General features: G+C 63.8%; 3 protein-coding genes across 3 annotated transcripts in view; 1 reads left to right on the forward strand and 2 right to left on the reverse strand.

Moving 5' to 3' along the window:
• Positions 1-1,584: 1,584 nt before the first annotated feature.
• CTSH (cathepsin H) lies at positions 1,585-21,383 on the reverse strand. Its single transcript, XM_054713425.1, has 12 exons — positions 21,238-21,383; positions 15,882-15,913; positions 14,361-14,466; positions 13,044-13,114; positions 11,439-11,543; positions 9,170-9,256; positions 8,686-8,741; positions 8,420-8,501; positions 7,258-7,326; positions 4,893-4,999; positions 3,507-3,632; positions 1,585-1,975 (listed from the first exon to the last, which is right to left on the reverse strand). Exons 1-12 carry the CDS (start codon positions 21,326-21,328, stop codon positions 1,900-1,902), a joined length of 1,008 nt encoding a protein of 335 aa, XP_054569400.1. The 5' UTR covers positions 21,329-21,383; the 3' UTR covers positions 1,585-1,899.
• Positions 21,384-27,877: 6,494 nt separating this feature from the next.
• Positions 27,878-88,710, reverse strand: RASGRF1 (Ras protein specific guanine nucleotide releasing factor 1). Its single transcript, XM_054713415.1, has 27 exons — positions 88,420-88,710; positions 74,198-74,304; positions 73,121-73,268; positions 68,570-68,665; positions 66,108-66,361; positions 64,499-64,578; positions 62,784-62,977; positions 61,030-61,139; positions 56,570-56,688; positions 53,432-53,592; positions 49,673-49,736; positions 49,014-49,150; positions 47,803-47,885; positions 46,026-46,274; positions 44,666-45,039; positions 43,491-43,616; positions 42,468-42,638; positions 42,087-42,193; positions 41,185-41,297; positions 40,940-41,000; positions 39,916-40,019; positions 39,699-39,783; positions 37,279-37,476; positions 35,286-35,365; positions 32,225-32,342; positions 31,106-31,174; positions 27,878-27,970 (listed from the first exon to the last, which is right to left on the reverse strand). Exons 1-27 carry the CDS (start codon positions 88,693-88,695, stop codon positions 27,878-27,880), a joined length of 3,777 nt encoding a protein of 1,258 aa, XP_054569390.1. The 5' UTR covers positions 88,696-88,710.
• A 34,531-nt stretch (positions 88,711-123,241) lies between these two features.
• The window catches only part of TMED3 (transmembrane p24 trafficking protein 3), a 5,945-nt gene continuing 2,128 nt past the window's right edge, over positions 123,242-127,058 (forward strand). The window contains exons 1-2 of the mRNA XM_054713432.1: positions 123,242-123,492; positions 124,655-124,903. Coding sequence (XP_054569407.1) covers positions 123,313-123,492; positions 124,655-124,903 — 429 coding nt within the window. The 5' untranslated portion in view covers positions 123,242-123,312. The remainder of the gene's footprint in view (positions 123,493-124,654; positions 124,904-127,058) is intronic.

The raw sequence follows: 127,058 nt of genomic DNA on the forward strand, positions 1-127,058 counted from the left end.
TACTCAGCACGAGCTCCGACCTCCCTGCGGGCCCTGCACTGCTGACCCCCAAAGCGGGGGCCCCCCCAGAGCGGATGGAGGGCTGGCCTGGGACTCAGGGCCCTGACGTGATCCGGGTGTGGACGAAAAGGGCCACGTGCTGACCTGACAGCTCAGGGGGTCCTGCGTGGTGGCCTTGCAAACTCAGAGACCTAACGTCACCCCACAGGATGGTCTGAACTTAAACTTGAGCTCTAACCGATGTGGCTCAGTGGATAAGAGCGTCAGCTTGCAGACTGAAGGGTCCCAGGTTCGATTCCGGTCAAGGGCATGTACCTTGGTTGTGGGCACATCCCCCGTGGGGGGTGTGCAGGAGGCAGCTGGTCGATGTTTCTCTCTCATCGATGTTTCTAACTCTCTATCCCTCTCCCTTCCTCTCTGTAAAAAATCAATAAAATATATTTAAAAAATAAAACACATTCCCTGAATTTACTGCCTGCGGGTGGGAATCGGGCAAACCCCCCATTTGCTCAGCGTGTGGACCAGCTGGGCGTTGCCGTGTTAGAGAACCTGGGGGGTTGGTTGTGAGGGGAGCCCGAGTGAGGGTCTCATGGGTTTAATGAATGTCTGTAACAGAGAAACACGCGGTGCAGGCGCTGGCTCGCCGTCTGTGGAGGAAGGAGCATGTGGAACGATCTCCGGGTTTGGCCCGGTGGTGGTTTTGTGGAATAAACTAAACGCGCTGGAGGGTGTGCTGCAGGGGTCGGGTGCCCGCTGGCGGGCTGTAGCGGCTCCTGGGCTGGGCTTTATCCCACGTCACCCCAGGGCTGAGAACATAGTGTCTGGCCCTAGCCGGTTTGGCTCAGTGGATAGAGCGTCAGCCTGCGGACTGAAGGGTCCCAGGTTCAATTCCAGCCAAGGGCACATGCCCCGGTTGTGGGCTCGATCCCCAGCGGGGGGTGTGCAGGAGACAGCAGATCCATGATTCCCTCTCATCATGGATGTTTCTATCTCCCTCTCCCTTCCTCTCTGAAATCAATACAATATATAATAAAAGCCTAATATGCTAAGTGTCCAGGCGTCTGTTCAATCAAAGCATAATGTGCTAATGAGATGCTAAGGCCACTCAATTGATCGCTATGACGTGCACTGACCACCAGGGGGCAGATGCTCCAACTGGTAGGTTAGCTTGCTGCTGGGGTCCGGCTGATTGGGACTGAGCGAGATGGGCCTGGAGCCCTCCCATGGCCCCTCCCCCTGCTGGCCCCGCCCCCAGTGGGTCCCCATCGGGGGTGGGGCCAGCCAGACCCTACCTGTGCACAAATTCATGCACTGGGCCTCTAGGAAAATATATATATATATTTTTTTTTTTAGGAAAATATATTTAAAAAAACAACTCGGTGTCTGCACAGGGAGGTGGTGGGAGGGAGCACGAGAGGCCCCAGGCACATGTGTCATGAAATGCTCTCCCACCGTCCCCCAGCCAGACACCTGGGCAGCCCCTCGCGCCCCCTCCCTCCCCCCCCCTCGGAGGCCGGTGCCCCCAGGGCAGGCCCATCGGGGTCCCCGTTGGCCCCAGACGGAAGCACACAGCACAGGCCCGGCCGGGAGGTGCTCGCTGAGCGTTTATTGGGGAAAGGCCACGGGAAGGCCCAGCGCGCCCTACTGGGTGCGCGAGGCCTCGGGGATAAAGAATATCCTTGGAGCCGGTTAAATCCAGGCCTAAGGCACGGCTGGTGGTCAGCTTTGGCGGGAGGCAGGTGGGCTGGTGGCTGGACTCCTCTTCCTCAATCGGGGGTGAGGACGCAGAGCGAGGGCTGGGGCTCCCCTACGTGCTCCCTGGCTGGAGCAGGGCATCCCCCAGCGGCCCAGTGCCCGGCGTCCCGTCTCCGCCAGCGGTCCCTGCTGCGGCCCGCGGGCTCACACCTGCGGGATGGGGTAGGAGGCGCAGGCCGCCAGCCCGCACATGTTCTTCCCGCGCTCGATGAGGAAGTACCTGCGAGAGGGGAGGGCGGGCTGAGGCCTCACCCAGACCTTTCCGGGGTGTCTGCGGCTCCCCGAGGCCTGACTCCACGGATTAGCCCCTGAATTGATGCTAAAACGGCGGCCCTGGCCTTGTTTATCCCCAGGGAATCACTGACCTGACCGGGTGACCTCCACCTTTTTCTCACTTCTCCCAGAATTCCCAGAGGGCCCCCGGAGAGTCCTCCCTAGCTGCCCCCTCCCCCCGTAGTTATTTCATTACCACCGGGTCCCCCCCAAAGTAAGGACATGGACCAAGTCTCCTCAGGGGTCCGGCCGGCGTGGCTCAGTGGCTGAGCGTCGACCCATGAACCAGGAGGTCAGGGTTCGATTACCCGTCAGGGCACATGCCCGGGTTGTGGGCTCGATCCCCAGTGGGGGACGTGCAGGAGGCAGCCGGTCCAGGATTCTCTCTCATCATGGATGTTTCTTTTTTAAAAAATATATATTTTATTGATTTTTTACAGAGAGGGAGAGGGATAGAGAGAAACATCGATGAGAAACATCGATCAGCTGCCTCCTGCACACCCCCCACTGGGGATGTGCCCGCAACCAAGGTACATGCCCTTGACCGGAATCGAACCCGGGACCCTTGAGTCCGCAGTCAGATGCTCTATCCACTGAGCTAAACCGGTTTCGGCTCATCATGGATGTTTCTATCTCCCTCTCCCTTCCTCTCTCTCTTAATGCAGCGGTTCTCAACCTTTCTAATGCCGCGACCCTTTAATACAGTTTTTCATGTTGTCTCGACCCTCAGGTTGAGAACCGCTGCTATAGAGCCCGAGACCATCGGAGAACACAGATATTTACATTACGATTCATCAACAGTAGCAAAATTACAGTTATGAAGTAGCAACGAAAATAACTTCATGGTTGGGGGTCACCACAACATGAGGAACTGTATTAAAGGGTCGCGGCATTAGGAAGGTTGAGAACCACTGCTCTAATATCAATAAAAACCTTAACATACACTGAGTGGCCAGATGATGATGATCTCTGAACGCATAATAATCTGGCCACTCAGTGTATGTATATATATATTAGAGGCCCGGTGCATGAATTCGTGCATGGGTGGGGTCCGGCCAGCCTGGCCAGGGGAAGGGGACACGGGTGGGGTCCGGCCAGCCTGCTGGTCGAACTCCTGGTCGAGGGGACCATTTGCACATTAGCCTTTTATTCTATAGGATTTACACGGAGTGGCCAGATGATCATGCGTCCAGAGATCATCGTCATCGGGCCACTCGGTGTTCATGCCTAGGCCACTGGTTCCAGCCCTCCTCTCCCACAGGGAGGGGCTGTCCACCACCATCAGGGACGGACTTGCTGCCTGGACCGAACTGTTCAGATCTCGGCCCAGGACAGGGCCAGGCGAGGGGCTGCTAGAGGGGCCCCGGCGGGGAGGTTTCCTTCTCCGCCCCAGCCCCCCCCTCCCCCGCAGGGCTCCCCGACCTGAGCAGGCCCCTCCCTGGCCCCCCTGCCCCCAGCACAGGGACCTGCCCGCCTACCCGTTCATCCCCCACTGGGGGCCCCAGGAGTTCTTGACGATCCAGTAGGGTTTCCCGTTCTCTTCTCCGTACCCCACAGCCAGCACCGCGTGGTTGACCTTGTCAGGGGTTTTATGGCAGGAAGTGCTGGGAAACAGACGGAAACGGGGTGACAATGCGGGGGGGGGGGGGGGGGAGAAGAGGGGATACGCTCCGAGTCAGTTCCAGGAGGGGGGCCTGGCGGTGAGTGGGCTCCTCCACTCGGGGTGCACACAAAGGGGCGCAGCGTGAGGGATCCGCGAGGTACTGGCCCCGCCCTCTCCCTGCCTGATCCTGTCTGGCCCTGCCCCCACCTGCCTGGCCCCGCCCTCGCCCTGCCATGGGAATAGGGCGGAAGTGCTCCCTGGCACTTTCTGCGAAGCCGAGAGCCCCGCTTGCAAGGGCTTTGTTGCTGGTGCTTCTTTTCAAGCAAACAGCAGCCTTCCCAGAACCTCAGTGAACTCGTTTCCATCAAGAAAGGGCCGGGGTGGCTCAGTGGGGAGAGCGTCCGCCTGTGGCCTGCAGGGTCCCGGGTTCGAGTCCCCGTCAGGGCACATGCCCGGGTTGTGGGCTCGATCCCCAGTGGGGGGCGTGCAGGAGGCAGCCGATCCCTGATTCTCTCTCATGGATGTTTCTCCCCCTCCCTCTGTGAAATGAATGAAAACATGGCAGGACGTTCTGAGGACAGACTGTGGGCTCTGTGTTAGTTCAGCTGACGTGTAACTGCGTTCCTGGCAGCGCCAGGCCTGGGGGAGGTCCCGCACCCCAGCAGCAGGCAGACCGCCGCTCTCACTCCTTGCGCCCCCCCCCCCCGCCCCCCAACCTGCGTCCCGCTGCCTCCACACACAGGGCCCTGACTGTGGAGGCTGAGGGAGCCCCAGGAGGGCATCTGACTCGGAGGGGACGGGTGTGGGGGGTCAGGCCCTGGGGCTGAGGACCAAGCCCTGGGGCGCCAGCATCTTGGGGAGTGGCTGGGGAGTGGCTGGGGAGTGGCGGGGGCTGGGGGAGCTTCCCGGCTGGCTCAGGAGCGGGGCATCTGCGGGGAGCTTGTGGGGAGCCCCCAGCTCAGTGCCGTCGGGGCAGCAACTCTCTCTCCCCAGTTTCTCACCTTTAGAGTTTTGAACCCGGGTTTTGGGAACTGAGGCGGCTCCTCTGGCCCGTGGCCTGGGCCCGACACCCCCACCCCGACCCTCTCTGCGTCTGGACCCCGCTCTCAGCTGTGAGCACCCAAAGGGGCGCAGCAGGGAGCCCTGAGGTGCTGGCCCCGCCCCCGCCCTGCCTGGCCCCGCCCCCGCCCTGCCTGGCCCCGCCCCCGCCCTGCCGGGCCCCTGGGGTGCGGGGGGCGGGGGCTGAGCAGGGCGGTCTCACCTGGAGTAGATGCCCTTCCGGTACTGCATGAAGTCGCTGGTCACCTCGAAGGCGAAGCTCACGGGGTTGTACAGGGCCACCGCCTCCACCATGGCCTCCTCGTCGTTCTGTGGGCGGACGGGGGCGCACGGGTGGGTGGACAGGGGTCCCCTCCCCGCCCCACCTCCAAGCTGCAGCTCTTCCACCTACAGCCGTGCAGGTGTGCCCTTGGGGGGAGGGCCCGGGGTGGGCAGCCTTTTCTCTCCCGGGGCCTGGATGTCTGTCACATCCCATCACCGGGGGCCATTCAGTCATCCCTTCAAGTTACAAAGGAGCCTGCTCCTCTGGGTCAGCATTTAACCAGCTCACCCGGCCCGGGCCTCCAGTCCCCCACCCTTGTTTTATTTTTATTTTATTTATTGATTTATTTTTAAATATATTTTATTGATTTTTTCACAGAGAGGAAGGGAGAGGGATAGAGAGTTAGAAACATCGATGAGAGAGAGAAACATCCATCAGCTGCCTCCTGCACACCCCCCACTGGGGATGTGCCCGCAACCAAGGTCCATGCCCTTGACCAGAATCGAACCCGGGACCCTTCCGTCCGCAGGCCGATGCCCTATCCACTGAGCCACACCGGCCAGGGCTCCCCACCCTTGTTTTAGACCAAGAGGCAGCCACAACGGGCAGCCACCCCTCACAGCAGATGTTTATTGCCGGAAGGACCAGGTCACGCTGGTCTTTCTGTCTGGCCCCCAGGTCCCTCCTCCCAGGCCCCGGCCCCCTGGCCTCACCACCTTGTCAGGGCTGGTTGGCCTGGGCCCCCGCCCCCCACCCCCCCCGCTGTTCCTGGAGAACTTGCACCCAGTCACTCCTGACCACTTGCTGGGCCCTCATGAGCCACAGACTGCGACCCCCCCACTGCACCCCCACCCCACAAAGCCAGGCTGGGGAGGTCTCATGGGGGACCCAGGGTTAGGAGCCAGGAGCTGGTAGGACCTGGCTGAGGTGGGGTGGGGGCGCGAGGAGACCCGGCCAGGCCCAGTGCCCGGTGGCCGCGGGAGGAAGTCGGAGGCTTTGGGTCCGGGGGCGGGGGATGGAGTGTGGGGGGCCGGAGGGGGCAGTTTATAGGAAGTCTCCGAGCCCAGGCCGCAGCCCGGCAGTGTCATCGGCCTCGGGAGGCCCCCTGGGAACCCACGGGTGTCGCTGAGCGAAGGAGCCGTGCCCTGGCTGGGGGCTCGGGGAGGGGACGTGGGGGTGGCGGTCAGCTGAGCTGGGGCCAGTCCTGCCTCCCTGGCCCGGACCGGTCGGGGCAGATGGAGGCCGGGAAGGCAGGCGGCCGGCCCAGTGCCCACATTCCTGCCCGCATTCCGGCGGCCCTGCCAGAGGGCTGGATGCCAGCGCTGGCCGGGCCCGCAGGCCAGGGACACGGCTCCCCCGGGAACCAGGCAGAGGGGTTCCTGGGAGCCCCGATGCCCCCAGAGCAGGATATAAACGCCCCGAGCCGCCCGGCCTCGGAGGGCGCGTCGGAGGGAGCTGGCTGGGGGGTGTGGGGGGGTGTGGGGTGTGGGGTGTGGGGTGGCGTGAGCTGGCCCACCCCAGCTTCCCCTCGGAGCTCGCTCCTGCTCTGTGGGGCGCGGTGACCGTGGCTCTGCCTCCCAGGCCGTGTCCTGGGAGGGGATGCGTGGAGGGGGCGGGGCGCAGCGCCTAGACGTGCCCAGCCATGTGGTCGCTGCTGCTGCTGCACAGACAGGAGCCCCACGCGTCTGTGGGCACGCGTGTGCTCGGCCGGGCGCTCCCGTGTGCACACGTCACGCCTACCAGGGACACACCCATGGAGACGGCCTTCACACGCATCCTCCCCCGCCCGGCGGGGTCAGGGGGGGCCACTCACCCTGCCCGCAGCTCCCCCAGGGGAACGGGGCGCCTGCACCTCCCCAGCCCCGTGGGTCAGGCCTGGCTGGGAGACTGGGGTTCATGATGGGCGCACCCCTCTGCCCGCGTCCTGGCCCGGCCCTGCCTGAGCCGGGGCGTGCCCGCGAGAGAGGCTGACACCCCGCGTTCGGCCACTCAGGCCGGGCCCGTCGCCGCAGCGGGACCTGCTCGTCCTCCGGGACGCGTTCCCGCTCAGCGAGGTCACGGTGGTGGCGCTCTCCGGCCCGCCACACGCTCACACCCCGTCTGCAGGGTGGTGATGACTGATCCCATTTTACAGACGAGAAAACTGAGGGAACTTGCCCTGGCCGGTGTGGCTCAGTGGATAGAGCGTCTGCCCGCCGGCGTCCTGCCCTGCTTCTCTCCTGGGCCCGGTCACCACGACTTAAGGGACGTGAGCCCGCGGCCCGACGGCGGTGGCCCCGCGTGGGACGGAGGGCGCGGTGCTCACCAGGGTGATGTTGGCCACGTCCTTGACGAACGCGATGGCCTTCTCGGGCTGGAACTTGCACTTGCCGTCCTGTTGAGGGCAAAGGGCAGGGGCCACAGGTGAGGACCTCCCCCACGCAGCCCGGCAACACGGAGGAGCAGACGCTGCGTGGGCCGGGCCTGGGGTCGGCACGGAGCCTGCGAGGCGTGGGTTTCCCAGGAGCTCACAGTCCGGCGGCGGGAGACTTGGTGGGAGCTGGGGGGCGGGCGCGTAACCCTGCCCCGGGACACGGGGAGATGGAGCCCAGGGCACGGGGTGGGGGATGCACCAGCCTCAGACCGGGAGCCACGTCACAAGCAGCAGCAGCCACAGAGGAGGGAGAGGAGGCCAGGTGATGAGAGGCAGGACCCGGCCCGGCTGGTGTGGCTCAGTGGCTGAGCATCGACCTATGAACCAGGAGGTCAGGGTTCGATTCCCGCTCAGGGCACAGGCCCGGGTTGTGGGCTCGATCTCCAGTGGGGGGCGTGCAGGAGGCAGCTGATCCATGACTCTCTCTCATCATTGAGGTTTCTCTCTCTCCCTCTCCCTTCCTCTCTGAAATCAAAATATAATCCTATATAATAAAAGCCTAATATGCTAAGTGTCCGGTCGTCTGTTCAACCAATCAAAGTGTAATATGCTAATGAGATGCTAAGGCCGCTCAACTGCTCAGTATGACGTGCACTGACCACCAGGGGGCAGACAGTTGACTGGTCGACAAGTTGCTATGACGTGCACTGACCACCAGGGGGCAGATGCTCCAACTGGCAGGTTAGCTTGCTGCTGGGGTCCGGCTGATTGGGACTGAGCGAGATGGGCTGGACATACCCTGGAGCCCTCCTGCATCCCTCCCCGGTCCCGATCGTGCACCAGTGGGGTCCCTCGACCTGGCCTGTGCCCTCTCGCAATCTGGGACCCCTCAGAGGATGTCGGAGAGCCGGTATTGGCCCGATCCTGCAGGCCAGCCCGAGGGACCCCACTGGTGCATGAATTCATGCACCGGGCCTCTAGTACAAAAATAAAAGAGGAGGAGGAGTGGCCCCGGGGAGGCAGAGGGTGCTGCGTTCCGGCGGGCGGGGCGGCCCTGGGCCTGAGGAAGGGGTGGGAGGGACGTGTCGGGTGGGGGAGGCGCACACGGAGTTACCTGGCCCTTGTAGGGGTAGGTGTCCTCGCCCATGATGCCCTTGTTGTAGCGGATGTACTCGAAGGCCTGGCTGGGGAGGCCCCTGCGAGAGGCACACAGAGTGGCAGGCGGGCCTGCAGGCCGGAGCTCCAGGACGCTCACCCCGCGGGGCCCGGCTGGGCCCGGCACAGGGCGTGTCAGGCAACCCTCCCTCCCCACCCGGGCCCTGGCTGGGCCCCTCCCAGGTCCCCTCGGAGCGCTGGGCGGGGCCTCCCGTCGGGACGTACCCCTGGCAGCCGTGGTTGTTGAAGTTCTGGGCGCAGTCCACCAGCTGCTGCTCCGCCTGTGGGAGCCAACACCGGCCGTGAGCGCGGTGGGGGCTCCGGCGCCCGGCGCCGAGCCGCCCGCGGAGCCACACCCACCGCCTCTGGGCCCGGAGACAGAACACGGCCCCGAAGGCAGGGGCCGTCCCTGTGTCTGAAGTGCCCACCCCCCAGCCGACTGGTGTGGGGAGGGGCTGGGCGTCTGTGGGCGTGCACATGCGTGTGGTCACGGGTCCGTGGTGGCACACGGCACAGGAAGGGGCCTGCTCCCCTTCTCTCCTGGCCCAGGTACCCACACGGGAGGGGGGCTGGCACGGCCTTCAGGGTGGGGCCCTCATGCCCAGCTCTGTGCTCTGCGGACAGCCGGGCGGCCTGGCATCCGTCGCTGAGGCCCGGGATCCGCACGAAGGCCCCGCCTGTGCCCCCCCCCCCGTGGCCAGCCGCTTACCAGTGAGAGCATCTTGCCCGTCTTGATGGCGATGGCGGACTCCAGGGCCCCCGTGGTGGAGAAGGTCCAGCAGCTGCCACAGCCGCCCTGGAGGGGGGAGGGGCCGTGACTGGGCACCCGCGTGAGGCCGCCCCTCGGGACCCGGGCTCCCGCCCACCTCCGTCCCTCTGACCCTCACCGCCACCTCCCATCGCATTCCACCCACAGTCCTAGCTTTAACCGCTCCCCAGGCCCGGCCCGTGTGGCTCCGTGGCTGAGCGTCGACCTAGGAACCAGGAGGTCACGGTTCGATTCCCGGTCAGGGCACATGCCCGGGTTGTGGGTTCGATCCCCAGTGTGGGGTGTGCAGGAGGCAGCCGGTCCATGATTCTCTCTCATCATGGAGGTTTCTCTCTCTCCCTCTCCCTTCCTCTCTGAGATCAATCCTATATAATAAAAGCCTAATATGCAAATCGACCGAACTGCAGAACGACCGGTTGCTATGACATGCACTGACCACCAGGGGGAAGGCGCTCAACACAGGGGGAGCTCCACTCAGCCAGAAGCCGGGCTCACAGCTGGCGAGCGCAGCGGCGGTGGTGGGAGCCTCTCCCGCCTCTGCAGCAGGTGGACATCCCCCGAGGGGTCCCGGACTGTGAGAGGACTCAGGGGACACCCCCCCCCAGTGCACGAATGTCATGCACCGGGCCTCTCATCTAATCTAATAATAGACAAATATGCAAATTGACCGCACCTTCGCTACACCTAAGCCACGCCCACCAACCAATCAGGACGAGTATGCAAATTGCCCCAACAAAGATGGCGGCTAATTTGCATATCAAGACAGTGTCGAAAGAAGCCAAGAGCTGCAAAGGGGAGTAAAGCTTCGAAGAAGCAAGCAAGCCAGGGGAGCGGGGGGGAGGAGAAGGGAGGAGCGAAGTCAGGGCTGTAGGCGAAGGGAAACGAAGGCGGACTGGAGGAGAAGGCGGGGCGGGCGGCAAGGGCGGAGCGGAGGCGGGGCCGGGGGCGAAGGGAAACGCGGGCAGGCTGGAGGAGAAGGCGGGGCCGGTGACAAGGGCGGGGCGGAGGTGGGGCCGGGGCCGAAGGGAAACGAAGGCGGGCTGGAGGAGAAGGCGGGGCCGGTGACAAGGGCGGGGCGGGGGCGGAGGGAAACGCGGGCGGGCTGGAGGAGAAGGTGAGGCGGGCGGCAAGGGCGGGGCGGAGGCGGGGCTGGAGGAGAAGGTGAGGCGGGTGACAAGGGCGGGGCGGAGGCGGGGCCGGGGGTGAAGGGAAACGCGGGCGGGCTGGAGGAGAAGGCGAGGCGGGCGGCAAGGGAGGAACGGAGGCGGGGTAGAGTGCAGCAGGAAATCCCATTGCAGGAATTTTCCTGCAACGGGAAAGCTAGTAAAGATATATTTGCCGAAACCGGTTTGGCTCAGTGGATAGAGCGTCGGTCTGCGGACTGAAAGATCCCGGGTTCGATTCCGGTCAAGGGCATGTACGTTGGTTGCGGGCACATCCCCAGTGGGGGGGGTGTGCAGGAGGCAGCTGGTCGATGTTTCTCTCACATCGATGTTTCTAACTCTCTGTCCCTCTCCCTTCCTCTCTGTAGAAAATCAATAAAATATATTTAAAAAAAAAAAAAGATATATTTGAGTCCTAACCGGTGTGGCTCAGTGGATAGAGCGTCGGCCTGCCGACTGAAAGGTCCCGGGTTCGATTCCGGTCAAGGGCATGCACCTTGGTTGCGGGCACATCCCTAGAAGGGGGTGTGCAGGAGGCAGCTGATGGATGTTTCTCTCTCATCAATGTTTCTAACTCTCTCTCCCTCTCCCTTCCTCTCTCTAAAAAATCAATAAAATATATTAAAAAAAAAAAGATATATTTGAAAAACAAACAACCCCCATCAACTCCCCACACCCTACCTGAGGCTGCCCAGGCCCAGCCGGCCTGTCTGTCTCCTAGACAACCCCCCCAACACACACCCAGACACCTGACCCCACCTGTCCCGCCCCGTCCTTCCACCCCAGCAGCCTCTGCTGTGCCCCTGCCGCTGCCCGGCCTCCTCGCCCACGGTCCCCGCTCCCCGTGGCGGCCCTGCCCCCCAGCCCTGTGCCCGGGCGGTGCCGTCCTCTCTGTACCCCGGTTTCATCACCTGTTTAACGGAAGGACGGTGCTTGCCTCACGGGGCTGCGGAGGGGCGGGGCGATAAGGCCCTGCCCGCCCCCGGTTCGCCACGGGGCTCGGCGTTGGCGCTCGGGATGGGGTGGGGGCGGGGGGCCGGGCGTACCTGGTTTTTCACTTTGGAGACAAAGTGGCCTTTCTTCCTCCAGTCCACAGAGGGCGGGTAGGGGCCTCGGCCCCGGAGGTAGTTACTCTTGGTGGCCGAGCAGTTCTGCAACAACAAATGCAACCTTTTAAAAAAATTTATTTATTTATTTTTAAATATATTTAATTGATTTTTTTTACAGAGAGGAAGGGAGAGGGAGAGAGCCAGAAACATCGATGAGAGAGAAACATTGATCCGCTGCCTCCTGCACACCCCCTACTGGGGATGTGCCCGCAACCAAGGTACATGTCCTTGACCGGAATCGAACCCGGGACCCTCCAGTCCGCAGGCTGACGCTCTATCCACTGAGCCACACCGGTGAGGGCAAACCCAACCTTTTTCACAGAAATACGGGTCCTTAAAATGGAATCCCCGCCCGCCCGGCCGGCGTGGCTCAGTGGTTGAGCGTGGACCTGTGAACCAGGAGGTCAGGGTTCGATTCCCGGTCGGGGCACATGCCCAGGTTGCGGGCTCGATGTGTGGGAAGCCGCCTACTGTCTTCGCTAGCAGAGAGGCGTGGACAAGGAGCCCGGAAGGCTGGTGACCCTTGAGCCCTGGCAAAGGTCAGAGCTATGCACCCACTGTGTAGAGGAGACCACGGTGGCTGAAGCAACTTCCCCACCCGACGGTCATGTAAATCCTTCCTGGTGAAATAGTCTGCCTGTTGCCGAGACCGGTGTGGCTCAGTGGATAGAGCGTCGGCCTGCGGACTGAAGGGTCCCGGGTTCGATTCCGGTCAAGGGCATGGACCTTGGTTGCGGGCACATCCCCAGTCGGGGGCGTGCAGGAGGCAGCTGATGGATGTTTCTCTCTCATCAATGTTTCTAACTCTCTATCCCTCTCCCTTCCTCTCTGTAAAAATCAATAAAATATATTTAAAAAAAAAAAAAAAAGATAGTCTGCGTGTTACTGGAATTGCCTGCCTGAGGGCAATCGGTGGAGCCCAAATTGAATAAAAGGATGGTGAGGCCGGAGCTCAAGGGGCGTCCTCCTGGGCTCCCGCCTGGCCCCCCGATTTCCAAATTATTATTTCTTGTCTCGTCTCTTTTATTTGCGTGTGGCCTCTTCCCCAGATCCCGAACCCAGAACCACGCGGGACCTGGGTCTACTCATCGATCCCCTGTGGGGGGTGTGCAGGAGGCCGCCGATCCGTGATTCTCTCTCATCATGGATGTTTCTCTCTCTCTCTCTCTCTCCCTTCCTCTCTGACATCAACCTGGATTTCAGGTAGAGGAAGACTAGCTCTGGGGTGTACGTCCCATCAAGGCTCAGGATACACTTGTGCTAAAATATCATCCTTTTTTCCCTTTTCATCTGAAATTTCACTTTTAGCCGGGCATCTGCATGTTACCTGGCAACCCTACGTTCAGGGTCTGCATCGCTGAGGCCGGAGCGTGGGCTGAGGGGCTGCTGGGAGCTGGCCTCTCGGGCCCCGCCATGGACCCGGCCCCCCCCCGCCCCCCCGCCAGCGGCGGCCGGGTCAGCCGGGGGGAGAGGGGGACCGTACGGTTATTCCCAAGGTCGGAGCGAAAGGACTCGGGGTCGGTCACGGCGCAGGGCACCCACCTGAGGCTCTGACCACAGGTACTTGTGCTTAAATTCCGCGAAGGTCATGTCTGAAAATGGGTTTATTCCCACTGAACAAAAGGAGAGAAAAACAAAGGCCAAAATGAAAAATGGAAACAAAAGACCAAGATGTGAGCACGAAGAGAGAAACAGAGAACGGGAGGAGCCCCGTGCTCCCTGGGTCCGCTTTATGCTACATTTATCAATGTCATAACGGAGGGCCCCAAGGTCAGCTCAGTGCCCCAAGGTCAGGTCAGTGCCCAAGGTCAGGTCAGTGCCCAAGGTCAAGGTCAACTCAGTGCCCCAAGGTCAGGTCAGTGCCCCAAGGTCAACTCAGTGCCCCAAGGTCAGGTCAGTGTCCCGAGGTCAACTCAGTGCCCCAAGGTCAGCTCAGTGCCCCAAGGTCAGGTCAGTGCCCCAAGGTCAGCTCAGTGCCCCAAGGTCAGGTCAGTGCCCCAAGGTCAACCCAGTGCCCCAAGGTCAGCTCAGTGTCTCGAGGTCAATTCAGTGCCCCAAGGTCAGGTCAGTGCCCCGAGGTCATTTCAATGCTCCAAGGTCAACTCAGTGCCCCGAGGTCAGGTCAGTATCCCAAGGTCAGCTCAGTGCCCCAAGGTCAGGTCAGTGTCCCGAGGTCAACTCAGTGCCCCAAGGTCAGGTCAGTGCCCCAAGGTCAGGTCAGTGCCCAAGGTCAGGTCAGTGCTCCAAGGTCAGCTCAGTTCCCCAAGGTCAGGTCAGTGCCCCGAGGTCAACTCAGTGCCCCAAGGTCAGGTCAGTGTCCCGAGGTCAACTTAGTACCCCAAGGTCAGGTCAGTGTCCCAAGGTCAACTCAGTGCCCCGAGGTCAGGTCAGTATCCCGAGGTCAGGACAGTGTCCCAAGGTCAACTCAGTGCCCCAAGGTCAACTCAGTGCCCCAAGGTCAAGCCTGGCTGTGCCTCAGAATCCCCCTGGGGGCCCTGGCCAGTGAGGCTCAGTGGATGGAGCATCGGCCAGGGGACCAAAGGGTCCCGGGTTCGATTCCGGTCCAGGGCATGTACCCTGGTTGCAGGCTCCTCCCCGGCCCGGGGCCCTGGTTGGGGCACGTGCAGGAGGCAACCCATTGATGTGTCTCTCTCACATCGATGTTTCTCTCTCTCTCTCTCCCCCTCCCGTCCACTCTCCCTAAAACCAATGGGAAAATATCCTCGGGGAGGATGTTTTTAAAAAGAAAAAAATCTTCTAAAAGATAATAATCGGAAGGAGCGGTGTCACTGACGAGGGTGTTCCCTCTCCCCCGAGGGAGCCAGACCTGCAGTCCCCCCCCCGCCCCCCATCACGTACTTTTATACGTGTGGTTCCTGGCGTTGTGGGCCGCGATCCTCCTCCGGTTGTTGGCGAAGGTCTGCAGCCTGTGCTGGTACTCGGCCGTGCTGTACGCCTTCTGGTGCTAAAACAGAAGCCGCAGCGCTCAGCCCCAAGTCCGGGGCCGGGCGGCTCAGTCCCGGGGGCCGGGCGGCTCAGTCCCGGGAACCAGACGGCTCAGTCCCGGGGGCCGGACGGCTAAGTCCCAGGGGCTGGACGGCTCAGTCCCGGGGGCCGGACGGCTAAGTCCCTGAACCGGACGGCTAAGTCCCGGGAACCGGACGGCTAAGTCCCTGAACCGGACGGCTAAGTCCCGGGGGCCAGACGGCTCAGTCCCGGGGGCCGGACGGCTAAGTCCCTGAACCGGGCGGCTAAGTCCCGGGGGCCTGGCGGCTAAGTCCCTGAACCGGATGGCTCAGTCCCGGGAACCGGACGCGGCTCCCGAAGGGGTCGGCACTCTTTCCTAAGAGTTTGGTGGGTGGAGGGTATTTTTGCTGACAGCCATTCTCAGGCCTGACCCCAGGCAGCTGTGTCTGCCGTCCGGGGTCTCAGACGCCAACATCAGGACATTACAGGGCAACTCCCAGCCCCCAGGGACCTGCGGCCAGGATGGAGCCCAGGAGGCCACCTGAACGCCCCCCACACACACCCCAGGGGCCCCGGAACAGGGACCTGCCCGTGCCGTCAGCCGTGGGCACCCCTGCTGGTGCTGGTCAAGTTTACGGCAAAGTGCCCAGCCGGCGTGGCTCAGCGGTTGAGCCTCGACCTAGGAACCAGGAGGTCAGGGTTCGATTCCCGGTCAGGGGCACATGCCCGGGTGGCAGGCTCCATCCCCAGTGTGGGGTGTGCAGGAGGCAGCCGATCCAGGATTCTCTCTCCTCATGGATGTCTCTCTCTCTCTCTCCCCGTCTTCCTTCCTCTCTGAAATCAATCTACACTAATAAAAGAGAAACATGCAAATTACCGTCACTCCGCTACGCTCAACAGCCAATCAGAGTGGGCATGCAAATTAACCTGAAAAGATGGCGGCAGCCCAGCCCCCCAGCCGCTCCGGGGCCTGTGGGAGTTGGAGAAGTCGGGCACCAGTGCCTGAGGCCCGGGAGACAGAGTTCTGGATTGTGAAGGGATGTCCGACCGCCGGTTATCCCCTGAGGGGTCCCAGATTGGAGAGGGTGCAGGCTGGGCTGAGAGACCCCCCCCCCACTCCACGCCCCGTGCATGAATTTCGTGCACTGGGCCACTAGTAAAAATATATTAAAAAAACTACCCCAAATGTAGAATGAACCCCGAGGCTTGCAAGGCTGGCTGCCGCCCACGTCCCTCCTGGGGACTCAGCCGCCCCTTCCCCTCAGATGGGAAGACCCGGAGGCCACGGCTGGAAACCCCCATCCCCTCTTCCCCCTCCCCCCCACCCACTGCCTCCCATCTGGCAGGGCCTGGCCAGAGAACAGGAAGCGCCGAGGCATGAGAAACCTCAGAAAGAAGAAGTTGGGTACTGACCTGCAGCATCCACGACTTAAAGCGAACCGTCTCTGCGGAAAGAGAAAGATGAGTTAGGCGCCGGGCGGGAGGCGTGTGCAATGATCTGTGTCCTTCTCTGCAGGAGACTCTCAATAAGGAGTTAATTTAAAAAATCTACATACATCCTCCCAGCCAGCGTGGCTCCGTGGCTGAGCATTGACCTAGGAACCAGGAGGTCAAGGTTAGATTCCCGGTCAGGGCACAGGCCCGGGTTGCGGGCTCCATCCGCAGTGTGGGGTGTGCAGGAGGCAGCCAATCCGTAATTCTCTCTCATCATGGATGTTTCTCTCTCTCTCCCTCTCCTTCCTCCCTGAAATCAATAAAAATACACACTGAGTGGCCAGATGATGATGAACTCTGAATGCATAATCATCTGGCCACTCAGTGTACATCCTATATAATAAAAGGCTAATATGCAAACTGTCCCCTCGACCAGGAGTTGGACCAGCAGGCAGGCTGGCCAACCGCCCATGTCCCCTCCCCCTGGCCAGGCTGGCCGGACCCCACCCATGCACGAATTCATGCACCGGGCCTCTAATATATACACACACTGAGTGGCCAGATTATTAGGTGTTTAGAGATCATAATAATCTGGCCACTCAGGGTATATTTTAAAAGAAATCTATATACTCCCAACGATGTGCAATTTTTACGAGGAAAGTATCGAGAGTACGTGTCCTAGACTTTGCACAATCCCCGTGGTCTGTGTCACCGCCACTCAGCTCGGCCCTGGCCACGCCGCTGGGTGTGTTCCCGCTAAACCCTATTTACAGCCCTGGCCGGTGCGGCTCAGTGGATAGAGCGCCGGACTGCGGACTGAAAGGTCCCGGGTTCGATTCCAGTCAAGGGCATGTGCCTGGGTTTTGGGCTCAATCCCCAGTTGGGGGCATGCAGGAGGCAGCCAATCAATGATTCTCTCTCATCATTGATGTTTCTATCTCTCTCTCTCTCCCTCGCTCTCTGAAATCAATAAAAACATATATTTTTTAAAAAATTTAAAAATAAACCCTATTTACAAACATGGGCCTGCCCATTGTGTGTGGGCCCCTCCCTGTCTACCCCCACCCCCTGATGTTTAAGTTCTCTAAAAATTCATTTCTTTTTAACCCTCACCCCAGGGTATTTTTCCCCCATTTATTTTTAGAGAGAGAGGAAGTGAGAGGGAGAGACAGAAAGAAACATCGATGTGAGTGAAACACATTGACTGGTTCCCTCCTGCACGCGCTCCAGACGGCCAGGGCCTGGGCCGGGGAGGGGCCCGCAAGCCAACCGAGGTACATGCCCTTGACCGGCATCGAACCCGGGACCCTTTGGTCCACAGGCAGGTTTTGCAGATGCTCTGTCCACTGAGCCACACCGGCCAAGGCTCTAAGCATTCATTTCATTTTTATTTTATTATTTTAAAAAATATTTTATTGATTTTTTACAGAGAGGAAGGGAGAGGGAGAAACATCGATGAGAGAGAAACATCGATCAGCTGCCTCCTGCACGCCCCCTACTGGGGATGTGCCCGCAACCAAGGTACATGCCCTTGACCGGAATCAAACCTGGGACCCTTCAGTCCGCAGGCCGACGCTCTATCCACTGAGCCAAACTGGTTAGGGCTATTTTTATCTTTTAAAAAATATATTCCTTTATTGATTTCAGAGAGGAAGGGAGAGGGAGAGAGAGAGAAACATCCAGAATGAGAGAGAATCATGGATTGGCTGCCTCCTGCATGCCCCCCAACTGGGGATCGAACCCACAACCCGGGCATGTGCCCTGACCGGGAATCGAACCCGGGACCCTTCAGTCCGCAGACTGATGCTCTATCCACTGAGCCACACCGGCCAGGGCAAGTCCTGGTGATTTAACACCCAGCCCCAGTCACACGGACAGCCCCTTCCTGGCAGCGTCGGACGTCTTACACAGTTCCTCTTCCCCCTAAACCCCATCTGCACCCACACGTGCCTCAGAACTTCGCCCCAAGGGACCATCTGTCTGTACCCGATCTCTGGCCGTCACCTCGCTTCGTGCAACAGGACAAAACAGGACAAAACATGTATATTTCCGTCGTGTTTAACCCCCTCCCGCCCCCCCCCCCCCCCGTGACCCATGGGGCTCGGAATGGTATAAAGATTTGCTCTGGGCCCTAGCCGGTGTGACTCAGTGGATAGAGCGTAAGCCTGCGGACTGAGGGGTCCCAGGTTTGATTCCCAGTCAAGGGCACATGCCCGAGTTGCGGGCTCGATCCCCAGTGGGGGGCGTGCAGGAGGCAGCCAATCTATGATTCTCTCTCATCATTGGTGTTTCTCTCTCTCTCCCTCTCCCTTCTGACATCAATAAAAATAAAATAACAATAAGCCATGAAAACATTATTGCTTATGTTGGGACCAGGAAGGCCATTTAAAAAAAAAAAATCTTTCTTGTTGAAAGTATTACACACTCATGTCTTCTTTTTCCCCCCATGGACCCCCTCCAGCCCATTCCCACCCCCATCCCCCACCCCAAGCCCTCATCTCCCCACTGTCTGTGTCGGGGGCCATGCATACACCGAGTGGCCAGATGATGATGATCTCTGAACGCATAATAATCTGGACACTCAGTGTATGTATATATATTATATTAGAGGCCCGGTGCATGAATTCGTGCATGGGTGGGGTCCGGCCAGCCTGGCCAGGGGGAGGGGACATGGGCGGTTGGCCGGCCTGCCTGCTGGTCGAACTCCTGGTCGAGGGGACAATTTGCATATTAGCCTTTTATTCTATAGGATATACACTGAGTGGCCAGATGATTGTGCGTCCAGAGATCATCATCATCTGCCCACTCAGGGTAAGTGCATACAAGGTCCTGGGCGGATTGCGTCCCACCCACCGCCCTCCCGCTCGGCAAGGCCATTTTTAGCACAGTGTTGCTCAATGCCAGGCATTCCTCGCCCCGCCCGAATCACATGGCGCCCTAACACTCAGCCCTGCTCCTGGGACCCCATCAGCTGACACCCCTGAGGCCCTGGCCCCTGAAAATCAGCTTCCTTCCCTGAAGCACGGACCCAGCCTGGACCTGTCGAGGGCCCGGAAGTCGGGGGCCTGGGAAGGGACCCCCCCCAGTCTGTGCGGGATCCCCTGGAATTTCCTTATGTCCCCCTGCGGATCCGCGCCCCCCCCGCCCCCCCAGTTTGAAGACCTCTGCTGTACAGAATCTAGATCTCGCTCTGGGGGTCACAGACCCGTCCCGGAAACCTGGGGGGACATGCACGGCCCCCCAACTCCTGCCCCGAGGCGGGCTTCAGAGGGAGGTCTGCAGGCCGGGTCACGGGCAGCTGCGGGTCTCAGAGGAGGCTCGGGACTGGCGTTGGGAAAAGGTGGAATTGGGGGAACACCGGCTGGCGTTTGCTGGCCGCTGGGGGGTTTTAAAAGCAACACGTGGAGCCCTGGCTGGTGTGGCTCAGTGGATAGAGCATTGGACTGTGGACTGGAAGGTCCCGGGTTCGATTCCGGCCAAGGGCACATGCCTGGGTTGCGGGCTCGATCCCCAGTAGGGGGCGTGCAGGAGGCAGCCGATCCATGATTCTCTCTCATCATGGATGTTTCTCTCTCTCCCTCTCCCTTCCTCTCTGAAATCAGTAAAAATATTTTTTTAAGAATGAACACGTGGGTGTGAAAACCCGGGATATGGGAGGTCAGTGGGAGAAGCCAGGGAAACCCCGGGGCGGGGCCCCAACCCCAGCTACACCCATCGCCACAGACCGTGATTTAGGGAAGAAGGGTCCTGGGGGGGGCAGGGGGGGAGGGCCGCCTGGGGACGGTCTAGAACAGGGGTCACCAAACTGGCCTGCTTCCTGATTTTATCCCATTTTTCCAGGTCTTTTTTTTAAATCCTCACCCGAGGATATTTTTTCCATTGATTTACAGAGAGAGTGGAAGGGAGAGGGAGAGAGAGAGAAACATCGATCAGCTGCCTCCTGCACACCCCCCACTGGGGATGTGCCCGCAACCAAGGTACATGCCCTTGACCGGAATCGAACCTGGGACCCTTCAGTCCGCAGGCCGACGCTCTATCCACTGAGCCACACCGGTCAGGGCTGCATGAGCCTCTTTATTGAAAATATATTTTTATTGATTTCAGAGAGGAAGGGAGAGGGAGAGAGAGAGAGACACATCGATGTGAGAGACACACACCCATTGGCTGCCTCCTGCACGCCCCCTGCCCAGGGCTAGGGATGGAGCCTGCCACCGAGGTACGTGCCCTGGACCAGAATGGAACCCGGTATCGGTTGAGCGCTATCCACTGAGCCACACTGGCCGGGGCCCGTGTTTAGGGTTTTGGCCGGTTGGGGGGACATTAGAGTGTGTGGTCCCCGGAAATCATCGGAGAACTCAGATTCCGGCGCCCACAGTGCTGGCCGAGGGAGGCAGGACCCCACCCAGGTTACCTACGTCTGTGGCTGGGTTAGGGGGCTGCCACGGGACCCGCCCCATGGCCCCCCGAGCCCCCCATATTTACCCTCCATCCGGCCTTGCATAGGAGAGGTGTGCGCAGCCCAGCCCTGGAGTTAGAGGGGTGCCTGGGCCCCCCTCCCCGGGGCAGGCCTCCCCACCAGGGCCAGGCACAGTTCTGGGGGTGGGGGGGCGGCTGGGTCCCGGTTTGCAGGATTGGGGTTTTTCTAGTTTGAATGGGGTCGGGGGGAGGAAGGCAGGGTCCTAGGCGGGCCGGACCCAGCCTCAGAGATCTCCTCCTGCCCGAGGGGGGGAGGCAGGGGGCCTGGGGGGGTGGGGGTGGGGGTGGCTGAGGCCCAGCGCAGGGCGGGCAGTGGGGGAGGAGGGGCTGGGTTGGGGGGGGGAGCAGCTCAAAGGGGAGCCCTGGGGCTCGCCTGGACCCCGGGAGCCCCCCGTGTTCAGGGCTGAAGCTGCCGTCCCTCCACGCAGCCGGGAGTCCCGCCCCTTCTGCCCACGGGCCGGGGCGCGCCTGGGGATTCCCGGCGCCGGGTCTGCCGGGAGCGGCCGGGAAGGCCCCGCGGGCGCAGATCGGAGCCCCCCCCCCCCGCCACCCCCCTGTACCCCCAGGTCGGGGTGGAGGGCACAGGGGGCTGCGGGCTCCCCCGGCACCCTCGCCTCTGCACCCCGCTGGGAGGGGGCGCCCTGGGCACCCGTCCCCCGCTCCTCGCGTCGCGCACCCCCCTCCTCCCAGCGCGGCGCACCCTTCCCGTCCCGACCCAGCGCCCGAGGCCGACGGGGGCTCCCGACGCGGGGTCCCCCCTGCCTCGCCCAGGGCGCGGGTCTGGATTTCGGGCCCCGGCCCCCTCCCCGCACCCCTCTGTCCCCCGCTTTGCACGCCTCCCCCCCCGCCCCGCACGCACCTGGGAAGCCCACGAACAGCCCGGCGGCGCCGTGGGTCAGGGCGCCCAGCAGCCAGGCCCCCGCGCAGAGCAGCGGCAGCGCGGACCACATCGCGGCGGCGGCGGCTCCGGCTCTGCTCCGCGCGCCGAGGTCCGGCTGCGGGCCAAGCGCGGGGGCGTGGCCTGGCGGGGGCGGGGCCTGGCGGGGGCGTGGCCTGGTGGGGGCGGTGCTCCCGGCTCTGCTCCGGGCTCAGGGAAGTGGGGGCGGGGTCTGGGTGAGTGGATGGATGGATGGATGGATGGATGGATGGATGGATGGATGGATGGGTGGATGGATGGATGGATGGATGGATGGATGGATGGATGGATGGATGGATGGATGGATGGATGGATGGGTGGATGGGTGGATGGATGGATGGATGGATGGGTGGGTGGGTGGATGGATGGGTGGGTGGATGGAAGGAAGGATGGATGGGTGGATGGATGGGTGGGTGGATGGGTGGGTGGATGGATGGATGGATGGGTGGGTGAATGGATGGATGGATGGGTGGATGTGTGGGTGGATGGATGGATGGATGGATGGAAGGATGGATGGATGGATGGATGGATGGATGGATGGATGGATGGATTGGTGGATGGATGGATGGATGGGTGGGGGGATGGATGGATGGATGGATGGATGGATGGAAGGATGGGTGGATGGATGGATGGATGGGTGGATAAATGGATGGATGGGTGGGTGGGTGGATGGATGGTTAGATGGAAGGATGGATGGATGGGTGGATGGATGGATGGATGGGTTGATGGATGGATGGGCAGGTGGGTGAGTGATGGGTGGGTGGATGGATGGAAAGATGGATGGATGGATGGAAGGATGGGTGGATGGACAGATGGATGGATGGGTGGATGGATGTAGAGATGAGTAACCAGAGAGTTTGTAGAGTGAGGAAGGAGTGAATGCAGGAGGTGCATAAGGCTATCCCTGGAGACCTTCTATGATACATCCCTGTCCCACTTGGAAATGCCCCTCCCCACCCCGTTCCTCATCAGCTGGCCGGTGAGCCCGTCCCGCACTCAGCTCCGCCCCATCCCTTCCCTCCTGCCCGTCCTCTCCCCGCCATGGGCACATCCTCTTCCTGAACTTCCCGACGCCTGCTCCTCCGCGCACACGGTCCTGCATGCCCTTCACCTGCCGGGGGCGTGACGCTGAGCTGTACCCGTGTGGCCGCGAGCCTGAGCGGTCAGCGCCTGGGCCGTCCTGGCGGCTAAATATTTTGAAAATCGTGTTTCCTGCCCAGCCAGTGTGGCTCAGGGGTTGAGCATCCATCTATGAGCCAGGAGGTCAGGGTTTGATTCCCGGTCAGGGTCCATGCCCGGGTTGTGGGCTCCATCCCCAGTGTGGGGCGTGCAGGAGGCAGCCGATCCATGATTCTCTCTCATCATGGGTGTTTCTCTCTCTCCCTCTCCCTTCCTCTCTGAAGTAAGTTAAAAGCTATTTAAGAAAAAGAAAAGAAAATCGTGTTTCCTGTATCTTGCCCTCCTCCGTGGCCGGGTGCGAAGCGGGCAGGCCGCCACCCTCAGGCGATGTTACTGTTCACTCCTGTCCGGAGTCCGAGCGTCAGAGGCTGCGGCTCTGCAGGGGACAGCTGAGGGGCTCTGGGCGGAGCGGGGGAGGGGGGGGGAGGTGCTGCACTGGCCTCCTGACACGCCCGGGGGCCAGGAGGGCTCTGAGAGGGGGCGGGCAACAGAGGGACCCTGAGCAACAGCCCCTGCCCCCTGCCCCCAGCCCCCTGACCCCTGCCCCCTGCCCCTGCCCCCTGCCCCTGCCCCCTGCCCCTGCCCCCTGCCCCTGCCCCCTGCCCCCTGCCCCTGCCCCTGCCCCCTGCCCCTGCCCCCAGCCCCCTGACCCCTGCCCCTGACCCTGCCCCCTGCCCCTGCCCCCTGCCCCCTGCCCCTGCCCCTGCCCCCTGCCCCTGCCCCCAGCCCCCAGCCCCCTGACCCCTGGCCCCTGACCCTGCCCCCTGCCCCCTGCCCCCTGCCCCCTGCCCCTGCCCCCTGCCCCCTGCCCCTGCCCCCTGCTCCTGCCCCCTGCCCCCTGCTCCTGCCCCCAGCCCCCTGACCCCTGGCCCCTGACCCTCCCCCCTGCCCCCTGCTCCTGCCCCTGCCCCCTGCCCCTGCCCCTGCCCCCTGCTCCTGCCCCCTGCCCCCAGCCCCTGCCCTCTGCTCCTGCCCCTGCCCCTGCCCCCTGCCCCCTGCTCCCTGCCCCCTGCCCCTGCCCCCTGCCCCCTGCCCCCTGCCCCCAGCCCGCTGCTTCCTGTCCCCTGCCCCTGCCCCCAGGCCCCTGCCCCCTGCCCCTGCCCCCTGCCCCTGCCCCCTGCCCCTGCCCCCAGCTCCTTGACCCCTGGCCCTGCCCCCTGCCCCTGCCCCCAGGCCCCTGCCCCTCCCCCCTTCCTCCTGGCCCTGCCCCCTGCATGAGCTGGGCCTTCCCGCCGCCCTTCCCGGCAGGGAGAAGTGAGCCCTGAGTGTTTCTGGGCCATGAGTCACGCGTGTGGGTCCTAATTGCCCAGTGAACACACCTGCTGGCGTGAGCGATGATAAGAGCTGATAAAGGGCCGCGGGAGGAGCTGGAATCAGGCCGGGCCAGAAGGAGCCCCAGCGATTTCGCCATCCCCGCCCGGGTGCTGGCACCTGCGGGTGACTCCCGGCCGGACACCCAGGGCCCTGCCAGCCCCTCCCACCCGCTCCCCGGTCTCCACCCGACCCCTGCGCGGGGCTGTCACTCATCGAGTCACGCCGCCCTCCCCTCCCCTCAGCCAGGATCCCGGCTGTCCCCCCCGCACACACTCCCCCACAGGCCCAGTTAGAGACACTTTTCTGACCAGCAACCCCCCTCCCCCCTTTTAAAAAAAACATGGTTGAGCATCCACCTAGGAACCAGGAGGTCAGGGTTCGATTCCCGGTCAGGGCACAGGCCCGGGTTGCGGGCTCCATCCCCAGCGGGGGGCGTGCAGGAGGCAGCCGATCCATGATTCTCTCTCATCATGGATGTTTCTATCTCTCTCTCCCTTCCTCTCTGAAATCAATAAAAATATATATATTACAAAAAAAAACTCGGGCCCTAACCGGTGTGGCTCAGTGGATAGAGCGTCAGCCTGCGGACTGAAGGGTCCCGGGTTCGATTCTGGTCAGAGGCATGTACCTTGGTTGCGGGCACATCCCCAGTAGGGAGTGTGCAGGAGGCAGCTGATCGATGTTTCTCTCTCATCGATGTTTCTAGCTCTCTCTCCCTCTCCCTTCCTCTCTGAAATCAATTGCAGAGGGAGAGAGAGATAGAAACATCAATGAATCAACGATGAGAGAGAATCATCGATCGATCGGCTGCCTCCTGCACGCCCCACACTGGGGATGGAGCCCACAGCCCGGGCATGTGCCCTGACCGGGAATCGAACCCTGACCTCCCGGTTCATACGTGGGTCGAGGCTCAGCCCCTGAGCCCCACCCGGATGGGTTCCTGTTGTTTGTTGCTAACTGGGGTGATGAAATCGACGGAACATACAATTAAGCAATCTGAGATGTGCCATTCAGACTCCTCCCATCAGCTGGCCTGACTGGTGTCCGGTCACGAGGACTCTCCCTTCAGCTCCTCCCCTTATTTGTTTTTCTTGGGGTTCAGTTCACATAACGTGCAATCAAGCATTTTAAAGTGTTTCCTTCTGGGGCGTTGAGTGCCGTCACGGTGTTGTGCAACCACCCCCTCTCTTTATATTTTAAATATATTTTACTGATTTTTTACAGAGAGGAAGGGAGAGGGAGAGAGAGCTAGAAACATCGATGAGAGAGAAACATCCATCAGCTGCCTCCTGCACCCCCCCCCCCCCCCCCACTGGGGATGTGCCCGCAACCAAGGTGCATGCCCTTGACCGGAATCGAACCCGGGACCCTTCAGTCGCAGGCCGAAACTCTATCCACTGAGCCACACCAGTCAGGGCTGGGGTCAACTTTAAAAAATATATATATTTGTATTGATTGCAGAGAGGAAGGGAGAAGGAGCGAGAGAGAGAAACATCCATGATGAGAGAGAATCATGGATCGGCTGCCTCCGGCACGCCCCAACCCGGGCCTGTGCCCTGACCGGGAATCGAACCCTGACCTCCTGGTTCCTAGGTCGACGCTCAACCGCAGAGCCAGCCGGCCGGGCCATCATGATCTTTAAAGTTTCCCCAAGGCTCAGAGTCAGGAATGCAGCCGTATTGCCACCCGTGTGTGGGGGCCCTCGCGTCGGGATCTCGATCATTCAGAAGTGTGCCGAGGGGTGCCGTTGGCCAGGAAGTTTGAGAACTGCGGTGCAGGGTGGTGGCTGAGGTGGGAGGGGCTGTCGCCGGCTGCAGGGTGAGCAGGAGGATGCCCTCGCCGGGACCCGGTGACCCCGTGGAGGTGGCGGCACGGTGACCTCCGGGGTTCCGGCTGGCACACCCGGGCGGGGCGGGTGCGGGTGGAGGTGACGAGGTCAGCGGGTCCAGCTGAGTGTGAGGCGGCGGAAGGGCACCCACGTGGGGGTGGCTTCCGGGTCCTGGGCAGCGAGGGCCTGGAGCCTGCAGGGCGGTGAGGGCTGGAGCTGGAACGGGGGGGCTCCTTGCTTTGTGAGTGTCGCCCCCTTGCTGGGCACGCGCCCTCGGCGGTCAGGGAGTCAGGCCCGGGGTCGGGTGTGTGTGTGTGTGTGCGTGAGGGTGCGTGTGTGTGCATGTGGGTGCGTGTGTGTGCATGTGGGTGCGTGTGGGTGCGCGTGGCCGTGTGTGGTGAGGTGTGGACACCACACGCAGGGCCTGATGATGCCTGGGTGGCACCTCACGTTCCTGTGACAGCCACCACCTGGCCTCCGGCCCCCACGGCATCGAGGCCTCCGCAGGCACCGTTGGGAAAGGGACGAGGATCGGTAAGCACAGGGCGAGGCCCGGCCAGTGTGGCTCAGTGGATAGAGCGTCGGCCTGCGGACTCTCTATCCCTCTCCCTTCCTCTCTGTAAAAAAAAGAAAAAAAAAATTAAGAAAATATATTATTGATTCCAGAGAGGAAGGGAGAGGGAGAGAGAAACATCAATGATGAGAGAGAATCATCGATTGGCTGCCTCCTGCACACCCCCGACTGGGGATGGAGCCCACAACCGGGGCCTGTGCCCTGACCCGGAAGCGAACCCTGACCTCCTTCCTGGTCGACGCTCAACCACTGAGCCACACTGGCCGGGCTAGAAATTGTTTGCAGCCATTAAACTGTGGAGTGATTCTTTCCTGGCCCCACAGGTAACGGAAGCCACCTCCCTGGAGAGACTGGGAGTCCCCACAAGCAGGACCGTGTCCTCGTCCCTTGGGGTCTGGTCCCAACGCCCCTCCAACCCTCCCCCCCAATAGAGACCGAGTGCCCCCCACGTCCTGGGCGGGAATGAAGGACACCCACCCAAACTCACTGTTCACCCTGAGATAGAATAGATTTATTTAGCAAGAGGTAATCAGGAAACATTGATCTTTACAAAAATGGAAAGTTCTTTTTCTGTGTTTTTTTGTTTTTTTCTCCAAACGAGCCGGACGTGGGAAGAGTGTGTGGGACTGGACACAGAATCCTCAAACCAGTGGGTATTGCTCACGCAGGCGTGGCCCGGGGCCGCCACGGCGCCTGCCCCCCCGCCCCCCATCCCGTGTCCCGTGTAGAAAACTGGGTCGTGCTCGCAGGGCTGGCACTGGGGGTTCGGGCTCCTGCGAGGGGCCTTCGGGAGGACGGCCGTGGCGGGCACACACACGCGGGGACGGGTTCTAATCGCTGCGGCGGGAGCTACTGTCACGAGGCAGAGACGGACTGGGAGCATCTCACGAAGCTGGGGGGCGGGGGGGCCACGAGGCGTCTGACGGAGGAGAAGTGGCGTGTGCGTGTGCGCGTGTGTGCATGTGTGTGTGTGCGTGTTCCGGCTTGCAGCGACCTGGGGCAGCGATCGGTGGGCAGGCGTCGACTTGGCGATGTGACTCTTTTCCTTGTTGAGTTTCGGGGCCTCGTGCCCGCTGTCCGTCCGTCCGTCCGTCTGTCCGGTGTGATTCCCAGAGCGAAGGACGACGGGTGCCCGGGTGGGGTGTCGGTGCGGCGGAGCCTGGGTCTCCCCGGGTGGGGATGGGGCGGGGGGACCCCCTGCGTCCAGGGGCCTGGGAGACAGGGAGCGACGAGTCCCCAGGCCTGCGACTCTGGCCGTCCACGGGGAGATGGGCCGATGGCTGGGCTTCGGGGCATGGGCCCCCTGAACCACCCCCCCACCCCGCCCCACCCCGTTTTAGCAACTACATGGGACATGCTGGGAAGTGCTGGGGGGCCCGGCCCGGCCCGGCGGGGGAGGACAGAAGCCGGACGTTTCTGAAGGTTCGTGAGCGCAGGGCCCTGCTGCCTGTGGGGTCGGGCCAGGCGCGAGGGGCTGGGGCGCACGGGCCAGGCCCCGCAGGTGGACGAGGGCTGGCGGGCGGTGTGGGGGGGACAGGGGGCTGGTGCAGTCACAGTTCGGGAACTAAGACGGGGCCGGGTCTGTGTTCTTGGAGAAGCACACGGAGGAGGAGGATCCAGAGACGACGAGTATGTACAGCGCGGCCCGGCGGCCTCCGGGGAGCGCGGGCGGGGGGCGGCGGGCGGCCTCAGGTGGGGAGCTTGGGTTCGATGCGGAGAGAGGACTCGTAGAGGCTCTCCTCGTCCATCACGAAGGACTGGTCCAGCAGGTACTGGGTGACCTGAGGGAGGGAGGGAGAGGGAGAGGGGGTGGCGGGAAGGGCCTCCGGAACCCGTGACCTTGGGCACCAGGGTCTCACCGGAGCCGGGCACTCCTGGGGGCACCGGCGGCCGAAAGGGGTGAAGCGGGGTTTTGTCTTATTATTTATTATTAATACTAGAGGCCTGGTGCACGAAATTCGTGCACGGGGGGGCTGTCCCTCAGCCCAGCCTGCACCCTCTCCAATCTGGGACTCCTCGAGGGATGTCCGACTGCCCGTTTAGGCCCGATTCCAGTGGGATCAGACCTAAATGGGCAGTCGGACATCCCTCTCACAATCCAGGACTGCTGGCTCCCAACTGCTCGCATGACTGCCTTCCTGATTGCCCCTAACCGCTTCTGCCTGCCAGCCTGATCATCCCCTAACCACTCCCCTGCCAGCCTGTTTGCCCCTAACTGCCCTCCCCTGCAGGCCTGGTCACCCCTAACTGCCCTCCTCTTCAGGCTTGATCACCCCCAACTGCCCTCCCTTGCAGGCCTGGTCACCCCTAACTGCCCTCCCCTGCAGGGTTGATTGCCCACAACTGCCCTCCCTTGCAGGCCTGGTCCCTCCCAACTGCCATCTCCTGCTGGCCATCTTGTGGTGGCCATCTTGTGTCCACATGGGGGCAGGATCTTTGACCACATCGGGGCAGCCATCTTGTGTGTTGCAGTGATGGTCAATCTGCATATTACTCTTTTATTAGATAGGATAGAGGCCTGGTTCATGGGTGGGGGCCAGCAGGTTTGCCCTGAAGGGTGTCCCAGGTCAGGGTGGGGGTTCCCTTGGGGCATGAGGTGGCCTGGGCGAGGGGCCTGTGGCGGTTTGCAAGCTGGCCACACCCCCCAGCGACCCAAGCGGAGGCCCTGGTATCTGGGGTTTATTTATCTTCTACAATTGAAACTTTGTAGCCTGGAGCAGAGCCAAGCCTTCTGCTCACTCCGTGGTGGCAGCCATTTCTGTTGGGATTTATCTTCTATAATTGAAACTTTATAGCCTTAAGCGGAGGCCTAGGCTGGCCAGGGTGTGCAAAAAGCTTGGCTTCCTCCATTGCTGGGGAAACCCAAGCCTCCCTCCTGCTCTCTCCGTGGCCAAAGCCATCTTGGTTGGGTTAATTTGAATACTCACTCCTGATTGGCTGATGGGTGTGGCTTGTGAGTGTAGCAGAGTGATGGTTAATTTGCATATTATTCTTTTATTAGATGGGATTACTAGAAGCCCGATGTATGAATATTCGTGCAAGAATGGGCCTTCCTTCCCCTGGCTGCTGGCACCGCCTTTCCTCCTTCCCACACTGCCCAGGGGCCTGGAGAAGCTGGGGTGGTGCGGAACACCTGCATCCTGCCCCCAGCCGCTCAGTGCCTGCGTATGCAAATTAACCCGCCATCGTTGTTGGGTTAATTTGCATACTCACTCCTGATTGGCTGGTGGGTGTTGTGAAGGTATGGTCAGTTTGCATCTTTCTCTTTTATTAGTGTAGATTAGTAGAGGCCCAGTGCACGAATTCGTGCACAGGTGGGGTCCCTCAGCCTGGCTGGTGATTGGGGCCGATTGGGGCCTGTCTCACCCAGTCCCGATCAGGGGCCGGGAGGTTGGCCAGCCACGGGAGGTTGGCTGTGGGAGTACACTGACCACCAGGGGGCAGCTCCTGCATCGAGCATCTGCCCCTTGGTGGTCAGTACATGTCATTCTGTTGACTGGTCATATATATATTTGTTGTTGTTCGTCCTCACCCGAGTCTATGTTTTCCATCGATTTATTTTTAGAGAGAGTGCAAGGGAGGGGGTGAGACAGAGAGAGAGAGAAACATCGATGGGAGAGGGATGCCTTGACTGGCTGCCTCCTGCCCATGCCCCAAATGGCACCAGGGATGGAGTCTGCAACCAAGGCATGCACGCACCTTGGACCGGAATCGAACCTGTGACCCTTCTGTTGGTGGTCCTGGCGCTCTAACCACTGGACCGCGCCGGCCAGCTGGGAATCTCCTGATCGCTCCTTTAGAAAAATCACCTCTTGCCTGGGCTGGTCGCACAATGGTTAGAGCGTCAGCCTGCATACTGAAGGGGTTTGTTTTATTATTTTGTCTGATCAAGGCGTGTGCCTGGGTTGCACGTGTGATCCCGGGCCTGGGTTGGGGTGTGTGTGTGTGTGTGTGTGTGTGTGTGTGTGTGTGAGGCGACCAGTCGATGTGTCTCTCTCACCAATGTCTCTCTCTCTCTTCCCCTGCCCTCCCTCCTGCTCCCTCTAAGAATCAGTGGGAACAATGCCCTCCAGGGAGGATTAACAATAAAAATCAATTGAATGGGGGCCTCCTGCCTCCGGGCTGGCTGCCGTGGGAGGGGTTATAGGGCTGCCTGGTGGCTCTGCCGGCCCCTGCAGGCAGACAGCTCAGATGGGGTCTGAGGAACCCGTAACCCCTGAGAAAGACAAAGACGGGGGCGTCTCGCAGCCGAGGGAGGCAGACTCATCTTTCACGCCTCACCGGTCGCTTCCTGGAACGGCCCTGCTTGGAGCACGGAGGTCTACACCCTCCCAACCCCTCCTCTGTAGCGAGCTGGCTCAAGGTCAAATCTCCTTCAAGGTCATGCCCCTCAAGGTCATCTCCCATTAGGGTTCTACTTTAGGGGTGACAGTCGAAGCTGCTGGTTAAAGGGTCTGAAAGAGCAGTGAGGGTCCCTGGCATCACCATCGGGGCTCGCTCGCTCGTGTGTAAAGGCGAGGGGTCCAGGCCCAACGCAGAGCCTGGCGCATAGTAGGTGCTCAGTGAATGTGGGCCGAATGAGAACGAATGAATGCCGAGCCAGGAAGACGTGGCCCAATGGTTAGGCCGGCGATGTTCAGCCGGGGTGCCACAAGAATTTTTAAGCCCGGCCGGTGTGGCTCAGTGGTTGAGCGTTGACCTATGAACCAGGAGGTCAGGGTTCGATTCCCAGTCGGGGCACATGCCCGGGTTGTGGGCTTCATCCCCAGTGGGGGGCGTGCAGGAGGCAGCCGATCCGTGATTCTCTCTCTCATTGACATTTCTCTCTCTCTCCCTCCCTTCCTCTCTGACGTCAATAAAAAACATATTAAAAACCCACAAAAAAGAAGGAAAGCGGAAGTGACGTTGACCCCTACCTTCGCCTGGTGCTCTATTTTGTAGGCGGTTTGCTGGAACTGGCGGATCTCTCGGATAATGTGGGATATCTGCGGGGAGGAAGGGGTTCTAGAGGGACAGGCTTCCCTCTCAGTGCCACCCCCACTCCGCGGGGCACCCCCACTCCGCAGGGCACCCCCACCCCGCGGGGCAGACGGGCACCCCACTCCGCGGGGCAGGCGGGCACCCCCACTCCGCGGGGCAGGCGGGCACCCCACTCCGCGGGGCAGACGGGCACCCCACTCCGCGGGGCAGGCGGGCACCCCCACTCCGCGGGGCAGACGGGCACCCCCACCCCGCGGGGCAGACGGGCACCCCCACTCCGCGGGGCAGAGGGCACCCCCACTCCGCAGGGCAGAGGGCACCCCCACTCTGCGGGGCAGACGGGCACCCCACTCCGCGGGGCAGACGGGCACCCCCACTCCGCGGGGCAGACGGGCACCCCACTCCGCGGGGCAGACGGGCACCCCCACTCCGCGGGGCAGACGGGCACCCCACTCCGCGGGGCAGACGGGCACCCCACTCCGTGGGGCAGGCAGGCAGCCACAGCCCCGGCCGCAGGCAGGGTCCTGGCCAAGGTTAAAGGCCTCTGCCTCCCTCGCGTCCTGAGGGCCTACTGTGTGCAGGCTCCCAAGAGGCCCCTCTATTAAGGAGGGGAGCCCGATACAGGCGGGGGCCCAGCGTGCAGGGAGGAGGAAGGAGGGACGGCGAGCAGCCAGGCGCCCCCTGACCCCGCTCTGGGGTCCCGTCTCCCCGAGAGCCCAGGCCCAGGTTGCTCGCTGGGACATGCGAGACCTCCGGGCCCTGGGAGGCGCTGCCCGAGCGGCTGTCCGGCCCCTGACGCCCGCGGTCCATGCACGGGGTGGAAGGGCGTGAAGGTGGGGCCGGAATCAGACAGACAGGGCTCTGGTCCCGGCTCTGCCCTGGACGGAGGGGTGCCCGGGGCTGGTCACGTCTCCCTCCCTCCCCCCCAGCCTCGGTGTGCTGGTCTGAGGGGCGGGCAGCCCAGTGGGAAGGCGGGAAGGCTGCCCGGGGCCAGATGCCAGCCGCTGGCTGCCCGGATCCCCGGTTCTCACGGGAGGGCCCCGTGGGAGACGCACCATCCTCATCTTGGAGAAGTTGACCAGGCCGTCCTCCGTGTAGTTGGGGGTCCCCTCCTCGATGAAGGCCAGGTCCGTGAGGTACATGCCCAGGTAAGGGACGCAGGGCGGGTCGCAACTTGGAGGCAAACGGCAGGGACAGACGGTGTCACTTACAAACGGGCCCTCCCAGCACGAGAGGCCGCTTCAAGGAGCCGGTTCCGTGGGCCCGGGAACTCGGGTTCGTCTGGCTCGGACCCAGTCGTGCGGAAGGAGGAGCCGCGGGGTTTGGGGAACAGGGACAGCAGAGCGGTTCACGCCCAGCTCCTGACCCTTCGGGGGCGTTGAGATCAATGCAGTGGGCATGGACCAGATCAAAATAAAAATATTTTTTCTAGGAAAATGGTAGAATTTCCCGGCCGCCAGGGCTCTGGGATTGAGCATCGACCTATGAACCAGGAGGTCAGGGCACATGCCCGGGGTGCGGGCTCGATCCCCAGTGGGGGGCGTGGAGGCAGCCGATCGGTGATTCTCTCTCATCATTGATGTTTCTATCTCTCTCCCTTCTCTGAAATCAATAAAAATATAATTTAAAAAAATAGAAGAGCCCTAACCGGTGTGGCTCAGCGGATAGAGCGTCGGCCTGCGGACTGAAGGGTCCCAGGTTCGATTCTGGTCAAGGGCATGTACCTTGGTTGCGGGCACATCCCCAGTGGGGGGTGTGCAGGAGGCAGCTGATCGATGTTTCTCTCTCATCGATGTTTCTCTCTCTCCCTCTCCCTTCCTCTCTGTAAAAAATCAATAAAATATATTTAAAAAAATAGAAGAGAGGCTGGAGGGAGGGAGGGAGACTTGGGGTGCAGTCTTGGCTGGCAGAGGTGCTGGCGCAACACTGAGTATTTTAGGGGAAGGGGCGGGACGAGGAGTGGGGCCGAGGACTCACGCAGGGAGACCCCTCCGGGCCCCCTCCCGCCCTCCGCCCGCTGTGCCCACGCAGCTCGCTCTCTGGGAAACCGGAAACCTGGGGCCTCAGGTGGCCCCAACCTCGGCCCCCTCCGCAGGGCGGGGCGCGTGTCCCTGAAGTGAGCAGCCGTCCGCGCACAGGTCTGGGCGCGCATCCCACGTGCCCGTCGCCCCGCGTGGCAGGGACAGGCGCGGGGAGAGGCACTTACAGGGCCCGGGCCCGGGGGGCGGGGCGGGGAGGGTGGGGGCGCAGACAGAATGGGGCCCACGGGCCGCGGAGGCAGAGGCGGCGGCCGAGAAGCCATGTGAAGGAGGCGGATGGAGGCGCCGGGGGCGGGCGGGCGGACGGACGGACGCACGGGTGGTGAATGCACGGAGGGGAGCTCCCCACAAGCACAGTCCACGGGGCTCCGGGAGCCCGGGCGGGGGACACACGGCGGGCGGCACGGAGGGGCAACGCGGTCTGAGGACACAAACAGAGCGGGATGGTCAGGCCATGGACACGGAGCCGGCGGACAGACCAGACGGGAGGACACGGGGAGGGACGGGCGGACGGACAGGCGGGCCGGGGGTGGGGGGCTCAGGGCCACCGTGCGGGCCCAGTGCTGACGGCCCGAGGGGTGCTGATCCCGGAGCGGGGCTCCCCATCAGCAGGCACCTGCGGGCCCCTGGAGAGACGGGAGGCGTCCTGGTCTCCATGGTAACCAGGGTCTCCCCGTGTCTCTCCCTGGGGCAGCCAGTCGGGCGGGGAGAGTGGGGACGGGCACAGCCGCCCGAGGGCATGGCAGCCCCATCCTGTGAGCTGGGGCCACGTAACCAGGGCCCCCCCCCGCCCCGCTGCCTGGGCGGGGTCACTCAGGGTGGGGGTCACTCGGGCGGGCCGCTGGGGGCGGGTCGCTCAAGGCGGGGTCACTCAGGGCGGGGTCGCTGGGGAGGGGTCCCTGGGGGTGGGGTCACTCAGGGCGGGGTCGCTGGGGGTGGGGTCACTCTGGGCGGGGTCGCTGGGGGCGGGGTCCCTGGCATATGTGGGCGGGGCCAGGAGGCTCCCAGCCGCCCCGCAGGGCACAGGCCTGGCCCCCAACAGGGACCTTCTGGCTCTCCGGGAACCGCCAGGGCTGGCAGCGCCTCAGGGGTACGTGGGTGAACTGCAGGAGCTGGGGGTGGGGGGGCGGCCCTGCAGACCGAGGGGCAGCTGTGGGTCCGGGGGCGTTGGTTTGATTCTCAGATGCACCGTCTGGGAAGGTACTTTTTAAAATCCTCCCTGGGCGGGCTATTCCCCGGTGATCTCGGGAGAGTGGAGAGGAAGACAGAGAGAAACATCGATGTGAGAGACGCATCGACTGGCTGCCTCCCCCGCATCCCGGCCGGGACTGGGGAGCAAACCCGCCACCCAGCCCTGGCCAGTGTGGCTCAGTGGACAGGGCATCGGCCTGCGGACCCGAGGGTCTCGGGTTCGATGTGGTCAAGGGCACGCACCTCGGTTGCAGGCTCCATCCCCGGCCGGGTGCATGGGGGAGGCAGCCAACGGATGTGTCTCTCTCACGTCGATGTTTCTCTCTCTCTCTCCCTCCCTTCCACTCTCCCTCTAAAAAAATAAATAAATAAATAAATGGAAAAATATCCTCAGGTGAGGATTAACCAAATAAATAAATTAAAAAAATCCTGCCTTTGACCAGGAATCGAACCTGTGGGCTGATGCTCTAACCACTGAGCAACACCGGCCAGGGCGGCGCTTTTGTTTTGAGGCCCGATTCCCAAGTACAGGAAGTAAAAACACACTCCTATTCAATACAGACGTCGCCTTTAAGACGTATCCCAGTATCAGAAATACTAAAATGTAAAAAAAAAAAAAAATTCCCAAACCGTGCATTTTAGAATCAAGGACTCTGGGGGTCCTCCCTGGGCCTGTCCCCCGGGAAGGGCCCCCAGACTGGAGTCTCTCGGGCAGAGGATGGAGGACGGGGCTGACCCGCCCTGGGACGCCCCAGGGGTCTGGTGGGGAGACAGACAGACACAGACACACAGACACAGACTCCTGCTCAGCCAGATGGGGGGGGCGGTGGATGCCGCGCGGCGCAGTCCCACGGGAGGCGGTGACCAGGGCGGGACCCACACTCACTTCTTCAGCGCTTCCCGCAGGTTCTTAAACCTGCCGTCCGAGGACACGAGCTTCTGCAGCTTATCGATCAGCGCTTTCGTCTGCGAGGAATTGAAGCGCCACTAGCCCGCGGCCTGCGTCCCCACGGTCCCCCCGCCGTGCGCCCCACTCCGCGCGTCCACACTCCCCACTCCCCCACTCCGCGCGCCCCCACTCCCCAGGACCCGCCACCCCTCCCAGGCTGGCTCCAGGACCACGTGTGCTCTGACCTCCGTGGGTGGGCGGGCTCAGGGGCTCGGGCCTTTCCTGGCCCTGGGAGCCGTGACCCCAAACTCCTGAGGATCCTTGTGCCCACACACATGCCCTCCACACACACACACACACACACACACACACACACACACACACACACGGAAGTGGGGCGTGGAGGGACCCCGAGACCCGGAGGTTGGAGGAGGACCCAGCCCGCAGAGGAAGCTTCTCACACCTTCACGTGTCTCTTTCCGGACCCGCCCACGTTTAGGAATGAAGGAAAAGACGGCACAAAAAGCCCTCAGGCGCTCTGGCGGCGTTGCTCAGTGGTTAGAGCGTCAGCCCGCGGACTGAAGGGTCTCGGGTTCGATTCCCGTTCAAGAGCATGTACCTTGGTTGCGGGTTCGATCCCTGGCCCTGGTCGGGGGTGTGTGCAGGAGGCAGCCCATCGATGTGTCTCTCTCACATCGATGTTTCTCTCGGTCTCTCCCTCTCCCCTCCACTCTCTCTAAGAATCAATGGAGGAATATCCTCGGGTGAGGATTGAAAACAAAACAAAACAAAAAGTCACGGGGCCTTGGAGGCCGGCCCTGGCCTCTGTGGGGCCCACCCTGCCCCCTGCACACGCGCCCGCTGTGGCTGGGCACCCCCCTCGGTGCCAAGGACGTCCTGCTTTCAGAACTGCCGCTCGGACCCAGGGCCGGGCCCTCAGTCCCCGGGCAGGACCCTCCGACGGGTCTCCAGAACCCGGGTGTGAAGAAATCAGGATCGAGCCCCCACTGAAGATGGCCACCTGGCCGAAGGGCAGCCGGACCCACGAGTGCTCTGGTGGGCGGGGCCGGGGAGCTCGGGTCCTGAGGGGCTGGGGGCCGGTCCCCGCGGAGCCCCACGCCGGTCCCAGCTCTAGGAGAAGACTGTGGGGACCCAGAGTCCCGGCCTCATAGTCCCCACTTTGGGGTATTCATTCTTCACGTGGGGGCATTACACACGCCCGGCTCCTGGGCCGCACTGTGGGCTGCTCCCTGGTCCCAGGCGAGGCAGGAGGAGAGGTTCTCCGTCGTACCCGGGAGTGCTGGCCCCCACCCTGCCCTCCGTCCACCTACGGCTGACCAGTGTCCAGCGCCCTGAACGCCCTGCCCTGGCCCAGCCCAGCCCAGCCCCAGCCCAGCCCCAGCCCCAGCCCCAGCCCAGCCCCAACCCAGCCCCAGCCCCAGCCCCAGCCCCAGCCCAGCCCCAGCCCAGCCCCAACCCAGCCCCAACCCAGCCCCAACCCAGCCCCAGCCCCAGCCCAGCCCCAGCCCCAGCCCCAACCCAGCCCCAACCCCAGCCCCAGCCCCAGCCCCAGCCCAGCCCCAGCCTGGCCCAGCCCAGCCCACCCCCATCCCCAACCCAGCCCCAGCCCCAACCCAGCCCCAGCCCAGCCCACCCCCATCCCCAACCCATCCCCAACCCAGCCCCAGCCCCAACCCAGCCCCAGCCCCAGCCCAGCCCCAGCCCACAGCCCAGCCCCAGCCCAACCCCAGCCCAGCCCCAGCCTGGCCCAGCCCAGCCCACCCCCATCCCCAACCCATCCCCAACCCAGCTCCAGCCCAACCCCAGCCCAGCCCCAGCCCAACCTCAGCCCCAACCCCAGCCCAGCCCCAGCCCCAGCCCAACCCCAGCCCCAGCCCCAGCCCCAGTCCAACCCCAACCCCAGCCCCAGCCCCAGCCCAGCCCCAGCCCCAGCCCCAGCCCAGCCCCAGGCGCCAGCCGCCGCCCACACCTGCTTGGAGACTTTGAGCCAGGTCTTCTTCAGCCGGAAGATGGCGCTGCGGTTCATGGAGGACGTGATCTCCAGCACGGCGTTGTAGTTGTGCAGGCAGCGGCAGATGTCGGCCACGGCCACCCACTTCTCGATGGCGCTCACCCGGGCGCTGATGTCCTCGTTCCGGATGATTTCGGAAGCAATCAGGTTACTGATCTTGAAGCCCACGCGGTGAGACAAGAAAGAAGGGGGAGAGGATTGAGTGTCGTCAAGAGGACGGGTCACCGTGACCTGCAGACGCTCTGAAGATCCCGAGCGAAGGCTGAGGGACAGCTGACATCCTGTCCACAGACAGACAGGAGCAGCTTTCCTCAGGACGAGAAAGGCCAATGAGAAGGCACAATGAGCCTGGCTGGTGTGGCTCAGTGGATAGAGCGTCGGCCTGCGGACTGAAGCGTCCCGGGTTCGATTCCGGTCAAGGGCACACGCCCGGGTTGCGGGCTTGATCCCCAGTAGGGGGTGTGCAGGAGGCAGCCGATCCATGATTCTCTCTCATCATGGATGTTTCTAACTCTCTCTCCCTCTTCTTTCCTCTCTGAAATCAATAAAAATATATTTAAAAAAAAAAAGACAATACAATGAAAACAGATGATCTTCAAACTACCGGCTGGAATCTGAATTACCTGGGCTGTAGGTAGGATGGGATACGAAAAACAAACAAACAAACACAGTCACTGAAGGCTATCATAGGTTTGAATAATGAAGAAAAAGGTCAGATTCCCAAATGGAAATGGAAAGATACCATTTTTCTTCTTCTTTTTTAAAATCTATTTTTATTGATTTTTACAGAGAGGAAACATCGATGAGAGAGAAACATCCATCAGCTGCCTCCTGCACAGCCCCCACTGGGGATGTGCCCGCAACCAAGGTACATGCCCTTGACCGGAATCGAACCCAGGACCCTTCAGTCTGAGGGCCGGGGCTCTAACCACTGAGCCAAACCGGTTTTGGCTATTTTTATTGATTTTTACAGAGAGAAAACATCGATGAGAGAGAAACATCCATCAGCTGCCTCCTGCACAGCCCCCACTGGGGATGTGCCCGCAACCAAGGTACATGCCCTTGACCGGAATCGAACCTGGGACCCTTTAGTCCGCAGGCCGACGCTCTATCCACTGAGCTAAACCGGTCAGGGCTCTTTTTAAAAAATATATTTTTATTGATTTTAGAGAGGAAGGGAGAGGGAGAGAGAGCAACATCCATGATGAGAGAGAATCGTGGATCGGCTGCCTCCTGCACGCCCCCCACTGGGGATCGAGCCCTCATCCCGGGCATGAGCCCCCGACCGGAATCGAACCTGGGACCCCTCCATCCGAGGGCCGACGCTCTATCCACTGAGCCACACCAGCCAGGGTGAGATGCTGTTTTCCAAAAGCAATGCATGAGACGCACGTTATCCTAAATGGGCCATCCGAGAGGCGTGCTAGCTAATCCCCGAACGAGAGTCACGGTCTTAGGGGCCTGCATTGGAGCCATGGGGGGTGGCGGCCCCTTGGGTTCCGGCCCCTGGGCACCGGCTTGCCTCGCCCGGGTGCTGGCCCCGAAGGAGGTCAGGCAGACAGAGGACCTGACGCCAGAGGGACCGGCAACAGCAGAAATGGCTGTGCCAGGAGATGAAACGCGGTCTCAGGCCACGGTTAACCCGCCAGGAAAGAAACGGAAAAGCTGGCCTGGGTTGCGGGCTCGATCCCCAGTGTGGGGAGTGCCGGAGGCAGCCGATCCATGATTCTCTCTCATCATGGATGTTTCTCTCTCTCTCCCTCTCCCTCCCTCTCTGAAATCAATAAAAATATATTTTATTTTTCACGTCTTAGAATGCCTCCCCACTGAAATCCTGGGTTTCGCTGCTGTCCTTGCTGCCGCTGTAGCTAACTTGACCGTAAGGAACCCACCTTTTAATATACGTAACGTCCCTTTTTTTCTAAGCTCCCCTCACTGTACTGAAAAGTGTAATAGATGCCTGGCTGGCGTGGCTCAGTGGCTGAGCGTCGACCTAGGAACCAGGAGGTCACGGTTCGATTCCCGGTCAGGGCACAGGCCTGGGCTGCGGGCTCGATCCCCAGTGTGGGTCGTGCAGGAGGCGGCCAATCCACGATGGATGTTTCTCTCTCTCCCTCTCCCTTCCTCTCTGACATCAATAAAAATGTATTAAATAAAAAAGTGAGCACAGCAAGGGGCCCGCATCCCTGTCCCCCCAAATCTGCTTCCCTCACGCGGGCGGTCTCACCAGGAAGCTGCTCAGAGGAGCAAGATGTGGCGGGGGGAGGGGGTGCAGGGAAGGGGGTGCGGGGGGGGGGGGTGTCCGTTCTCCCCCCAGCCCCTCGCGGGTCCTGCCGGGGCCAAGCCAGAGAGAGAGGACGGCCATCGCCCACACTCACGTCGTTGAAATGCTTCGTGGTTTTCATGATGTAGGGGGTCCTCTCGTTCTTCTCCAGTTTCATCCAGCCTTGTCCGAAGAACTCCCTGCGGGAGACGGGAGGGCCCCCAGGACGGGGGGTGGGGGGGCGGTCAGGTGGCCCTCCTGATCCCTTGGCTGCTGAGGCTGTCATTCGGGGGCGTGGGGGAGGGGAGCCGGCACCCGCCCCACCCACTCACTCGTAAGGGATCTTCCTGAAGACCAGGTGGTCCAGCAGGGTCAGCTGCTCCGCAATCTCCAGGGCAGAGTGGCTCTCAAAGGGCTCGGCCTTCACGCCCGCGGCCTGAGGGGGCAGGTCCCCGTTAGCCCTGCGTAGCCCCGCTTAGCCCCTGGGGATCTCCACAGACTGGGGGGGCCCCGCCTGGCAGACCAGATGGGAGAGGAGGGCCCAGGAGGGCTGGCCTGTCGGGGCCAAGAGCCCGGGGTGGGGGTGGGGAGGCCTGGCTGGGAGAAGGGGGCTGGGCAGGAGGGGCAGGCTGCCCCCTCGGCTCCCCCCTTCTTTTATAACCTACATTCTTTTAAAAAAATGTATCTTTATTGACTTCAGAGAGGAAGGAAGAGGGAGAGGGAGAGAGAGAAGTATCATGATGAGAGAGAACCATGGATCAGCTGCCTCCTGCACGCCCCACACTGGGGATCGAGCCCGCAACCCTGGCATGTGCCCTTGACTGGACTCTAACCCGGGACCCTTCAGTCCGCAGGCCGACGCTCTATCCACTGAGCCACACCAGCCAGGGCTCCCTCTGCTCCCTTTGCTGGGGCCTAGGAAAGAGGGTGAGCCTGGGAGCAGAGGCGGGGGGCGGGGGTACAGCCTGCTCCCCCTTTCGCAGGGTAGGGGGAACCCTCACAGCAAGAAGGCGCTCTGAGCCACCGGGGCTCCTGCAAGCGGGTCGGGCCGCTCACGGGCTCCCAGGGCCCGGGCAGCTCAGGGCACTCGGTGGGGAAGTCTCAGGCCTTTGCCCTCCAGGGTGCAGAGTCCAGCCGGACCCCATCGGGAGGGGGGCCCAGGGTGGCCGCTCCCCTGCAGGGAGGTGCAGGGTGACCCCTTCTCCCACCGCCAGTGTGCGAGGAGCCGTCTGTGCAGCTCCTTCCCGCCCCAGCGGCGAGGGTGGGTTCCAGCATGAGACCCCCCCTCCCCCGTGCCACCCTGGGGCTGGGAGCAGGCTCTGGGTAGGGGTGCTGGGGGGCAGCGGCCCGGCTCACCAGCTGCGTGATCTCCTCCAGCGTGATCTGGTTGTCCCCGGGGTCCTCCTGCGTCAGCGTCCTGGGGGCCAGGCGGGGAGATGAGCTGCCTGCACCCACCTTGCCTCCAGGCCCCATCTCTCCCAGGCTGTCCTGCCTGGCTGCTCCAGGGGTGACCGCCCCGGCTGCTGGCCACCCCCGTGGGTCAGCGGCTGGCTAATCCCAGCCCTCCCCAGCCCCCCGGCTCTTCCAGCCCCGGGCCCCACCGCACGATGTTGGCGGCCGCCTTCCGCTCCTGGGTCAGCAGCTCGGGGTTGCGCGTCACCTCCTCCAGGAAGCCCACCACCTTGCTCTTGAGCTCCTTGTTGGTCTCGAAGTCCTGCGAGAGAGGCGCCGGGCTGTGGCCACTCCGTCCCAGCTGCCCGCGGGGTCCCGGCTCAGGCCCGGGGAAGCGGCGGTGGTTTCCAGTCCCACCCGCGGAGGCGCCCCCTCACTCCCTTCTCACGGGGCCTGGCGGGGCCCCAGCGGCGCCCGCAGACCTCCCCGTGAAAGGTACAAGGCGCGGCTGCCTGTGCCTGGGAGGCTGAGCCTGGGCCGGGGTCCTGGGAGGTGCAGACCTTCCTTGCATCCCAAGAGACAGGAGCCCAGCCAGCCCGGCTTCCCACGTCCTGGAGGCTGGGGTGCACCTGCCCTTGAATGTCCCTGGTCCCCTCCCCGGGGTCTGAGACGGCAGCTGGTGCCCTGGCTTCCCCTCCCACTGCCCCCGCCGCCCCCTCTCCCCAGATCTGTGCCCACCCCCCTGTCCCCAGCCTGCGCCAGGCCCGGCCCACCACCAGTCCCCATCTCCACCGTCCGGGGTACCCCCCACCCCCGGCCCCGCCCACCTGTCCCCGGCCTCGCCCACCTGCGCGTTCGTGGACACCCAGTGCCCAGCCCCGCCCACCTGTCCCCGGCCCCGCCCACCTGCGCGTTGGTGGACACCCAGTGCCCAGCCCCGCCCACCTGTCCCCGGCCCCGCCCACCTGCGCGTTCATGGACACCCAGTGCCCCGCCCACCTGCGCATGCGTGGACACCCAGTGCCCGGCCCCGCCCACCTGTGCCTGGTCCCGCCCACCTGCGCATGCGTGGACACCCAGTGCCCGGCCCCGCCCACCCATCCCCGCCCACCTGCGCATGCTTGGACACCCAGTGCCGCAGCACATTCAGCACGCGGTTGGTGGCCGCCCTGCGGATCACGAACTCCTTGTCCCCGTTCCTCTGGTCCGGGGGGAAGCCTGGCGGCAGAGGGCAGAGGGTCACGGGGACACTGAGCCGGCCTCCCACGCGCCTCACCTCCTGCCCCGGGGCTGGCGGGCTGGGCGGCTCCTCCCGTCTGATGGGACGGCTGACATCCCCGCCCACCGGGGGCCCCCACGTGCGCGGGTGGGAGGGGGTGACCGGGCCCGTAGGTTGCGGGCCTCCCTCTGGGCACAGGCTGCGCACGAGGAGAGCCGGTGGCGGCAGGAAGGGCCCCCCCACCCCGCCGTGAGCCGAGCCCCCGCCCCGCACCTGTGCTGGCCAGGGACAGCCTCCGGTACTTCTCCTTGTTGGGGGTGCCCTCGTTGGCGCCCGAGGTGGCGATGGCGAAGGCGGAGGCGGCCGACAGGCCGCTGCGGCTGTTGTCCAGCTCGCGACAGGACCGCATGACCACCCCGTTGTTGTAGGAAAAGAGGGGGAACTCTGGGGAGGAAGGAAGGCCAGGGTCCCAGGGCGTGTGCTCTGCACCCCCCGACCCCGGCCCACCCCAGCGCCACCCCCTCCGCCTTCTCCATCTCCCCGACCCAGTCGCCGCTGAGATCCAGCCGGGCACAGGCCGGGCATGGCGGGATACAGAGCCCTGCAGTCGCGTCCTCCCCTCCGTGCTGTGTGGCCTCGGGTAGCTACTTAACCTCTCTGTTCTCAGTAGGCAATCTCTGGATAGTGGGGGTAGGACCCCCCTCAAGGAGGGACGTGAAGGTGAAAGGAGGTACTGGGACCGTACAAAAAGCTCTGTGTCTGCAGATGCTATCAATAATGACTGTTAGGCCCGGCCTGTGTTGCTCAGTGGTTGAGCATCGACCTGTGAACCAGGAAGTCACAGTTCAAGTCCCCATCAGGGCACATGCCCGGGTTGCGGGCTCCATCCCCAGTGTGGGGCGTGCAGGAGGCAGCTGATCAGTGATTCTCTCTCATCATGGATGTTTCTATCTCTCTCTCCCTCCTCCTTTCTTCCCTCTGAAATAGAAGAAAAAAGGAAAAAAAGGAAAATGGGAGTAACCTGGCCCCTCGAGGGGGCTCCCAGGAGTGGCCCTGGGTGCGGGCCCTCCCGTCCCCTGTGGGGCGTGTTGCGCATCCTGCCTGGTCCAGGGATGACTGCCGGGTGTAAGAGCAGGACCCGCCCAGCCCCCCATGGTCACCCCGGGTTACGGGGCGTGGGGCCCACTGGCACGCACTTGCTCTCTCTCTCTCTCTCTCTCTCTCTCTCTCTCTCTCTCCCCTGGGCTCGGCCCCCTGGTCCCTGCCCGGCCCCGCACGCCCTCTGCTGAGCGGTACCTGAGGGATGTTTGCTCTTGACGGGCTTGGGTGTCGTCGGGGATTTGGTGGGCGGGGTCTCGGGTTCGGCCTCGTCACTCAGGTTCTGCTCCGTGTCCGACTCCTCCCGCACGGAGACCTCGGCGCCTGGGAGGGGCGGAGACGGCCTCACGTCTCCCAGCCGGTCCCCGGTCTTTGGATTCGGGCCTGCAGTTACGGATGAAACAGAATTCGCGTGGGATTCGCCGTGGGGGAAGGCCGAGCGGCTCCCTCGGGCCCCTCCGCCCTCGCATGTGGGACCGGGCGCCGTGACCTCCCGGCGGCTCTGCCCTCCTCCCGGGGCCCCTCACACCTGCCGGGCACCCCTGGAGCGCGCCGGCGGCAGAGTCTGAGCAGAGGGCCGGGCCGGGCCGGGGCCTGCGTGTCTGACAGGCCCCCAGGGGCGCCCCGGCTGGTCCACGCCGCACTGGGAGCGGCGAGGGTGTGTGAGAAGCGCCTTGGGCCCCGGGGCCTGGCTCCCCCATCGCAGGGAGACTCGTGGTCACGCACTTTGGGGGGAGCTGACGGGGGACACTGAGAGATCGGCTCCTGCGTGGGGGTCCTGCTCAGAAAGCGGCCTCCCCGGCCCTCAGTTTCCTCAACTACAGAGCGAGTGGAGTTGCACCTGGACGCGTTAGAGAGCTCACGGGACGCCAGGCCTTCTCCTTAGAAAGCGGTGTCCAACATGTGTGCACACACATGCACACACAAACACACACAACCATGAATACTCATGCACACACAGCACACACATGAACAAGCACACATGCAAACATGAACACACATGATCAAGCACACACAAACATGAACATACAAAGCACACTAACACACACAAACACATGCATGCACACACTGCCATACACAGACATGCGCACATGCACACACATACAAAACACACACATGAGCACACACATAAGTATGTGTGCACACGGGCACATACATGTACATACCCCTCTCCTCCCAGACCCGGCCCCCATGCACACACACTCGCATGCACACACCCCCAATCTGGGGGGCGGGACCAGGTCTGGTGGTGACTGTAGCCTGGCCCCGGATGTGTCCCCTGTGGAGACGGACACCCCAGGGACTCAGAGGGCCCCCGCCTCCGCCTGCCCCCCCCCCCCGGGGCCGAGGTGGGGTCCCACGTGTGCACTCACTCTGCTTGCCGGGGGCCGGGGGCTCCTCCGGCTTCTCGGCGGCCGCCTCGGCCTCGTCGGCGATCTTGCTGGCGAAGCCGCCGGACAGGCAGAGCTTGCCGGTGTCCAGCGCGGCCTTGCCGAGGGGCGCCACGGCCGAGAAGCCGGGGGAGTAGCCGTTGGAGCCGCAGCCGAGCGTGGCCAGGTCCAGGGCCTTGCCGCCCGTGATGATGGGGATGTTGAGGGACAGCTTGCGCCGGCGGCTGGGCGAGGACGTCTTGGTGAGCGACAGCGGGGGCGGCGAGGAGAACTTGCGGGTGGCGCGCGGGGACTTGGGGGGTTCCCCGTACAGCAGCTTGTTGTTCTGGCCGCTGGCGAACAGGAGCTCCAGCGACCTGCGGGGGGGGGGGGAGGGAGGTCGGTCGGCGTGGTGCCTGCTGGGCCCCCGGGGTCTCTCCTGCTCGCAGGGCCCCTGGGGGGCTGATGCCGAGGTCAGAGCTGCCCGTGGGGCCCGAGCCGGTGGACAGTGGGTGCAGGCGGGGAGCGCCAGCTCCAGCCCCATGTCGTGCCTGGGGGGACGGGGAGCACAGCGCCCACACTGTCCCCCAACCTCGGACGGCCGGGCACCAGTGGGCTCAGCGAGACCAGGGCCCCGGGTGCAGGCACCCGCTCAGCCACAGACTCCTCTCCGGGCCTCGGTGGGGGGCGCGTCACAGGCTCAGGCCTGCCGCTCCCCACCCCCCCACCCCCCCACCCCGCCTTGCTGAACGGCCCGGCTGTGCCCATAGGGAGGGACCCCTCTCCTCCTCAGAGCAGGATGCGGGCTCAGAGAGCGGGAATACATCCCCTGTCTCCTTCCTTCCATCCCTTCCTTTTTCTTTCTTTAAATATTTGTATTGATTTCAGAGAAGAAGGGAGAGGGAGAGAGAGAGAAACATCAACGATGAGAGAGAATCATGGATCGGCTGCCTCCTGCACGCCCCCTGCTGGGGATCGAGCCCACAACCCGGGCATGTGCCCTGACCGGGAATTGAACCGTGACCTCCTGGTTCATAGGTTGACGCTCAGCCACGGAGCCAGGCCCTCAAATGGGGACGGTGTGGAACGCTGGCCCTTGGAGAGGGTGGGCCCAGCTTCACGGAGCGGCTGAGCGGTGAGGCCGTGGAGGACAGAGCCCGGTGCCCGCCTGCAGCTGACCCCACCCGGGAGCCCGAGGGAAGAGAGGTCAGGGCCCCCCGTGCTCCCCCCCCCCCACTGCTCCGCTTGGTTCTGGGGGTGCCCGGCTCCCCTGCTCAGGCCACGGCTGGCCTCTCCGGGGCCCAGGAGAGAGCGCGTGGTTCCTGGGGGGGGGGGGGGGGGGAGGGCGGGAGGCAGCGCCCACCTGGCGGGGATGGCGCTGATGGGCCGGCGGTAGATGGCGATGAGCTTGTCCAGGACCACGACGGCGGAGGTGAAGACGCGGTAGGAGTGCAGGAAGGTGTTGAGGAAGTCGATGCTCAGGAAGCGCAGGTCGGTGAGCCGCTCCAGCAGCCGGCCCACGCTGGCGTAGCGGATCTGCAGCACCTTGCAGGAGTTCATGGTCTTGCTGAAGCGGATGTCCACGTCGTCACAGTACAGCGAGGCGTCCGACCTGCGGGGGGGTGGGGGGATGGGGGGCACCAGGTCACACCGGGGGCTCGCCACGGGCTCCCGGGGTGGGGGGCAGGGGGCTGGCTGTGGCCCACCCATCGCTGTCTCCCGAGGCACTGACAGCCAGGACGGACAGACAGCCGGGACGGACAGACAGCCGGGACGGACAGACAGACGGGACGGACAGACAGACGGGCTGCTGAAGGACTGGCTGCTCACGGAACAAGAAAAACTTTGGGGGAAGGACACTGAGGAAGAAGGGGCTGCGACTTATTTATTTATTTTTGGCAACGATATTCTTAGAAACTGGCCATTATTATTATTATTTTTTAAAAACGTTTTTATTGATTTCAGAGAGGAAGGGAGAGGGAGGGATAGAAACATCAATGATGAGAGAGACCTGGCCAATGTGGCTCAGTGGATAGAACGGCAGCCTGCAGACGGAAGGGTCCTGGGTTCGATTCCCGGTCAAGGGCACGTGCCCAGGTTGCAGGCTCGATCCCCAGTGTGGGGCGTGCAGGAGGCAGCTGATCCATGATTCTCTCTCATCACTGATGTTTCTCTCTCTCTCCCCTCTCCCTACTCTCTGAAAAACAAACAAACACACACACACACATACACACACACTAGTGGCCCGGTGCCAGCCTGCACCCTCTCCAATCTGGGACCCCTTGCCATCGCTGGCTCCTAACTGCTCACCTGCCTGCCTGCCTGATTGCCCCTAACCACTCTGCCTGCAGGCCTGCTTGCCCCCAAATGCCCACCCCCCCCATCCCGCTGGCCTTCTCACCCCCAATTGCCACCCCTTGCCGGCCTGTTCGCCCCCAACTGCCCTCCCCTCCTGGCCTGATTGCCCCTAACAGCCTCTGCCTCGGCCCCACCATCATGGCTTTGTCCAGAAGGACGTCCAGAAGGTCTCCCGGTCTAATTAGCATATTACCCTTTTATGAGTATAGATGTATACTTAAAAAAACGATGAGAGAGAATCATGGATTGGCTGCCTCTTGCACGCCCCACACTGGGAATGGAACCCGCAACCCGGGCCTGTGCCCTGAGCAGGAATCGAACCCTGACCTCCTGGTTCATAGGTCGACGCTCAACCACGGAGCCAGGCCAGCTGGGCTCTAATGTTACATTTTAAACAGCCTCATGCAAAAATCCACGGAGCCAAAGCCGTCTTCCAAACAGACATGAACTAGCCCTGACCGCGTGGCTCAGTTGGTTAGGGCGTCGTCCCCGTACTCCAAGGTCGCGGGTTCGGTCCCCGGTCAGAGCACGTACAAGAATCAAGCAACGAACGCATCCATCCATGAGTGGGACAACACATGGATGTCTCTCTCCCTCTCTCTCTCTCTCTCTCTCCCCCCGCTTTCTCTCCCAAAACCCAAACAGATATAAACTCCGAACAGACAACAAATACCCCAAAGACGAGAGCCGGTGTCGGAGCCAGCGCGCCGGCCCAGCCTCCCCGCTGCGCCTCCCCGCCGCGCCCCGTGGCCCCGCGCTGGCCGACGGGCCAGGGCACTCACTTGATCATCTGGGGCACCGTGACCTTGGAGTTCTCCTCGAAGGCGTTCATCATGAGGCCGTTGCAGCGGATGTTGTCCACGCACTGGAAGCACAGGGGCCCCGCGTCAGAGCCCCGCCCCCACCCCCCAGCGAGAGCCGGGCGCCTGGCCCTCTCTCCCTGGGACGCAGGGGCCCGGCCCCCAAGGGCGCCATCCGTCCGTCCATCCGGGCAGGGGCAGGGTCGATGCACAGACACCCGTGAATGTTGGTCAGAAGTGGGGGTTCCCCCGACCTGCCTGAGCCTCAGTTTGTCTACCTGCAAAATGGGGACAAACTGAGGCTGGGCAGTCTGCTTTGAATGGGAGGTACCCACATGAACCCAAAGAAAAGCTACATCTCGGTGTGTGTGTGTGTGTGTGTGTGTGTGTGTGACCTTTCCCCTCTCACTGTCCTCTGCCCAGGCCCCCCTGTTTCCGCCCGGAGAGGGTTCCTCCTTGGCGGGGGGCGGGGAGGGAGAGAGGGGGCACTGTACTGGGTCACATCCCAGAATCCTCTGGTTTGAGGATGCACGTGGTGGCAGTGGGGACGTCACTGGGGTGCGTCAGACAGGCAGTGCGGTGGGAGGTCAAGGCTGGGACCCCTGGACCCCAGTTTTGCAGCCCGCACTCCCGGTCCCTCCCCAGCCCGGCTCCTGCCGCAGCCCTGACATGCATCACCGGGCGGCTGACCCAGAGGCAGGGTTCCCAGACCCGGCTTGGCGGGCGGCCCAGGGGATGGACAAGCCTTGTCCATCGGAACCGCCCAGGCGCGGGGGGGCCCCAGGGGCGGGGGGGAGCCCAGGGGGCGGGGGGGGGGGTCCCAGGGGCGGAGGGAGGGTCCCAGGGGCGGGGGGGGGGGCCAGGGGCGGAGGGGTCAGGGGCGGAGGGGCCCAGGGGCGGGGGGGGGGGGTCAGGGGCGGAGGGGGGATCCCAGGGGCGGGGGGGTGGGGCCAGGGGCGGAGGGGTCAGGGGCGGAGGGGTCAGGGGCGGAGGGGCCCAGGGGCGGGGGGGGGGGGGGTCAGGGGCGGAGGGGTCAGGGGCGGAGGGGCCCAGGGGCGGGGGGGGGGGGTCAGGGGCGGAGGGGTCAGGGGCGGAGGGGCCCGGGGGCGGCGGGGCCCGGGGGCGGAGGGGCCCGGGGGCGGAGGGGCCCGGGGACGGAGGGGCCCAGGCTCTCGGGAACGGGCGCGGCTCACCTGGCTGATGTCGCTGGTCCAGGCGGCCTTCTCCTGCCGGGACGAGGCCACCAGGATGACGGTGAAGGGCGGGGCCTCCTTGGGCTCCACCCCGATCTTGAAGTCCAGGTGGTCCATGTCCTGGCCGGGCCCTTTGGCTTCGGGTGCAAAACACGCAGCCAGTCAGCCCAGTGGGCGGGGCGGGGCGGGGCGGGACCCCTAACGCTCTGCCCGCCGGGGAGGCGGGGCGTCCAGGGCACAGGCCTCTGGCTGCTTCCGGTCCAGGGAAGGCGCTGGCCCCTCCACCCCCCAGCCCTCACCTCCCTGGGCCCACAACCGGGCCCAGCCTTTGGGTGAGTGTGTATGTGTGCGTGCGTGTATATCTGTGTGTGCGTATGCATCTGTGTGCGTGTGCATCTCTGTGTGTGTATATTTGTGTGTGCGTGTGCATGTGTATACCTGTGTCTGTACATGTGTGCATGTATATCTGTGCGTGTGTATCTGTGTGTGTGCGTGTGTATATCTATTTGTGAATATTTGTGTGTGCATGTGCATCTGTGTGCGCGTGCATCTGTGAGTGTATATTTGTGTGCGTGCGTGTATATCTGTGTATATGTGTGTGCGTGTATATTTGCGTGCGCACATGCGCATGTAAATGCACGAGCAGCTCCCATGCCTACCTTCCTCCTCCGTGCTCTCGGGGTCCTCCAGCAGGGTGCACTCAATGAGGGATACCACCCCGTTCTGTAAGAGAGCGACCAGGGGCCGGGGGGCCGTGACCGGGGCAGCCACGGTGTGTTACGTTCCGAGTGGCATTGAAAATGCATTTCTATTAACTTCATCCATGGGTGTTCCGTCTCTTAGCAACATCAGTGAGGGGAGAGAATCTTGGATCAGCTGCCTCCCACACGCCCCCCACTGGGGATCGAGGAGGGTTTTCCCACGGAGGGGTTCTCACCCGCATTGTGTAGATCTGCACACGGAGGCTCAGGGGGGCCATGTGCCGTGTGGGAGGTCTGGGCAGTGACACTGAGAGCCCAGGCCCGGCCGCCCCCACCCGCCCACCTGGGTCACGTGCAGCTCCCCGCCTGGCCCCGCCCACCTGGGTCACGTGCAGCTCCCCTGGCCCCACCCACCTGGGTCACGTGCAGCTCCCCGCCCGGCCCCGCCCACCTTGGTCAGGGGCAGCTCCCCCCTCTCCCCCCTCACCTTGGTCAGGGGCAGCTCCCCCCTCTCCCCCCTCACCTTGGTCAGGGGCAGCTCCCCCCTCTCCCCCCTCACCTTGGTCAGGGGCAGCTCCCCCCTCTCCCCCCTCACCTTGGTCAGGTGCAGCTCCCCCTCTCCCCCCTCACCTTGGTCAGGTGCAGCTCCCCCCTCTCCCCCCTCACCTTGGTCAGGGGCAGCTCCCCCTCTCCCCCCTCACCTTGGTCAGGGGCAGCTCCCCCCTCTCCCCCCTCACCTTGGTCAGGGGCAGCTCCCCCCTCTCCCCCCTCACCTTGGTCAGGGGCAGCTCCCCCCTCTCCCCCCTCACCTTGGTCAGGGGCAGCTCCCCCCTCTCCCCCCTCACCTTGGTCAGGGGCAGCTCCCCCTCTCCCCCCTCACCTTGGTCAGGGGCAGCTCCCCCCTCTCCCCCCTCACCTTGGTCAGGGGCAGCTCCCCCTCTCCCCCCTCACCTTGGTCAGGTGCAGCTCCCCCCTCTCCCCCCTCACCTTGGTCAGGGGCAGCTCCCCCCTCTCCCCCCTCACCTTGGTCAGGGGCAGCTCCCCCTCTTCCCCCTCACCTTGGTCAGGGGCAGCTCCCCCCTCTCCCCCCTCACCTTGGTCAGGGGCAGCTCCCCCTCTCCCCCCTCACCTTGGTCAGGGGCAGCTCCCCCCTCTCCCCCCTCACCTTGGTCAGGGGCAGCTCCCCCCTCTCCCCCCTCACCTTGGTCAGGGGCAGCTCCCCCCTCTCCCCCCTCACCTTGGTCAGGGGCAGCTCCCCCCTCTCCCCCCTCACCTTGGTCAGGTGCAGCTCCCCCCTCTCCCCCCTCACCTTGGTCAGGTGCAGCTCCCCCTCTCCCCCCTCACCTTGGTCAGGGGCAGCTCCCCCCTCTCCCCCCTCACCTTGGTCAGGGGCAGCTCCCCCCTCTCCCCCCTCACCTTGGTCAGGGGCAGCTCCCCCCTCTCCCCCCTCACCTTGGTCAGGTGCAGCTCCCCCTCTCCCCCCTCACCTTGGTCAGGTGCAGCTCCCCCCTCTCCCCCCTCACCTTGGTCAGGTGCAGCTCCCCCCTCTCCCCCCTCACCTTGGTCAGGTGCAGCTCCCCCCTCTCCCCCCTCACCTTGGTCAGGGGCAGCTCCCCCCTCTCCCCCCTCACCTTGGTCAGGTGCAGCTCCCCCTCTCCCCCCTCACCTTGGTCAGGTGCAGCTCCCCCTCTCCCCCCTCACCTTGGTCAGGGGCAGCTCCCCCCTCTCCCCCCTCACCTTGGTCAGGGGCAGCTCCCCCCTCTCCCCCCTCACCTTGGTCAGGTGCAGCTCCCCCTCTCCCCCCTCACCTTGGTCAGGGGCAGCTCCCCCCTCTCCCCCCTCACCTTGGTCAGGGGCAGCTCCCCCCTCTCCCCCCTCACCTTGGTCAGGGGCAGCTCCCCCCTCTCCCCCCTCACCTTGGTCAGGGGCAGCTCCCCCCTCTCCCCCCTCACCTTGGTCAGGTGCAGCTCCCCCTCTCCCCCCTCACCTTGGTCAGGGGCAGCTCCCCCTCTCCCCCCTCACCTTGGTCAGGGGCAGCTCCCCCCTCTCCCCCCTCACCTTGGTCAGGGGCAGCTCCCCCCTCTCCCCCCTCACCTTGGTCAGGGGCAGCTCCCCCCTCTCCCCCCTCACCTTGGTCAGGTGCAGCTTCCCCTCTCCCCCCTCACCTTGGTCAGGGGCAGCTCCCCCCTCTCCCCCCTCACCTTGGTCAGGTGCAGCTCCCCCTCTCCCCCCTCACCTTGGTCAGGGGCAGCTCCCCCCTCTCCCCCCTCACCTTGGTCAGGGGCAGCTCCCCCCTCTCCCCCCTCACCTTGGTCAGGGGCAGCTCCCCCCTCTCCCCCCTCACCTTGGTCAGGTGCAGCTTCCCCTCTCCCCCCTCACCTTGGTCAGGGGCAGCTCCCCCCTCTCCCCCCTCACCTTGGTCAGGTGCAGCTCCCCCTCTCCCCCCTCACCTTGGTCAGGGGCAGCTCCCCCCTCTCCCCCCTCACCTTGGTCAGGGGCAGCTCCCCCCTCTCCCCCCTCACCTTGGTCAGGTGCAGCTCCCCCTCTCCCCCCTCACCTTGGTCAGGGGCAGCTCCCCCCTCTCCCCCCTCACCTTGGTCAGGTGCAGCTCCCCCTCTCCCCCCTCACCTTGGTCAGGGGCAGCTCCCCCCTCTCCCCCCTCACCTTGGTCAGGTGCAGCTCCCCCTCTCCCCCCTCACCTTGGTCAGGTGCAGCTCCCCCCTCTCCCCCCTCACCTTGGTCAGGTGCAGCTTCCCCTCTCCCCCCTCACCTTGGTCAGGGGCAGCTCCCCCCTCTCCCCCCCTCACCTTGGTCAGGTGCAGCTCCCCCTCTCCCCCCTCACCTTGGTCAGGGGCAGCTCCCCCCTCTCCCCCCTCACCTTGGTCAGGGGCAGCTCCCCCCTCTCCCCCCTCACCTTGGTCAGGTGCAGCTTCCCCTCTCCCCCCTCACCTTGGTCAGGGGCAGCTCCCCCCTCTCCCCCCTCACCTTGGTCAGGTGCAGCTCCCCCTCTCCCCCCTCACCTTGGTCAGGGGCAGCTCCCCCCTCTCCCCCCTCACCTTGGTCAGGGGCAGCTCCCCCCTCTCCCCCCTCACCTTGGTCAGGTGCAGCTCCCCCTCTCCCCCCTCACCTTGGTCAGGTGCAGCTCCCCCTCTCCCCCCTCACCTTGGTCAGGGGCAGCTCCCCCCTCTCCCCCCTCACCTTGGTCAGGGGCAGCTCCCCCCTCTCCCCCCTCACCTTGGTCAGGTGCAGCTCCCCCTCTCCCCCCTCACCTTGGTCAGGGGCAGCTCCCCCTCTCCCCCCTCACCTTGGTCAGGGGCAGCTCCCCCCTCTCCCCCCTCACCTTGGTCAGGGGCAGCTCCCCCCTCTCCCCCCTCACCTTGGTCAGGGGCAGCTCCCCCCTCTCCCCCCTCACCTTGGTCAGGTGCAGCTTCCCCTCTCCCCCCTCACCTTGGTCAGGGGCAGCTCCCCCCTCTCCCCCCCTCACCTTGGTCAGGTGCAGCTCCCCCTCTCCCCCCTCACCTTGGTCAGGGGCAGCTCCCCCTCTCCCCCCCTCACCTTGGTCAGGTGCAGCTCCCCCCTCTCCCCCCTCACCTTAGTCAGGTGCAGCTCCCCCCTCTCCCCCCTCACCTTGGTCAGGTGCAGCTCCCCCCTCACCTTGGTCAGGGGCAGCTCCCCCCTCACCTGGGTCAGGTGCAGCTCCCCCCTCTCCCCCCTCACCTTGGTCAGGTGCAGCTTCCCGCCGGAGCCCCGCGTGCAGATGATGAGGTGCTTGGAGAACAGGAAGCACTGCCGCTCGCCCTCCTTCCGCAGGGACAGCGACCCCAGGCGGCCCCGCGGGATCTTGCCCTTCTCACTCATGGGCACCTGGATGAGGGACCCTGCGGGCAGAGGAGAGAGGCCCGGCTGACCCTGACTGACCTCTGGCTGACCCCTGGCTGACTCCTGACTGAGCCCATCTCTGGAGTGACCCCTGGCTGACCCATCTCCAGGTTGACCCTTGACCCCTGGCTAACCCCTGACTGACCTCATCTCCAGGGTGACCCCTGGCTGACCTCTGGCTGAACCCATTTCCAGGGTGACCCCTGACTGACCTCTGGCTGACCTCATCTCCAGGTTGACCCCTGACCCCTGACTGACTTGTGGATGACCCCTGACTGATCCCATCTCCACATTGACTCCTAGCTGACCCCTGGCTGATTCCCGTCGCCAGGGTGACCCCTGACCTCTGGCTGACCCCATCTCCAGGGTGACCCCTGACTGACCCTGGCTGACCCCATCTCCAGGGTGGCCCTGGCCTCTGAGCACCGTGGGAGTCGAGCGTGGGACTGAGCTTAGGATCCGGGCGACCCCAGTCCTGGCAGCAACCCTGCACCCGGGCCACGCCCTCCCCCCTCCCCCGCGGTCACTCCCCCCAGCCCTGGGGACCCCGCGGTCACCCCCCCGCCCTGGGGACCCCGCGGTCACCCCCCCCGCCCCGGGGACCCCGCGGTCACCCCCCCCAGCCCCGGGGACCCCGCGGTCACTCCCCCAGCCCCAAGGACCCCGCAGTCACTCCCCGCTGGGACCCCCGCGGTCACCCCCCCCAGCCCCGGGGACCCCGCGGTCACCCCCTCCAGCCCCGGGAACCCCGCGGTCACTCCCCCCAGCCCAGGGGACCCCGCGGTCACTCCCCCCAGCACTGGGGACCCCGCGGTCACTCCCCCCAGCCCCGGGACCCCGCGGTCACTCCCCCAGCCCCGGGGACCCCGCGGTCACTCCCTGCTGGGACCCCGCGGTCACCCCCCCCAACCCCGGGGACCCCGCGGTCACTCCCCCCAGCCCCGGGGACCCCGCGGTCACTCCCCCCAGCCCCGGGGACCCCGCGGTCACTCCCCCCAGCCCCGGGGACCCCGCGGTCACCCCCTCCAGCCCCGGGGACCCCGCGGTCACTCCCCCCAGCCCCGGGGACCCCGCGGTCACCCCCTCCAGCCCCGGGGACCCCGCGGTCACTCCCCCCAGCCCCGGGGACCCCGCTGTCACTCCCCCCAGCCCTGGGGACCCCGCGGTCACTCTTCCCGCCCTGGGGACCCCGCGGTCACTCTTCCCGCCCTGGGGACCCCGCGGTCACTCTTCCCGCCCTGGGGATCCCGCGGTCACTCTTCCCGCCCTGGGGACCCCGCGGTCACTCCCCCCAGCCCCGGGGACCCCAGGGTCACTCTTCCCGCCCTGGGGACCCCGCGGTCACTCCCCCAGCCCCGGGGACCCCGCGGTCACTCCCCGCTGGGACCCCGCGGTCACCCCCCCAGCCCCGGGGATGCCGCGGTCACTCCCCCAGCCCCGGGGACCCCGCGGTCACCCCCCAGCCCCGGGGACCCCGCGGTCACTCTTCCCGCCCTGGGGACCCCGCGGTCACTCCCCCAGCCCCGGGGACCCCGCGGTCACTCCCCGCTGGGACCCCGCGGTCACCCCCCCAGCCCCGGGGATGCCGCGGTCACTCCCCCAGCCCCGGGGACCCCGCGGTCACTCCCCCCAGCCCCGGGGACCCCGCGATCACTCCCCCCAGCCCCGGGGACCCCGCGGTCACTCCCCCCAGCCCCGGGGACCCCGCGATCACTCCCCCCAGCCCCGGGGACCCCGCGGTCACTCCCCCCAGCCCCGGGGACCCCGCGGTCACCCCCCCGCCCTGGGGACCCCGCGGTCACCCCCCCCAGCCCTGGGGACCCAGCGGTCACTCCCCCAGCCCCGGGGACCCCGCAGTCACTCCCCGCTGGGACCCCGCGGTCACCCCCCCCAGCCTCGGGGACCCCGCAGTCACTCCCCGCTGGGACCCCGCGGTCACTCCCCCAGCCCCGGGGACCCCGCGGTCACTCCCCGCTGGGACCCCCGCGGTCACCCCCCCCAGCCCCGGGGATGCCGCGGTCACTCCCCCAGCCCCGGGGACCCCGCGGTCACCCCCCCGCCCTGGGGACCCCGCGGTCACTCCCCCCGCCCCGGGGACCCCGCGGTCACTCCCCCAGCCCCGGGGACCCCGCGGTCACTCCCCCCAGCCCCGGGGACCCCGCGGTCACTCCCCGCTGGGACCCCGCGGTCACTGCCCGCAGCCCCGGGTACCCTGCGGTCACTCCCCCCAGCCCTGGGGACCCCGCGGTCACTCTTCCCGCCCTGGGGATCCCGCGGTCACTCCCCCAGCCCCGGGGACCCCGCAGTCACCCCCCCCAGCCCCGGGGACCCCGCGGTCACCCCCCCAGCCCCGGGGACCCCGCGGTCACGCCCCCAGCCCCGGGGACCCCGCGGGCACTCCCCCAGCCCCGGGGACCCCGCGGTCACCCCCCCGCCCTGGGGACCCCGCGGTCACCCCCCCAGCCCCGGGGACCCCGCGGTCACTGCCCGCAGCCCCGGGGACCCCGCGGTCACTCCCCCAGCCCCGGGGACCCCGCGGTCACTCCCCCCAGCCCCGGGGACCCCGCGGTCACTCCCCCAGCCCCGGGGACTCCGCGGTCACTCCCCCAGCCCCGGGGACCCCGCGGTCACTCCCCCAGCCCCGGGGACCCCGCGGTCACTCCCCCAGCCCTGGGGACCCCGCGGTCACCCCCCCCAGCCCCGGGGACCCCGCGGTCACTCCCCCAGCCCCGGGGACCCCGCGGTCACCCCCCCAGCCCCGGGGACGCCGCGGTCACTCCCCCAGCCCCGGGGACCCCGCGGTCACCCCCCCGCCCTGGGGACCCCGCGGTCACTCCCCCCAGCCCCGGGGACCCCGCGGTCACTCCCCCAGCCCTGGGGACCCCGCGGTCACCCCCCCAGCCCCGGGGACCCCGCGGTCACTCCCCCAGCCCCGGGGACCCCGCGGTCACCCCCCGCCCCGCCCCCGGGGCCCACCTTGCCGCACGAAGGTCTGGCTGGTGTCCAGCAGGACCTCGCAGCCCTCGGTGATCATGCGCTCGATGGCCAGGTTCTTGCGGATGTTCTCGGTCTCGCTCACCTCGTCATGCATGATCCTGCGGGGACGGGCGGGGAGCCGCGCGGTCGGACGCGGCTCGGGCGGCCACGCCGGGAGGGACGGGGCCCGGCCCAGCCAGGTCTGGGGAGAAAGCCTGGCACCCCCAGTTCTCAGCGTGGCCCCCCAGAGGGGTCGGGAGCAGGAAGGAGCCCAGTGTGCTGGGCACGGAGAGGTCCGATCTCACTTCTCCTCCCACGGCAGGAGGCGGGATTGTGTCAGAGAAAAGGAGGCAGAGGTGACAGCTAAGGCCAGGCCTCTGGGATTTAAAAGTCTGAAACGTGCCTGGCCGTGGCTCCGTGGTGGAGCATCGACCTGTGAACCAGGAGGTCAGGGTTCGATTCCTGGTCAAGGGCACATGCCCGGGTTGCGGGCTCCATCCACAGGGTGGGGCGTGCAGGAGGCAGCCGATCCATGATTCTCTCTCATTGTTGATGTTTCTCTCTCCCTCTCCCTTTCTTTCTGAGTCAATAAAAACATATATATAAAAAGTCTGAAACGTGGGAGGCATAGACAGCAGCATGGGGAGAAAGACGGGCTACAGGAGACGTCATGAGCTCATTAACCAGACCCCCGTCCATCCGACCACCAGCTCTGTCCACCCACAGAAAAAACGGACTTTTCTAGTATTTCTGCCCCAGGACCTTTGCACGCCCTGTGCAGTGGCCCTCGATGCTCTCTATGTGGCCGTGTTCGTAATAATGGGTCTGGAATGGCTTATTCCTGGAGGACAAGGCACTGGAGCCGGCTCGAGGAACACCGACTTCAGTTATTTCTCTGAATTCTGGCTCGTCTGAGAGAGAAATAGGACACAGCCCCCCCCCTCCCCCCAGACAACTGTCCCTGTTCTGACGGCTGCAATGCCGCTTGTGTCCACGAGGTGGCGCCATCGACCTGCTTTTTTACAAATACTGCTGGGTAAGTTGTGGACTTTGCTCAGAGCCTCCAAGAGTTCCCAGGAGCCTTAGGAAAGCAGTGGGTCATTTGTTGGGGGAAGGGGGACCCGGAGAAGTACCCCAGGGCCTTTGCACTTGCTGCTTCCCCCTTCTGAGCCCTTCATGGGGCTGTTTCCTTTATCCTGGCTCTGGGATGGCTTATTGTTGGAGGACCCGGCAATGGAGCCAGCTCAGGCAAGAATGACTTTAGTTAGTTCTTTAGGTTCCGGTGTGTCTGGAGGGAAGCTGGCCGGCCTGGCTCCGTGGTTGAACCTCAGCCTATGGGCCAGGAGGTCACCGTTCGATTCCCCCGTCAGGGCACAGGCCCGGGTTGCCGGATCGATCCCCAGTAGGGGGCGTGCAGGAGGCAGCCGATCCATGATTCTCTCTCATCATGGATGTTTCTCTCTCTCTCCCTCTCCCTTCCCATCCCTCCTCAGGGCTTCTATACCAGTAGTCCCATCCCCACTGAATTCTCTTATACAGCTGTTTTTAAACTTATTATTTAAAAAAATATATTTTATTGATTTTTTTACAGAGAGGAAGGGAGAGGGATAGAGAGTCAGAAACATCAATGAGAAACATCGATCAGCTGCCTCCTGCACGCCCCCTACTGGGGATGTGCCCGCAACCAAGGTACACGCCCTTGACTGGAATCGAACCCGGGACCCTTCAGTCCGCAGGCAGACACTCTATCCACTAATCCACACTGGTTAGGGCTAAACTTATTATTTTAAAAAATAACACTTAAGTTGACTTTTAGAGAGTGAGGAAGGGAGAGGGAGAGATAGAAACATAGAGGAGGGAGGAACATCATGAATCGGCCGTCTCCTGCACGGCCCACCCCGGGGATCGAGCCCAGGACCTGGGCGTGTGCCCTGACCGGGAATCGAACCCGCGACCTCTGGGTTCCTGGGTCGATGCTCAGCCGCGGAGCCACGCCAGCCGCGCTTTGGCTGTTGTTTTAAACCCTGGCTCGGGCTTGGCTTATTGTCAGAGGCCAGGGCGGTGCCGCCGGCTCAGGGACAAACCCACTGGGGTGAGTTTTGTAGGTGCTGGAGAGGCTGGGAGGGAACCTGACTGGGTACCACCCCGTCTGAGAGAAGCTGATCAAGTCCCTCATGTTTCCTTTCTGCCCCTGCAATACCTCTCCTGTCCACAGGGTGGCAGCACTCACTCACTTTGGGAAAAAAAATCCCCCTTCATGAAGGTGAACGCACAAGTTCGTGGCCAACTTTGTTTGCAATCTTGATTGGTTTCAAGTCTCCTGCCAACTCCTTCTCGGGGCCTTTGTACTTGTCCCCCCACCCCCACCCCCCCAGGAACCCTCTTATATGTTGTTTTTTTTAAATCCTGGCTCTAAATCGGATTATTTTTTAAAAAGGTATATTTTATTGATTTTTACAGAGAGGAAGGGAGAGGGATAGAGAGCTAGAAACATCGATGAGAGAGAAACATCCATCAGCGGCCTCCTGCACACCTCCCACTGGGGATGTGCCCGCAACCAAGGTACATGCCCTTGACCGGAATCGAACCCAGGACCCTTCAGTCTGAGGGCCGGGGCTCTAACCACTGAGCCACCCGGCCAGGGCGGTCCCGGCACATTAGGGAGGGAGGGGTCACCTTAGCCCCTGATCCAAGACGACAGAGTGGACTGCACGCCGGGACCCGGGGGACGGGGTCAGCGTCTTAGGCCACATTCCTGGGCAGCTTGGTGCTCCCTGCACCTGTGCCCGCCCTGTGTCTGCCCTGTGTCCGCCCTGTGTCCGCCCTGTGCCCGCCCTGTGCCCGCCCTGTGTCCCTGTGTCCGCCCTGTGCCCGCCCTGTCTGTGCCCGCCCTGTGCCCGCCCTGTGTCTGCCCTGTGTCCGCCCTGTGCCCGCCCTGTGTCCGCCCTGTGTCTGCGCTGTGTCTGCCCTCTGTCCGCCCTGTGCACGCCCTGTGTCCGCCCTGTGCCCGCCCTGTGTCCGCCCTGTGTCTGCCCTCTGTCCGCCCTGTGCACGCCCTGTGTCCGCCCTGTGCCCGCCCTGTGTCCGCCCTGTGTCTGCCCTGTGCCCGCCCTGTGTCCGCCCTGTGCCCGCCCTGTGTCCGCCCTGTGCCTGCCCTGTGTCCGCCCTGTGTCTGCCCTGTGTCTGCGCTGTGTCTGCGCTGTGTCTGCCCTCTGTCCGCCCTGTGCACGCCCTGTGTCCGCCCTGTGCCCGCCCTGTGTCCGCCCTGTGTCTGCCCTGTGTCCGCCCTGTGTCCGCCCTGTGCCCGCCCTGTGCCCGCCCTGTGCCCGCCCTGTGCCCGCCCTGTGTCCGCCCTGTGTCTGCCCTGTGTCTGCGCTGTGTCTGCCCTCTGTCCGCCCTGTGCACGCCCTGTGTCCGCCCTGTGCCCGCCCTGTGTCCGCCCTGTGTCTGCCCTCTGTCCGCCCTGTGCACGCCCTGTGTCCGCCCTGTGCCCGCCCTGTGTCCGCCCTGTGTCTGCCCTCTGTCCGCCCTGTGCACGCCCTGTGTCCGCCCTGTGCCCGCCCTGTGTCCGCCCTGTGCCCGCCCTGTGCCCGCCCTGTGCCCGCCCTGTGTCCGCCCTGTGCCCGCCCTGTGTCCGCCCTGTGCCCGCCCTGTGTCCGCCCTGTGCCCGCCCTGTGCCCACCCTGTGCCCGCCCTGTGCCCGCCCTGTGCCCGCCCTGTGTCCGCCCTGTGCCCGCGCTGTGTCCGCCCTGTGCCCGCCCTGTGCCCGCCCTGTGCTCGCCCTGTGCCCGCCCTGTGTCCGCCCTGTGCCCGCCCTGTGCCCGCCCTGTGTCCGCCCTGTGCCCGCCCTGTGCCTGCCCTGTGCACGCCCTGTCTGTGCCCGCCCTGTGCCCGGTGCCCTGGGTCAGGTGTCCTTCAGGGCCAGGAGCCCCCGCTGGAACGGGTGTGGGATTTGGTACCCGGGTTCGTGGCCCCTCCTCCCTGCACACCCTCCCCCATTCTTCCCATGGGCTCACCCCACCTTGACTCGTCCCGGCTCCGTCCCCACACCTGACCCATCAGAAACCCCAGAATCAGACCCCCTGCCACCTCCCCTGCCATCGGTGCAGGCAGCGCCCCTCCCTGGCCCCTCCCTGGCTCCCCGGTCCCTCTGCCCTGCGGGAGGCCCCCGGCCTCAGGAGCTGAGGGGGCCTTGATGTGTCCCCTCGGACTCGGCCTGGGCTGCTGGGGGCTTTGGGCACGCGAGGGCCCGCCCCAGGCCCCCTCGGGACATGCTGACGGGAGGGTGTGAGCCGCCTGTCCGGGGAGGCGGCCCCGCCTCGGACCTGGCCCAGGTGTGCTGGCCTTCCCCCGTGCCCACATGGGCCTGCGCTGTGAGCCAAGCACTGCCCCCCCCAATCCTACCCTGCACGGGAGCTCCCCTGGGGGCTCAGCACCCGGGCGGGGGCGGCTGCGCTCACCGGGACAGCTCCTCCAGCTTGGACTTGGCGTAGTCCAGGCTGTTCCGCTCCACGTGCTCGTAGGGGGTGTGCGCCAGGAGCTCGTGCAGCGTCAGGATGTACCTGGGGATCTGGGGGGGGGGGGGCAGGGATGGGGAGGGACAGAGCGGCATTGGGAAGGGTTCGCTCAGCTCCGAGGACACCTGCAGGGGCAGGGCCTGGGGGTGCCTGAGGACCAGGAGGGACAGGGCCCCTGAGGGAGCTGCCCCTCACCTTCCCACTACGCCTGCTCCGTGGGGCAGCCCCGCCCCGGTTCTCCAGCCCCAGCAGGCAGGGCAGGGCCGGGCCTCTCCCTGCGTGGCTACGGGAGCCCCACAGGGCCCCTGGGATGGTGGACTGGCTCCCTCCTGGCGGAGGCCGGGCGGCCCACCTGGGACGGGGAGGCGGGGACCCACTGGGACGGGGAGGAGGGGACGCACTGGGACGGGGAGGCGGGGACGCACTGGGACGGGGAGGCGGGGACGCCCTGGGACGGGGAGGTGGGGACGCCCTGGGACGGGGAGGCGGGGACGCCCTGGGACGGGGAGGTGGGGACGCACTGGGACGGGGAGGAGGGGACGCCCTGGGACGGGGAGGTGGGGACCCACTGGGACGGGGAGGCGGGGACGCACTGGGACGGGGAGGAGGGGACGCACTGGGACGGGGAGGAGGGGACGCACTGGGACGGGGAGGTGGGGACGCACTGGGACGGGGAGGTGGGGACCCACTGGGACGGGGAGGCGGGGACGCACTGGGACGGGGAGGTGGGGACACACTGGGACGGGGAGGTGGGGACACACTGGGACGGGGAGGCGGGGACGCCCTGGGACGGGGAGGTGGGGACGCACTGGGACGGGGAGGAGGGGACGCCCTGGGACGGGGAGGTGGGGACCCACTGGGACGGGGAGGCGGGGACGCACTGGGACGGGGAGGCGGGGACACACTGGGACGGGGAGGTGGGGACACACTGGGACGGGGAGGTGGGGACACACTGGGACGGGGAGGCGGGGACGCACTGGGACGGGGAGGCGGGGACGCACTGGGACGGGGAGGAGGGGACACACTGGGACGGGGAGGTGGGGACACACTGGGACGGGGAGGTGGGGACACACTGGGACGGGGAGGTGGGGACACACTGGGACGGGGAGGTGGGGACACACTGGGACGGGGACGCCCTGGGACGGGGAGGTGGGGACGCACTGGGACGGGGAGGTGGGGACACACTGGGACGGGGACGCCCTGGGACGGGGAGGTGGGGACGCACTGGGACGGGGAGGGGGGGACGCCCTGGGACGGGGAGGTGGGGACACACTGGGACGGGGACGCCCTGGGACGGGGAGGTGGGGACGCACTGGGACGGGGAGGTGGGGACACACTGGGACGGGGAGGTGGGGACACACTGGGACGGGGACGCCCTGGGACGGGGAGGTGGGGACGCACTGGGACGGGGAGGTGGGGACGCACTGGGACGGGGAGGTGGGGACGCACTGGGACGGGGAGGAGGGGACGCACTGGGACGGGGAGGTGGGGACGCACTGGGACGGGGAGGCGGGGACGCCCTGGGACGGGGAGGTGGGGACGCACTGGGACGGGAGGTGGGGACGCCCTGGGACGGGGAGGTGGGGACGCACTGGGACGGGGAGGCGGGGACGCACTGGGACGGGGATGCACTGGGACAGGGAGGTGGGGACGCACTGGGACGGGGAGGCGGGGACGCCCTGGCGCGGCCTGCGCACCTGGAACATGGGGTAGGTGAGGAAGGTCTCCAGCGTCCGCTCCTCGCAGTCGGGCTTGGCCTCGTAGTGCTTGAGCAGCTTGTCGAAGTCGCGGTTCTGCTTGCAGTGCGCCAGGATCTGCAGGCTGTACTGGTGGTTGCGCACGAACTCCTGGTAGATGTTCAGCATCGGCAGCAGGATGTCGAACAGGTCGGCTGCGGGGCAGGGGCCGCGGGGTCGGCGGGGTCAGCGGGGTCGGCGGGGTCAGTGGGGTCGGCAGGGTCAGCAGGGTGAGCAGTTCAGCGGGGTCGGCGCCTCCCCCCCGGAGACAGACAGGCGCCCTAGGTCCCCCACCCCAGAGAGACCCTGCCTTTGGAGGGACGCTGGCCAGGGAGGTGGCCCCCGACGTAGGGGTCCCATCAGAATCTCAGATATGTTTTTGTTAATCCTCCCCCGAGGATGTGTCCTCATTGATATTTAAGAGAGAGTGGAAGGGAAGTGGGGGGAGAGAGAGAAAGATGGATGGGAGAGAGACACATCGATTGGTTGCCTCCCGCACCCACCCCGACCAGGGCCGGGAATTGAGCCCGCCACGGAAGCACATGCCCGTGACTGAAATCGAACCTGAGACCCTTCAGTCCACGGGCCAATGCTCTAACCACTGAGCCACACCAGATTTTGAGAGCCAGGCCCTGTCGAGTCTGACACGTGCCCCGGGGGACAGGTGTAGGGGTGCTGTGCTGTGCACCCTGCCTTTGGCAGCACCCAGACCCGTTACCAATGCCCGCGGCGAGACCCGAATTCTACATGCAGTGCGTTCGCAATCACAGAAAACGGGGGAAAATAACCATGCTGGGAGCAAACCCCGTGTTTACAGCGGGGTCCTGGGAAGGCAGAGCCACGGGGGGCATTTTTAAACGTCTCCTGTTTTGAGGATTCTCGAGTTTTTACCCATGGGTACGTGGACGTTATTAACAACTAGAGGCCCGGTGCACAAAATTCATGCACGGAGCAGGGGGTCCCTCAGCCCAGCCTGCACCCTCTCCAATCCAGGACCCCTCGGGGGATGTCCAACTGCCTCTCGCAATCCAGGACCGCTGGCTCCTAACCGCTCGCCTGCCTGCCTGCCTGAGCGCCCCTAACTGCTCCCCTGCTGGCCTGATTGCCCCTAACTGCCTCTGCCTCGCCCCGCACCTGGGACCCAGGATTCCCTCCTCTGGCCAGTCGCAGGCACCCGGGACCCAGACTTCCCTCTCTCTGGCTGGCCACGGGCACCTAGGAACGGGCTGGCTTTGCCAGGACCAGCCGCAGCCGCAGGGGCCCGTGGGTGGGCGGTTTGTCCCTCTCCGGGGCCACAGCTCATTTGTGCCTGGCTGGTCCCCATTCCTCTCTCCCAAGCTCATTTGTGCCTGGCTGGTCCCCATTCCTCTCTCCCGAGCTCATTTGTGCCTGGCTGGTCCCCATTCCTCTCTGCCCAGGGTTGAGTGTCTGAGCCTTATGGCATGAAGGCGTGAGGGCGTGAGTACCATTTGCATATGCGCTCTTTATTATGTAGGATGGGAGAAGCCGATAAAGAACGAAGGCTATGTCGCCTCCTCCAGTAACAGCTCCATCCGGCTTGTCGGTCCTCCTGGGCTCCCTCTCAGGGCTTCCGGGGCTCCTCAGGGGCCGCTGGGTGTCCCCCCGGAAGGGTGGCCCTGGAGGGGGGACCCCGCGGGTGGGGGGCCGGGACTCACCCAGGACCAGTGTGGGCCAGTTGGAGATCCGTGCCTTGAGGCCCTGGTAGAAGATCTGGTGCAGGAACATGATCGTCTCGCTGAAAGGGAAAACAGGGGTCAGCGGGGGCCCCCCAGAGTTCTTGTCCTGGGGTGCCTCCCCCCGAGGTGTACACAGCTCGGGGGTCCCGGGGAGACTCCAGCAGCAAACCCCTTTCACAGCGAGACCTGCTGTGAAAACCCCTTGGGTCCCACGGACTGTAATTTCGGGGGGCCCAGAGCGGAAGGAATACGGGAGCCCCCTTGATGAAAAAGGACCAGGAATTTCCAGGGGTGACAACAGAGTGTTGGGGTCACCCGCCTGGGAGGGAGGTCCCCCGAGGGGCTGAGGCAGAACAGCAGCTGGGACCATCACAGGTACAACGGGGGTTAACCTGGTTGTTACTAGCGGGCCAGGGCGAGGTTTTTGTTGTTCATCCTCCCCCGAGGGTATCTTCCCATTGGTTTTTAGGGAGAGGGAGGGAGAGGGAGGGACAGAGAGAAACATCGATGTGAGAGAGACACATCTATAGGTTGTCTCTTGCACGCGCCCTGACCAGGGTCCGGCCGGGGAGGAACCTGCAGTTGAGGTCCCTGCCCTTGACCAGAATCGAACCCGGGGCCCTTGGGTCTGCAGGCCGACGCTCTAGCCACTGCGCCACATGGGCCAGGGCAGTTTTTTCGTTTTAATGTACCGATTTGGGAGAGAGAGAAGCATTGATTTGTTACGGACGCATTCGTCGGTGGATTGTCTGTGCCCTGACCGGGGATCGAACCCGAACGCGTGGCGCATCGGAAGGACCCTCTGACTGACTGAGCAGCCCAGCTGGGGCTGAATGGTCAGTTCTGACGGAGACCCACTGGCCCACAAGGCCTCACATGCTTACTGCCGGGCCTCTCACGGAAGCTGGGGGGTCCCCGGCCTGTGGGAGGGGAGCCCCTGACTTGTGCACCTGCCCCCATGGCCCTGTCTCTGCCCATAGCCCCATCACAGGCCCGTGGGGACCAGACAGGAAGGACACCACCGCTCAGGTGTGGTGGCTGTGGCCAGAGGGGCCCGGCCGCGTTGCTCGGGGGCTGAGCGTGGACCTAGGAACCAGGAGGTCCCGGGTTCGATTCCCGGTCAGGGCACATGCCCGGGGTTGTGGGCTCCATCCCCAGTGTGGGGCGTACAAGAGGCAGCTGATCCATGTTGATGTTTCCCTCTCATCAATATTTTTCTCTCTCCCCCTTCCTCTGTGAAATCAATAAAAAAATATATATATTTTTAAAAAGTCCCCAAACACCGACACATGTCCCCTGATGGGGGGAGGGAGGCCGATTCTGGCCATGCTCAGAACCAGCCCTTAGACGTACACTGAGGGGGCTGGCCCCCTTTGCCCTCCTGCCCCCACCAAACCACACGGTTGGGGGGCGTGGCTTCGTCCACGGGACCTGGGCACCGCCTTCCTCCCGGGCCTCGGTTTCCTCCTCTGCACCCACCTCTGCACGGGTGGGACCTGGCTGCGGGCGGGCCGGGGTCCCAGAGAGGCCTGGCGCTGGTGCGGCCCCCGAGGTGGGGCGCCCCTGTTGGGGGCGGGGGCCCGCCCACCTGTTGAGGAAGATGCTGCTGACGTCATCGTGCGTGATGGGCGGCCGCTTGGAGCTGGCGGCCATGCGCAGTGGGCGCAGGAAGTTGTTGACCAGGATGTGCAGCTGCTGCACGTACTCGGCCTCGGCCTCCAGCATGCTGAACACCAGCTGGTTGCGCTTGCGCATGCTGTCGGCGTGCGGCGACCGGATGTAGTCCTGGATGACCGTCTTCCACTTGCGGCGGCACAGCCAGCCGCGCAGGAAGCTCTGCACCTGGGCGCGCACGGGGCGGGGCCTCAGTGCTGCGGGGCCGGTGGGGCGGGCAGGGAGCCCCCCACCCCCCAGGGCGGGACTACCGAGCTGCCTGCCGCATGCCTGATGGCGCGCGGGGACCAGGGCGTACGCTGGGTCCAGGGCTCCAGGGAGGCACAGGCGCTGGGGGGGGGGGGGGGGGGGGAGAGGGACCAAGGAGAGCAGGGACCAGGGCGCACACACACGGGGACCAGGGCGCACACACAAGGACCAGGGCGCACACACACGGGGACCAGGGCGCACACACAGGGACCAGGGCGCGCACACACGGGGACCAGGGCGCACACACGGGGACCAGGGCGTACACGCGGGGGCCAGGGCGCACACGCGGGGGCCAGGGCGCACACGCGGGGACCAGGGCGCACACGCAGGGGCCACGGTGCACACACGGGACCAGGGCGCACACACGGGGACCAGGGCGCACACGCGGGGACCAGGGCGCACACGCGGGACCAGGGCGCACACGCGGGGACCAGGGCGCACACGCGGGGACCACGGCGCACACGCGGGGACCAGGGCGCACACGCGGGGACCACGGTGCACACGCGGGGACCAGGGCGCACACGCGGGGACCACGGTGCACACGCGGGGACCAGGGCGCACACGCGGGGACCAGGGCGCACACACGGGGACCACGGTGCACACACGGGACCAGGGCGCACACACGGGGACCAGGGCGCACACGCGGGGACCAGGGCGCACACGCGGGGACCAGGGCGCACACGCGGGGACCACGGTGCACACGCGGGGACCAGGGCGCACACGCGGGGACCACGGTGCACACACGGGGACCAGGGCGCACACGCGGGGACCACGGTGCACACACGGGGACCAGGGCGCACACACGGGGACCAGGGCGCACACACAGGGACCACGGTGCACACACGGGACCAGGGCGCACACACGGGGACCAGGGCGCACACGCGGGGTCCAGGGTGAGCAGGGACCAGGGCGCACACACGGGGACCAGGGCGCACACACGGACCAGGGCGCACACACGGGGACCAGGGCGCACACGCGGGGTCCAGGGTGAGCAGGGACCAGGGCGCACACACGGGGACCAGGGCACACACACGGGGACCAGGGCACACACACGGGGACCACGGTGCACACACGGGGACCAGGGCGCACACACGGGGACCAGGGCGCACACACGGGGACCAGGGCGCACACGCGAGGTCCAGGGTGAGCAGGGACCAGGGCGCACACGTGGGGACCAGGGTGAGCAGGGACCAGGGCGCACACGCGGGGTCCAGGGTGAGCAGGGACCAGGGCGCACACACGGGGACCAGGGCACACACACGGGGACCAGGGCACACACACGGGGACCACGGTGCACACACGGGGACCAGGGCGCACACACGGGGACCAGGGCGCACACGCGGGGTCCAGGGTGAGCAGGGACCAGGGCGCACACGCGGGGACCAGGGCGCACACACGGGGACCAGGGCGCACACGCGGGGTCCAGGGCGCACACGCGGGGACCAGGGCGCACACGCGGGGACCAGGGCGCACACGCGGGGTCCAGGGTGAGCAGGGACCAGGGCGCACACGCGGGGGCCAGGGCGCACACACGGGGACCAGGGCGCACACACGGGGACCAGGGCGCACACGCGGGGACCAGGGCGCACACACGGGGACCAGGGCGCACACGCGGGGACCAGGGCGCACACGCGGGGACCAGGGCGCACACGCGGGGACCAGGGCTCACACGCGGGGACCAGGGCGCACACGAGGGGACCAGGGCGCACACACGGGGTCCAGGGTGAGCAGGGACCAGGGCGCACACGCGGGGACCAGGGCGCACACGCGGGGGCTAGGGCGCACACGCGGGGACCAGGGCGCACACGCGGGGACCAGGGCGCACACGCGGGGGCCAGGGCGCACACGCGGGGGCTAGGGCGCACACGCGGGGACCAGGGCGCACACGCGGGGACCAGGGCGCACACGAGGGGACCAAGGTGAGCAGGGACCAGGGCGCACACGCGGGGACCAGGGCGCACACGAGGGGACCAGGGTGAGCAGGGACCAGGGCTCGGAGTGCAAGGCCCCAGGCGAGGTGCTGGATGCCTGAGCCTGCTGGTTCCCTGGACTCGAGGCGTGGTCCCGGGGCGGGGCAGGGGAACAGGAGGACCCCCGCCGCCGCGGGCTTCGGGGGGGTGTGCAGACCTTCTTAATCTTCTTGATGTCGCTGTCCTCGTCGCTGGTGGTGGCGCTGGTCTGGGTGGACTGGATCCGCTCGGTGTCCTTGAGCAGGGACGCGATCTGCGACAGAGGCACGGGTCAGCCGCCCCCAGGGTCACGGGCACGTGGGAAGGTGAGACCCCTCGCTCTGTGGGAGGTCGCTGAGCCAGACGTCTGCGTGGGCCCCGGACTGGGGACCTGCCCAGCTGGGTCCCAGGCCGCTGGGCTCTGGCTCTGAGTGACCTTGGGCAATGCCCTTCGGCTCCCTGGGCTGCAGGCAGCACCTGTCCCCTGTCCCCTGTCCCCCGGGAGCCTGGCCTGAATCTGTCCCCGTTGCCTCAACCATGGCTACCTTTACGCTTGGGTTTTCCGGTTTTTCTTCTTGTTGTTTTTTAATGTAACATTTAAAAAATATATTTTATTGATTTCAGAGAGGGAAAGAGAAACATCCGTGATGAGAGAGAATCATGGACTGGCTGTCTCCTGCACGCCCCCCCAAGGGGGATCGAGCCCACAACCCGGGCATGTGCCCTTAACCAGAATCGAACCCGGGACCTTTCAGTCCACAGGCCGTTGCTCTATCCACTGAGCCAAACCGGCCAGGGCAATGCTTGGGTTTTTATTGGGGTCAGATGTCTGTAACATAAAGTTTGCCATCTTAGCCGGTTTTTTAAAAATGTTTTTATTGCCCTGGCCAGTTTGGCTCAGTGGATAGAGCGTTGGCCTGCAGACTCAAGGGTCCCGTGTTCGATTCCCAGTCAGGGCACAGGCCCAGGTTGCGGGCTCGGACCCCAGTGGGGGGCGTGCAGGAGGCAGCCGATCCATGATTCTCTCTCATCATGGATGTTTCTCTCTCTCCCTCTCCCTTCCTCTCTGATATCAATAAAAATATATTAAAAAATAAAAATAGGTTTTTATTGATTTCAGAGAGAGGAAGGGAGAGGGAAGGAGAGAGAGATGGAAACATCCATGATGAGAGAGAATCATGGATCGGCTGCCTCCTGCACGTCCCCCACTGGGGATGGAGCCCGCAACCTGGGCATGTGCCCTGACGGGGAATTGAACCCTGACCTCCTGGTTCATAGGTCAACGCTCAGCCACTGAGCCACGCTGGCCGGGCTGCTAGTCTGCTTTCTTAACAAGTTTTGGGATTTGCACCTGGCACCCTTTTCCCTTTAGTTGGGCGATGTGTGTGTATGTGCGTGTGCGCGTGTGTACATGTTCGTGTGCGTGCGTGTACGTGTCCATGTGTGTACACGTGTGTGTGCGTGTGTGTATGTATTTAAAATCAGTGCAGTCCTCTAAGGGAGAGGCATTCTAGGACATCCACTCAGCAGGACCAGGGAAAAACAGGTGCAATTAGGCCAGGCGCCCCACTCCGTGCTCAGCAACGCGGGCAGCCCCGGAGCCTTAGTTAAGCATCAGGCCGGCGAGCAGAGCTCTGCAGAATGGGGAGCGAGGGGGGGAGGGGGGAGGGGGCCCTCTAGGGGTCTGGGCCACCCAGGGCCCACGCCTGGGAGGAGCCCCGGTGAGCTCAGGGAGCCAGCCTTCCTCTCGCCCTGGCAGGCCCCCTCGGGGGTGGATGGGCCGGCTTTGGACCCTGGTTTGCTCGCTTGGCATCGAGAGCTGCCCTGCCGACCTCGTCAGTGGCGGCCGTGGCGCGCTGGGACTGGCTCACAGCCCAGCTCATCGGCGAGCGCCCAGCTCTGGCTGCCCCGTGGAAATGGGAAGGGCTTTCCAGAAGAGGTTTTGCAGGGCAAATAGGAGCCCGACGGGTGGCTGTGGCACAGGAGGAATTTGAGCAGAAGGGATGGTGTGAACCTGGCGTCTCAGCTGCCTACTTGTCCCGCCCCCCCCCCCCCCCCGCCCACAAAACTGGCTTTCTTTTTTTTAATATATATTTTTTTATCTATTTCAAGAGGAAGGGAGAGGGAGAGGGAGAGAGGAGCATCCATGATGAGAGAGAATCATGGATCGGCTGCCTCCTGCACACCCCCTTCTGGGGATGGAGCCCGCAACCCGGGCATGTGCCCTGACCAGGAATGGAACTGTGACCTCCTGGTTCATAGGTCAACGTTCAACTACGGAGTCACGCCGGCCGGGCCTAACACGCACCCTTTAGTCCGCCGACCTCCGCAGCGGGGAGAGGTAACTGGCAGGGGGTCTGGGCCCGGCCTCCAGTGCTGATGGGGACCTGTGGCCCCCAATGTCTTCAGAGCCCTCCCAGCTCTGACCTGGTAAGACCTCGTCTTGGTCACGGGGCCCGCCTGTCACTCCCGGCTTCTCAGTGCCTCCTGCCACCTGGCGGCCACTTCCTGGGCCCTGGGCTCTGTGCGTCCTGGAGCCGGAACAGAGCGGACAGTGCCCTGCGCCCTGCGGGGTGTGTGTGTGCGAGAGACGGAGAGTGAGGGTAGCCCTAGAGCTGGACCAGCCGGCCCTGCAGTCTCCTCGAAAAAAAATCTCTGCCCCAGAGGGCGAGTCGCTCAATTGGAAACATTGCTGCCCAAATTCCCACAAATGGACCTAGCCAGCGTGGCTCCGTGGTTGAGCGTCGACCTAGGAACCGGGAGGTCACGGGTCAATTCCCGGTCAAGGGCACCTGCCCGGATTGCGGGCTCGATCCCCAGTAGGTGGCGTGAAGGAGGCAGTTGATCCATGATTCTCTTGCATCGTGGATGTTTCTCTCTCTCTCCCTCTCCCGTCCTCTCTGGAATCAAAACAAACAAACAAAAAAAGAAATTCCCACAAATGGGCTTCCGCTGCCACACACACTCACAACCACCCCTGCACCCACCCCTTCTCTGCCTCCAAACCCCGAATCTGACCCCGGAATCCCTTTAGGGCAGAAGCAACACCAGCCCACACCCACGTTGTCCTCGAAATGACTCACTTCCGGAGCCGGGTGCCCCTGAGCTCTATTCTTGTGCCAACGGCACTCTGTGATCCAGTGAGACTTCTGCTTCTCTAGTGCCCACCACAGAGCCCGACATCCTTACTGAGCACCTACTATGTGCCCAACGTCCCTATTGAGCGCCTACTATGTGCCCGACACCCTTATTGAGTGCCTACTATGTGCCCGACGCCCCTATTGAGCGCCTACTATGTGCCCGACGCCCCTATTGAGCACCTACTATGTGCCCGACGCCCCTATTGAGCGCCTACTATGTGCCCGACGCCCCTATTGAGCGCCTACTATGTGCCCGACGCCCCTATTGAGCGCCTACTATGTGCCCGACGCCCCTATTGAGCACCTACTATGTGCCCGACGCCCTTATTGAGTGCCTACTACGTGCCCGACGCCCTTATTGAGCGCCTACTACGTGCCCGACACCCTTACTGAGCACCTACTATGTGTCCGACGCCCTTACTGAGAACCTACTATGTGCCCGATGCCCTTACTGAGCACCTACTATGTGCCCGACGCCCCTATTGAGCGCCTACTATGTGCCCGACACCCTTACTGAGCACCTACTATGTGTCCGACGCCCTTACTGAGCACCTATGTGCCCGACACCCTTACTGAGCACCTACTATGTGCCCGATGCCCTTACTGAGCACCTACTATGTGCCCGACGCCCTTATTGAGCGCCTACTACGTGCCCGACACCCTTACTGAGCACCTACTATGTGTCCGACGCCCTTACTGAGCACCTACTATGTGCCCGACGCCCCTATTGAGCGCCTACTATGTGCCCGATGCCCCTATTGAGCACCTACTATGTGCCCGACGCCCTTATTGAGCGCCTACTACGTGCCCAATGTCCTTATTGAGCGCCATGTGCCCAACGTCCTTATTGAGCACCTACTATGTGCCAGGCTGGGGGGGGGCAGGGCAGGGAGTCCCCAGGCGGGGGCCTCTGAGCCTGGGAAGGTTCCTCAGGCCTGGACGCGTGGGGGTGACAAGGGCATTGCAATTGGGTGCCGGCAGGCCCAAAATCCAAGCAGCGCCCCCCCCTGAGTCTTAGGCTGGTAACGCGGAAGGCTTACTCAATGGGTGGTCATCACAGAAACTAGGAATCTACCCAGAGGGTTAGATCTGTGCCCATGAGAAGGGGAGGCACAGATGCCCGGCCGGGGGGGCGCGGCTCAGTGGTTGAGCGTTGATCTACGAACCAGAAGGTCATGGCTGGATTCCCGGTCAAGGGCACGTGCCCGGGTTGTGGGCTCGATCCCCAGCGTGGAGTGTGCAGGAGGCAGCCTATCCGTGATTCTCTCTCATCATGGACGTTTCTCTCTCTCTCCCTCTCCCTTCCTCTCTGAAATCAACACAAATGAGTTAAAAGAAAAAGAAGGGGGGCCACACAGAGGTTAGGGGTTCCCTCCAGGTTGCAGGTTTAGGTGGCAGAAGTGGGATCTGAATCCACTTTCAACCCCAGGACCTTCCCACTCGGCCAGCATCACTGGTTTCAGGGGTGGAGGCTGGCAGGGCAGCGGTGGAACTGCCGCCCGGCCCGTCCTATGGCCCTCCCTCCCCCCCCGCCAGATCCCGAGGAACCAAGGTGCCAGGCGTGGAGCCCGGCCCCGGCTGGCAGTCACCTCTGCCTTCAGCCGCTCGATCTCGACCTCCCCGTCCTCGATCTGCCTCCGCAGCTGCCTGGCCACCGTCTTCTCGGTCTCCACAATCTGCAGCAGGTGCAGGTACTTCTGCATCAGCGCCTCGTGCTCCGTGGCCAGTGTCCGGTAGCTGTGGGCACACGGCGACCGCGGCGTGTCAGGCATGGCCCGCTCGGCCCCTGAGGTCCCACCGCTGCCCTCGGGAGGGGGTCCCGCCGCCCGGGCATGGTGCTGGGCCTCCCCTGGACGCTGCTACGGCCACACGGCCCCTTCCCCGCACTCTGACCTCTGCTTCCTCCCACGGGCCCTGGCCCCCGGCCCCACCCCAGACACCGCAGGGCCTTTGCACAGACAGATCTTCTGTCCGAAGCATCCTCTGCCCCCCCCCCCACGCCCCTTTCCCTGGACCAGCTCCGTCCTCTTTCCTCGTTTAGCTCTGGGTCCCCGGAACCTTCCCTGCCCCCGCCCCCCGCCCCAACTGGGCAGAGTGTCCCAGAAACACCCTCGGCTTCCACTACCATAGAATCGGCCGGACTAAGACATATTTTTTAAACTTTTCTTTCTTTTTTCCTTATCCTCACCCGAGGATATTACCATTAATTTTAGAGAGAGTGGGAGAGAGAGGGAAAGACAGAGAAACATCGATGTGAGAGAAACCATTAAAGGATATTACCATTAATTTTAGAGAGAGTGGGAGAGAGAGGGAAAGACAGAGAAACATCGATGTGAGAGAAACACATTGATTGGTTGCCTCCTGCATTTTCCCTGACCAGGGCCCGGGCCGGGGAGGAGCCTGCAACTGAGGTCCGTGCCCTTTACCGGAATCGAACCCGGGACCCATCGGTCCCCAGGCCGACGCTCTATCCACTGAGCCACACCAGCCAGGGCGAACCTCACATAACTTCTGATGCCCAGACGTTGTCTCTGTCAAGCTCCCATCGCCCCTCCTCTCCTCTGCTGCCTCCCTTTCTCGTCCTAAGGCGTGGGTTTGCCCGATCGGGCCGTCGGGCTCAGGGTTCAGCCGCTCATGCCCGGACCCCGGGGCTGGGGGAGACCCACCTGGCGTGAGCGATGGCCGCCACCCATTCGTCACAGTCCTTGGCATCCTCCGTCCGCAGCTCCAAGGCCTTCTGGTTCTCGTGACTGAAGTTCACGGTGAAGTAGTGCTGCACCGAGGAGAGATGTCCGGTTACCGGGGCGTCCCCGGAACCAGCAGCGCCTGCCCAGCTAGCTGTTGGCAGAGCACTCGCTGCCACCCCAGCCGGGCACAGGTTCCTTCTCCGCGGCTGAAGGGACGCGGGCCTGGGGAGCACGCTTACCCTCTCGATGAGCGTCGACCTATGACCCAGGAGATCAGGGTTCGATTCCCGGTCAGGGCACATGCCCAGGTTGCAGGCTCCATCCCCAGTGTGGGGCATGCAGAAGGCAGCCGATCCATGATTCTCTCTCATCACAGATGTTTTATCTCTCTCTCTCCCTCTCCCTTCCTCTCTCTGAGATCAATAAAAATATATTAAAAAGTAACATCCTATATAATAAAAGCCTAATATGCTAAGTGTCTAGTTGTCCGTTCAACCAAAGTGTAATATGCTAATGATATAATAAGACCCCTCAACCGCTTGCTATGTTGTGCACTGACCACCAGGGGGCAGACCCTCCGACTAGTAGGTTAGCTTGCTGCTGGGGTCTGGCCGATCGGGACTGAGCGAGTCCTCCCCGGCCCTGATCATGCACCGGTGGGGTCCCTCGGCCTGGTCTACGCCCTCTCACAATCCGGGGCCCCTCAGGGGATGTCAGAGAGCTGGTTTCCGCCCAATCCCCGCAGGCCAGGCCGAGGGACCCCACTGGTGCACAAATTCATGCACCAGGCCTCTAGTTAACTTATAAAAAAAGAAAAAGAAAAAAGAATGGGGCTGAGGGGCCAGCCTTTTAGCAGAGAGGGAACTGGGAGTCGGGGTGGCCGGCCACGTGCTGGGGGCAGCCTGTGGGGGCCCCTGGAGAAACCAGAGGAGACAGGCAGGCGGTGGGGGGCAGGGCAGGACCCTCAAGCCTTCCCAGCCATCCGGAAGAGGTCCTGGCGGGGCCATGGGTCAGAGAGGGCGCCATCCTGGTCCCCGTTTCTGGGTGTCCCCTGCGTGTCCGGGCGGCAGGGAGCAGCAGGCCGAGGTGGGGCGTGTAAAGTCCTTTAGCTCCTGCTGACATCACTGCGTTCCTGTTCATTGTCAGTCTGGGTGGCAGCCAGGGTGCGTGTGCGTGCGTGTGCGTGTGCGTGCGTGTACGTGTATGTGTGAGCGTGTGGGTTGCTGCAGTCACTGTCTCTCACTTGTTTCCTGGGAAACAGATAACTGGGGCTACAGCATGAAACGTCGTCCGCTGAGTTGGGGGGCTCCGGTGGGCGCCCCTCCCCCTCGAGACGGAAGCAGGGAGAACACGGGGCTGCAGGGGGGGCCCCAAATGCTCCCCCCTCTCTCACGCTCTCACACTCGTCTCCCGGGGTCTGTGCATTCCCACCTTCCCCAACTGGAACCGGTATAACTGTCTGAGGCTCAGAGAGGTTGAGCCACCTGCTTAAGGCCACACAGCAAGAAGGCAGAGAGAGGAGCCAGGAGGACAAACTTTCCCCGGGCTCTCACCGCCCTGTCAGGCCCCGGAAGTGGCCTTGGGGTGTGAAGGGGAGGGAGGCTGTGGGCAGGTGAGGCTCGGGGTCCGCACTCGGCCCGGTTCCGGGGGGCAGGGGGCAGAGGGGTGGGTGCCGGGGAACTGGAGCGGGGGCGGGACGGCTGCTTGCTGTCCAGGCCTCGGAGACTCGGGTTCCAAGAGAGCCAGTCCTCACTGTTGCTTAAGTGGCTCTGATCGGGCTCCCGTTCCTTCAAATGAGATTCCTGGCCAGGAATTACCGCCCACCGGGTACCCAGCCGGTGGCCAGGGCGCACCTGCAGAGCAGCCATTCACCACTACTCACCACCATGCTTCCTCATTGATTGACAGCAAGAGCCACAAGCAGGGGGCACTGAGGTGGCCCCTCAGGTGTGGGTGGGGACAGTGGCCAGCGGGCGTGGGGCGCCCAGGCTCCATGAACCACGCCTGCCACGCTCAGTCACAGTTCCCAAACTTGGTTCCGCACGGAACCCTGCTGCTTGCATCTTTTCGGAAGATCGATCCCATTGCACCAGTGTTCCCGGGAGTCCCATTGGGGACTGGGGTTTGAGTTTATTATTATTATTATTATTATTATTATTTACATTTCTTTACTGATATCAGAGAGGAAGGGAGAGGGAGAGAAACATCAATGATGAGAGAGAATCATGGATCGGCTGCCTCCTGCACGCCCCACACTGGGGGTCGAGCCTGCAACCCGGGCATGTGGCCCTGGCTGGAATCGAACCCGGGACCCCTCAGTCCATAGGCCGATGCTCTATCCACTGAGCCACACCGGCCAGGGCTCGAGTTTATCATTTAAGTCTCTTCACTCCTGCATTTCCTCTCTTTCACAAATCAGGGAGCTTATCGCCCACCTCGCAGATCATACCGTGAGATTGGGGGTCGGTGAAGGGAGGATGCCCTCACTCCTGGTGCCCCCCACCCCTGACCAGGCCCCACTCCAGAGCCCAGGTCAGCCAGGGCGGCCTCTCCCCCCTGGTCACCTCGGAGCTGCGGTCCCAGCTGGCACTGCCTCAGCCAGCCCTCTCTACCCGATGCTGCCCCATGTCCCATGTCGGTGTGTGTGTGTGTGTGTGTGTGTGTGTGTGTGTGTGCGTGCATGTGCACGCACGCATATATGTGTGCACGCACATGCCCTGGCCTGGAGTCCCTCTCCTCCCCCCTCACTAAGGGGCCATCCATGCGGGTCCTCCTTGCATCCTCCCGGACACCCCAGGTTCCCTGTCCACCTCACCCTTAGGGTCCCAGGGGAGCCTTGTAGGGGGAGCCCATCCTGACCCCAGCCAGGCGCCCCCAGAGTGTCTTCCGACCTCTCACCCCTTCCACAGCCTGCTCCTCGCTGCGGCCCCTCCCGGCCTGGCCACCTGCCCGGTGCCTGGCACACAGTGGGGCCTCGGGCACAGCGTGTCCCAAAGGCCTGCTCGCCGGCAGTGCCCGGGGAGGAATGACCCCTCTGCCCCTCACCCCCCACCGGATATGGCCGCACAGGGGGGCTGGGCCCACTCCATGACCCTCTAGGAGTGGCCTCGCTCTCTCCGCCTCCGAGTTCTCAAGTCTGAGACCCCCCAGGACTCGGCGTCCGAGCTGAGTGCCTGGCTCAGCCCCGTCTGGCTCCCAGGCTCCCCCCGGGTCTGAGCGGCTGGCTGCTCTACCCGCCACCTGCCTGGGGCTGAGCCCTGTCCGCAGCGGGAGGGGCTGCGATGTGAGCGTTGACCTATGAACCAGGAGGTCGCGGTTCTACTCCTGGTCAGGGCACATGCCTGGATTGTGGACTCGATCGATCCCCAGTAAGAGGCGTGCAGGAGGCAGCTAATCGGTGATTCTCTCTCATCATGGATGTTTCTATCTCATTCTCCCTCTCTGAAATCAATAAAAACATACATATTTATTTTATTTACTTATTTTAAATCCTCACCCGAGGATATTTTCCTGTTGATTTTGAGAAAGAGTGGGAGAGAGAGGAGAGACAGAGAGAAACACATCGATGGGTTGCCTCCAGCACGCACCCCGATCAGCGCCCGGGCTGGGGAGGAGCCCGCAACCCAGGTACTATGTGCCCTTGACCAGAATTGAACCCGGGACCCTTTGGTCCGCAGGCTGACGCTCTATCCACTGAGTCACACCAGCCAGGGCAAAACATCTATACTCATAAAAGGTAATATGCTAATTAGACCAGACATCTTCCAGGCGACCTTCTGGACATCCTTCGGGACAAAGCCACGGTGGCGGGGAGCCAAGGCAGAGGTGGTTAGGGGCAATCAGGCCGGCAGGGGAGGGGGCAGTGAGGGGCCATCAGGCCGGCAGGGGAGGGTAGTTAGGGGTGATCAGGCCGGCAGGCAGGCGAGCAGCTAGGAGCCAGTGGACCCGGATTGGAGAGGGTGTAAAGTCTGGCTGAGGGAATTTCGTGCACTGGGTCTCTAGGGCACATATATTTTTTAAAAGCCCCAGCCCTCAGGGTCAGCCTTGGAGAAGGCTCGACCCACAGCCTGTGGGACTGCTGAGTGGACTCATGTTAATGTGTACTGACAACTCCAGACCCCGGATATCACACCCCGCTGGTCCCACGCCCACATCTGCCCGTCTGTCATCCCGCTCACAGCCCGCCGCCCCCTTCCTCCAGCCGCCTCTCTGGATGTCTGCGGAACGCACTCGCCTGGACACCTCTCTACCCTTCCGTGTGTAGAAGCAGGAGATGCCGCTCACTCGTGCTTCTAAAATTAATTTTGAACGGTTTTTATTTCCAGGTCTGAGTTGGATTTTCCAATTCGAAAAACATTAAAAACTCCGCTCGGAAGCACCTTGTTGAAAACAATTATCTCACTCTTCAGGGGGAAGATTGGTTCTGCATGCGCTGTGCCGGATTAGTGAGATCGAGTCTTTTTTAAAAAAAATATTTTCACTGCCCTGATCGGTGTGGCTCAGTGGATAGAGCGTCGGCCTGCGGACTGAAGGGTCCCGGGTTCCATTCCAGTCAAAGGCATGTACCTTGGTTGCGGGCACATCCCCAGTGGGGGGTGTGCAGGAGGCAGCTGATCGATGTTTCTCTCTCATCGATGTTTCTGACTCTCTATCCCTCTCCCTTCCTCTCTGTAAAAAATCAATTAAAATATATGTTTTTATTGATTTCATAGGAAGGGAGAGGGAGAGGGAGAGAGAAACATCGAGGATGAGAGAGAACCATGGATCGGCTGCGTCCCACATGCCCCACACTGGGGATCGAGCCTGCAACCTGGGCATGTGCCCTGACCGGGATTTGAACCGTGGCCTCCTGGTTCACAGGTCAATGCTCAACCGCTGAGCCACGCCGGCCGGGCCAGGTCCAGTCTTGATTGTGGGTGAATGGCTGAGTTTAGCCGTCAGCCTGGGTGTCCATTCATCGGAAGGCCCGGAACCGGGAGGCCCGGTTCCAGCTCTGACTCTTGGGGCCTGGACGCAGGAGACCTTTCATCCGTGGAGAGATGAGCTCCATCTATCTGAGCACTGTGTGCCAGATGAGGGGCCTGTCTCCCTACGCCCCCCAGCAACTGCAGGGTGGCCGTGGTGCTGCCGACATGCTTACCCCGATAAGGGTGCCACCTGCAAAGGCGCTTATCTGGGTGGTGGCTGGACAGGAAGGCACGGACACGCACCTGGGGGTCTCACGGGATGCGAACCGGATGCTCCCGCCACTGCCCACCAAGCTCAGTGTGAGGCCTAGTTGTCACTGCAGCAGAACCCAGCCCATCCTGACTAATACACCTAAGTCCAGATGGGAGCCTGGGCTAGAGCGGTGGAGGGAGAGGGCCGTATGTGGGCGCGTCTGAGAGAGACTCGGGAGGTCGGACGAACAGGCTGGCGGCCGTGTGGCCACCAGGGAGGAAGCAGGCTCCCCCAGCACCCCCCTTTCCTCTTGTGGCAGCACCTCGCTCAGACTTTTCCAGAAACCCACGGGTTCTTTATGTTAAGACTAGAGGCCCAGGGCATGAAATTCATGCACATGTAGTGGCTGCCGGTCAGGGCCTCCCTTCCACCAGCTGCGTGCCGGTCAGGGCCTCCCTTCCACCAGGGGGTGGGGCCACGGGCAGTTGGCTGGCTGGCCCTACCCCCTGGTCAAACTCTTGGTCAAGGGGACATTTTGCATATTAGGCTTTTATCATATAGGATGTACCATTCTAGCCTGGCCGGCGTGGCTCAGTGGTTGAGCGTCGACCTATGAACCAGGAGGTCAGGGTTCGATTCCTGGTCAGGGCACGTGCCCGGGTTGCGGGCTCGATCCCCAGTGGGGGGTGCGCAGGAGGCAGCCGATCCATGATTCCCTCTCATCATTGATGTTTCCATCTCCTTCTCCCTTCCTCTCTGAAATCAATAAGAAATATTTAAAAGCCCAGCCAGGTGTAGCTCAAGAGTTGAGCGTCCACCCAGGAACCAAGAGGTCACGGGTTCGATTCCTGGTCGGGGCACGTGCCAGGTTGTGGGCTTGACCCCCCAGTCGGGGGCATGCGGGAGGCAGCCGATCCATGATTCTCTCTCATCATGGATGTTTTTCTCTCTCTCTCTCTTCTCTCTCCCTTCCTCTCTGAAGTCAGTAAAAATATATTTAAAACAAACACACACCCACAATGTGCCAACCTCTCTTTATGTCCAGGGTGAGGGCTCAGCATTGACCTGCCAGAGGCCCAGGTGAGCTGCTCTTCCCTGAGGAGGACCCGGTCGTCAGGTGGAAGCTGACTGTGTGCCAGCTGCCGTTTATCGAGAAGACCTACTGTGTGTGTTGTGCTGGGACTTGGCAAACAGCACCCAGGTTACTCCTCAGGACAGGGCTGCAGGCAGGCTCTCTTACGGCCTCCATCTCACCGATGGGGAAACTGAGGCCCAGGGAGCTTTGCAGGAGGCGGCAGACGCAGGACCCCAGGCCAGTCTGTGTGGCTGGAGACCCGTGGTCCGAGGCGGAGTAGCGTAGCTGCTCGGGGATGAGCGGGGAGCAGAGGCTGTGCAATGGGGGGCGGGGGGGAGGGGACGGCTGCAGGGCCCGCTCTGAGTGGGGGACGGGCAGCGGGGGCGGCCAGGGCTCCCAGCTGCTCCCTGCACGACGGCGGCCCTCCCGGAGGAGTCTGGGCGTTGGCAGCGTTCTGGGCCCCTGCCCAGTCCACGGGCACAGCTCCCACATAAACACCGGGGGCCGAGCTCTGTTCTTGGCTGCTTGCACGCGGGCACCGGCTCCCGGCTCCCACGGACTCCGGGCATCGGGACCGGGGGCTGTGGACGCCTCGGCGAGTGTTCCCTAACACTCGTGGGACCCCAGCAGACACAGAGGCCACCTGGCAGTGGTCACAGCGACACGTTTTCCCGGCTGTTCGTTGTTTCTCTCCCCGCACCCCTCTAGGTATCTTGGCAGAGAACGATACACTCACACCGCACCCCCCCCCCCCAGCCCACGTCTCTATGTGGCCGGCGCGTCAAAAGCTCAGGTGTTGGCCCTGGCCGGTGTGGCTCAGTGGATAGAGCGCCGGCCTGCGGACTGACGGGTCCCGGGTTCGATTCCGGTCAAGGGCATGTACCTTGGTTGCGGGCACATCCACAGTAGGGGGTGTGCAGGAGGCAGCTGATCAGTGTTTCTCTCTCATCGATGTTTCTAACTCTCTCTCCCTCTCCCTTCCTCCCTGTAAAAAAATCAATAAAATATATTTTTTAAAAAAAGATACTCAAAACAAAACAACAGAAGCTCGGGCTTTGCAGTCAGGCAGCCGGAGTTCACCTGCGGGCTCTGTAACTGTGGACAAGGGCCGTGAACATCTCTGGGCCTCAGTGTTGTCATCTCGAACATGGGCCAACAGGGATAACCTCCCAGGGCTGTTGGGATGACGAAGGCAGGTGCCGTGTGTCAAACATGCCCTCCGGCGCCGGGCACACAGTAGGGCTGGGCACACAGTAGGTGCTCAATAAATTGTGTTTCCTGGGACCAGGTATGTGTGGTCTGGTTTTTGAAGCGCTCTGCGAACAAGACATACCCATCTAAGCCCGCACTCACGCCCCATCGGGGCTGAAGGGCACACTGAGTTTGGGCGCAGGTGACTTTTTATTTTTTATGTTTTTAAAATACATTTTATTGATTTTTTACACAGAGGAAGGGAGAGGGATAGAGAGTTAGAAACATCGATGAGAGAGAAACATCGATCAGCTGCCTCCTGTACGCCCCCCACTGGGGATGTGCCCACAACCAAGGTCCATGCCCTTGACGGGAATCGAACCCGGGACCCTTCAGTCCGCAGGCCGGGGCTCTGTCCACTGGGCCACACCGGCCAGGGCCGGAGGTGGCTTTTTAAAGCTAACAAAGAATGTGCACGTGGACCCCTTGTCCACGCTGCAGTCAGAAGCGGGATGCTCTGATTGACAGGTGTGGCCCGCAGCACGTGCCCTGCACATGCCTCCGTCATGAGTCTGCTCACGTGACCGGGAGAGAGGGGACGAGCCTTTCCCGCCCTCACGCTGCCCCACTCTGATCTCGCGAGACCCTGAGACCTCACGAGACAGGGCTCGCGGCCGCACCTGGTCCGCCTGCGCGCCGCCGCTCCAGCCACCACCGATGCTGTGGGAACTGCGGGCGCCTGTGACCAGGGTCCCACCCGCTCCCTTAGGGCGCGTCCTGCCGGGACACAGCCCCCGAGGGTCTGCTCGGAGCCCCTCACACAGAGCGGCCCTGCGCCCCTCAGGCCTCGGTTCCTCACGGGCCCTGAGTTGCCTCAGTCGAGGCCGCGTGCCAACTCGTGCGTGGACGGCCCGCATCCGCGTGAGGACCCCCCCACCGGTGAGTGAGCGCAGGGAATAAGGTACCTGGAGGGCCCCGCGCGCCGAGGGGAGCAGCGGGGAGGCGGCTTGAGGCGAAGGCGTGTGCGGAGCGGGAACTTGGGCCGCTGGAGCTGGGGGCGGGGCCAGGCTGTGGGGCGGGGCCTAGGCCGAGTGGGGGCGGAACCAGGTGTGTGGGCGGGGTCTAGGCCGAGTGGGGGCGGAACCGGGTGTGTGGGCGGGGCCTAGGCCGAGTGGGGGCGGAACCGGGTGTGTGGGCGGGGCCTAGGCCGAGTGGGGGCGGAACCAGGTGTGTGGGCGGGGCCTAGGCCGAGTGGGGGCGGAACCGGGTGTGTGGGCGGGGCCTAGGCCGAGTGGGGGCGGAACCGGGTGTGTGGGCGGGGCCTAGGCCGAGTGGGGGCGGAACCAGGCTGTTGGGCGGGGCCTAGGCCGAGTGGGGGCGGAACCAGATTGTGGGCGGGGCCTAGGTCGAGTGGGTGGGGCCAGGGCCTAGTGGCCCTGCTTCTGGTTTTGCTTCCTTTCTAAGGGCTGTGGTAGCCTCTGGCGGTTGGATGCGTTGAGGGGTACCGGATGGGACACGGGAGCGCCTGAATGGGCGGCTGGGTTGGGGGGACAGCTCTCAGCACGTGGTCATTGCTGAGAGGGACCCTGAGGCCCCCCTCCCTTGGGAGCACTTTGATCACAAGGCTCGAGGCTTCCTGGTCACGGGACCCATAGGGCCCAGCGCAGGTGTGGCCCCGGTGGCCCCCCAATGGTAGTCACACCCGTGTGAGAGTTTAGGCGGGGTAGGGGGGGGGCAGAGGGGTGGGGACCTGGCACTTCTTGTCCCAGTTAAGGTAAAATGAACCAAGCTGCACAACGCAACCTGATTTCAGCTCAAGAAACCTTTGGGGGTGGGGTGGGGAGAGGGGCACCCCACATGGTTAATCCTGGGGACCACAGGCCTTTGGGGCTGGCATTTCCATGCTGTGTTGTTCTAAGCTCAACCACTTCCCCTACATTGGGGTTGGCTTTTTCCTCAGTAGCCTAGAGGCTGGATGTGTGGGGTCAGAAAGCCAGAGCATGGCCCTAGCTGGTGTGGCTCAGTGGATAGAGCGTCAGCCTGTGGACTGAAGTGTCCCAGGTTCGATTCCCGTCAAGGGCACATGCTTGTGTTGCGGGCTCAGTCCCCAGTAGGGGGCATGCAGGAGGCAGACAATCCATGATTCTTTCTCATCATTGATGTTTCTATCTCTCCCTCTCCCTCTCCCTTCCTCTCTCTGAAATCAACAAAAATCCTATCCTGTATAATAAAAGCCTAATATGCTAAGTGTCCAGTCGTCCGGTCGGCCAGTCAACCAATCAAAGCATAATATGCTAATGATATGCTAAGGCCACTCAACCGCTCACTGTGACATGCACTGACCACCAGGGGGCATATGCTCCAACTGGTAGGTTAGCTTGCTGCTGGGGTCGGGCTGATTGGGACTGAGCAAGATAGGCTGGACATGCCCTGGAGCCCTCCCTTGGTCCCTCCCTGGCTGGCCAACCACCTGCACCCCTCCCCGGCCGATTGTGCACCAGTGGGGTCTCTCGTCCTGGCCTGTGCCCTCTGGCAATCTGGGACCCCTCAGGGGATGTTGGAGAGCCAGTTTCGGCCTGATCTCACAGGCCAGGCTGAGGGACTCCACTGGTGCACGAATTCGTGCACTGGGCCTCTAGAGTGTGTGTGTGTGTGTGTGTGTGTGTGTGTGTGTAAAACCCAGAGTGTGTAAAATACATCTCAGCCACTGCCACCCCCCTCTGTAAACCAGGCACACTCACACACAGCCTTAGGGCGGTTGTAGATCGGAATCCACCAGGGAACCTGTCCTGTGTCCTGTGATGAGGGCCTGGAGTGAGCTACTTCCTGCCTCAGGGAAAGGCACCTACTGGGTGCACACACAGCAGGCACTATGGGTCCCCCAGCTTCCAGAACCTCCACCCACAGCACTGCCTACGCTCTGGCTGAGGAAGCTGTCTGTGTCCTCTGTCTAACATGAATCAGGGACAGCCTGGGGTCCACATTGTGACCCCTCTGGTTGGGGGTGAGGAGAGTGCCGGGGGTCTCTCCCCCTGCTAGAAGCTGGGGCTGGAAGGTTTTTTTCAGGGGGCTGGCAGTGAGGGTGAGAAAAGCCAGTTTGGGGTAACTCTATGTCAAAGGCAGGGCAAGGGATACCAAGGGTCAACCAGTAGGAAAGCTGAACCCAGACTCTTTAAGTTCAGGGGCCTGTGCCTCCAGTATGTGTCTGTAGGGTTCAGAGGAGAGGGGGGTCGGCACTGCTTGAACAGGGCCCAGGCCAGGGAGGGGCCTTGCAGCCGCCAGTGGGCACCAGAGCCTGGCTGTGCCAGTCTGGCTCCATGAGGCCCGGGGGTCTCAGACCTGAGCCCAGTTGGCCCTTAAGACGTAAAATGCAGAATTAGCATGAGATACACCAGCAAGTTCAGTTCAATAAGCATTTCCTGCGCACCTACTGTGTGCTCCATCCCTGACCCACTTCCTGCGCACCTACTGTGTGCTCCATCCCTGACCCACTTCCTGCGCACCTACTGTATGCTCCATCCCTGACCCACTTCCTGCGCACCTACTACGTGCTCCATCCCTGACCCACTTCCTGCGCACCTACTGTGTGCTCCATCCCTGACCCACTTCCTGCGCACCTACTGTGTGCTCCATCCCTGACCCACTTCCTGCGCACCTACTACGTGCTCCATCCCTGACCCACTTCCTGCGCACCTACTACGTGCTCCATCCCTGACCCACTCCTCCCATTGGGGTGGCTCCCAGCCAAGGTTTGGTTTCTGTTCCTGCAGGAACTGTCCATGGCCCTTCTGGGTGGAAGCTGCCTGTTTACACCTGGATAAAAACCACATCTTGCTAACACCACGTCTTCACCAGATACTAGCCAGTCCAGTCACCTGGTCAGCCTCTTGAAGGCCTCCTGGTCTGGGTGCTCAGCCACGTGCTGGCAGGTTTGGAGCCAAAGGCTTCCTGGGGGCCCCAAGGCAAGGCAAATGCAGCCGGGCATCGGGCCAGGGCTCTGGGCGGTGTGTGTGTGTGTGGGGCGCATGGGGCACCCAGGCCCAGGAGAAACATGGAGCCGCTCACGGCTAGGGTCATCCATTTCCCTCCAAGATTGAGAAGGGAACAAGCTGTACGTCTTTGTAGACACACATGGGCAAAAGGAGCCGGATCTTCAGAGACAAGGCGGCTCTGATGGGCATTTGCACCTGAGCTAAGGGCGCCAGGCCATCGCCCACTCTTCCACCCCCATTCTGTCCCCGTGCCGCCCAGCGCCCTCCCTGACCACGCCGAGCCTCTGACTGGTGGGGTTCTGAGGAGAGCGCTCTGAACATGTGTGCGGACCCTCGGCGGGTTCTGCGCTCCTGCTCCTCCCAGAATCCTCTGCTGGCCCGAGCCAGGGCCTGAGCCGCGAGCTGGATGGTTTGGAGTCAGCAGAGGACCTGTCTCATCTTCAGGAACTCTGAGACCTGGGGTGAGACCTAGGGCTGCCACTGATGCACCCTCTGACGCTGGGTAACTCCCTCCGCTCTCTGGCTGCAGGCCCTCTCTGAGAAACGGGAAGGAGGCCCGGCCTGCATGGCTCCATGGCTGAGCGTCATCCTGTGAACCAGGAGGTCACGGTTCGATTCCCTGGTCAGGGCACGTGCCCGGGTGGCGGGCTCGATCCCCAGTGTGGGGCGTGCAGGAGGCAGCCGATCCATGATTCTCATCATTGGTGTTTCTATCTCTCTCTCCTTCTCCCTTCCTCTCTGAAGTTAATTAAAAAATATCTATAATAATCTATAATAATAATAAAAGCGTAATATGCTAATTAGACCAGACAGCCGAACGACCTTCTGGATGTCCTTCTGGACAACCTTCTGGACGAAGCTGGAGCTGCGAGGGCCGAGCCCCTTGCACAAATTTCATGCACCGGGCCTCTAGTCTATATATAAAAAAATGGGAAGGAGGGGTGTATGGTGTGTCTGAGGGCCCTTTCAGCGTTTACATTTTGTGCTAGGCCTTTATTCCCTGTCCAGGAGGATATAATTCAGACCCAGCTGAGATGGATCTAGATCCAGCTAACATGCGTCACGAGCATATGTTCATACGTGTTATTTAATTGTATTCACAAACCCCCCCAGAATGCTAGGTGTGGTGACCCCCATTTTGTGGATTACAAACGGAGGCTCAGAGAGGTTGAGTGTGTTCCCAGAGGTCACACAGCCAGGCAGTGGCAGAGCTGAACAGCAGACTCAGGCCTGCTCCTGGCTTCCTAGGGGCTGAGCCCCACCGGACCTTAGCCTCCTCCGCCCTCTCTCCCTGCCTCCCAGGGAGCTCAGCTCGGGCTCTGAGCAGGGGCTGAGGGCGGAGGTGGGTTCCCGCTGGGGCGGCCGGCCACCAGTGGCGCTCAGAGGTGGGGGGCTTTGGCTGGCAAGGGGTGGCGATGTTCTGGAAGGCTCGGAGGCTGGGGGAGGGGCAGGTCATGGAGAGCTGAGAGCAAGCTCTCTGGCCCGGCCTGGGTCTGGCTCTCCCCTGGGGGGCCTCTAGACTCTAGTGCGCTGCGCTCTGCTCTGGAAGCAGGGAGCCCCCCCTCAAAGATTCCTGCCCCCATTCCCTAGGGCCTCCCCCGCCCCCCAGGCTGAGGGCAGGGGAGGGAGAGGCAGCGTCAGCAATGCTTTTATTTCGGCCAGTCCAGCCACGCCCCGCCCCCACCCCGTCTGTATGGAGCAAGGGCTTCGGAGAGTTGCTGGCAACACTGAGGCAGCCCCAGCTCCTGGTATGACCTGGGCAAGTGGTGTCCTGTTGGGGAGGGGGGGGGGGCGTGTGCTCACTGGGTAGTGACCGGCTGGCGGGGCTCCTGGAATCACTCAGGCCCCTTCCCGCGCCACATGTCGGGGTCCATCCCGGAGGCAGGAGGGCGCGCCTGGCGCCTTTGGAGAGGCATCGAGCTTAAAACTGCTCTCCCCGTCTGGTGGTGCCCGCTCGGGCCTGCAGGTGCTCCTCCCTCCCTCCACACCGAGGGCGCACCCCCACCCCCCACCCCCCACCGGCCCAAGCCCCGCAGATCCAGGCCAGGCCCTTAGCCTGGCAGCTCAGCAAACGCGCGAGCGCAGCCCTGGAGCCGGGACTGCGGCGGTGGCGGCCACTGGTGGCGGCGGCGGAGGTGGAGACGCAGGGGGGGGGGGGGCGGGGAGGAGGGCGCCCACTTGTCCCGCCCGCGGCCTCCGCAGCCCTGGCCCCGAGCGTCAGTGGGGCGCTTGGACCCCCTCGCTGTGTTGCTGGGGCCAGGACCGGCTGGGAGACCGTCACCACGCGATGGCGCCCAACCGACCCCTGCGGGCTGCAACCCCGAACTTGGCAGAGCCCGCGAAGGCGCCCCCGCTCCCGGCTGGCTGCGGGGAGGCTGGGACTGCGGGGAGGCAGGGACGCGGCGCTCCGTGCATCCATCTCTCCCTTCCCCGCCACCGCGCGGGAGCGGCGCTCCCAGGTCTGGGCAGACCATCAGGCTCTCCGGGGCGCAGGGGTGGCAGTGGGGGTGGCGAGCACCATTTTGGGCTGGATGTGGGTTCACATTCCTCCTCGCCGTCAGGCCCCGGACCCCACCTCCCTCACAGCTCCCCGTCGCCATCCCTCGGTCCTGCCTCCCATAGAAGTGGCGGGTGAAGGGCAGCCGCACCCCCTGCCCGCTCCGCGCCAGGGGCACTGAGTACCGGGACCAAAGTTTGGGTTCTGCGGGCCGGCGGAAGGCCCTGAACCCCCCCCCCCCCCCCCCCCCCTCCGCGCTGGTAGGTCAGGTGCGGCGCGGCCTCACCTGTTTCTCCGGCGGCTCCTTGGCGGAGAGCGCGGGCTTGGGGGAGGGCGCGCGGTCGCAGGCGCAGCCCTCCAGCAGGTACAGCCCGGAGGGCCTGGTGCTGGAGTCGCTCTCGAAGTAGAAGAGCAGGTTGTGCAGCAGCGCGAACCACTTGGTTTGCCATTTTGTGTTGTCCGCGCTCCGCTTGCTCAGGTAGCCCTTGCGCGTGCCGTCCTTGCGCGCCAGCAGCCCCAGGGACGCGACGTGGCCATCGTTGAGCCGGATCCCCTTCTGCATGGTGCTCGGAGACCAGCCAGACCCCACGCGCTCACATCTTCCCCGCGCAGCCCCTGGTCCGTGCCCGCGGCGCGCTGCCTCTCCCTGGCGCTCGCTGGCTCCTTCTCACGCTCCCCTCCCCCGCCCCCCCAAATGTCTACACTCCGGGATCTGGCGCCGAGCCACTGCCGCTGCAATCCAGAGGTACCATTCCGCTCCACAGGGCCCCGGGGCCCCGGAGATGCCGCGCGACCCTGCCCCCTGGCACCTGGGAGACGGAGGGAGCGGGGAGCTGCGCTGCGCGCTGGCGAGGGGCAGGCGGAGTCATGTGACGCGCGATCCCTCGAAGCGCCCGTTTCAGCGGCGCGGACAGGGACACACGCGCACGCAGCCCGCGAGGCGCAGAGCCACGCAGGCTGTACCTTGGCGCCTCCTCCCTCTCCCGGACACACTCGCACCAACGCAAACCCTGCGCACCCCGCCCTCGGCCTCCCTTCCCCCCTCCGGGGCTTAAAAAGCAAATCGGATCCATTTTGGTTAACCTAGCGGCACCCCCACGAAGGCTCGCCGTCCCAGAGCCGGCGTTCTCTTGACCCTTTGCTCCTATTCCCCAGAGGCTCCCCGTGTATGGCTCCGCTCCCAGGTGGATGGAGGAAGGTGCATGGCAGGTGCAGTTAAAGTGCCTTCACTGTTAGTCTTGGCCGGTCACATCCAGGTCGGCATCCAGCCCGCTCCGCTCCGGCGGCTTCCCCAGCGGCATAAGGACCGTACAGGGGGGCGAGGCGGGAAGGAGGGGGCGCGTGCCTTTATTTTGGGTGTTGCCACCATGACCGGCGCCTCCTCAGCGCCCCGAGGTCTGGCTGGCTCTGCGCTGCGGGGAGTTCTCTGCCAATACCCCCCGGAGCCCGAGGGCGGGCTCCAAACCCGGCGCTGGGGACCATGGGAGCCTTCAAATAGCTGCGCTGGCGCAGGATACCTTAATGATAGATTTTCCGCTCTTATTTTTAGCTCTCACTCGCCTACACAGTTGCAAGGCGTTGATGCGAGAACGTCACGGCGTGCGCGTGCTGCACCGCACCGGGAGGGCTGCGGCGGCCCGGGCGCCGGAGCGGGGCGCGCTCCGCTGTTTGCCGCAGAGGCAGCGCTGTGCCGGGACAGGGGGCCGCCGGCCTCCCTCCGGTCTGCATGGGAAGGAGGGCCTGGCACAGCCCGGGAGGGAAAGACCATCTTCCAGCACCGAACACGAACCCGAACGAACCCGAGGCGCCTCTTTCTGGGAGGGCGCGCGCACACATGCACGCGCAAACGCGCATGCGCACGCGCATGCGCACGCACACGTGTACAATGCGCACACGCACACACGCATGTCTCGCCTGCCACCGGCCACCGGGAGACCCACCATAGAGGACTTTTAGCTGCCCTGGTCTGGGTGCGATGGCGCAGGCCTGGATTCCCGGGGCGGGCGTGGGGCGTTCTTGGAGAGCTAATGACCCTGTGACCTCGGTCTTTCCTGGGGTGTAAGGACCCCGGGAGGCTGATCTCCCTTCGGGCATCCGGGTGACGGACAGCGAGTTGAGAGCAGAGTTCCTGTATGAGGGGTAGCTGTTCCGAGCATGTGCGGTAGGCCCACCACCCGTGTGAGGAGTTGGTGCGTTGGCCAGGCCACGCTGGGCCCCCCTCTGCTCAGGCCTGCCCCACGCCTGGGGGCTGCTGTCGGCCATGAGGGGCTTCTGGTTGGCTTTGGCCCAAGGAGAAACGCTTTCCTGGGGGGAAAGGAGGGTTTGGTGCTGCATCCCTGCTCTTGGGGGCGCTGTGCACCCAGCCCTGCCGCTAAGTTCCAGGCTCTGCTCCTCCGCGGCTCCTCAGGCCCCGGCTGGGCCTCCCCAGGCCAGAGCGTCATCTCTGGTGGTCTCCCTACTCCCAGCCCAAGCCGTTGCAGCGTCCCTGGTATACACGCTTCTCTCAGATCATGCAGTTCGCATGTTCACTCCTGGTTCCCGCTGCCCCCGGCCCATTCAGAGCTGGTTGGAAAAACAGCATGCGTGCCTGAGGCTGCAGAGTTCAGGGCTGGCCAGAACCAGAATCCGGGCCTCAGGGGTCCCAGCGTGCCAGGCTTGCCTCTCCAGCATCCTCTCTCTGATTGAAACGTGTTGCCTACACAAGGCGAGGGGTGACTTATAAATGTGGGAGAATATGGAGCAGACGGCAAAGGTTTGGGACCCGGCCCTGCTCATCTGATCTTTGGAGTCATTTTATTCTTTCCCTTCTTCTTTTTTTTTTTAATAAGTATGTTTTTTATTGATTTTAGAGAGGAAGAGAGAGGTAGAAACATCAATGATGAGAGGGAATCATTGATTGGCTGCATCTTGCATGTTGGACCGAGCCCGCAACCCAGGCATGTGCCCTTGACCAGAATCGAACCCGGGACCCTTCCGTCCGCAGGCCAACACTCTATCCACTGAGCAACACTGGCTAGGGCTATTCCTTCCCTTCTTATTTGTATTTTCTACTTCTTATAATAAGACAGGCAGGGACAAGCACACAGACTTTGGAGAAATGCTTTCAGTCAAAAACTCCTGGTGCTTAAAAGAGTGAGCCAGCTCACCAGCTGGTCAGAGAGTGTACCTGTCAGGGTGGAACAGTTCTGGAGGGTTCTAGGCTGTGCTGGAGGAGTCCTGGTTCAGAGACCGCAGACGGATTCTGTGCGGCACGTTTGCGGCAGAGGCCGACACAGGAGAGAGAGGCGTTTAAGAGATGGAACTCGGCAGAATTTAAAAATCAACCTATTGTCATTAGTCTGGGTTTAATATTTTAAGTAAAAAAAAGACGTGCCCTACAGCAGTGGTCAGCAAACTCATTAGTCAAAAGAGCCACATATCAACAACGATTGGAATTTCTTTGGAGAGCCAAATTTTTTAAACTTAAACTTCTTCGAACGCCACTTCTTCCAAACAGACTCGCCCAGGCCGTGGTATTTTGTGGAAGAGCCACACTCAAGGGGCCAAAGAGCCGCATGTGGCTCGCAAGCCGCAGTTTGCCGACCACAGCCCTAGATGGTGTGGCTCAGTGGATAGAGTGTTGGCCTGTGGACTGAAGGGTCCCAGGTTCGATTCAGGTCAAGGGCACAGGCCTGGGTTGCAGGCAGGTCCCCAGTAGGGGGTGTGCAGGAAGCAGCCGATCAGTGATTCTCTCTCGTTGTTGTTTTTTTTTTCTCTCTCCCTCCCTCTCCCTTCCTCTCTGAAATCAATAAAAATATTTTTTAAAAAGTGAGGGGATTTATTTTTTTAAGTACGTATATTTTTTATGTTTTTATTGATCTTTAGAGAGAGAGAAAAAGGGAGAGGGATAGAGAGATAGAAACATCATTGATGAGAGAGAATCATCCATCAGCTGATCACACTGGGAATCGAGCCCGCAGCCCAGGCATGTGCCCTGACCAGGCATCGAGCCAGTGACCTCTTGGCTCATGGGTCAGCGTTCAACCACTGAGCCACCCGGGCCGGGTGAGGGGATTTCCTGTTATCAGCGATGGGTACAAGGTGGGTAGCCACGGAATAAATAAACTTCAGGATGCCCCAGCCCAGTGGCCTGCTCACGAGCCACATGCGGCTCTTTGGCCCCTTGAGTTTGGCTCTTCTACAAAATACCACAGCCTGGGAGAGCCTATTTTGAAGAAGTGGTGTTAGAAGAAGTTTAAGTTTAAAAAATTTGGCTCTCGCCGAAACCGGTTTGGCTCAGTGGATAGAGCGTCGGCCTGCGGACTGAAGGGTCCCAGGTTCTATTCCAGTCAAGGGCATGTACCTTGGTTGCGGGCACATCCCCAGTGGGGGGTGTGCAGGAGGCAGCTGATCGATGTTTCTCTCTCATTGATGTTTCTAGCTCTCTATCCCTCTCTCTTCCTCTCTGCAAAAAATCAATAAAATATATTAAAAGAAAATGTGGCTCTCAAAAGAAGTTTCAATTGTTGTCCTGTTGATACTCTGTTGTCTAATGAGTTTGAGTCCCCTAGTTCTAGCCGCCTCTCGCCGAGTAAGGGCTCGGTTCCCTCCAGTGACAGTCCGAGGTGTCCGCCCGCCCGGCTGCCGTGACAGACGCCTGAGGTTGGGTGGCTTGTCAACAACGGCACCTGTTGCTCACTGTTGTGGAGGCTGGAGGCCCAGGTCCCGGGGCCGCGTGTGAGGGCCCCTTTTCCAGTGACGGACTGCTGACCCCTCTCGGGGTCCGCTCATGGCAGGGGGGCCACGGGAGCTCTCGGGGTCCCCTGTGTAAGGCCCCTAATCCCATCCCTCGGGGCGGCACCCTCATGACCCAGCCGCTCCCCAAGGCCCCGCCTGACCCTCACTCACATCGGGCACTTGCGCATGTGCGTTTCGGGGTGCCGACGGTCTGCACCCGTCTTCCCGACTTCCTGTCCCGTGACCCCATCAAGTTGGTGGCCTGACAGTGGCCACGGCGGGAGTATGTACATCACAGTCACTGGGGACCCATCCCCACGGCCCCCAGAGCAGGCGGTTTAGCTTTTACCTGCACCCCATCCCCCACAGCTGGCTCCTGCCTCCGGGGAGCCCAGCTCTCTCCGTGGGTGAGCCGCTTCCTGTCCGCCCCGAGCCCAGGCTTTACAGAATCAGCCTCCTCGCCGCTCCCCGGGCAGCCCCAGATGGAGAGCCCGCCCTGGCCGGTGTGGCTCAGTGGGTAGAGCTCGGCCTGCGGACTGAAGGGTCCGGGGTTCCGTTCGGGTCAGGGCACATGCCCGGGTTACAGGCTCGATCCCCAGGAGGGGGCGTGCAGGAGGCAGCCGATCAGTGATCCTCTCTCATCACTGATGCCTCCCTCCCTCCCTCTCTGGCTCTGGCTCTCCTGAGGGGCAGGCGGGATTCCTCTCACTTCGTTTCTGCAACTTTCTCCTTCAGAGGAGCCTGTGGCGCCAGGAAGCATCGCCGAGGGGCCCGCCCGGAGTTCCTCCCGCAGCACCCGGTCTCGGGGGGCTGGAGGGAAGTTGGACAGTCACTGCATTCACCGCCCCAAACTCTCAACAGCCCCCCACGCCGCCCCCGCCCGGTGCACGCTCCCACGGGGCCTCTGCGCGGCGGCCCTGCTCCGTAGCTCTTCATGTACAGACCCGCATGGGCTGTCTGGGAGGCCGGCTGCAGGAATCGCGCATTTCAGACATGTATGCATCACACGAAGACCGGATGCCGCTGGCTCCAGCTCATCACGGGGTGGGGGCGCTGGGAGAAAGGCCCAGCCAGGCAACGCGGCAACAAGCACAGCGAGGGGGGCGGGAGCTGACGGGGGGGGGGGGGGGCGGGGTGCGCCCCCGCCAAAGCCCCAGTCACGGCTGCGTCCTTCTCCGAGGAGACAAGACCGTGGCTGCTCCCACCCCCGTGAGGGGGTCACAGGGCGTGTCTGCAGGGGCTTGCAGGACGGGTACTGCAACGCAAGGAAAAGGAAGGTGCGGTTGGGGAGTGGCCCAGTGAGTCTGTGCGAAGGGAAGGAGTGAGGTTTGGGAGAGCGAAGCCCTCATTCCCGCGGGCATTCATGCGCGGACGGAGGGATACAAGGATCAGTGCGACCGGGTCCCCCTCTCCCAGGGCCCCGAGGCAGATAGTTTTAGGGTCACACGGACAGAGGTCCAGGTGCCTCCGGGCACAGAGGGATCGGCCGAGGGGCAGGCGAGGCCGGAGAGCCAGCGGAGGGTCGCCCTGCGGAGCCTGCGCCCCGATGAGGAGCTGGACTGCCTGAGGAGGGGGTGCCTTTTTCTGACGGTGAAACGCCTGTAGGGGGAGCCCTGGCCCGGCCTCAGCACTGCAGCCCCATCATTTCCATTTTCTCTCTTAAACTATATTTTTACTAGAGGCTCCGTGCACGGATAGGGTCCCTAGGCCTGGCTGGCACACCGGGCCAATCAGGGTCCCCGCCTCCCCTCCTCCTCCTGCCCTCACACAAACTCCCGGTCCAACTCCTGAGGGGACACTTTGCATATTAGCCTTTTATATACACTGAGCGGCCAGATGATGATGATCTCTGGACGCATAATAATCTGGTCACTCAGTGTGTGTGTGTGTGTGTGTGTGTATTAGAGGCCCAGTGCATGAATTCGTGCATGGGTGGGGTCCGGCCAGCCTGGCCAGGGGGAGGAGACATGGGTGGTTGGCCGGCCTGCCTGCTGGTCGAACTCCAGGTCGAGGGGACAATTTGCATATTAGCCTTTTATTCTGTAGGATATACACTGAGTGGCCAGATGATTATGCGTTCAGAGATCATCATCATCTGGCCACTCAGTGTATATAGATTGATTTCAGAGAGGAAGGGAGAGAGAGAAACATCAATGATGAGAGAGAGTCATGGATCGGCTGCCTCCTGCACACCACACACTGGGGCTCAAGCCTGCCGCAACCCGAGCATGTGGCCTGACTGGGAATTGAACCTTGACCTCCTGGTTCATAGGTCGACGCTCAACCACTGAGCCACGCCGGCCCAGGCTCCTTGTATTTTTTGAAATCCATTTCCCCTCTGGAACGTAAGCTCCGTGAGGACACAAGTCATATCTGTCCTGTCACCGTTCACTCTCGTCCCCCGCCTGTGCGGGCACAGTGCCGGGCAGGGCGTGGAGAGCCATCGTGCTGGCAGGAGGGGGTGGGCTGAAGGGAGAGGCAGGTAGCTGACCAAGGTCCCCGTGGCCGCTGGCTGCCTGGAGCTCGGGGCTGGATGGCGACGCGGCTGCAGGAGCCGCCCAGGCCCTCACGTGGGCGCATCTGTGCCAACTCCCCTTGCTCGGTGGAACCTCCCGTGTCGCCCCACGTCACCGATGCTCATCACTTATGGAAAGAATTACTTTCCCTCGTGATGCAAAGCAAACACGGGAGGCCGCAGGCTGGACACGCTGTCCCTGCGGAGTTTCCGGAAGACAGGGCAGGGTACACACGGCACATGTGGCTAATGAACTGCTCGCTCAGCACCGCCCGCAGCCGGAGCTCCCGGGCCTGGCTCCCTCGGCTCGGGGCTGCCAGGGCCTGTGGGGGGCGAGGGCTCTGCCACCGGAGGACAAGGGTTATCACTGCAGTGAGCTTTTATTTTTTATTTATTTTTAAATATATATTTTTTAATTGATTTTTTACAGAGAGGAAGGGAGAGGGAGAGAGAGTTAGAAACATCGATCAGCTGCCTCCTGCATACCTCCTACTGGGGATGTGCCCGCAACCAAGGTGCATGCCCTTGACCGGAATCGGACCCGGGACCCTTCAGTCTGCAGGCCGACGCTCTATCCACTGAGCCACACTGGTCAGGGCTGCAGCGAGCTTTCAAGAAAAATTTTTTAAAAATCTTCATCGGAGGATATTTTTTGCAGTGGTTTTCAGATAGAGTGGAAGGGGAGCGGGGGAGACAGACAGACAGACAGACCTTGATTGGTCGATTGGTTGCCTCCCGCACACGCCCGGACCTGCTGGGATGGAACCTGCAGCCCACATACTTGTCCTTGAGTGGAAATGGAACCCCGGACCCTTCTGCCCGAGGGGCGGTGCTCTAACCACTGAGCACCCGGCCGGGCTGCAAAGAGCTTCCGTACAAATTAATGAGAGGTGTCCCCGTGGGTGTGCGTGGCTCTGGGCCGACGGGGAGCTGGGCGGAGCCCTTCCTGGCGAGGACGTCTCTCAGGGCCGGGAGGGGACCCAGGGGACCCCACACGGCGGAGGGATCAGGGATCGGGTCCCATTCTAACCCTTTGCTGGACCCTGGCGGGAGGGGAGCATCGTGATTGGCTCCGACTAATTAGGACCCTCGGGGGCAGCCTAGAGGAGAAGCTGGCCCCCGGGGAGGGTCCCTGAGGGGACGGGAAAGGCTGCCCTCGGCCTCCAGCGCCACACCGGCCTGGCGTGCTGGGCTCCGAGAGCGCCCGGGCACCGGGAGGCGGGTGGCTGAGGCCCGGGAGGCGGGTGGCCGAGGCCCGGGAGGCGGGTGGCCGAGGCCCGGGCACCGGGAGGCGGGTGGCTGAGGCCCGGGGAGGCGGGTGGCCGAGGCCCGGGCACCGGGAGGCGGGTGGCTGAGGCCCGGGCACCGGGAGGCGGGTGGCCGAGGCCCGGGAGGCGGAGGCTGCTCCGTGGGAGGAAGGAGCGAGGGCGCGGGGACCACACAGCCTGTTTCAGACACTCATTACACACACACACTACACACACATAGCACACACATAGCACACACACATACTACACACACACCACACCCATACACCACACACACCACAATACTACACACACACACCACACCACACACACACATACCCAACACACCACATATACACAACACACACCCCAACACACGCACACACACCACACACACCACACATACACAGCACACACACACATAGCACACACACATACTACACACACCACACATACACAACACACACCCCAACACACGCACACACACCACACACACACCACACATACACAGCACACACACACATAGCACACACACACAACACAACACATGCACACACACTACACACACACCACACACCACACGCACACCACACACACATACCTGACACACCACACATACACAACACACCACACACACACCACACACACACACACATACCTTACACACCACACACACATACCACACACCACACCCATACACCACACATACACACCACACGCACACACCACGCACACACCACGCACATACCACATGCGCACACCATGCACATGCCACACACGCACCACACACACACCACACGTGGCGCGCACACACCACACACAGCGCACACACACCACACACCACACACGGCACACACACACCACATACACACCACACACGGCACACACACACCACATACACACCACACACGGCGCACACACACCACACACGGCGCACACACACCACACACGGCACACACACACCACACACACCACACACACCACACACACACCACACACGGCGCACACACACCACACACGCACACACACACGCAGCCTCGCCACCCGCAGTTGTCGCTCCTCAGGTGGCGCAGCGGCTCTGCCTGAGCAGCACAGGCCCGGTTCCCACCCAGGGACGCGGGGGGCGCGCCGGCACCCACTGTTCTCGTGCGCCCCCGCCTGGACAGCTCCCAGCCCTGCCCCTCCGTGCCCCCGCAGCCAGGGTCCCTCCACAGGGGGTGGCCGGCTGCCCCGAGGACCAAGGAGAGGAAGCTGCAGTCCTAGGCCCCGCCCCCCCCAGGGGCCCATCCTCATGCCCCCCAGCCCTCTCTCCACCCCCCGAACCGGGACACACCGCTGCCCGCTGGCTGTGGCCGTCACTGTCGGCCTCCCGTCTCCCGCCACCCCCCGCACTGCGGGCGCCACCTCCGCCGTGAGCAGGGTGGGTCTCAGGCCGTCTCATTCTGACCTGTGCCCTCCGTCTCCACGGAGGCCCGGACCCCGCCCCCCCCACGCTCCTGCTGCGCGCCCCCCTCAGCCTCTGCGGCCGTGGGTCCCCCCAACAGCCACGCAGCGGCTTCTGCTGAGGACCCTCCGTGCCCAGCGCCGTCGGAGGCCCGAGGCCCAGCGGGAACCCACACAAGACGCCGCCTGCTGGGGACCCATCCCACCGACGCTCTCGTCCGCGCCAGCGATGTCCACCCGTCCCCCCCACGCACGCACCAGCTGGTCACGGACATGGGGCGCCCTCCACAGGACGTGCTGAGTGTCTGCCCATGGGACAAAGAACAGGAGTAACGGTTCATGTCACACCGAACCGCTGCTGTCGTGTTTGCCGTGGTCATCTCTTCTTTATTTTTATTTTATTTTATTGATTTCTTACAGAGAGGAAGGGAGAGGGAGAGAGAGAGAGAAACATCGATGAGAGAGAAACATTGATCATCTGCCTCCTGCACCCCCCCCACGGGAGATGTGCCCGCAACCAAGGTACATGCCCTTGACCAGAATCGAACCCGGGACCCTCCAGTCCGCAGGCTGACGCTCTATCCACTGAGCCACACCGGTGCGGGCTCCGTTGTCATCTCTTCATCTGACCCTCTAAGAAGAGAGGTCAGGGCCCTGACTAAGGAGTCAGGCATTGCATGTTCTAGAAGCTCTTGCGGCTCACGGTCGGAAACCGCTGCTCCGCGCCGCCGCTTCTCCGTTTTCTCTCCGCCTCTCGATAAGGGGGACCATGTGCTGATTCTTTTAAAGGGGGGACCAGGATCAGCACCCGGGGCAGATGTAGGAGAACAGACTGCTCCCCTGAACTTGCTCAGATCCACCCTGCGGCCCTGGCCGGTGTGGCTCAGTGGATAGAGCGTCGGCCTGCGGACTGGAGGGTCCCGGGTTCGATTCCGGTCCAGGGCATGTACCTTGGTTGCGGGCACATCCCCAGAAGGGGGTGTGCGGGAGGCAGCTGATCGATGTTTCTCTCTCATCGATGTTTCTAGCTCTCTATCCCTCTCCCTTCCTCTCTGTAAAAAATCAATAAAATATATATAAAAAAAAAAAAAAAAGATCCACCCTGCGAACGCCGCTCACTGGGAGGCAGAGAGCCCACCTTCTGTTCCCGACTCTGCCCCCAACCCTGCGACCTCGGCCGCGTCACCTTGACTGTCACAGCCTCCCCCTTCTCATCTGTGAAATGGGTGCAGGGCCGGGCCCCCTGCTGGGTTCCGGGAGGGGTTGGTGGCGCTGCAGTCAGGCAGGACCGGCCCTTCTGATTCTCCGCCTTTCTCTCATTTCCGGCTCACGGCTGCTCAGACCTCACGTTGTGTCTGCCCCACGTTGACACCCCGATTTCCTGCCCGCAACGCAGTGCCCACATGGACACAGCCACACGGGGAGCCTCGGACCGGCCCCCTCCACGCAGATCAGAACCGCCCAACTCGCTGCCATGGCAACGCTGCTGGTGCTCCTTGCAAATGTGCCCCCCCCCCCCCCCCCCCCGCTCTGCCCGCATTGGTGTCTTTCCCTGAGGATGTCTCTTTAAGGAATGTGACCGTCCCCCACCTCGGAAGGAGTTCATGATTTCTCTCTTAAAAGAACCATTTTAAAGCGAAGTTTTGCCAACACGCCACATAAGGGCAAATACGGATTAAACATAAGAGGCTTAGGCCCGGCCGGCGTGGCTCCGTGGCTGAGCATCGACCTACGAACCTGGAGGTCAGGGTTCGATTCCCGGTCAGGGCACAGGCCCGGGTTGCGGGCTCCATCCCCAGTGTGGGGCGTGCAGGAGGCAGCCGGTCCGTGATTCTCTCTTTGATGTTTCTCTCTCTCTCTCCCTTCCTCTCTCAAAATCAAGAAAAATATATTTTAAAGCCCTGGCCGGTGTGGCTCAGTAGCTAGAGCATCGGCCTGTGGACGGAAGGGTCCCGGGTTTGATCCCGGACAAGGGCACGTACCTGGGTTGCAGGCTCCTCCCCGGCCCGGGCCCTGGTCGGGGGTGGGGGGGTGGGGGGGGGGGGGCTCGTGCAGGAGGCAACCCATGAATGTGTCTCTCTCCCATTGATGTTTCTCTCTGTCTCTCCCTCTCCCTTCCACTCTCTCTAAAAATCAATGGAAACATGTCCTCGGGAGAGGATTAAAAAAAAATGCGGAATAAAGATTAAAAAAGAATAAAAGTGCAGGGGACCCACTTGGATCTCATCCACGCGAGGGGGGGGGGAGGCTGTCCAGGTGCCGAGACCGGCTTGGCGCTCAGCATGTTGGGCCGCACCCCACCCCCGCCTTGGAGTCACACATCCCCAGGGGCTGCCCCGTGTGGTTGCAAGAGCTGTTTTGGGGTCACCCCTGGTGCCGCACCCCCTCCAGCAGCGAGGGCATCGTCCCAGCTGGCTGGGAAGGCGCCGGTGCCGGCCTGGGAGGGTGGGAAGGGGGAGGTTAAGTGCCGACTCGTCCAAATCGTGGCAGTAACTTTACACCAATTTGGGCCCTGCCTTTTCTCCCAGGAGTTAACTGCCAAATAGCTTTGCTGTGCTGTTGCCATGGCTACGGGGTCTAATGGCGCTTTTACTTTCTCTCCCCGACTCGTCTCCCCGGGTCCGGCCCGCAGGCCCGCTTTCTGCGGCTCATCAGAGTCGGAGGCAGACGCAGGGTGGGGGGTGGGGGGGGGACAGTGACGGGCCCTGAGCGAGCCCCCGCTTTGCTTTGATTCAGGACGCCAGGATGCGGAACCGATTCCTGAATGCGGAACGCCATCGCCCGGTCCCACAGAGGGGACAGCATCGCCGCCCTGACAGCCACGCAGTTTTCATGTTCAAATTTCTGGAGTTATTTTTGGTTCGCTACAGGAAAAAAAAGGCGAAAATGCAAATGATTAAAAACACACACCCAGTCCCTTCGTACATGCGTCTCGCGCATTTAGGGGCTGCGCCCTACACCGAGTGGCCAGATGAGGATGATCTCGGAACGCATGATCATCTGGCCACTCAGTGTCTATCCTATAGAATAAAAGGCTAATATGCAAATGGTCCCCTCGACCAGGAGTTCGACCAGCAGGCAGGCCGGCTAACCGCCCATGTCCCCTCCCCCTGGCCAGGCTGGCCGGACCCCACCCATGCACGAATTCATGCACCGGGCCTCTAATATATATCCTATCTAATAAAGAGGGAATATGCTAATTGACCATCACTCCATCACAAAGATGGCTGCACCCACAGCTGAGGCCAAGTTCCCATAAGGAGCCTTAACGAGCAATCAACAGGGACCTGAGGCTATGCCCTCCCCTGCCCCCGTAGGGCTTGACGGGGGACCTCAAGGTGCACCCCCAGTGCTGGGTCAGGGGAACTCAGGCTGCATCCCCCTGCCAGTGGGGCTTGACGGGGGACCTCAAGGCATGCCCCCCGCCCTGGTCTGGGCTGGGGGACCTCAGGCCATGCCTCCCATGCTGGTGCTGGGCCAGGGGACCTGAAGCTATGTCCCCTGCCCAGTGGGGCTTGACAAGGGTGGGACTGGCCGGGTCTGGATCTAGGCCAATGGGGGGGGTGGGGGGGCCGGCTGGGTCTGGGTCTCACGCGATTTTGAGGTGCATGTGGGTGGGCGGGGACTTGACTCTGGGTCCCGTGGTGAGCCCCAGAGTCTGACAGGAGGAAGGTTTTCATATACATTTTACTAATTTTCTTTCACCTCTGACACTTCTATTATAAGAAAGGGCAAATAGCAATATTAAATTATTTCCTCTGATGAATCCCCTATTAATGAGCACGAATTTCATGCACCAGGTCGCTAGTATATATATATATGAGTGGCCAGGTTACTATGCGTTCAGAGACCATCATCTGGCCGCTCCGTGGATTTTGTTATCGGGCGGAACGAGGCGGTGCCCTCAGCCCTTGGTGCCCAATCCTCGGCCTCGGGTCGTGGGTGTCGTTGTCCGTCCTTCTCCCTCCCAGGCAGGGGGGCCGGGCCCCGGGCACACACTTCCCTCGCCGTTCCCGTGGCGCCCTGGCCTCTCTTGCAGCCGCTCTGACGTGCCTTCCCAGGGGTTTCTGGTGGGGACCACCCCATGTCCTTGTCCCTGGAGGCACAGGAAGCAGGCACCCCCACAGGGAGCCCCGACCCTTGACTGCATCGTGAGCATTTTTTTAAGAAATGTGTTTTTATTGATTTCAGAGAGGAAGTGAGAGGGAGGGAGAGAGAGAGAAACATCAGTGATGAGAGAATCACGGATCAGCTGCCCCCTGCACGCCCCACACTGGGGATCGAGCCCGCAACCTGGGCGTGTGCCCTGACCGGGAATCGAACCTGGACCTCCTGGTTCAGAAATCAACACTCAACCACTGAGCCACGCCGGCCGGGCCATCATGATTCTTAACAGGCCTTCTCTGTAGCTGCCTCTTTTTCCTTGTTTGTTTTGAAACAGAGATCCAGAGGATTTGGGGGTGAGGGGTCATGGGGACCCGTTCCCTGACGTCTGGCCGGGCGTACCCATTTCACAGATGTGGGGACTGAGGTTCAAAGACCGCACAGGAGGTGGCAGCCTCTGGTGGGAGGGGGGTGTGGGTAGGTTTCCCGGTTCTCCCGTCACATGGAAAGAATTGAATGCTTTATCGGATTGTATCGCGTGGCAGTGCAGCGTGCACATCGATGAGTATAGCTCAGTGAAGCTTCGTGTATGCACACAGCCGTGCAACTACCATGCCGTCAGCACGGAACATGGCCTGCGCCCCAGCGGGCTCCCCGTGCTCCCTCCGGACCCACACTCCACCAGAGAACCACTGTCCCCCGCGATGAGTTTTGCTTTCATTGTGTGGTCACCACCGTTTCCCATGTGAGCATCCGTGTAACAATAGCATGTAGTACGTGCTGACCGCTTCCTCTGTGCCAGGCACTGTGCACACGCACACCTCATGGCCTCATGGAACGCTCAGAACTCTGGGAGGCAGACACAGTTACCACCTGGTGTCTGTCGATATCCATCCATCATCCATCTATCACCCATCCATCCATTTATCCATCATCCATCCATCCATCATCCATCATCCATCCATCCAGCATCCATCATCCATCCATCCATCCATCCATCCATCCATCCATCCATCCATCCATCCATCATCCATCCATCCATCCATCCATCCATCCATCCATCCATCCATCAATCCATCCATCCATCATCCATCCATCCATCCCATCCATCCATCCATCCATCCATCAATCATCCATCCATCCATCCATCCATCCATCCATCCATCTATCCATCCATCCATACATCATCCATCCATCCATCCATCCATCCATCCATCCATCCATCCATCCATCCATCCATCCATCCATCCATCTATCATCCATCCATCATCCACCACCATTCTACTTAACCATTCAGTCTTCCATCTACTATTCATCTATCTATCTATCTATCTATCTATCTATCTATCTATCTATCTATCATCTATCTATCTATCTCCATCATCTGTCTGTCTATCCATTATATACCTTTTCATACATCATCTATCTGTTCCCCTGTCTGTCTGTCTTGCAGGGGGTTGACCTTGACATGTAAGGTTGGTCGAGCAGCCTCTGTAAGGCTGTTGCATCTGTGCTGGGCTTCAGATTCCATGGATCAGGCCATGGGGAGGGGAGCTGCATGTAAAGTGGGGGAGAGCGAGAACAGACAAACCCCTGAGCGTGACCTGGGACCAGGGGGCCCACGATCCTGTCTCCCCAGGACTGAGGGTCCACAGGATGGGAGACTCACCTTTCCAGTTGGGCACGTGCAGGTGAGTCCCAGGAGGCGGTCCCCGGCGGGAAACCAGGCGGGGGCTGGACACACAGACCCGGCCTAGGGGTTGGGGGAGCTGAAGGGGTGCCAGGAAGGTGGGGCACACCGGAGCTGAGCCCCCAGAGCAGTGACGGCCTGTGTGAGCCACCCAGGGCCAGGCGGGGAGCACAGTGCCTCCCGTGTCACTCACACCCCCAGGACCCCCACTAGGTCTCCCGTGGCCGCTCCAGGCAGAAGTCCACAGAGCAGAGAATTCTGGGAAATGTAGTTCCACTTCGCCCAGGTGACACACCACAAAGCCACCCTCTTTTTTTTTTTTTTTGCTTTGATTTAAAAAACTTTCTTTACTAGAGGCCCGGTGCACGAAATTTGTGCATGGGGGGGGGTTGTCCCTCAGCCCAGCCTGCATCCTCTCCATTCTGGGACCCCTTGAGGGATGTCCGACTGCCCGTTTAGGCCCGATCCCAGGGATTGGGCCTAAATGGGCAGTCGGACATCCCTCTCACAATCCAGGACTGCTGGCTCCCAACTGCTCGCCTGCCTGCCTTCCTGATTGCCCCTAACCGCTTCTGCCTGCCAGCCTGATCATCCCCTAACCACTCCCCTGCCAGCCTGATTGATGCCTAACTGCTCCCCTGCCAGCCTGTTTGCCCTTAACTGCCCTCCCTTGCAGGCCTGGTCCCTCCCAACTGCCCTCCCCTGCTGGCCATCTTGTGGTGGCCATCTTGTGTCCACATGGGGGCAGGATCTTTGACCACATGGGGGCAGCCATCTTGTGTGTTGGAGTGATGGTCAATCTGCATAGTACTCTTTTATTAGATAGGATAGAGGCCTGGTTCACGGGTGGGGGCCAGCTGGTTTGCCCTGAAGGGTGTCCCAGATCAGGGTGGGGGTTCCCTTGAGGTGTGGGGTGGCCTGGGCGAGGGGCCTGTGGTGGTTTGGAGGCCGGCCACGCCCCCTGGCGACCCAAGCGGAGGCCGTGGTATCTGGGGTTTATTTATCTCCTACAATTGAAACTTTGTAGCCTGGAGCAGAGCCAAGCCTTCTGCTTGCTCCATGGCGGTAGCCATTTCTCTTGGAATTTATGTATCTTCTATAATTGAAACTTTGTAGCCTTAAGCGGAGGCCTAGGCCAGCCAGGGCTGCAGAAGCTTTGCTTCCTCCATTGCTGGGGGCAACCCTTGCCTCCTGCTCTTTCCAGCTCTGTGGCTGCCACCATTTCTGTTTGGATTTATGTATCTTCTATCATTGAAACTTTGTAGCCTTGAGTGGAGGCCTAGGCTGGCAAGGGCAGGCGGAAAGCTTGGCTTCCTCCATTGCTGGGGAAACACAAGCCTCCCTCCTGCTCTCTGTGGCCACAGCCATCTTGGTTGGGTTTATTTGCATATTTGCTCCTGATTGGCTGGTGGGCGTGGCCTGTGGGTGTAGCAGTGTGATGGTTAATTTGCATATTACTCTTTTATTAGATAGGATTGATTAAGGTATTACATATGTGTTCTTTTTCCCCCATTACCCCCACCTCCCATTCATGCCCCCATCCCCCTGTTGTCTGTGTCCCTTGGTTAGGCTCATATGCATGCATACAAGTCCCTTGGTTGATCTCTCTCTCTTACCCCTCCTCTCCCCTACCTTTCGTCTGAGGTTTGACATTCTGATTGATGTTTCTCTGTCTCTGGATCTATTTTTGTTCATCAGTTTATGTTGTTCATTATATTCCACAAATGAGTGAGATCATGTGGTATTTATCTTTCATTGATTGGCTTATTTTGCTTAGCATAATACTCTCCAGGTCCATCCAGGTTGCTGCAAATGGTGAGAATTCCTTCTTTTTTTACCGCAGCATAGTATTCCATTGTGTAGATGTACCATAGTTTTCTAATCCACCCATCTGCTGATGGGCACTTAGGCTAAATCTTAGCTATGATAAATTGTGCTGCTATGAACATAGGGGTGCATATATCCTTTTTGATGGGTGTTTCTGGTTTCTTGGGATATATTCCCAGGAGTGGGATTACTGGGTCAAATGGGAGTTCCATTTTCAGTTTTTTGAGGAAACGCCATACCGTGCTCCACAGTGGCTGCGCCCATCTGCATTCCCAAAAGCCACCCTCTTGTATAGACGGGGAAACTGAGCCCGGAGAGTCTGTGAACAGGCCTACCCCGAGCGTCCTGTCGGCCTGGGCTCTGCCGTACCCGGAAGCCAGGGGTCTGCTGTGGTGCCGAGCCGGCTGTGCAGCGCCGGGCAAGCTCCTTAGCCTCTGCCAGCCTCAGTTTTCCAATACGCCAAATGGGTCCACCACTGTACCTCCAGCAAGGCAGGCGGTCCAGGGAAGGGGGGAGGAAGGCCTTCCCGGACGGGAGATAGGGAGGCAGCGAGTCACGGGGGCCCAGCCCCAGGCCCTCCCTCAGCCCACAGTTCCCCGCACAGGGTGGTGGGGCTGGTGGGTGCCCCTGCCAGCCCTGGGACACTGAGCTCCCCGTGAGGGGTCTCACCTGCCCCGTCTCTGCTCCTGCCATCGGCCCCCCCCTCCCCCCGTGAGTCACAGCGGGTTCCCGGGCATCGGGATGGCCCGGCAGAGCGGGAGGACCGAGCAGCCACCTCACACGCAGCCCACCGTGCGGGGCGCTGGGCCGTGCACCAGTTTCCCGGCGTTTGGTGCCAAATTTAGAACCGGTGTCTCGGTGAGCTCAGTCCTCCTTCGGCAGAGGTGACACCCAGGCCTGCTGACTCCACCTGCCACCCGTGTCTGCGCCCCGCATCCTGGCCACCCCTCTCTGTCCGGCAGGCTGTGCGACCGCCACGCCAGGGCCCGGGCCCTGGGGCTGGAGAGCAGAAGCGCTGCCGGGAGGGCTGACCGCGTGCTCACAGGGGCTGAGCGCGTGCTCACGGGGGCTGAGCGCGTGCTCACGGGGGCTGACCGCGTGCTCCTGGGGCTGACCGCGTGTTCCCGGGGCTGACCGCATGCTCACAGGGGCTGACCGCGTGCTCACGGGGCTGACCGCCTGCTCACTGCTGCGTGCTCACAGGGGCTGACTGCGTGCTCCAGGGGCTGACCGCGTGCTCACGGGGCTGACCGCCTGCTCACTGCTGCGTGCTCACAGGGGCTGACCGCGTGCTCACAGGGGCTGACCGCGTGCTCACAGGGCTGACCGCGTGCTCACGGGGCTGACCGCGTGCTCACAGGGGCTGACCGCGTGCTCACGGGGGCTGACCGCGTGCTCACAGGGCTGACTGCGTGCTCACGGGGCTGACCGCGTGCTCACAGGGCTGACTGCGTGCTCCTGGGGCTGACCGCGTGCTCACGGGGGCTGACCGCGTGCTCCTGGGGCTGACCGCGTGCTCACGGGGGCTGACCGCGTGCTCCCGGGGCTGACCGCGTGCTCACAGGGCTGACCGCGTGCTCACAGGGCTGACCGCGTGCTCACAGGGCTGACCGCGTGCTCACGGGGGCTGACCGCGTGCTCACGGGGGCTGACCGCGTGCTCACGGGGGCTGACCGCGTGCTCACGGGGGCTGACCGCGTGCTCACGGGGCTGACCGCGTGCTCACGGGGGCTGACCGCGTGCTCACGGGGCTGACCGCGTGCTCACGGGGGCTGACCGCGTGCTCCCGGGGGCTGACCGCGTGCTCCCGGGGGCTGACCGCGTGCTCACGGGGCTGACCGCGTGCTCACGGGGCTGACCGCGTGCTCACGGGGCTGACCGCGTGCTCCCGGGGGCTGACCGCGTGCTCCCGGGGCTGACCGCGTGCTCACGGGGCTGACTGTGTGCTCACAGGGCTGACTGCGTGCTCACAGGGCTGACCGCGTGCTCACGGGGGCTGACCGCGTGCTCACGGGGGCTGACCGCGTGCTCCCGGGGGCTGACCGCGTGCTCACGGGGCTGACCGCGTGCTCACAGGGGCTGACTGTGTGCTCACAGGGCTGACCGCGTGCTCCTGGGGCTGACTGCGTGCTCACGGGGCTGACCGCGTGCTCACAGGGCTGACCGCGTGCTCCTGGGGCTGACTGCGTGCTCACGGGGGCTGACCGCGTGCTCACGGGGCTGACCGCGTGCTCCTGGGGCTGACCGCGTGCTCACGGGGGCTGACCGCGTGCTCACGGGGCTGACCGCGTGCTCACGGGGGCTGACCGCGTGCTCACAGGGCTGACCGCGTGCTCACGGGGCTGACCGCGTGCTCACGGGGCTGACCGCGTGCTCCCGGGGCTGACCGCGTGCTCACTGCTGCGTGCTCACAGGGGCTGACCGTGTGCTCAGGGGCTGACCGCGTGCTCACGGGGCTGACCGCGTGCTCACGGGGGCTGACTGCGTGCTCACTGCTGCCTGCTCACAGGGGCTGACCGCGTGCTCACGGGGCTGACCGCGTGCTCACGGGGCTGACCGCGTGCTCACAGGGCTGACTGCGTGCTCACGGGGCTGACCGCGTGCTCACAGGGGCTGACTGTGTGCTCACAGGGGCTGACCGTGTGCTCAGGGGCTGACCGCGTGCTCCGGGGCTGGGTCAGTGGCGGGGGCGGGGGCGGGGCCCGCTCTGCACCCGGAACGTGTCTGCTGTCGGGACTTCACATCGGGTGCAGGCTCCCCCTCACGGCTCTGGGCCCCGGGTCCCTGTCTGCCGGCTTCAGGAGACCAGCAGCCCCCTGAGGGCAGAGCACTTTCCCTGGGAGTCAGGCGGGGAGTCCTGCGCACCTACTGTGTGCGAGGCCTGTGGACGCGGGAGCTGCCTGTTCGCAGCTGTGCTTAGAAATTAGGAGTTGCACTCGGCCCTTGAGCGTCGACCTGTGAACCAGGAGGTCAGGGTTCGATTCCAGGTCAGGGCACATGCCCAGGTTGCGGGCTCGATCCCAGTGTGGGGCGTGCAGGGGGCAGCTGATCCATGATTCTCTCTCATCACTGATGTTCCTGTCGCTTTGTCCCTCCTTCCTTTCTGAAATGAGTAAAAATATATTTAAAAAAAGAAACGAGGGTTGCCACTCATTAGGGGGCCGTGATGCTAGGCTAGTGGTCGGCAAACTCATGAGTCAGCAGAGCCAAATACCAACAGTACAACAATTGAAATTTCCTTGGAGAGCCACATTTTTTAAACTTAAACTTCTTCTAACACCACTTCTTCAAAACAGACTCGCCCAGGCCGTGGTGTTTTGTGGAAGAGCCACACTCCAGGGGCCAAAGAGCCGCATGTGGCTCGCCAGCCGCGGTTTGCCGACCAGGGCGGCTAGTGGATCATGAGCAGCATTTAAGGAAGTGGAAAAACCTGGACGAGCTCAGAGGCCACTGTAGGGAGGGAGACACTGTCCCTTGAAACGCTGGCCCCTAGCCACTGAGTCCCCGGGGCGACAAGGCCTTCTCACGCCAGCCTCCCCTCCCCACGGGGCGGGGGGGGCGCTCAGATGCAGGTGTTGGTGACAGGTGGGATCCTGTTGCCATGACAACGAGGCGGGGCGGCCTGCCCCGGCTCAGGCTGACCAGCCTCCCTGTACGGGTGTCACCGGGCCCCGATGCGTGAGGGCGCCCAGGCCGGGACGGGGACCTCAGAGGAGGGTCAGGTCGGGGGGCTGTTGGGGGGCTGACCTCAGGGGCTGCTCCTCCTCACCCGGACCTGCCGCCTCAGCCGCCCGAGGCCCCCCTGCCTGTGACTCGGGTTTCGGGGAGTCTAGTGCGTTCATGCCACGTGACCCGTGGACGTGGGCTGTCGTGGTCCCGGCGACATCACGGGGCCGTGGGACACAGAGGCTGCCCGAGGGGCCAGCCAGGCCTCACGGAGCCTGAGCCTCGCCTCCCCATCCTGCCTCGGACCCACGCGCTCCTGCCCCGGGCGGGGCCCCTGGGAACAGCCTGCGGTTTGGGCGATGGAGGGAGGAGAGGGAGGGGAAGTGAGGGGAGGGAGGAAGGGCAGGGGATGGAGGGGCAGGGTGGGCCCTCTGACAGTCCGCCCGCTCTCAGTTCACCCTCTTGCCCCCGCCCACTGCTCTCCACCACCCGCCCTGCCCCAGTGTGGGGGCAGCTCCTCCCCGCAGAATGCCCCCCCCCCCCCCCGGGGAAGTTCTCTCATCGTGAACCGAGAGCCGGGCTGGGCCATGGTCCTAGTTACCCACAAACCCCACGTAACAGCGCAGAAGCGGGCTTAGGGCCCGGCTGCCTCTGGCTCACAGTGGCGGTATGTGTGTGTGTGTGTGTGTGTGTGTGTGTGTGTGTGTGTGAAGGGGGCGGAGGCCTGGGCAGGAGTGGGCTGTGCAGCCCTGCCCCGTTGCTGTGACTTCAGGCTAGGAGCGTCTCCTCCAGCCTCAGTTTTCCCAACCAGGGCGCGGGGATGGGGCCAGGGGTGATCCCGCTGCTTCTCTGTGAGCGGAGGAGCCCTGTGTGTTCAGGGGGCGGCGGGGGAGGGGGGTGGCGTCCTGGCCCCTGAGGCTGGGAGCTGGCTGCGCCCCAGGGAGGCGGGGAGGCGGGGTGTGGGGGGGTGGGGGGCGGGGGGGTCCTCACTGTGTGATTATCCCGTGAAGCTCCCCGACTGGAGGCTCCCACCGCTTCGCACCCAGATCCAGATGCCTGAATGGGGAGGGGGTGTGGGCAGCCCTTGGCGGCGGGGAGTCTACCTTCTCCCCTCTTCCCCCCCTCGTTCCCCAGCCGCCCCGCCCCGGACCCAGGAGGGAGCCAGGGCTTTCAGAACCGGAGGCCGTGGGGTTTGAGGTGTCTGGGCCTCGGTTTTCTCATCTGTCAAGTGGGGAGGGATGTGTCTCCACGGCCTATAGACACGCCACGGCCCGCGGACACGCCACGGCCTATAGACACGCCACGGCCTGCAGACACGCAGGTGGGTGCTGGGGTCCCCCTGCTTTGCAGGCAGGAGACGGGTCTGGTTGGAGCCGGGGGCGGGAGGACCTGGGGGAGCTCCCTCGGGAGCCACAGGCGGGTGCACGGGTTAAGCCCCATCGCCCAGTGCCACCTGCTCCTCGGTGCCCTCTGACCCGCGTGGCCGCTGCCCGCGGTGCCCCGTCCTGCCCGATGGGGAGAGGCCACCGCGGACCCCCCTGCCCTGGGACTTCGCCAGGCGGTCTCCCACCCCAGGCCCCAGCGGTGACCCTCTGGAAGTCAGCCCTCAGCACCCCGCTCCCTGTACGTCCTGGGGGGGGGAGGGCGAGACACAGCTCGGAGGAGGCCCCTGGAGGGCAGGGCACCTCCCACCACGCCCCTCCTTCACCCTCTGTGCCCGGCCAGCACCCCGTCAGGGTGCCCCATGAGGGGTGGTGGAGGGAACCCCTCCTGAGGGGATCCTGCTGTCCCAGGCCCCGGTGTCAGCGACCGGAAGCCTCAGTCACCCCGTCACCCCCTCCTCTGCTGCGAGCGCTCACCCCTCAGACGTGACCCTTCCAGCAGTGAGGTCTGGGGGATGGAGACCCCCAGGACAGGCTGGACCCAGGGCCGGGGGTCAGCAACGGGGGAGGGGATGCCCATGGTGCTGACCCCTCGGAGGGACGGAGGGATGGAGGGCCAGCCGGCTCAGATGGCCCCGACAGGCCGATGCAGGCCCAGGGCTCCCCCAGAGGTGACTCAGGCAGCGGCCTCGCCCCTTAACCTGTTGGCGGTGAGTCACCGCGCCCCGCGGCCGGTGCCCTCAGCTGTGAAATGGGGATCAGGGTGAGGCTGGCTGCCTCCCCGGGTGTGAGCGAAGGCAGTGAACCCTACGCACCACCCAGGGAGCCGTCTCTGCTTCCTGGTGCTGAGCTGGGCTCTCAGGACAGACTGCGCCCCCCTCCGCCCCCCGCCCCGGGGTGGGGGACGCTCTCGGGGTGGGGGTGGGGGGCGCTCTCGGGGCCTGAACAGAGGGGGGTTGAGGTCCAGTGGAGGGTGTTGGACTCCACTTGCTTCTAAAATTCTCGTTGAGCCCTGGCCAGTGTGGTTCAGTGGATAGAGCGTCGGCCTGCAGACTGAAGGGTCCCGGGTTGGATTCCGGTCAAGGGCATGTGCCCTGGTTGCGGGCACATCCCCAGTAGGAGGTGTGCAGGAGGCAGCTGATCAATGTTTCTCTCTCATCGATGTTTCTAACTCTCTCTCCCTCTCCCTTCCTCTCTGTAAAAAATCAATAAAATATATTTTTTAAAAAATAAATAAATGGCCTTCCACGTGGAAGCCTGGGATGGGGCACAGGCGACATGGGGTCAGTCAGGAGGCAGAGGGGCTCCGAGTCACGTCGGGGGTCTGGGGACAGCCCTGTCCCCAAGTCCTGTTCCCCCAAAAGTTTGTTAACATAAAAAAAAAAAAAAAACATAGAAACCTGTAGAGAATTCCTGTGAGTTTATTGGAGCCAAACTGTGGACAATTGCCAGGAAGCAGAACCTCAGCAGACGGGGATGATGCTCCGGAGAATGGGGGTTCCGTCAGTGTTTACATGTTGCCATCAAAGGAGGGAAGGAGGTGGGTGACATGAGATCCATTGGGGACGGACCAGAGAGGCAGGAGCAGGCAAAGCGGGGAACCCCTGGGATTGGATAAAACGTGAAATGATGGACACACACTCAGGTGGGTGCAGGGACAATTCACATGACAGTGAGGGGATCTGTGGTCTCTGTCCTGGCGCCCAGCACAGTAGGCTGTGCCCCGAGGGGTCCGGGAAAAGGGGGGTTACAAGGTACCCAGACATTCCAAGGGGGTGTTATCCCAGATGCAAACAGACAGACGGGTTCCGTGAGGGTAAAGGCTGACCTTGTCCGGGAAGACGCCGGCCTAGGAGGTGACCCCCCACCATCCCTGCTTCTCGTTCAGGTTTAAGTGCAGACCATCCCATGGGGTGACGTGACGTCTCTGAGTTTGCAAGGCCGCCACGCAGGCCTCCCCTGAGCTGCCAGGTCACACGTGGCCCCTTTCGTCCGCAGATTCCATGAAACCCAGCGTTCCATGTGGAAACGGGTTCCAGCCTTTGGAACTGGAAGCGGGGATGGAAGGTGAGAGGAGGAAGGCGCTTGCTCAGGAGCCTGGCCTCAGTTTCCCCGTCTGTCATAGGAGGAGGTCGCTGGCCCGCCCGGTATCCAGGGGTTCAGGGGTTTAGTCTCACTACCGTGTGGCACCAGTGCCCCCTGGTGGTGAGGAGGGGCCGTGGCAGCGGAGAGGAGCTTGGTGTCCGCAGGGGGGGGCAGGGGAAGGCTGGGCAGGGACCCGCCTCTGGATACAGATGGAAGGCGGCAGGTGAGAACTCCCCCCCCCCCCACCTTCTGCCACGCGCCCCTGTGATCTGAGCCAGCCCTCCCCGCTCTGCAGCCCCCAGGGGAGGGGGTGCCATCCTCATTCCTAATGTCGGAGCCGCGGCCGTGGCCGTGGAGGGGCTTCGCCTCTGAAATGGGAAGAGACGTGCGGGTGAGAGGAGCCCAGGGCTCGGGGATTCCGGGTGCTGCCCCCTGGGCACGGGGCACGTTCGCACGGTCACGCCTGGCACATGCGGCCGGCTGGCCAGGGCCCTGGAGAATGACCAGGAAGCCACAGCGCCCAGCGGGGCCAGGGCCCCAGGGATGCAGCCCAGTCCCCGTGGCCCAGCTGGCGGCTGAGCTGTGGGCTCACAGACCTCACGGGGGTGCGGGGGGCGCTGTCTGGGCTCCCCAGCCCCTAGGCAGCTTCAAAGACTGGCGAGCCCGGCCGGTGTGGCTCCGTGGTTGAGCATCGACCTAGGAACCAGGAGGTCAGGGTTCGATTCCCGGTCAGGGCACAGGCCCGGGTTGCGGGCTCCATCTCCAGTGTGGGGCGCGCAGGAGGCAGCTGATCGCTGATTCTCTCTCATCATGGATGTTTCCATCTCTCTCTCCCTCTCTCCCCCTTCCTCTCTAAAATCAATATAAATATATTTTAAAAAAGGAAGATGGGCTGAAACTGGTGTGGCTCAGTGGACAGAGCGTCGGCCTGCGGACTGAAAGGGTCCCGGGTTCGATTCTGGTCAAGGGCATGGACCTCGGTTGCGGGCACATCCCCAGTAGGGGAGTGTGCAGGAGGCAGCTGATGGATGTTTCTCTCTCACCGATGTTTCTGACTCTCTCTCCCTCTCCCTTCCTCTCTGTAAGAAATCAATAAAATATGTATTTTTTTAAAAAAGGAGGATGGGGGCTGACAAGGTGAGACCTGGAGGACTCAGGCCCTGGTCCAGCTCCTTCCAGGCGTGGTGATGGGCCGCCCCTACCCCCCAGCCCAGTTCTCTCAGGCTGCGCCCCCAAGTGCCCCCTGGCTCCTGCAGGTCCCACTGGGGAGGGGAAGGGGGGAGGCGTTAGCGGTGGAGCCTGCTCCTCGCAGGGCTGCGCTCAGAGCTTCGTCAGCGTCTCACGCTCAGTGGCCCTGGGACTTCGGACGTTCCCACGGGGGAGCTGCGGGCTCGGAGGCTCAGAAGCAGTAAGCGCCTGGCCTTGAACCCGAGACCTGCCCACACTGGGGTCTCCCTCCCGCCTTCCGCCAGCGCCTGCTGGGCTGGGGGAGACGGGGAGGGTCTGCGAGGGCTCCGCCTGCTGGTCCTGGGTGTGGCTGGTCCTGGGTGTGGCCTGTCGGCTCCCGTTACTGGAATCGCCCACTGACGATGCCACCTGGGGTTCTCACTGCCTGGGGGTGACCGAGGGTTTGACCCCAGCACTTCCCAGACCACGCCCACCCTGCCCCCGGCGGGATGGGGAGCTCCCCCCTGCAGAGGTCCCAACCTGTTCTCCGGTCCCCACCCACCCGCCAGAGCCGCAGGCCACCCTGGGTGGGGGCTAACACCCCCCCAAAACGGCAGGTTTCTAAGCAGCTCTTCCCTGGAGGGGTTTCCCTGCGTCCCTCCCTCCCTCCAGGCCCCGATGCTGCAGGAGCAGCTGCCCCCCAGGTCTGTCCTGGGCCCCTGGACAGGGGGCGCTTCCGGGCCCAGCGCCGCCTCCATGTTGGGGAGACCGGGGAGCTCAGGCCAGGTCGGGCGAGGTGTGTTTCTCCTCCTCCCTCTGCCATGCGCAGCGGCCGGCGAGGCCCCTCCTGGGCTGGCGTCCACCTTCCTTCTCCGTCCCCGTCCCGTCTGGCCTGCGGGACGGAGCCCCGAGGAAGCACAATCAGAACCACATCCCGGGCGCTTTTCCACCCGTTTGTCCCGCTGGATCCGTGGTGATTGCTCCGGGTCCCAGGCCCACAGCCTGGCGCTCAGCCTTGGCTCCGGGTCCCAGGCCCACAGCCTGGCGCTCAGCCTTGGCTCCGGGTCCGAGGCCCAGCAGGAGCTGCTCGGCCGGGGCCAGGCTGGCCGGCCGGTGGCTTCCGAGGGAGAGGGTCGCCGAAGGAGGAATGCACGAGGCAGGAAGGGGTGAAGAATTATGAATTTACTGGAGGCCCAGTGCATGAAATTCGTGCATGGGAGGGGGGGTTCCTCAGCCTGGTTTGCACCCTCTCCATTCCGGGACCCCTCGGGGGATGTCCAACATCCCATGCCAGACATCCCTCTCACAACCCGGCACCACTGGCCCCTAACTGCCCTCCCCTCCTGGCCTGGTCGCCCCTAACTGCCCTCCCTCGCCAGCCTGGTTACCCCTAACAGCTCTCCCCTGCTGGCCTGGTCGCCCCTAACTACTCTCCCCTGCCGGCCTGGTCGCCCCTAACTGCCCTCCCCTGCCAGCCTGATCACCCCTAACTGCCCTCCCCTGCCGGCCTGATTGCCCCTAACTGCCCTCCCCTGCTGGCCTGATTGCCCCTAACTGCCCTCCCCTCCTGGCCTGGTTGCCCCTAACTGCCTCTGCCTCGGCCCCTGCCACTGTGGCTTTGTCCGGAAGGATGTCTGGTCTAATTAGCATATTACCCTTCTATTAGCATAGATTAGGTCATCTGGATACCAGATGGGCTGAGCCCCAAAACAGCATCTGCCCCCTAAAACAGGGAACTGGAGGGTTTAAAGGCCTCTGGGTGGCTTTTTCTGGGTGGAGAATTCTCTGGGCAGGTCCTGTCCTGGGAAAGTCCGGAGGGAGAGAGAAAGGCCTCAGCCAGCGGCATGTGGTCCAAGCCAGTGGGATGTCCATTGTGAAGCGGCCTCAGGTCCGCTCCCAGGGGAGGGGCATTGATTCGACTCTCTGACCCGAGCTCGCAGGTGCTGTCCCGGCCTCAGACCCGAGCCCACGGCCCGGCTGACGGCTGACGAGCTTCAGGGCGGGCCTCCCCCTTCCCCGTGGGGTCTGCAGGGCAGGCCGGGTGGGCGCTCCCTGTGTTTCAGAACAAGAGATGCAGGCGCTGAGCTGCGGGCGTGGCTCCCCGTTGCCCCAGTGTCCTGAGCAGCTGCGGGAGGAGGGAGAGGAGGGGGGGGGTGTGGACAGGGGACCAGAGCAGACACGGGCACCCACACACACACCCGCCCAGCGCATTCCTGAGCTTGTTAGACGGATGAAGGGAGCCCAGCCGGATGGAGAGGGCGGCGGGGGGGGGGGGGGGGGGGCGGGGAGGGAGGGGGGCAGGTCGTGGCCTGAGTACAGCGGGCAGGGCAGCTGCTTGGGGTGGGGGGGAAGGCGTGGCTCTGGGCCCTCTCCTCTCCCCGATGCCCGCCTGTCCTGGCTCAGTCCCTCCCACGGCCTTTTACCCCCCAACCACGGGCAGGTGCGTGGTCCCAGCTCCCGGGCGGGCAGGCTGGGCGGAGGGTGGCCACCGGCTGCTCTTGGGAACTGGCTCGAGGGCTCCCGGGCCGGGCGGGCAGGGCGGGGCAGAACCAGTGAGCCGGCAGGAGAGGATTAGGAGAGGATGTGCCAGCGGCCAGGCCAGGGAACCAAGGGTGGGGCTTCCTGGCCCGGGGTCAGCCAGGCGGCAGGAGGCGTCCAGGCAGCCGTGGGAGTCGGGGAGCCCTGTGGACGGGGAGCCAGGAAGGGGGGCCGGCGTGGCCAGCATCTCCGTGTGAACCTGCCTCCCAACTGCGAGGCCCTGGAGTACCTCCGTTCCTCCCCTCTTCCCTGCTCCTGGGTGGAGGTCAGGGGTCACCTTCTCTCGGTCCCCCCAGAGGGTGCCAGTGGCCCCCCAGGATCAGCCAGGACTTCTCATCTCCTTGGGCGCAGACACTGACTCCCTCTCTCCCCAGTGTCGAGCCCTCGTTTTTTAAAAAAATATATATTTTATTGATTTTTTACAGAGAGGAAGGGAGAGGTGATAGAGAGTCAGAAACATCGATGAGAGAGAAACATCGATCAGCTGCCTCCTGCACACCCCCTACTGGGGATGTGCCCGCAACCAAGGTACATGCCCTTGACCGGAATCGAACCCGGGACCCTTCAGTCCGCAGGCCGACGCTCTATCCACTGAGCCACACCGGTCAGGGCTCGAGCCCCCAGTTTAACCTGCAGCTGGGACGCAGTTCAGGGGACAGAGGGAACGAGGCTGCGGGCGCTGGTGTGTGGGCATGAGCCCTCCCAGCCTTTCCTCCCTGGACTCTGGCCATCCTGGGAGTTGGGGGACCGAGGCTCAGAGAGGTTCAGTGGGCTCCCCAAGGTCACACAGCCCCGCGGTGAGCGGCAGCAGAGGGGACCCAGTCCTGAGCTGGGCCCGGGGCGGGGGGGTTGGTTCCATCCTAACAGGGAGTCGTGTTAAGGCGCCCACAGCTGAGGCCATGCCAGCAGGTCTGGGCTCCACAGCCTCTGTAGGTCAGTGTGGGAGGTCAGGGGTCAAGGAGGCCTGGGCGCCCGAGGCCACTAGCCTCACCCAGCGCCGCCCTGGCCACACCGCGCCCCCCCCCCCCCCCCCCCCCCCCCCCCCGTCGGGGACTCGGCTCTGCCCGCCCACCCCGGGGCGGGACTCGGGGGACTTTATGAACAGCGGGCGGCCGGGGCGCCCAGCAGAGCGGGAGCAGGACGGTCCGGTCCGGCCTCAGCCCCGAGGAGCTCTGGGTCAAGACGGCTCATTCCGGTATATTTCTTCATTTTATAACTTACACTTACAACTTTAATTTTTAACAAAATGCAGAGTCCACGACTTCCCCTAGCTGTTCAGGGCTGCATGCCTCAGTCTGTGTGTGCAGACACCTAACTGCTCCACGGAGGGACCTGGGGGGAGGGGGGCTGCAAGGCCTTGTGGGGAGGGGAGAGGGGTTGCAAGGCCTTGGGGTGAGGGGAGGGGTTGCAAGGCCTTGGGGGAGGGGGGTTGCAAGGTTTTGGGGTGAGGGGAGGGGTTGCAAGGCCTTGGAGTGAGGGGAGAGGTTGCAAGGCCTTGGGGGGGAGGGGAGAGGTTGCAAGGCCTTGGGGGGGGAGGGGAGAGGTTGCAAGGCCTTGGGGGTAAGGGGGTTGCAAGGTTTTGGGGTGAGGGGAGGGGTTGCAAGGCCTTGGGGGTGAGGGGAGGGGTTGCAAGGCCTGGGGCGGGGGGAGGGCTGCAGAGCTGGTCCGTGGACACTTGCCTGAATTGGATGCCCGTTTTCGTCGTTCTGCGAAGGTTCATCGGCGCCTCCCCGCCAGCCGGCCACGTCCCCTTATCACTTCTCCAGCCGGCTGTGCGACCGAGTGCTGGACGGAGAACTGATAAGGGCAGGTGGCTGCGCCCAGCCCTCACCCAGCCCGAGGTTGCCTGCGTCGTGGGGAGACCCGGCGCCTGCTCTGGACTCCAGGAGGAGGCCCGCGGCGTGGGGCCCAGGCCTGCGCCCCCAGCCGTGCGCTCAGGGCGTCTTCACTTTGCTTCTTTAGAATTCTCTGTGCGACGGGGCTCAGGGCCCCCCAAAAGGCTTCCTCATTGCGCTGGGAGGGGGGCCAGAGGCTGAAGGCTCAGGGCGATCGGGAAATCTCATTAAAACACACACAGAGCAGGAATCTCCACGGGATCCGAGGTGACAGTTTCATCCCAGACATTGTCCTCAGCAAGGGACAGGCAGGGACTCACCGATCCGGTCACAGGGGCCACGGAGGTGCCGGCTCGGGCACCGCGGACTCCTGTGCTGCCCGGCATTGGCGACGTGCTCAGCCCTGGCCGGTGTGGCTCCGTGGATGGAGCGTTGGCCTGAGGACTGAGGGGTCCCGGGTTCCATTCCGGTCAAGGGCATGTGCCTTGGTTGCGGGCACATCCCCAGTAGGGGGTGTGCAGGAGGCAGCTGATGGATGTTTCTCTCTCATCGATGTTTCTAACTCTCTATCCCTCTCCCTTCCTCTCTGTGAAAAATCAATAAAATATATATATTTTTTGAAAAGGCGCCTGAGTACATGCGCGCCACACTCGTAGCCATTCACATGATTTTTGTTTTCGATCCTCACCAAGGACACGTTTCCTGAGTTCCCGAGAGGGGAGGGGGCCGCCTCCTGCAAAGGCCTCTGGGTGTTTATCACGCCATTCGCATGGTCAAGGTGAGAGTCAGCCTGTCTGTCTGTCAGACACGTAAGGGACTCACCCCAGGGCCTCGGCGGGGCCCGACCACAGGACTCCGCGGGGCTGTGTTGGGGTCACACACGTGTTGTAACAAGGACACTTAGCCCCCCGAGCAGTTCCCCAGCCGAGGGCACAAAGCGGGGAAGTGGGAGGACCCAGCCCCCCTCTTCCAAGGCCAAGGACCCCTCCTGGAGCCGCTCAGCCTGCAGGGACCGGCAGCACTGGGGGGCGGGGGGCACGGCCCCTCCACGACAGGCCGTCTCGGGGAGTCAGGCTCCTGCTGACACCCCAAGGCGAGGAGCACAGTGTAGATGTGTCCCTGCCCCCCACACGCAGCCGCTGTCTGCACCCCGACTCTGTCAGCGACAGCACTGCCCCCCCCCTCACCTCCCCGGTGTCAGAGCCGCCCTCAGCCGCAGGTGGGAGACCTCTGGTGTGGCCCACGCAGACCCACGCTGGCTCAGCCTCAGTTTCCCCAGGAGCCCTTCCTGTCTCTGCCCAGCTGGCCGGGGTCAGGAGGCCTGGTGGTGCAGAGACCCAGCGGCCCCCCCCCAACCCCCCCTGTCCCCTTCCTGCTGCCTGGAAAGCCCTGAGGCAGCGGTTTCCTGCGAGGGAGGATTCCAGGGCTTAAGGGACGCAGGCCTGTCTGGGGCCCACAGAGCGGCGGTTGGAGGGGAGAGGGGAGGGGGGGCCTGGCGTTGGGGGGCAGGCACGCGGCCCCAGATGAAAGGCCTGGAGGAGAACCTTCATCTTTATGGATGAGGAAGAGCCCAGCTTCTCATAAAGGGAGCCGGGGCCGGGGCCGGGCCGGGGAGCGGGGCCGGAAATGCCTTCCCTGGTGGGGGCCCAGGCCCCTCCCGTCTCCGCCCTCCGCCCTGCAGCCTCAGGAGACCTGGGTGAGAGACCCCCTTCTCCCCCCAGATCCCAGGCCGGGAGTGCAGCCAGGCTCCCTGCCCGACCCGTGACCTCGCCCCCCACGGCCTCCCAGGACAAGGCAGGTGCCTGCACCGGGCTGGAGGGGAGCTTCGGGGGGAGGAGGGGAGACACCAGGCGCCTCCAAACACGCAGCTCCCCCCACGCGCGGGGCAGGTGGGCAGTGAGCACACCCCCTGCTCGGTGGGTGTGGCTCCGTGGCTGAGGCCGACCTAGGACCCAGGAGGTCACGGGGGTCAAGGGCACATGCCCGGGTTGCGGGCTCATCCCCAGTGGGGGGCGTGCAGGGGGCAGCCGATTCTCTCTCTCATGGATGTTTCTCTCCCTCTCCCTTCCTCTCTGACATCAATAAAAACATGTTTTAAAAACCCTGTTTTCAGTTCTTCTGGGTTTTTAAAACGTGGGGTCACTGGCTTCTGTTTCTAAGTCTGAGCCAACTCCGCATCCTTTACCGGACAGCCGACAGCCGCACTGTGTAGAGTCGCGCCCACAGCGCACAGGGCTCCGCTCTCCGCACCCTCCTGGCCGCCAGCGCGTGTTCTCCGCCTTTAAAATAAACCACGCCTGCCCTGGCCGGTGTGGCTCAGTGGATAGAGCGTCGGCCTGCGGACTGAAGGGTCCCGGGTTCGATTCCGGTCAAGGCCATGGACCTTGGTTGCGGGCACATCCCCAGTAGGGGGTGTGCAGGGGGCAACTGATGGATGTTTCTCTCTCATCAATGTTTCTGACTCTATCCCTCTCCCTTCCTCTCTGTAAGAAAACAATAAAATATATACACTTTAAAATATATATATATATTTTATTGATTTTTACAGAGAGGAAGGGAGAGGGATAGAAAGTTTAGAAACATCAATGAGACAGAATCATTGATCGGATGCCTCCTGCACACCCCCTATTGGGGATGTGCCCGCAACCAAGGTCCATGCCCTTGACTGGAATCGAACCCGGGACCCTTCAGTCCGCAGGCCGACGCTCTATCCACTGAGCCAAACCGGTTAGGGCAAATATATATACTTTTTAAATGTTGACCACGGCAGCTCTGGGGAAGCCGGAGCCCCCTGGCAGGGGCGAGGGCGCGCAGGGTTAGGGGCGGGCGGGTCGCGGAGCTGCGCCTGCGCCTCCTCCAGGCGCCCCGGCCGTCTGTCAGGGGCCTGCGGGCCTCCCCCACCCGCCCCTCTGACACCCCTTCTCCCCGCAGACTCCGCCTCCCTCTCCAGGCGGGTGTCTGCGCGTCTGCACTGGGAATCCTGCCCAAATGGGGTTTCTGTGCGCGCCGCCCACGCCCCTCGGAACTCCCGGGCGCTACCCCCACCAAACCCTCCGGCGGAAACACTCCTCCGGGGGTGGGGGCCGACTGCAGGGCTAGTTCCTCTTCTGCGGGGACCCGGCGCGTCTCCGACGTGAGGTGGGAGCCCAGCGCAGGCCCCGAGGAGCGGGGGAGGCGGGTGTGACCCCCTCTGTGAACGGGACACGAGCAGAAAGAGGCGGCGGAGCCGAGGATCGATGCGCTCAGGGGGGCGGCGAGGGCGGGGCCGCCCCGGACACCGGCTGTTTCTCCAGTGAGTTTGGTGCAAAGAACGGGTGCGCCCCTTTGGCGTGTTCTGGGGAGTCCCCCGCCTGAGTCCTGCTAGTTGACTCGCCATGTCCGGGAGGGAGGGCTTGACGAGAGCGGGGCTGTTGCTGGCGCCTTCTGTGTGGGGGGCACCCGGACCCTGGGGCCTGTCCGGGAGTCTGTCCTTCCCTGCGTGGCTCTGATGGTACCCGTGCCTTCTGGGGTGGGGGGGGGCGGGACCCGGGAGCCTCCTGCGCCCAGACCAGGCCGCCCGCTCACTCCCCCTCCTCCCCCAGGACCTGGGACTGTCTGTGCCAACAGGGCCCGCCCCCTCCGCCTGCCGCCCCGCCCCCTCCACCTGCCCCCCGCCCCCTCCAGCTGCCCGCCCCTCCACCTGCCGCCACGCCCCCTCCAGCTGATCGCCCCGCCCCTCTCCAGCTGCCCGGCCCCGCCCCCTCCAGCTGCCCGGCCCCGCCCCCTACAGTTGCTGCCCCAGCATCTCGCTGTCAGTGATGCCGGGAGCGGTCCTGGCCCGAACACCCCACTCCTGTTCCAGGTGGGCCCGCCTGCTGCGGGCCGAGCGGCGACGGGCGCAGGGTTGGGCCCGGAGCTGGACCGTGTGACGTAGGACAGCCCCCCCCGCCCCCCCCCGCTTCTGTAAAGGAGGCGCTGGGCCCGGAGTCTGGGTGTCACGGCCGATCGGCTTGTTACACCGTGTTCCCCCCGCAGGAGGGACGCGGCCTCCTCAAGGCCCAGGCGTCCCCTCGGCCCCTGTGCGCTGAGCTGGATGCGGGAGGGGCGCGGGGCGGGGCTGCCTGTGAGCGGGGCGAGGAGAAGGGGGCGGCTGTTTCGTGTCCCTCTCTCTGCGGCTTAGCTTCCCGCACGGGATGCCGGGTCCACTCTGCTCCCGTAGGAAAAGGTGCGCCGCCCCCCGACCCCGGCGCCCCCTTTGTAAGGAGCCCCCGCCCCGAGCCTCCCCGCGTCCCCGCCTTAACCCCGCCTGCACCTGCAGTTTCACCTGCCGGTCGCCATGGCAGCGTGAGAACCGCGGCCAAGACGTGGCCTCCCCGAGGCAACCCAGGCGCTGCCCCCCGCCCCCCCGCAGCCGCGCCGGGGCCCAGACCATCGGCATGACCTCCCCGCCCGCCGCCGGAGCCGAGCCCTCCCGCCTCCTCTGCGAAGCGGGGCTTGAATGAAACGCGGAGGCCGCCGCTTCCCGCGTCAGCCCGGCCCCGGAGGTCACGGGGCGCAGCGCTCGGTGCTGCAAACCCGCGCTTCAGGGCTGCGCCGCCCCCCGGGCCCCCCGCCAGGTTCCGGCTGCGCGGCGGCCCGTGCCCGCGCGTTGGCTCAGTTTCCGGATCCCGGGCCCGTGCGGACCAGGATGCCCGCGCTGCCTCCCCCTGCCCCCCCACCCGCCCCCCTGCCCCCCTGCCCGGCCTTTGCCGCCTCCTGGGCACCTGGGCAGGGACCGGGAGGGCGGGGGACGCTGGGCGGTGTGCGGGGCAGCTCTGGACGCAGGTGTGACAGGATGGATCCTGGGGAGCACGTGCCTGCGCTCCATCCCGGGCCCCGCCCCTCCTCCCCCTCCCCCGAGCCTGCGCACTGCGCCCCGCACACCCGGAAGCGCCACGTCCCTGGGGCGCAGCGTCGGTGAGTCGCCTCCGCGGACCGGGACCGCCATGGGCAGCTCAGCCCCGCGCCCCGCCTCCGCGCCGCCCCCGCTGCTGCTCGCGCTGCTGCTCCTGCTGCGGGCCGAGCGGCCGCGGGGCGCCGAGCTCACCTTCCAGCTGCCGGACAGCGCCCAGCAGTGCTTCCACCAGGACGTGGAGCGGGGCGCCCGCTTCTCCCTGGATTACCAGGTGGGCCGCCCCGCCCGGAGCCGCCAGGGTGGGGGTGGGGGTGCGCGGGAGGGCCCTGCGCCCGGGGGAGCCGGCCGGAGCGCCCCCTCTGGTCGGCGGGGCGCGCGCGCTGTCCGAGCCGCAGGGACCTCCGAGCCGCAGGGACCTCCGTGCCATCCGGCGCGCACGGAGCAACGGCAGCGAGGCAGGGGGTTCCGGCTGCTTCCCTCCGTGTGAGGTCGTGGTCCGGGGAGCGCAGGGGGTGAGGAGGGGGTTAGAGAGGGTCTGGGCGCAGCCGGGCGCCCCGCAGCGTTCACAGGGCCCCTGCGCCCCCCCACCCCCTGCTGGCTCTTGAGAGACCTCAGGGCTCCTGGTCCCCCAGCAGGTCCTTCTCTTAAGGGGGAGTGGGCAGGTCTAGGCGGGGGTGGCGGGGAGGCTGGAATGTCCCCAGAAAACCCTGGACACCTGCTGGCTGAGCTCGGAGAGGAGGCGGCCCAGCCCGGGCTGGAGGCTCGCGTGGGGGTGTCCGAGGCCCTGACCCGGCCACGCGCACAGCCCTGCCCGGGCACAGGCCCCAAAGGGGGTCATTCTGAGGCTGGAGAGGCCGAGGGGTTGTAGATCAGGAGCCCCCCTTGGGGTTCCCGTGGCTGTAAGCCGCCCGCAGCAGGAGGCCAGAGCCCACGCGCAGGGTCTGCGCCGGGAAGGGGACGCTCCCGGCTGGAAGCAGGAGGCCGGGCCTGCCCTCTGAGGGGCCTGGGGCGCAGCCACTGCCCGCCTGGGGGGTCTTCTCGGTTTACAAGGAGTTTGAAGGGAATGGCCCCCAGGACGCCCCCCTTCCAGTCCCCAGTCCCCGATCCTGTGGGGCGGGATCTCACCAGCTGGACCTGCTCAGCAGTGACCGCGGGGGGGACGCGGCTCACCCCGTACATCGTGCCCAGCAAACCCTCAGGAGTCCAGCAGACGCGGCCAGGGCTGAGCCTGCCCCCCAGCAGTGGGCCCTGGGCCGGCTCACCTGCCCCTCAGCCCGGGTACCCCCCGCAATCCACCCCCGTGGAGTGGGGTGTGGGCCGCAGCACCTGCTCCAGGGGTGAAGGGAATGAATGAAAGGGCAGGTCTCCAGGTCCGTCAGCGCCGGAGGGCGGTGCCCGGTAAGGTAACCGCAGGCCCGGGGTCTGGCCGCCAGGTCATCAGCGGAGGCCACTTCGACGTGGACTGCTCCGTGCAGGACCCGCTGGGCAGCACCGTCTACCGCGAGACCCGGAAGCAGTACGACAGCTTCACGCACCAGGCCGCGCACACGGGCGCCTACCGCTTCTGCTTCAGCAACGAGTTCTCCACCTTCTCCCACAAGACCGTCTACTTCGACTTCCGCGTGGGCGACGAGCCCCCCATTCTGCCAGAGATGGGGAGCAAGGTCACAGCGCTCACCCAGGTGAGTGGCCGTCCTGTGGGCCCCCCCCCGGCCTGTCCCCCCCCCCGGGTCAGCGAGCGGTCCCTGCCCACTTGGTCCCCGTCTGCCGTCTGTGTCCTCCTGACCTTGCTCTGACCTTGCTCCCCGCTCTGCAGCCGCACCCCTGCTGAGGGGTGCCCTGCTGAGGGGTGCCCCGCCCTCCCCTCTGTCCTCTCAGCACCGCGTCACACGTGCCTGGCGCCGTCTGCCTCGCGAGGTGGCGCACACCTTGGGGTGACCCAGGTTGCTCTCGCACATGAACCCCAAACCTCAGCGGCTCCACACGACAGAGGAGTTTGCCTCCCGCAGCCATCAGAGGGGTTAGGGTGGAGAGCCCGGCTCCACGGGACCACCCGGAGTGCGGCCCGGAGCACTGCGCGCCCCGCCCGCACCCTCGGCTGGAGAGCCCGCCCGTCGGGTGCACGAAGGCCGGCAGGTGCAGCAGGCTCCCCTCCCGCAGGGCTGTGGTACCGGCCCCACCCCAGGCCGCAGCGCCGGGCCTGGCTCAGACGGTGGTCGGGGACTGAGTGACCAGGCCCGGGGGCCGGCGAGACAGGCCTGCCCCTCGGTGGCCGCACCTGCTCCGGGGCCAGGGCGCCTGGGTCTCCTGGAGGCCGGGCCCCCGCTGCCCTCAGGTGGCCGTGCGCCCCGGCCCCGGTGGCCTTGGCTGGGGGCTCCCAGGCCGGGCTCCCCGTCCCCTGGCCGTTGGAGGCTGGCGATGCTGGTCCCGGGTGCTCGCCCCTCCGTAGGGGCTGCTGAGTGTACGTTTCTCGGGCAGCCTGTGCGGTGCCCAGTCCAGGCACAGGCCCCGGGGCCCGGCCACCGCCCTCAGGAGCCCTTTTGCAACCGTTTCCGAGACGCCGCGGGCGCTGATGCAACGGCGTCGGTTGGAAGGTGGTGTAACCCTCCCAAGGGGCAGGAAGTCGCGCCTCATGAGAGAGTTTGGGCAGGAGAGGCCCGGCGTGCCCTCCCCGTGGGGTCCGCTCTCCCGGCTCCTCCCCGCGTGAGGTCCGCTCTCCCAGGTCCTCCCCCCGTGAGGTCCGCTCTCCCGGGTCCTCCCCGTGGGGTCCGCTCTCCCGGGTCCTCCCCGTGAGGTCCGCTCTCCCGGCTCCTCCCCCCGTGTGGTCCGCTCTCCCGGCTCCTCCCCGTGGGGTCCGCTCTCCCGGCTCCTCCCCGTGGGGTCCGCTCTCCCGGCTCCTCCCCCGTGGGGTCCGCTCTCCCGGCTCCTCCCCGTGAGGTCCGCTCTCCCGGGTCCTCCCCGTGGGGTCCGCTCTCCCGGCTCCTCCCCGTGGGGTCCGCTCTCCCGGCTCCTCCCCGCGTGAGGTCTGCTCTCCCGGATCCTCCCCGTGGGGTCCGCTCTCCCGGCTCCTCCCCGTGTGGTCCGCTCTCCCGGCTCCTCCCCGTGGGGTCTGCTCTCCCGGCTCCTCCCCGTGGGGTCCGCTCTCCCGGGTCCTCCCCGTGTGGTCCGCTCTCCCGGGTCCTCCCCGTGGGGTCTGCTCTCCCGGGTCCTCCCCGTGTGGTCCGCTCTCCCAGGTCCTCCCCCGTGAGGTCCGCTCTCCCGGGTCCTCCCCGTGAGGTCCGCTCTCCCGGGTCCTCCCCCCGTGTGGTCCGCTCTCCCGGGTCCTCCCCCGTGGGGTCCGCTCTCCCGGGTCCTCCCCGTGGGGTCCGCTCTCCCGGGTCCTCCCCGTGTGGTCCGCTCTCCCAGGTCCTCCCCCCGTGGGGTCCGCTCTCCCGGGTCCTCCCCGTGGGGTCCGCTCTCCCGGGTCCTCCCCGTGGGGTCCACTCTCCCGGGTCCTCCCCGTGGGGTCCGCTCTCCCGGCTCCTCCCCGTGGGGTCCGCTCTCCCGGCTCCTCCCCGTGTGGTCCGCTCTCCCGGCTCCTCCCCGTGGGGTCCGCTCTCCCGGGTCCTCCCCGTGGGGTCCGCTCTCCCGGGTCCTCCCCGTGGGGTCCGCTCTCCCGGGTCCTCCCCGTGGGGTCCGCTCTCCCGGGTCCTCCCCCCGTGGGGTCCGCTCTCCCGGGTCCTCCCCGTGGGGTCCGCTCTCCCGGCTCCTCCCCGTGGGGTCCGCTCTCCCGGGTCCTCCCCGTGGGGTCCGCTCTCCCGGGTCCTCCCCGTGGGGTCCGCTCTCCCGGGTCCTCCC

Source organism: Eptesicus fuscus, chromosome 25 (assembly GCF_027574615.1).
Source record: "Eptesicus fuscus isolate TK198812 chromosome 25, DD_ASM_mEF_20220401, whole genome shotgun sequence".
NCBI classification, from domain to species: Eukaryota; Metazoa; Chordata; class Mammalia; order Chiroptera; family Vespertilionidae; genus Eptesicus; species Eptesicus fuscus.

Bases quoted from the DNA above. Each gene is read 5' to 3' on its own strand.
- RASGRF1 (XM_054713415.1), bottom strand. From the start codon at position 88,695: ATGCAGAAGGGGATCCGGCTCAACGATGGCCACGTCGCGTCCCTGGGG. The intron at 42,194-42,467 runs GTGCGGGGCGGG...CTCTGCCGCCAG, and splicing joins GCTGTCCCTGGCCAGCACAG to GCTTCCCCCCGGACCAGAGG. The intron at 31,175-32,224 runs GTGCGTCTCCCA...TCCTCCCCGCAG, and splicing joins ACTTCTCCAAGATGAGGATG to ATATCCCACATTATCCGAGA.
- CTSH (XM_054713425.1), bottom strand. From the start codon at position 21,328: ATGTGGTCCGCGCTGCCGCTGCTCTGCGCGGGGGCCTGGCTGCTGGGC. The intron at 8,502-8,685 runs GTACGTCCCGAC...TGCCTCTCGCAG, and splicing joins AACAACCACGGCTGCCAGGG to GGGCCTCCCCAGCCAGGCCT. The intron at 5,000-7,257 runs GTGAGCACCGCG...GTCCGCCCACAG, and splicing joins ACGTGGCCAACATCACCCTG to AACGACGAGGAGGCCATGGT.